This window comes from Lactuca sativa, chromosome 3, assembly GCF_002870075.4.
Source record: "Lactuca sativa cultivar Salinas chromosome 3, Lsat_Salinas_v11, whole genome shotgun sequence".
Classification (NCBI taxonomy): Eukaryota; Viridiplantae; Streptophyta; class Magnoliopsida; order Asterales; family Asteraceae; genus Lactuca; species Lactuca sativa.
In genome coordinates this window covers 99,573,460-99,717,638 of record NC_056625.2, presented here as the reverse complement: position 1 = coordinate 99,717,638, position 144,179 = coordinate 99,573,460, and the positions used below count along the sequence as shown (strand labels likewise).

The 144,179-nt window shown below is 37.7% G+C and overlaps 5 protein-coding genes, 1 long non-coding RNA gene and 1 other non-coding gene across 9 annotated transcripts; 5 read left to right on the top strand and 2 right to left on the bottom strand.

Annotated features, from left to right (window-relative positions):
• Nucleotides 1-39,660: 39,660 nt before the first annotated feature.
• Nucleotides 39,661-40,981, top strand: LOC111918854 (uncharacterized). Its single transcript, XR_002859351.2, has 2 exons — nucleotides 39,661-40,217; nucleotides 40,323-40,981. It is a non-coding gene; the product is annotated as an uncharacterized LOC111918854 (long non-coding RNA).
• Nucleotides 40,982-56,949: 15,968 nt separating this feature from the next.
• Nucleotides 56,950-57,056, bottom strand: LOC111918868 (small nucleolar RNA R71). The gene has a single exon (XR_002859355.1). It is a non-coding gene; the product is annotated as a small nucleolar RNA R71 (small nucleolar RNA).
• Nucleotides 57,057-68,441: 11,385 nt separating this feature from the next.
• LOC111918853 (ubiquitin domain-containing protein DSK2b) lies at nucleotides 68,442-72,495 on the top strand. 2 transcript variants are annotated; one of them, XM_023914465.2, is made up of 6 exons: nucleotides 68,443-68,779; nucleotides 68,978-69,520; nucleotides 69,604-69,681; nucleotides 69,840-69,880; nucleotides 69,985-70,016; nucleotides 72,094-72,495. In XM_023914465.2, the coding sequence occupies exons 1-6, from the start codon at nucleotides 68,777-68,779 to the stop codon at nucleotides 72,225-72,227; spliced, it is 831 nt and encodes a 276-aa protein (XP_023770233.1). In that variant the 5' UTR covers nucleotides 68,443-68,776; the 3' UTR covers nucleotides 72,228-72,495. The 2 variants fall into 2 exon arrangements, with proteins under 2 accessions (XP_042756449.1, XP_023770233.1); XM_042900515.1 differs by lacking the exon at nucleotides 69,604-69,681 and having other exon boundaries at nucleotides 68,442-68,779.
• Nucleotides 72,496-95,734: 23,239 nt separating this feature from the next.
• On the bottom strand, nucleotides 95,735-96,970 carry LOC111918865 (uncharacterized). The gene has a single exon (XM_023914483.1). It carries the CDS (start codon nucleotides 96,968-96,970, stop codon nucleotides 95,735-95,737), a length of 1,236 nt encoding a protein of 411 aa, XP_023770251.1.
• A 3,246-nt stretch (nucleotides 96,971-100,216) lies between these two features.
• LOC111918852 (phosphoinositide phosphatase SAC7) lies at nucleotides 100,217-105,174 on the top strand. The gene is made up of 20 exons (XM_023914464.3): nucleotides 100,217-100,549; nucleotides 100,826-100,909; nucleotides 101,092-101,219; nucleotides 101,305-101,396; nucleotides 101,476-101,533; nucleotides 101,705-101,761; nucleotides 101,861-101,894; nucleotides 101,978-102,058; nucleotides 102,137-102,243; nucleotides 102,517-102,603; nucleotides 102,704-102,781; nucleotides 102,868-102,938; nucleotides 103,033-103,131; nucleotides 103,490-103,589; nucleotides 103,696-103,804; nucleotides 103,986-104,058; nucleotides 104,131-104,224; nucleotides 104,314-104,403; nucleotides 104,476-104,542; nucleotides 104,869-105,174. The coding sequence occupies exons 1-20, from the start codon at nucleotides 100,405-100,407 to the stop codon at nucleotides 104,997-104,999; spliced, it is 1,785 nt and encodes a 594-aa protein (XP_023770232.1). The 5' UTR covers nucleotides 100,217-100,404; the 3' UTR covers nucleotides 105,000-105,174.
• Nucleotides 105,175-105,206: 32 nt separating this feature from the next.
• LOC111918861 (berberine bridge enzyme-like 21) lies at nucleotides 105,207-107,283 on the top strand. The gene has a single exon (XM_023914480.3). The coding sequence runs from the start codon at nucleotides 105,388-105,390 to the stop codon at nucleotides 107,029-107,031; it is 1,644 nt and encodes a 547-aa protein (XP_023770248.1). The 5' UTR covers nucleotides 105,207-105,387; the 3' UTR covers nucleotides 107,032-107,283.
• A 3,385-nt stretch (nucleotides 107,284-110,668) lies between these two features.
• LOC111918860 (protein GET1) lies at nucleotides 110,669-112,802 on the top strand. 2 transcript variants are annotated; one of them, XM_023914478.3, is made up of 7 exons: nucleotides 110,669-110,885; nucleotides 111,471-111,550; nucleotides 111,677-111,747; nucleotides 111,848-111,912; nucleotides 112,003-112,084; nucleotides 112,395-112,447; nucleotides 112,534-112,802. In XM_023914478.3, the coding sequence occupies exons 1-7, from the start codon at nucleotides 110,778-110,780 to the stop codon at nucleotides 112,603-112,605; spliced, it is 531 nt and encodes a 176-aa protein (XP_023770246.1). In that variant the 5' UTR covers nucleotides 110,669-110,777; the 3' UTR covers nucleotides 112,606-112,802. The 2 variants fall into 2 exon arrangements, with proteins under 2 accessions (XP_023770246.1, XP_023770245.1); XM_023914477.3 differs by having other exon boundaries at nucleotides 110,672-110,885; nucleotides 111,842-111,912.
• The last annotated feature ends 31,377 nt before the right edge of the window (nucleotides 112,803-144,179 follow it).

The following is a 144,179-nucleotide window of genomic DNA, read 5'->3' as shown; positions in this document are numbered from 1 at the left end:
ATAGATGAGACATGGGCCACCAGCAGCACACGAGTGTACAGCTGCACACATGTGTGCGGTCGTACACAGGGTGTGCGGCCGCACACACATGTCCAGCCATACACAGCCACAATATTACATATTATATTATAGAAAAAATATATTTTCCTAGAAAAGCAAAGTATAAACCATATTTTTTACCCAACAATGTTCCTTTCTGTTCTTATTATAGAATGTATATTCCTTTATGTTCTTGTTATAGTATGTATGATCCTTTCTATTCTTGTTATAGTATGTTTTGTAATGTATAGTAATGATATGAATGTACCAACTCATGTATGTTTCTCTATTCTAGAAATAGCATGTAATGAACCTCTAAACTATACCTATTATAGTTTACTAGTATGTTTGCTTGAACTGATACTAATTTGCAGAAAAGACCCAATTACTAACCATAAGGAACTAAGTTAAGTATGATCCTTAAAAATGGGTTTAATATTCATAGATGTATTTAATAAGTATAACTATGATTTAGCCGACAGTCGGACTAGTGATCCTACCCTAAGCCCACAACATAACAAGGAATAGTAATCAAGATATCTAGCAGTAGTCCTAAGTCTGTTAAAACGTAAATAGATAGTTGAATATGATTTGATATAAAAGATGTTTAAAATAGTTTAAAAGAGTTTTTACAAGTTTTTGAGTATAGGAAATCCTTTTGGTTGTTGTTTTCACATGTAAATGGTTAAAACAATTGCGTTGTGTTCTACTTGTATTCCCCCTTAAAAGCATTTAAAAGTGTAATTATAGGGGTATGAACTCACCTGCATTCCAGCGAACCTTCACTATCAGGATACGGCTTTGTTTCGTTTGCTTGACCTCCTTGTCCATGATTTCTACTGGTTCTTCCATGAAGTTGAGGCTCTCATTGATCTCGATTTCATCGAGTGGGATAACATCAGATAGGCACTTTTTCAGGTTCGACATGTGGAAGGTAGGGTGTACATTACAAAGTTCTCGAGGTACTTTGAGTCTGTAAGCTACAAGGCCGATCCTTGCGAGAATCTCAAAAGGCCTAATGTATCTTAGATTTAGCTTACCATGCTTTCCGAAGCGTATCCAGCCCTTCCAGGGTGAGACCTTTAATAGAACAAGGTTACCAACCAGAAATTCCAACGGTTTTCGTCTCTTGTCAGTGTAGCTTTTCTGTCAGTCTCTAAAGGCTTTCAATCTTTCACGAATCTGAACAATCTTCTTTGTAATTTCCCGAATGATTTCTGGACCCGTGAGAGTGTTGTCAGAAGCTCGTCCTTTAGCTAGTTGTGTGTCACCCACCTCAGCCCAGCATAGAGGGGATCTGCACTTCCGGCCATATAGGGCTTTGAATGGAGCAACTTTGATACTAGAATGTAGGGATGAGCAACGGGCAAGACCCGGACCAGACCGGCTCGAAGACCGAAAACCCGAAGACCGAAAATTGTGAATTACCTTACCCAAAAACCGGACCGTTTCTGTATGTATTGGGTCCGGGTTCGGTCCGGTCCGGTTCCGGGTATTAAACCAGGTTTCGGGTTTTAGACCGAATTGGACCGTTTTTTTTGTAACGGTGGAATGGATGGAGAGCTAGAGGGCCGAACCCAAAAAATAATTATCACTGCCGTGAACTATGGAAGAGCCACACAAAGGTTTTTTTTTAGTTGTCGCTCGTATGGACGAGCCTCACAATTTCTAAAAACACTAATAGTAAATAAATGTTCATGTTTTTTAGAAAAAAAGCCTAATAAATAATATTACGATAGATACATTACGGAATATTCAATTTGGTGAGACATGTGGTACTTAATTTTAATACGCAATCACATTAGATACATTCTTTTTTGTAGCAATAATTTATAATTCAATAAAAGCTTTATAGCATTAACTAATAAGTCAATATTATTATTTCTATATTCTAAAATATGTACAAAATGAATTAAGGTGAGAATGTTTTCCGGTCCGGTCCGGGTTAAATCTCGTATTCCGGGTATGGTCCGGTCCAAACCCGAAGCCCGAATAGTGGTAAAAATAAAACCCGAAAACCGACCCACTAATCTGATTATCCGGTCCGGTCCGGGTCCGGTCCCGGTTTTTTTCCGGTCCGGTCCGGTCCAACGGGTCATATGCTCATCCCTACTAGAATGGTAGTTGTCAGTGTATGAAAAATTGACTAAAGGAAAATGGGCATCCCATGATTTACTAAAGTCGATCACACAAGATCGCAACATGTCTTCCAACGTTTGTATCGTCCTCTCACTCTGTCCATCAGTTTGTGGGTGGTATGTTGTACTCATGTCCAGCCTAGTTCCCAAGGACTTTTGTAGCAACTTCTAGATTCTTGAAGTGATCTACCATCTCTATTAGAGATGATAGATATCGGAACACCATGCAGTCGTACAATCTCCCTAATGTAGGGTCTGGTTAGTTTCTCCATCTTGTCGGTCTCTTTCATCGGTAGGAAGTGTGGGGGCTTAGTTAACCTGTCTACGATCACCCAAATGGTATCGAGACCACCCGTTGTCTTGGGCAACTTGGTTATGAAGTCCATTGTAATCTACTCCCACTTCCACTTAGGTATCACTGGTTATTGTAGTAAACCTCACGGTTTTTGGTATTCAACCTTAACCTCGGCGCAAGTAAGACACTTGCTCACGAAGGTAGCAATCTCTGCTTTCATGTTAGGCCACCAATATAACTTTTTGAGATCCATATACATCTTATCTGATCCTGGGTAAATGGAGTATCGAGTATTGTGTGCTACCTTCATGACAACGTCTCTGAAACCACCTATTTTCGGTGTCCAGATCCGATCCATGAGGTATAGAGCTTTGTTACCCTTGACTTCTATGTTCTTATCCATCCCTAAGGGATTCACCTGCCACATTTTCAGGTTTCAAGGCTTGCAGCTGAGCCTCCTTAATTTGTGTAGACATATGTGAATGGATTGTCATAGTCAATGCCTTGACTCTATGACCTAAGTATTCTTTCCAACTTAGGGCGTCAGCTACTAGGTTGACTTTACCGGGATGATAACGAATTTCGCATTCGTAATCATTGAGTAGCTTGACCCACCGTTGTTGCCTCATGTTAAGCTCCTTCTTGTTGAATATATGATGAAGGCTTTTGTGTTTTGTAAAGATAGTGCTTTTCGTACCATACATGTAGTGTCTCCAGATCTTCAGAGAAAATACCACTGCTCCTAACTCAAGATCATGTGTAGTGTAGTTGACTTCATGTGTCTTAAGTTGTCTTGAGGCATAGGTGATGACCTTTCCTCATTGCATAAGAACACATCCAAGCCCTTGGTTGGATGCATCGCAGTAAACCACGAAATCTTCTATCCCTTCTGGGAGGGATAATATCGGTGCGCTGCATAAGGCTCACTTCAACGTTTGGAATGCCTTCTCTTGTTTCTCTTCTCAGTCAAAGGCTGCAAGTTTCTGGGTCAAGGGAGTAAGTGGTTTCACAATCCTTGAAAAGTTCTGAATAAACCTGCGATCATAGCCAGCGAGGCCTAGAAATTGATGAGTTTTCGTAGGCATCTTTAGAGCTGACCAGTCCTCAATGGCCTTAATTTTGGAAGGACCCACGTGAATTCCCTCTTCGCTAACCACGTGACCCAATAACTCGACTCTTCAAATCCAAAATTCGCATTTGGAGAACTTCGCATAGAGCTTCTCTGCTCGTAGTGTTTCTAAGATCTGTCGTGGATGCTGACTCTGCTCCTCCTTACTACAAGAGTAGATAAGTATGTCATCGATGAATACAATAACGAATTGATCCAAGTAAGGACGTCACACCCGGTTCATTAAGTCCATGAACACTACAGGTGCATTGGTTGTCACACCCCAAAACCGGAACGGCGGAAACGTTCTGGGGCGGAGGACATCATGTACAGTATCACAACAATGTAAAGTAGTAAACAAGCAACAACATCATCCATTGCATTAATAATAGAATTATTATACAAGTGTGTCCTGTAAAATTTTGATAAACACTAAAGCATAAATCAAAATGAAAGATGCGTCTTGATCGAGCACCATCTTCCCTGAACCTTGCATCGGTACCTGTCTATGGTTGACTTGAGGATACAAGTTATTTTGAAAGAGAGTATCAACTTTAAAGCAGGTGAGATCATAAGTATTTTAGTGTCTTAATTTGTATGTAAGAAATTGTTTGTAAATGAACTGTAAGTATGGAAAAATGTAGATGAACTGTAAGTATAAAAATGTTTGTAAAACAACTGTAAAAGTTTGAAAAACCCTAGAAATCCCTATGATTCCTACTTTATATAAAGGTGTCTTCTACCAAGACTTAACTGTTCTCAATGTAGTCTTCTACCAAGACTTAACTGTTCTAAATGTTCGTTTCTTGTAAAAGTGTGTAATTTTCCCAAGTGTAACTATCATTATCAAAATATAGTTTTTACATTAAATGTTTATGTGAAATGATCACTAAATATATGAAAAGGGGAAATTAATGTAGTACTGTAGTGTTGTATTATAGGAACTACTGCTGTACTAACTACCTTAAACCGGATGAATATTAAGGCATCATGTGATTAATTGTACCATACTATCGACTAGATAAACAACGACAAATGTAGGTCGTAAAAAGAAATGACGTTTGGCACCCGCAGACCTGCAGGTCCGGCTGTAGCTAGCAGCAAGGTGTAGGATAGTCAATCCAATATAGATCTATACGCAAACTCACGCTCTCCCTTCAAGAGACTCTTGCAACAACTCGAGCCATGACATTGAAGGCATGCTCTGATACAGTGGATCACAATTATGTGAACGTATTCATATATATGTAATGTAATGAACTGGTCTAGCTGTAATGTACGTGCTCTCTACCTAGCAAGTATACTAATGTACTCGTTCTAGTATCGTTGTATATGTTCTCTTTCTAGTATAGTTGTATAAGTTCTCTTTCTAGTATAGTTGTATATGTTCTTCTCTAGTATAGTTGTATATGTTCTTCTCTAGTATAGTTGTATATGTTCTCATAGTAGTAAGTATTGACTCATGAATGAACTGACTCATAGTATGATATTGTGTTCTAGTAATAGTTCTAGTATCTTCCTAAACTACCCATATGGTAGCTTACTACTAATCTGACTGGTACGTATGAACATGTATGTATACCCTTGCTATCCAAGGGCATGGGATGAACTGGAAAGACCTTTTATGACTATATATGTACACATGATATATAACTAATATTTAAACGACCTTCGGACGGGTACCCGATATCCTACCAGACCACATCCAAATCGAGGAAAAGGAAACAAGGTGGATAGCCTTCCTAAGTCTTTTAAACATTTCTTATATAACTATACATATAGAGGCATGCAATTTATAATATAAAAGCATAAAATAAGTTTTGTAAAAACCTTTAAACATAAATATTTTCTAAGAAAAGATTGACTTGATGTCGATCTATAAAAGGGTTTTGAAGGCATGGGTTTGATAAAACAGTTTAGTATAAAGAAGCATTTGTTTGAAACACAGTTGTAAATAAGTTTGAAATGTAATATACAGAGTAAAATGTACAGTGTAAAAGGAGTTTTAAACATATAAAGTGTTTATGAAAATCATTTGAAGGAAACTGTTTGGTAAAACGGCTAATGAGTAGTAAATCATTTAAATGCTGCTTATTAATCACATGTGATTTATATAATAAGTAGCATGATTCTACTTGTAGCCCCCCCATAAAACATTTAAAAATAGTTAAAACATTGATTAAGGGGTATGAACGCACCTGCAGTAAGTGATTGGAATTGAACGGACTGTTATCGTAAGGAATGATCGGACAAGTGCTTGGTGTTAAGTGAAGACTTTAGACACACACAATGATCCTAATTACATATTAAGACATATGTACATAAATAATTAGTGATTAAAACACTAATTATACAAGTTTAAGCATTTTAATGCGAGGAAAACACTTTTGGTCAAGTGCTAGGAGGCAAATGGGTTGCAACAAAGGAGTGCAAGACCTCTAATGGGGGTTTATGGTCAAATGACCATATGATTTGGAGTTTACGGCCCAGGGGAGTAAACTCCTGGCCGTAAACTCTCAATGACGTCTCTAAATGAAGCCTATCATTTATACAACTAGTTTGGTGAATTTTTTCAAGGCTTAATCAAGTATTTGGGTGACATTTACCCCCTTTATAGGGGTTTACGGCCCTGGGACCATATCCCATGGAGATTACGGCCGTAATCTCCCTTGGAGGAAGGTTTATGGTGCTTTCAAGTCCCTATATTATCAAGGAATGCATTAAGGCAATTGTCCAAGGCTTTAGGTGGATTTATGGCACCATTTGGCACCATATATTGGAGTTCACGGCCTCGGAACATCTTGGACCGTGAACACCCTTTTCTTGGTGTTTTAATGGTGTTTGCTAGCCCCAAATACACTAGGGTACTTGTCCTAATTTTTCTCTTGGCTTAAGGAGGGTTTTTAAGGTATTTTGGCACATAAAAATGGAGTTCACGGCCCAAGAACCTCCTTGGCCGTGAACTCTCTTTCACCCTTGAATCTTAATTGTTTTGGTGGTCTAAACATGTAATGGTAGTCCCTATGTTGAGTTCTAAGGCTTTGAGGGGCATTGGGACACTTTTGGCCCTTAAAATGGAGTTTACTCCCCAAGTGTTCTTGGGCGGTAAACTCCCAAATCTTGGGGTTTTGGTCCGATTTTGATGTTTCTAAACACAATCTTAGCTATAGAATATAACTAGATCGAAGTACTCACAATTTGGGATAAAAACCCGAAGATCCGTGAGAGAGAATTTTGACTTTTCTCTAAATGGAAATGTAACTAATGAACCAATATGGTTCAGTTTTCTATATATAGTCCTGGGATTTTTGGCAGAAAATATTTTATTCCCGGAAAGAACTCTAATATCATAGAGTACCGAAATAACCGTGTTGCACAAAACCCTAGTGCATCCATTCTCCTGATATCTCCTTAAGTGTAAACCTTGAAAAACTGCCAAACTTATACCCGAAGTCTGGAATTTCACTGAAACTGTTCTAACTCCTATTGGTTTGATATGGTTTGTTCAGAATGGAAATTTCGAGTTGTCACAGCATCCCCCTGTTGAAGGGAATTTCATCCCGAAATTAGAATTTAGGTAAGGAAGTAGGTACGAATGATCGAGTCGTGAGGAGGAAACTTCCTAATCGATTGGTTCTAGCGCACCTAAGTGAAATCGGGTTCTCGGTTGGCATTCCAACGAACCTTCACTAACTGGAGACGACGTTGCTTCGTCCGCTTGACCTCTCGGTCGAGGGTTACTACGGTTCTAATACGAAGGCGAGGATCTCGACGAGTGGACTTACAAGAGTCCTAACGGAAAGGTATGGTTTCACGATCGAGATACGAAGAGTAGAATGTACACTACTGAGTTCACGGAGTAGATCTTGTTTGCGAGATACAAGACCGATTCTGGTAAGAATCTCGGAGGTCCTATCTATCTTGGATTTAGCTTTCTACGTGATACAAAGCGTATTAAGCCATTCCCAGAGTGAGACTTCCTAACAAACTTGGTCACTCACTTGGAATCTCCAAGGTTTCTTTTTCTTGTTTAACTTCCCAGTCAAGGGCCACTCCTTGCTGGGTCAAGGTCGAAAGGGTTTTTGTAATTTACGAGGAGTTCTGGATGAACTATGACAGTAGGTCGGTAAGACCTAGAATTTGGCGAATGTCTGTCGATGTCTCTGGTGTCGACAAACTCTCAACGATTTTGACAAATTCTAAGAGTACTCAAAATTTCCCACATCACTAACAGTGTGTCATAGGAATTTAACTCTTTAATTTCAAAAGTCGTGCCTAGAGAACTTCGCGAAAAGTTCCTCTGAAGGAAATGTTTCCAGGGGTTTCTTCTTACTTCGAGGGTAGATAAGTAAGTCATTGCATGGAGGAATGACGAACTGATCCAAGTAAGAAAGACGTACCCTACTCATTTAGTTCATGAAAGCTATGGGCGCGCCGGTCCTATCCGAAGGGTATCACTACGGACTCGAAGTGTCCGCATCGAGTTTGGAAGATAGTCTTCCAGACATCCTTCCCTAACACTCGAACTGGTGATATTCGGATCTCAGATCCATTTCTGAAAGTAATACTTTCCTTGCATTTGCTCAACCATTTCATCTATGCGAGGCAGAGATAATGATTTCTAATGAAAAAAATCTTGACGGAGTCCTCGAGATCCGAGGCACATACGATGCAATCCGTCGATCTCTGGGAGAATAAGACTGGGGTTCTCCAGGGTGAGAAGCCTAGTCTTCTTATTCTATCATTGTGCAGTTCGTTAAGTTGTCTGTACTGTTCTGGTATCTCCGTAGGTGTTTAGACTATAGGGCGATCTGTTTACGAGAGTCATATTGGGTTCTAAGTTTGTTCACATGACGATGTGATTACTCGTACTCTTAGGTAGTCCTCCGTCCTAAAGTTCATATTGTAATTCATATACAGGTTTAACAATCACAGTCTCGTTTATACGAGTCGTATATAATTAAGATTGAAAAGGTAGTCGAATAACTGATTCTTCTTTAAGCTCACATCCCATTGGGGAAAAGGAAGTTAAAGCGGAATCATCAATTCTAAACCTGTAGAACCTTGATTATATATCACTCTTATGTATACATTCCTCAGTGATAGATCAATCGTATGAATCCTTGGATTGAACTTGACGTACTGCACGAGTGGTACTTCGGGGGTTTCTTCGGAAAAGAAAAGAACTATGAGGTACTCCATGCATGAGTACTTCGGTGTTCTGATATGACGGCTTCGCCGGAAAAGCGATCTAGAAGAAAGAGATGTACGTATGAAGCTGATTGTTTCTTGATGACGACATGATTCTGATATCACGAAAGATAAGGAATTTGTGAGCGATTCTGGTTGACCCTAGATGTACTCTGATTGCTCAAGAAAGGAGTAAGAGTATGTTCTCGAAAGTTTGACCTACATCCCTATGATGCAGTCCTAGCACGAAATGGAAGTATGTTCACGAAGGTTTGACCTACATCCCTATGATGCAGTCCTAGCAATGGGTAGAAGTAAGTTCGTAGAATGGTCTAAAGATGTTTGTCTTTCAAACTGAGGTATCGTGGGTTGGTGAATAACAAGATCCAACCACTGAAAGAGACTTGGAAATGTCTCCGGATCTAACTTGCTATAGTCCAATGACTTGACTAAAGCAGGTTTTAGATAGACTCCAATGAGAGTATGATAAGAGTACTTGAATAAAGAATGACACAGAAGTTAACCGGCTGTCAATATCTTTGATATTCATGACGTAAAGATTCGGGGAAATGACTTTGTAAAGGTCTTACATCATATCCAGAGAAGATAATTTTTGACAGCATAAGGACCTAACCTAAAGTACTTACAGTACAAGGTAATTTCATAGAAAACGTCACATCGGGCAAAGACAGAAAACGATTACTTTCAAACAAGGGAAGTAAGGTAAAGAATCTACTACTGACGACGGTCATTCCTCTGGTGAACTCTCAGTTCAGCCAGTTGACGTTCCATGTCGAGCAGGTGACTTTCGTACACCCTTTGGCATACTCGGAGCTCTATGACTTCGGCTCGTGATACAGCCAGTGCTTGCAGCAGGGTTTCATGGTTTCTCTATGATCTCCCGCGAGTATCTTCTAGATGAATGGTGCGGAGGGTATGCATTCTCGCATCGGCGACAACTTCGGTGATCTGATGTAGGGCTGTCCTGCCTTAAATCTCATTTTGGGTCACTCTGCGGACCAAGATTGGCAAGACTCTATCTGTTGAGCCCCCATTGCTCAGGTCGTAAGAGCTTCGGTCACCATTAAATGGCATGGGCTGATCTTGTCCTTGGCTCCATGTTTCCAAGCATTCCACCCACTCAGGCGTCGGGCCTGAAAAGTCAGACGAGGGTTAGGAATTGGACTTTATCATGGTGATCACTCATAGGGATAGGATGATCATTCTCTGGTTCTTCTCCAAACCATCCAGAAATGACCTCATTCAGGAGGTACTGGTTGCTGTGGGGATGGAGTCCAGCCATGTTATCTACGCGAGAATTGGGGTAAGAAAATAATTATTAGACGAACTATCTAGATAATTATTTAGAAAATCTTCATTAGTTACATCGCTATTTGTGAAGTGCATACCAGTTATATGTAATCTAAACAGGATAGGCCTTCGAATAAGTGACCTTAACTCCATATTCACACAGAATAGGGGTGAAGTAAAATTTTCATAGATTCTAAGTCTATAACATCCTAATTACATATAGCCTTAGTGTATCCACTTAGCAACTATCAACTTCGTAATGAAGATCCCGTTTTAGTTCTCAAGTATAAAGTACTTATAGTAACACCAAATACTCCTATAGTATTTTAAGTTTAATGTTATGTTCTACTGTTCTCATTTTGGTAGGGTTGGTAAGATTCTAGACTTGTTGCAACAACACAATTAAACTTAGGCACATGCTAGTCAACCCTCGGATAATATAGGTGATCAGGCTATATCTTCCCAGTTTTGACCATATGTCTCTAAGCCCACTTGTGTTGCCCAACAATCGTAATTCTTTTCTACTGTCCTAGTGACACTGATTTTAGTATGAATGCAGGCACGTATACTTACTTAAATATTATATTATTGAAAGTATAAACTCTTGGTCAGAGTATTTTTAATCCCTTATGTATTTATAGTTAGTATATCTTTTATGGGTTGATATACTTAATTCACTATAAACAATGCTCTGATACCAATCTGTCACACCCCAAAACCGGAACGACGGAAACGTTCTGGGGCAGAGGACGTCATGTACAGTATCACAACAATGTAAAGTAGTAAACAAGCAACAACATCATCCATTGCATTAATAATAGAATTATTATACAAGTGTGTTCTGTAAAATTTTGATAAACACTAAAGCATAAATCAAAATGAAAGATGCGTCTTGATCGAGCACCATCTTCCCTGAACCTTGCATCGGTACCAGTCTCTTGTTGACCTGAGGATACAAGTTATTTTGAAAGAGAGTATCAACTTTAAAGCTTGCGTATCTCGATAACTCGCGAATCCTGGAATCACTCGTGCTCGATCCTCCGAGCTATAATCCTCCTATAACATCATATGTCTCTTAATTAACACTTTTACCACTAAGGTTGACTACCCCTATCAAGTCAACACTGGTCAACTCTGGTCAACGGTCAACGGTCAACTTTGACCGGACTCGACAAGTGCACTAGGGCGACTCGGTGAGTCTAAGCGTTTTCACCAACTCTCTAGGATTCCCTTTTTGACACGTCGAGTATTCCCCTGACTCGACAAGTTCCACCTGGTATGAATCGCGGGGCCACCTCGACTCAACTCGCCGAGTCTCAAGAACAACTCGGCGAGTTCCAGTTCGACTCAGTCCACCTGTCAACCCTCTCTAACTCTCCCTGACTCATTGAGTCCACTCATAACTCGGCTGGACCACTCACTGAGTGGTCAAGGACAATCTTCATGATACTCGCCGAGTCTGTTCTTCAGACTCGGCGAGTCCATGCCATACATCAACTCAAACTTGCTTCTGAGGTCAGATCCGCTCCAACAACTCATAGATCTGGCCCTCCTAAGCTTATTCATCACGTAAAGTCCATAACTTGGTGCTCATAACACACCCCATGACTCATAAATGGTGTTTTGACCTTAAGCACAAAGACCCCAATCCAAAACCCTCATGGATTCATAAAAAGCTTGGGCAAAGGGACACTCTGGACCTCCAAAGGTCCAGATCTATAACCTAACTCACTTAAGGGACTAAGGAAGCACTAGATCTAACCACAAAAGGGCTCAATAAGCCCTAAATCAATATGAACATCAACATAACAGAGAATAGCTCGAAGGTAGTACCTCAAATGTGATGTTCTGGACCTCAAATCTTCAGGAAGTGGCTCCTCTTGATTCCCCTTAGCTATTGCTTCCTTTCCCTTGCAATATAACACCTCCAAGGTCAATAATGGCTCCTTGCTTTGCTCCAAATGCTCAAACTCGCTAGGGTTTCACTCAGGGGTCTGTTGAGCACAAATGACGGCCTTAAGGCCCTTTAAATAGGTCCCAAACCCAAGAAATTAGGGTTTCATTAAACAACGCGGACTCGCCGAGTCCAGGCGCGAACCCGCGTCCAGAACCGCAATCCTACTCGGCGAGTCTGAGCTCCAACTCGCCGAGTCCCCTCACAAAACACCAAAAACATAAGCATAAAAGATACCTGGAAATCCCGGCACTTCCATCCATTCCACTCACAGTAGGTGAGTTCATACCCCTACACTTTTCCGAGTTTTTCATGTTTTCAAGGGGGGGGGGGGATACAAGCTAATCATAAAGGATTTAGTAACTTAAACACTGATGTAATTACAACGATTTTCTATCAAACATTTAGATACCTTTATCCCTTTTGTAATATGTGGAGCATAAGGGACGCTTTCTAAATATAATTACATAGTTTTTTTTCAAAACAGATCAGGAACTTAACCAATCATTTAAACTATAATGGGTATAGCTTGGGGTTATATTACCTATCTTACAAATTCGAATTTCATGCAAAGTCAAAATATAAACTATGTCAGATTTAGTTTATCCATTACTAATCTAGAGTATCATGCTAAATAATTACCTTGTGTTTAATTATTTATACTCCACTTTGTTCCAGACGATTTCGAAACTCGATAACGACTAATTATCCTGTGAATTAGTTAATACTAGCTTGTGAGACTTATCTTCGTTATACCCTTCGGGGTACCAATAAATCCTCTCCAGTAGTATATAACCAGAGTCTCCTGTAGGGAGAGCGTGAAATTTGTGAATAGATCTATTCGGGACCGACAATCCCACACCTAAACAGCTAGCTACAGTTAGGCGGGCACGCCTGAGGTGACAAATTTTGTAAATCGAACGACGCCTGAAGAACGTCAAGGAGGTCGCGAGTCAAATCAGTATGGTTATATGACTCACAATGCGTATAAACTAACATTGTTCACGGATTTCTTTCTTTCTTCTATTGTTTTATTTATGTAATAAAACTACCTACCTACTTACTGGAGGGTATTCTAGGGACACAACTTATGGGTTTATCTTAAGTAGTAAAAACTACTATACTTACTGGTGGTAACCAGGGTTTTCTTATCATATAGAAATCATCAAACATGCTAGAAAATATGGGATTTTCTTGGAAAACATTCATATGTATTTCATAACTCAATAACAATGGATTTTCGATATTACTGCATTCTTTATCAATGGAAATGAAGTATTTTCGCAAGATTTAGTAACCAGTTTTTCCTTACAAAACATGCTTATGAACTCACCAGCTTTATGTTTATATTCTTTCAAACCGCTTGTATTCTCAGGTCAACTTAGACAGGTACTTTTCTCACTTTTGGAAAAGACGGAGCATATAGAAGTCTCGTCTTAACTTTTGTTTATACTGATGTATATAAACTATGTATTTCTTCGCTTTTCAAACAAATGTAAATATTCTTATGTAATGTAATGGCTGTGTTTACTATGCTTACTATGTACAATGGTTGTGATACTACGCATGACGTTCCCGCCCCCTGGACGTTTCTGCCGTTGTCTTCCTGACGGTTCGGGGGTGTGACAGTATTCCCCCATATAATTCATACCTCCAAAAATGGAGGTGAAAACGGGGTAGGGTTGGAAAAGAATGGGGGGAATGGAGTTTGGGGGTGGGTTGGAGATGCCCTAAAGGCATTGTTGGACTGTAAAAAAAGTAAAAATATTGTTACTTCATACCATGATTATACAAATTTTGTAGTATTACTAAGATAAGCAGATGATACACTAGAAATAGACATACTTCTTTGGGGCTATTCCTTGAGGATTGGCGCAAAAACTAACAGCCTGTATTTGGACATCAAATGTTATAAAAAAAGACTATATTGCCCTTTATAACACTGTCAGCGACATGTTGATACACTTTCTTCTCGTGTGTGGTTACCTGGGGGTAGGCATGAAAACCATTTAACATAAGTATCTCTTTCTTGAGAAAAAACCAACTACAAAATTTCAGATGCAGCACAATAAGGAAGCATTCATAAAACAAAACATGTTAAAGTATGTTAAGGAATACTTTAAGAACAAAAATATTTGATCCAAAAAAGCTTCAGTTAAACCCAGTCACTTGATCGACTTCAAAATTTCATAACAACACCAAATTCAACACAACGATTAAGTGGAGTATATGAATTGAAGATTCAATGAAATTGACAGAATATTTCTTTCAACCATTTTAGCGAATAGTTGGCGGGCAAAATTAAGCACACATATTTCGGATTGAAACCCTAAAAGAGTTGAAATTTTGGTTGGTTTGAATTCAACCAAAATCTAAAACGAAGGGGGAAGGATGGATGTTCACCAAGAAAAGCGAAAGAATTGAGGAGCATTTCTGTTTACCTAATTCAGAAGAGATGACCAACATCGGAGGAACCCACCTCCAATTCTTCATCTTCAAGCCCCAAATTCGACGAAAACGATGAGTTCCTAGTCCCACATTGTGACAACCATCAAAATTTGAGTCGGTTCTAGATTTGAATAAACTTAGTTGCACATATAGGCATGACACATACTAGACTTAGTAACTAGATCTTAAGATATAACCTGTTAGAAACTTGGAAACAATTACAAACAATGGATAATATGCTTGAATTTCACATTGGTATGTGAATTCTACTACTACTTAACTGTAGAGGCTATCCATATTCGGGTCACTCTTTGACTCGAACACTATTTCATGAATCATATACACACATCATGCACTTGACCTAGTGGTAGAAATTAGGTCAAAGTCACATAGAAACTTAAGTCAAATTTGAAGACTAGGACTAGTATACTTGATTCCTCAATTTCGCTTGAATCTCGAAACCACTACATAGAATGCCAATAAATCGATAAAAATAAATTACAAACATTATTTATAACTATAAAAGAGTTATAATACCATAAGATAATTTAAAGTCTCAAATATTCTATTTATTTTGATATCCAAAGATTTACAAAATCTCGAGACCCTAAAAACCCTAAAATCTCAAATTTATAAACTTTAACACCTAAAATCCATAAAATTTGGTATGGACTTTATAATATCAATTTAAAGTAACTCAAATTAGTAAAATATAACCAAGGAGAAATAAAATTTAAGTCATTAGTATTTAACCTTATTTTCTAAGCAAAAAAAATCAAGGTTTTGTGAATGAAAATTAAGATAAGGTGCATATTTTATAAAAACTTGATATTTTTATAAAATAAATTTATAATTTTATAAAATTTAAGAGAGGGAGACCCTCTCTCCATTCCAAAGTCAGACTCCACCTCCCATGAAATCTCTTCCCAACAAACATTAATCATTCTCCACCCACACACTCCATCTCCTCCACTTTCTCTCTCATTTTCTCTCATTTCTCTCTACCTTCACCACTCCATTTTCTCTCTTCATTTATCTATACTGTGACAACCCTATATTTTCCAAAAGCATTGTAATACTCGAAAGCTAAGTACAACGAAATTAACCTCGAAAATAAAGCATTCAAGTATCAAGGTTGGGCTGCATCAAATATTAGATATCATGTCAAGGTTTCCAAAAACATAAAGAACGCTCAAAACCGAGTTATATTGAAGAAATTATAACCACTCATATATTTACGACACGACGTTAAAACATTATTTGACATAAAAAGAAAAACCTCAATAAAATACATTTTAGCCTTAAGTATCTAAACAAAAGTCGTAGCTCTCGTTGAAAGGTGAGCATGCATAAAAAGATCGCCCAAATTGGACCTCGTATGAAGAAGTTACGAATTTTCAAAGTTTCGTAACAGTAGTATAGGGCTAAAAACTCGGATTGAAGATCGAGTGTTATTTAGCTATCGCCACCTAAACGGAAGTTGAAGATCTCCTCAGTGGTAATAAAACAATAAAAAGACAAACGAAAACCGACGTCGAATAAAGAACCTATGAATTTTTAACGAACTTTAGAAGGCCCAGCCTATTAAAAATATATCATTAAAAATAAAGTCAAAACTAGCCGACGGAGTCTAAATGAAAATTGTAGAGCATAATCTCACCTACGCGTGGATATAAAGAACGCGAAAAACGGAGATCGTACGCGAAAGTTACGGAATTTAGAAGTCGGAAGCAGGGATTACGCCCCGCGTACTCCGGGAGTACGCCCCGCGTACTAGACCCAGAGTCGAGTCCCATCGGCCCGCCCAAGCTACGCTTAGCTAGCCAGGAGTCGTAAGCCATGACGCCATATTACGCCCAGCGTAACGACGTACGCGCCGCGTACGTGAGTACGCCCAGCGTACTCCAAAATTACGCCCCGCGTACTCACTCTTCCAGCACTATAAATAGATGGCATGAGCTCGAGTCTTTGCACACCTTTCTCAAATCCCCAGTTACTCTCACACACTTCCAAGCATAAGAAGCTATCCCGACGACCTCGGTTTCCGCACTCGAGCCCCGATGAAAGATTTACGCTGCAGAGATCCCCGAAGAGCCCGACGACGCAACCATCCGCGGACGAAGTTCTGCTCAACCCTAGCCTCTCTCTTCGAAACGAGTGAGTTCATACCCCTACTTTTCAATTCTTTTCACGTTTTAGGGGGGGGAAATACAAGTACATTACAAATCAAAGTATTATTTTTATAATATCATTCTTATAGAGTGTTGATACAAAAATAACTTTATGTTTTAAAGGGATATTATATCACCAAGTTGTTATTACCAAATGGGAACATACTTTTGACAAACTATAATGAGCATAGTATTCAAGTGATTCATACATTTTACATATACATCTCGACAAATGAAATGCTTTCAAAAGAAGTACAGTCTTTTATCATCGTAAATCTGTTTATACCTAGTAATGTGAGACAGCTTCACGTACGTTCGAGTATGCATTATTAAGTCCTGTATTATATACCATAATCCCTTGTAGGGGGAGCGTGATACTTGTGTATAGATCTATACGGGATTGACAATCCCACACCTAAGCTGTTAGCTACAGCTAGGCCGGCAGGCCTGGGGTGACAAATGTCATAACAGTTCCAACGCCTGAAGAACGTTGTTACAGGCCATCATTGTCAATAGCATGGTTATAAAACTCACATAAAAGTATAAAAACAAGTTAGATTTACGAGATTCATACATGCATTTCAGTTTTCCATTTTATTGTTAATACAAATGTTATCACTATTATTCAAGCATGGAAAACACTAATGCACTCCAACACGGGAAACTTTTCAAATCATTTATAGAAAATATTGGATTTTCTGAAAACCTCGTTCATCGATTTACTATCAAAAAGGACATACTTTTCAATGCAAAACACTTATGAACTCACCAACTTAATTGTTGACACTTTTTCGAAACCACTTGTATTTCTCAGGGAATCAGTAATACAGATAGCCACCAGCTTTTGGAGAAAGAAACACTAAAGATGTTTTATTATTGAACATTTATCATCTCATTGTAATATTCTTTTGCTATTATGTATAACGCAACAACATACGTTTTCATTATATATGTGATGGTTGTGTTACTTTCTTTACAATATTCAATGGTTGTGATACTACGTGAAGTCATCCACCCCCGAATGTTTCCGCCATTCTGGTTTGGGGGTGTGACAGATTGGTATCAGAGCTTTGTTTATAGTGAACTAAGTATATCGAACCACATACGATATACAAACTATAAATGCAAAGGGGACCAAAAACCCTCTGATGAAACATTTTCATGAACAAAATACTTTCTTTTAAAGATATACATTTTTACAAGCATGCATAAATCTCGTATCATAACAAGTTTTACTAAAAAGTATTACGGCAAGTTACGACACTACGATTGAGCCTCGGGGTATGTAATCATGTCGAGAATAAATATAGCCTGATCAACTATATTTATCTTGGATTTGACCAACGTACGTCGAGGAATGGTCGTAGTGGACAACAAGCCGAAAACTTACCAAATACAAAATTGTTCTAGTTTCGCCAAGTTGAAATAATATAGAAGTATTATTAAAAATAGTTGTACAATAAAAATTATAGTTAAAAATAATAAGTCGCTAAATAGAAATTTCTTTTCTTATAACGTTCTCATACATCTATCCTAGTACAGACAAATGGCCGGGTTCCATTTACCAGGAGATCCCTACTACCCAAACCAAGGCAACGGCGGTTGGATAGAAGAAGACCCGGAGGAAGACCCAGAGGAAATCGAAGAAGAGGTCGAGGAAGAATTCGAAGTCGAAGTCGGAGAGGAGTTCGAAGTCGACGAAGAGATCGTGGAGATTTCTAGCGGGACAGACTCTGAGCCAGAAGTGTACGACCCTCCCATCCCTCATCCTCCCGTAATCAGACCAGATCAACCGGGACCCATCCCCATCTGGGGAAGCCACCTCTACTACTGGAGCCGCCAACAAGGTGTACGCCCTCCATTCGGCATGTGTCGGGATTTTTACAACGTCAGTGGGGGAGGCTCAGCAGATCGAGCACTTCCTGTCGTCGTGAATGCTATAGCTAACCAGAACTACCAGGCGGACCAACAAGCAGCCAGAGTTCGTGAAATCAATGCTGCTACCCAAGGTAACACCGCTGACATCCGCCGTTTGGAAGGACTACATGAAAATACCCAAATCTACACGGGAACACTTCAGAACCAAATGATAGTGGCTCTGGCAGAAATAAGAGGAATGAAGGAACAACAAGCAGATCTCGAGAGGCGACTGATGGGAGTCAAACGGTCGGATGCCGAGTCTAGCTCCAAACGCCGCAAGTAGAGATTGTTCGATGCCCAACAATTTTGTTATAGATTAGGATCTCGGATAAAAGTTTTTCCCTTATTTCCCTTTAGTATCTGCAATCGGAGACCTCTAGGAGGGTTAAATTTTCCCGAACAAGATATGTAATGTAACACACCTCAAGTGTGACCTATATGAATGAATATGAAGTATTTCTTATTATATACCTCTCAAAAATTACGAGTTCTAAATTTCTATGCCTACCTTGAAACCATAAACTAAAGTCAAAACAAATAACAACTAACACACGATTGTCAAAACATTAGAAACTTATAATATTCATTCTTATTTTTCTCTACCAGAACATGCCTCCTCGTAGATCAACACGCAGAAACTCAACTTCAACACCACCTCCACCACCTCCTCCAATTATGGACACCGTTATGTTCCAGACTGCTGTAACCGCTGCTGTAACTGCAGCAATGGCTCAAATGAGCAACAACGGATCGGGGGGAGGAACAAACAGTTTTACAAATGGCCAAGGTCAAAGCCGTTCAGGGGTATGCACTTACAAAGACTTCACCAACGGAAAACCTATTCCTTTTTGCGGGACTGGGGGAGTATTGGCTCTATCTCAATGGATAGAGAAAACCGAAGCTGTATTCGAAATCTGTGCATGTCCTGAAGAAAGCAAAGTAAAATTCGCCGCTTTTACTTTCTCTGAACGCGCCCTGACATGGTGGAACGGCCACGTCCAGACACTAACCCTGGTGGTGGCAAACTCCATGGGTTGGGAAAACCTGAAAAGAATGCTCCTTCGAGAATACTGCCCAAGAGGCGAGATTCAGAAGCTTGAACAGGAACTGTGGAACCTCTCGATGGTAGGATCGGACATAGCTGGTTACACCAACAGGTTCAGTGACTTAATAACACTTTGCCCAGGAATGTTAACCCTGGAGAGCCAAAAGGTTGAGAGATACATTTGGGGACTATCACCCCAACTTCGAGGAAGTGTGCTAGCTTCCAGACCCTTGACTTTCGCCAGCGCCAAGGAACTAGCGCAATCTCTTGTTGATCATGGTGTCTGTCAAGGAGTCGCGGCGATTATGGCTGAACCAACCAAAGGGAACAGCAACAATGAAATCAATGCCAACAACAACAACAAGAAGAAATTTTGGAACAAAAGGAAGGGGCAAACTTCACAAGAACCTTCAAAGAAACAAATGGTTGCGGTTTATGCTGCTACTACCCCCACCACAACTCCTGCTACCTCTGCACCAACAAAACCATATGCAGGGATTCTGCCCAAGTGCAGCAAGTGCAACTACCATCACCATGGTATTTGTCGCGAGATGCACTGCAAGAACTGTGACAGGAAAGGGCACACAGCCCGTTTCTGTAAAGCACCGGCACGACCAATTACTCAGGTTCCTGGAACTGGGGTAAGCCGGGCGTGTTATGGGTGCGGAGAGACTGGACACTTCAGGAGGGATTGTCCCAAGGAAAGGAATATTGACGGTGTGGGGAGAGTGCTGGCAGTAGGACAGAGAGAAGCAATAGCGGACCCCACGGTGGTTACGGGTACGTTTCTACTCAACAACACTTATGCATGCATACTTTTTGACTGCGGTGCGGAGAGAAGTTTTGTGAGTCATAAATTCAAACACCTACTTAATCAAGAACCCCAACCACTCAATAAAATATTCACTGTAGAAATGGCAAACGGTAAAACAGAACACGCAAACGATTTATACGTAGGGTGCACACTAAATTTAAACGAGCACTTGTTTCAAGTCGATCTTATGCCCATTTCCATAAGAAGTTTCGATGTCATCATCGGTGTGGACTGGTTGAGCCTTCACCATGCCGATATCCTTTGCCACGAAAGGGCTGTTCGCTTAAATCTGCCAAACGGCGAAACTCTTGTCATTTATGGCGACAAACCTAGTTCAAGTTTACAAATCATTTCCTGTATTAAAGCACAAAAGTATCTTCGTAAGGAATATCATGCCTTTCTAGCCCACGTAGTAGACAAGGAACGAGAATCGAAAAACATTAAAGATATTCCGGAAGTCTGCAACTTCCCGGATATTTTCCCAGAAGATCTTCCAGGAATCCCACCTGAACGTCAAGTCGAGTTCAGAATCGACTTAATCCCCGGGGCTACCCCTGTAGCAAAGTCGCCGTACCGTTTAGCCCCAGCCGAGATGCAGGAACTATCCAGTCAATTAAACGAGCTGCTGAGCAAGGGATTCATCAGACCAAGTTTCTCACCATGGGGAGCGCCAGTCCTATTTGTGAAGAAGAAGGACGGATCCTTTCGCATGTGCATCGATTATCGGGAGCTAAACAAACTCACAATCAAGAACCGATATCCCTTACCGCGCATAGACGATCTATTCGACCAACTGCAGGGGGCAAGCTACTTCTCAAAGATCGATCTAAGGTCTGGTTATCACCAACTACGAGTACTGGAAGGAGACATCCCCAAAACGGCTTTCCGAACACGTTATGGTCACTACGAATTTGTGGTAATGCCCTTCGGATTGACGAATGCTCCAGCAGTGTTCATGGACTTGATGAACCGAGTATGTCGTCCCTTCCTGGACAAGTTCGTGATCGTGTTCATAGATGATATACTCATCTATTCAAGAAGCCAGGAAGAACATAGGAAACACCTCCGCCAAGTATTGGAAACATTAAGGGCAGAGAAACTTTACGCAAAATTTTCCAAATGTGAATTTTGGATTCGGGAAGTGGATTTCCTAGGACATGTTGTAAGCAAAGAAGGAATACACGTGGACCCCTCCAAAATAAAGGCAATAGATAGTTGGACTACTCCAAGAACCCCTACAGAAATCCGGCAATTTTTGGGACTCGCCGGGTATTACCGAAGATTTATACCGAACTTTTCAAAGATTGCCAAGCCACTTACCACCCTAACCCAGAAGAATGTGACCTTCGACTGGGGAGAAAAACAAGACGGTGCATTTCAGACACTAAAGCGAGCCTTATGTAGTGCGCCCATCCTAACCTTGCCAGAAGGAACGGAGGACTTCGTGGTCTATTGTGATGCTTCAAACCAAGGACTTGGGTGTGTCTTAATGCAAAGAGGGAAGGTCATCGCCTACGCCTCAAGACAACTAAAGACGCACGAAGTGAACTACACAACGCATGATCTTGAGCTAGGAGCAGTCGTCTTCGCTCTGAAGATATGGAGACACTATCTCTACGGCACAAAATGTACCATCTTCACTGATCATAAAAGCCTCCAACATATCCTCAACCAGAAGGAACTCAACATGAGACAGAGGCGATGGGTAGAACTACTAAGTGATTACGAGTGCGAAATCCGGTATCACCCCGGAAAGGCTAATGTAGTGGCTGATGCACTCAGTCGGAAGGAGTACTCAGGTCGCCGAGTGAAATCCCTAACTATGACAATCCATTCACACCTGTTCACGTAAATCAAGGAAGCCCAAATAGAAGCCTTGAAATCCGAAAATGTGACAGGAGAAGCCCTAAGAGGAATGGATAAGAACCTTGAGACCAAGAACAACGGAATTCGTTATTTCATGGATCGAATTTGGATACCGAAGTTTGGTGGATTCAGAGAAATCGTTATGGACGAAGCCCATAAAACACGATACTCCATACATCCCGGCTCCGATAAGATGTATCTCGATCTCAAGAAATTGTACTGGTGGCAAAACATGAAAGCCGAAATTGCTACCTACGTAAGCAAATGCCTAACATGTGCCAAAGTCAAGGTGGAATATCAGAAGCCCTCGGGTTTATTACAACAACCAGAAATACCCGAATGGAAGTCGGAGCGGATAACCATGGATTTCATAACAAAGTTGCCCAAGACAACAAGCGGACTCGACACCATTTGGGTAATTGTCGACAGGTTAACTAAGTCAGCACATTTCCTACCGATCAAAGAGACGGATAAATTGGAGAAGTTAACAAGAACATACCTCAGAGAAATTGTACGACTGCATGGTGTGCCCATGTCCATTATCTCGGACCGAGATAGTAGATTCACCTCAAGGTTCTGGCAGTCGCTACAAAAAGCTTTGGGGACAAGACTAGACATGAGTACCGCTTATCACCCACAAACCGACGGCCAGAGTGAGAGAACTATACAAACCCTAGAAGACATGCTGAGAGCTTGCGTAATCGACTTTGGCAAAGCATGGGACACACATCTACCATTGGTCGAGTTCTCGTACAACAATAGCTACCACACCAGCATCAAGGCTGCCCCGTTCGAAGCCCTTTATGGCCGCAAATGCAGGTCACCTTTGTGTTGGGCCGAAGTGGGGGACACGCAACTAGCAAAAGGACAAGCAACTGACAACACGCTCACTGGACCAGAAATCATAAGGGAGACTACGGAGAAAATTGTTCAAATCCGAGAACGTCTAAAAGCATCAAGAGATAGACAAAAGAGTTACGCAGATAAGAGACGCAAACCCTTGGAATTCCAAGTTGGAGACCATGTCCTACTCAAAGTCTCACCTTGGAAAGGCTTAATACGCTTCGGAAGACGTGGAAAACTGAACCCTAGATACATCGAACCATTCGAGATCCTTGCCAGAATCGGTCCAGTGGCCTACAAACTTAGACTACCTCAGGAACTCCACAACGTACACCCCACCTTTCACGTATCAAATCTAAAGAAGTGCTTATCCGACGAGACCCTTGTCGTCCCTCTAGACGAAATTGCAATAAATGAAAACCTTCAATTTGTGGAGGAACCAGTAGAGATCATGGATCGGGAAATCAAAAGGACTAAACAAAGCCGCATACCCATTGTAAAGGTCCGCTGGAACGCCAAGCGAGGACCTGAATACACCTGGGAACGCGAAGATCAGATGAAACAAAAGTACCCGCATCTTTTTCCTAAAACTGTAAACACTATCTTAGATTAAATTTCGGGACGAAATTCCCTTAACAGGGGGATGATGTGACAACCCTATATTTTCCAAAAGCATTGTAATACTCGAAAGCTAAGTACAACGAAATTAACCTCGAAAATAAAGCATTCAAGTATCAAGGTTGGGCTGCATCAAATATTAGATATCATGTCAAGGTTTCCAAAAACATAAAGAACGCTCAAAACCGAGTTATATTGAAGAAATTATAACCACTCATATATTTACGACACGACGTTAAAACATTATTTGACATAAAAAGAAAAACCTCAATAAAATACATTTTAGCCTTAAGTATCTAAACAAAAGTCGTAGCTCTCGTTGAAAGGTGAGCATGCATAAAAAGATCGCCCAAATTGGACCTCGTATGAAGAAGTTACGAATTTTCAAAGTTTCGTAACAGTAGTATAGGGCTAAAAACTCGGATTGAAGATCGAGTGTTATTTAGCTATCGCCACCTAAACGGAAGTTGAAGATCTCCTCACTGGTAATAAAACAATAAAAAGACAAACGAAAACCGACGTCGAATAAAGAATCTATGAATTTTTAACGAACTTTAGAAGGCCCAGCCTATTAAAAATATATCATTAAAAATAAAGTCAAAACTAGCCGACGGAGTCTAAATGAAAATTGTAGAGCATAATCTCACCTACGCGTGGATATAAAGAACGCGAAAAACGGAGATCGTACGCGAAAGTTACGGAATTTAGAAGTCGGAAGCAGGGATTACGCCCCGCGTACTAGACCCAGAGTCGAGTCCCATCGGCCCGCCCAAGCTACGCTTAGCTAGCCAGGAGTCGTAAGCCATGACGCCATATTACGCCCAGCGTAACGACGTACGCGCCGCGTACGTGAGTACGCCCAGCGTACTCCAAAATTACGCCCCGCGTACTCACTCTTCCAGCACTATAAATAGATGGCATGAGCTCGAGTCTTTGCACACCTTTCTCAAATCCCCAGTTACTCTCACACACTTCCAAGCATAAGAAGCTATCCCGACGACCTCGGTTTCCGCACTCGAGCCCCGACGAAAGATTTACGCTGCAGAGATCCCCGAAGAGCCCGACGACGCAACCATCCGCGGACGAAGTTCTGCTCAACCCTAGCCTCTCTCTTCGAAACGAGTGAGTTCATACCCCTACTTTTCAATTCTTTTCACGTTTTAGGGGGGGGAAATACAAGTACATTACAAATCAAAGTATTATTTTTATAATATCATTCTTATAGAGTGTTGATACAAAAATAACTTTATGTTTTAAAGGGATATTATATCACCAAGTTGTTATTACCAAATGGGAACATACTTTTGACAAACTATAATGAGCATAGTATTCAAGTGATTCATACATTTTACATATACATCTCGACAAATGAAATGCTTTCAAAAGAAGTACAGTCTTTTATCATCGTAAATCTGTTTATACCTAGTAATGTGAGACAGCTTCACGTACGTTCGAGTATGCATTATTAAGTCCTGTATTATATACCATAATCCCTTGTAGGGGGAGCGTGATACTTGTGTATAGATCTATACGGGATTGACAATCCCACACCTAAGCTGTTAGCTACAGCTAGGCCGGCAGGCCTGGGGTGACAAATGTCATAACAGTTCCAACGCCTGAAGAACGTTGTTACAGGCCATCATTGTCAATAGCATGGTTATAAAACTCACATAAAAGTATAAAAACAAGTTAGATTTACGAGATTCATACATGCATTTCAGTTTTCCATTTTATTGTTAATACAAATGTTATCACTATTATTCAAGCATGGAAAACACTAATGCACTCCAACACGGGAAACTTTTCAAATCATTTATAGAAAATATTGGATTTTCTGAAAACCTCGTTCATCGATTTACTATCAAAAAGGACATACTTTTCAATGCAAAACACTTATGAACTCACCAACTTAATTGTTGACACTTTTTCGAAACCACTTGTATTTCTCAGGGAATCAGTAATACAGATAGCCACCAGCTTTTGGAGAAAGAAACACTAAAGATGTTTTATTATTGAACATTTATCATCTCATTGTAATATTCTTTTGCTATTATGTATAACGCAACAACATACGTTTTCATTATATATGTGATGGTTGTGTTACTTTCTTTACAATATTCAATGGTTGTGATACTACGTGAAGTCATCCACCCCCGAATGTTTCCGCCATTCTGGTTTGGGGGTGTGACATATACCCACGAATTTTTTATAGAGAATAAGTCCAAGAACACACCTCAAACTCAAAATCTTCATCATCTAGTGGTGTTCATTAAGGTAGAACACGATTTCCTTTCATTTTCCTCCATGTTTTCAAGGTTTTTCTTGCATTTCCTTCTTCTTCTACACCTTTCTCTTAGAAAATATGTGTATATGTTCATTCACTTCAGTTTTGATGATGATGGTGGTAGGATTTCACCCAAAAACAACATGCATGTTGTAAATGATGAAATCCAAGGACCTAAACCTAAGTCAAAATCAACAAAATGCACTTTTCTTCAAGTTTTGGTGGAAAATCACCACATGCACACTAAGTTTTTTTTCAAAAACGATTTTTGAACATTTCAAACTCATGAATGATCTTCAAACCAACATGCATGTGATGATCTTCAAGCCTATATGCTAGATCATCAAAGTATGTTGTTAAAAACTTTCAAATATGTTCATGAAGGATTTATTTCCAAATAAATATCTAAAACTCCTTTTCTGACCAAATCCAATTTTTCCCAGATTCCCATCAACAAAATAAGATGCTCTGTAAATTCCTAAAAAATAATTCATTTTTCTAGAATTATTATAATTATTGCAACAAAATAGGGCAATAAATCATATAAAATACTTTCTGAGGTTTGTAAATCCTAGGTAAATTCTTGGATGACTCCTATTCTAAATAATGACTTCAAATTAAATTTCATCGATTTTTATTACTGTTTAACATGTTTCTGAATTTTCTTTTTGTTTGGCTCCAATAAATCATAAAACCACTTTATAGAAGGTGAAATGGCTACCTAACCATTTTCGCAGCTTATAGTCTCTATAGAAGACTTAGAAAAATATTTTCAGAATTTTTCATAATGTATTCCTATTTTTCTCTGATTTTTGTATTTATAATGGACTAAAAACAGGAAAAATAGTTTTACTCATCCAAAAATTATGAAAATTTACCAGAACACCTTGTAGTACATTAGGAGCTACATAAAAATTTTGATGATTTTTCTCCTCTGTATACTATTTTTCTCCTGTTTTCTAAGATTAAATACACTTAAATACACAAAATCGGATTTCAGTATATGAAAACCACACTTGGTATTTTTTCCCAGATTATTTACTCTGTAAATGAACTGTACAAATTTTTTGGTAATTTCCTTTAACTGTTTAATAATTATTATTCAATTAATGATTATTTAAGTGGATTAAACAAGGAAATATAGCAACACTAATTGAAAAGTGTCTTTTATATTTTTCACATCTTCTACATGTAGAATAAAAGTGTTACAAAAATTTTGGGCAATTTTGGAAACTGTTTTCTATTTATTTCAATTTTTTATTGGAATAAATGCTCAAAAATCATAAAATTGGGTTAAACAGTTTAGAAATCGATTTTTATATTTTTCCCAGCTTAATAATGTTTAATAACAGTAATACAAAAAGTTTTTGCAATTTTGGAAACGGTTTTCTATTTATTTCAATTTTTATTAGAATAAATGCACAAAAATCATAAAAATAGGTTAAACAGTTTATAAACCCATTTTTATACTTTTCACAGATTCAGTATGTGTAATTACACCTTTAAAAAAATTTTGGTGAATTTTTGAAACTGTTACCTATTTATTTCTATTTTTATAGAATATATACACAAAAATTAGAAATATTGTCTTAAAATTTTTGAAAACACATATTAATATTTTTCCTAGATTATGTACACTGTAAAATATTTACACAAAAATTATAAGAATTTTTCATGAAAATTTACTATTTTTACATGATTTTATTATTATTCATGGAATTAAATGGTGCAAAATAGTTAGACAAGTCAAAATTTCAAGAAAATTTATCTTAAAGTCTTTGACTTCAATTAAAAATGAAATGCAAAGTTTGGCAAAGTTTAGAACTAAATTGATTTAGTTTTGAATATTTAATCATTGGAACACCTTTAAAATGATAAATATTAGCATTTCAATAATGAGAAATTTCCACTTAAATTGTTATATAACAATTAATTCATTGAAATTAAATTTTCACAGAAAAATATTTGTAACTTATCAATATTAAATTTTGACACACTATTGGCATAATTCTATTGTAGTAGTAAGTATACTAGTGTTAGATTTCGATTAGAGTCTCACTAGCGAATACCATTATTATAGGAATCGATTGTGGTACGAGTAGAGCGTAGTCAAGGCACCATTTGCATCATCTCAATGCATATTGTGAGTATTCACGCACTCCCTTATTTTCAGTTTTTATGTTTTGGGGTGGAAAAACATGTCCCGAAAAACTATTATTTGAATGTTGTATTTAAATTGATTTGTATCAAACATGATTGTTATTTTATTGCTATATCTCTCTATGTATGTCTATGCAACACGGAACATGAGAATTTATCGTATTAAGGCCCTTCCTTTATCTCTAACCATTAACTCTTTGAGCCAATAGTTATTATGGATAGCGCTATTAGGAATTGACAACTCCTCACTCGCCCTATTGTTGGAGTGCATGATACCATATTCATCTATGGAACGATAAACATAGATCTTGATAGGGCTTCAGTCATAGGTTTGGTGGAGAACACATTGTTTGCTCATACACATACAAACTCGTTACTCATTATAGCAATAAACTTGTTATTTATTATGGCAATAAACTCGTTTATCAAATATAGCAATCAACTTTGTTTCTCATTATAGCAATGAACTTTGTTTCTCACTATAGCAATGAACTCTATTTCTCATTACAACAACGAACTTTTACTACTGGAAACTTATATACATGTTTTAGCAATGAAATTGTTTGCTCCTTGTAGTAACGAAATTGACAGCTCATTTTAGCAAAGAAACTTGTTTACTCATTTGAGTAACGAACTTTATCTTCCATGAGAATATGAACGTTGCATCTCATTTGGGCAACATACTTTATCTCTCATGATGACAAAGAACTTTGTTTTTGTACAAACTTATTTTCTCAATTTAACAATATGCTTTTATTATTGGAAACTTTATCAAAACATTGATTTCAATTTATGGAACCAATATTATTTTGTTTATCTGTGAGTACTCACCAACTATTTTTATACTTGACGCTCGTTTTACATGCTTTTTCAGGAATCATCAAGTAGGTGGCACTTAGGGACACATCACTTTTAGGAACATTCGCATGTGTTGTATTTCAATTTTCATTGTAATTTCTTTTAAAAGTTGTTCAAACCCATTGTAAATTTGTAATGATTTTTAATACTATGGTTGGTGTTGTCTTTTAACTTTGCCTATGAAACCCTTTATACTGTCACGCCTTGTGTTTCCGCTTTAGCGGGGTATGACACACATAAGGGTTTTGGTTAATGGGATTGAGAATAAGAGTGTGATTCTGAAAGATGACATTTTCCAGCATCTCTCGTACTCGTCGATTGTTGCGAGAGTCCAAGACACAAGAGACAAAGCTTTCATCTTTCAAATTAGTATCAGGAGGCTGACAATATAAATGAAGGAAAAAATACGAGTCGAGGAGGAAGAAGAGTGAGTCACCTCATAATTTTGTGGTAGAGGTGGTAAACGGTTGTAGATAAATAAAGGGGAAAATTAGGTTAAAAAGTCAATGATAGCATCATTATAGGATTATTTATGGATGTTATTAATCAAATTACTAAATTATCATTATCTACTTATTTAATTATTTATTTATTTTTTTAATTTTGATTGACTCACAATAATTCTTACATCCATAATACTTGAACATCTCTCTCTCTCTCTCTCTCTCTCTATATATATATATATATATATATATATATATATATATATATATATATATATATATATATATATATATATATATATATATATATTGTTGAAGTCTTTACAAATATTTGTTTATTAAATATAACAATAACATTGTTGTTAAATCTGATATAATAATTCGTATACTAAATTAATATAATATATTGATTATTTTGAATTATATGATAATATATACATCTATTATAACTGCATAATCTCAATCGTTTGAATGTCTTCTACCCGCAAGTTAAACATGAATAAAATTAAATATAATATATGGTTTAATGTTATTTATAGTTGTTGTTATTGTTAATTAATTTTTTTAAATTTATTTGCTTAATGTTTTAATTTTATCATTATATTTATTTAAAACTTCAAACATTGTTTTTTGATTTTAAAGGTAACAATATAATCATTTATACAGAGTTATTTTTAACTATTGTTATTGTAAGTTATTTTAACATACTTATTTGAAAACTTTTAACGATTATAAAATATATTTAGGAAATATTTTAGTTAAATTGAGATTACAATTTAGTTTTTGCATTTATCACTATAATTTATCACTTTTAACTATTTACAAAATCTTTTTTGGTTTTTTAAGTGGAACTGAAATTTATATTTAATTTGACATTGTAATGTTATATTCAAAATGACAATTTAAGTATTTTGTCCAAACTGTTAAAAAGTTGTAGCTTTAAACTGATAATGGTTTACATATAACAACATATTAAATCTAATAAATTAAGTATAATATGTTAAAAGTTAAATACGACTTTATAAGTAGAAATAAAGATATTATTTTAAAATTGAAATTTAGTATATTTATGATTAAACTTTAGTTTTGATATTTATTTAACTTTATTAACCAACTTATAATCATTATTAGAAAAACACTACAATTAATCACTTTTAACTATTTACAAAATATTCTTCGGGTTGTTTAAGTTAAACTAAAATTTATATTTAAGTTGACACTATAATGTTATATTGAAATTAATAATTTAAGTATTTTATACAAATTGTTTCAAAATTGTATCTTTAAAATGATAATCGTTTACATCCAGCAATGTATTAAAACTAATAAATAAAGTATAATATGTAAAAAGTTAGAAAACATAACTTTATAAGTAAAAGTAAATATATTTTTTTAATATTGAAAATTAGTTTACATATGATTACACTTTAGATTTGATATTTATTTAATCTTATTAACCAACTTATAGTCATTATTAGAAAGAAATTGAAAAGTCATGGGAGTTTCAAATAAATGTGGTGAAACAAAAAAATACATGCGAGTTTCAAATAAATGTGGTGAAAGAAAAAATGGTTCCTTTATAATATAATATGATATATATATATATATATATATATATATATATATATATATATATATATATATATATATAGGTAGAGGTTAATTTGAGACCAATAGTTTTTTGTGAGACATGGGGACAACATATTAGCCTTTGATCAAAATTGATCCTATGGCTCATAAAAAAACGTGATCAAGACTTATTAATGTACCTGATTTGTTAATCAAGGGCAGATTAGTCATTGTTAGGTTAAACAGATCATCAACATACCTGTTACAAAAATTAGCTTCATATTTACGTAATCAGGATCTTTATCTCCTTCGATCTTCAAATCTCACACCAGATAATCCTTGCTATAGGATAGATATTCATTGATCGATCAATTATCTTTCATATCAAAATCATCACATTCAGGAAATCAAGATCTTCATCGCCTTGAATAGGTATGTATTTCTACCAGATCAACGTGATTTTGAGATTGACATTCATTGATTTATCAATTATCCTATCCTATCAAAATCTCAGCTATTAAATTCACGATTTTAGTGATTTGCTAGTTCATCTTCTTTATTCTTCATCTGATGATTGTTTGAGTTGGATTCGTTCAATTATAATTGCAAATATAAGTTAATATCTTCATGATTTTCTTAATCAATTTAGTTCAATTGCAAATTGCAAACCATAGAAGGATAAGTAAGGATCAATTTTCTTCAATTCATCATCAAGAAGGAACAATTTCTACAGAACAATTTCAACAACTCATCATTAATAGCAATTGATGTGCCATCTATTTGAGGACAGAAGAATTGGAGAAGTATTATTTGATACGCCAACTGTTTGATGAAATGCCTAAGAGAATAATCAGAACTTAAGTTTTAATGCATTTAAAATCTAGACATGCTCCTAATTAACTGCTATCTAGTAGCAATTTATGTCACTGAAGTGTGAACTTTACATATATAGGTTGAAGATAATCACAATAGAACAAAATCGTTACATCAAGTCAAGTGATCATGCACATTCATTAACCTTGAAATGGAAATGGATACTTATCAAAAGTTTTTTGTCCTTTGGTTTGCCTCTAAATGATTAAATCATATTCTTGTTGAAATAAATGTTATTCTTTTTCCACCATATTGTGACAAGTACACTAAACGGTGCATATATGAAAGATTAGTGTAATCAGTGTAGGGAAATCTCAGACCATGTTGATGCTTGAAGCTTGAAGCTTGAAACTTGAAACTTGAAACATTTTTCCTCATTGTTTTTATTATTTTTATTATCTGAGTGAAAGGTTTAGATTAGTAACTATCCTCCTTGTCAGTAGCATGTAAAGTAAATGATGAATTTGGACCAGTTTAGCATGAAGCAGAAGTGGTAGTTGGTCCCATTTCATCATATTTTTTATTACATTACATAGTACATAGTATATTATTCTAATTAGAATAATTGAAAAACATTACTCATACGTCCTTACATATTCAGAAAATTAAGTTTAGAATACAATTTTGTAAATATTTATACAATAATAAATATTAATGGAATATTTTTTTGTAGGTCAAATTAATGATGGCGCTGAAGAATCACACTCAAACAATGAACTCGTTTCAACTAATGATTATTTAGTTTGGATTATGGATATTCTACATGTATAGATATATAATTTTATAGTCTACTTTAATTTTTGTTTGTTGAACTACTCAGTTAGTTCCATATTTCGTTTAGAATATGATACATGATATAGTGCACATATTTAATGATATAGTCTATTATTATATGTTCTATATTGATGATACTGATATCTTATTGAAGTGTATAATTCTATTTTTTAATATACATTTATAAATGATGATGTAATTAAATGTGTTTTCTTAATATGACTAATATTCTAGATTTGATTATTGTTATCTGTTATATTCTACATTGATATTTGTTGTTGATATAATCAAGTAGTGTTATATTTTAAAAAGCTCATTACGTATAAACTTTCGAAAACTAACAACATATAACATTATTCTAATAGAATGTTCTACATACACTACACATTATTTACATGTAATAAATTAACTTATTTATTTAAAAACCTATAACATAATTCTATTAGAATACAGATAACATATAACATTATTTTATTTGAATATTCTACATATACATATTATTTTTATTTAATAAATGAAATTATTTAATAAGAAACCTATAAAATTATTCAATTAAATTATCAACATGATACATCATGCGTTAGATTCAAATGAGATGACCCTAATATTCTACGTATAACTTAAAATATCCGAGAGCATTATTCTATCGTAATATTCTACATATAACTTTTGAAAAGAGGTCATATACAATATTATTATATTAGAATATTTTATATAAACACATTATTTACATGTAGTAAATCAACTTATTCAATCGAAAACTTAGAACATTATTCTATTAGAATATTCGACAAATAACTTAGAATATCCTAGAACATTATTCTATAAGAGTATAAAAATAGCCAAATTTTAATTAAGAAATATTTTATTAGAATATTCTACATATAACTTAAAATATCCGATAACATTATTCTATCATAATATTCTACATAAAACTTTTGAAAAGATGTCGTTTACAATATTATTATATTAGAATATTCTATATATACACATTATTTATATGTAGTAAATCAATTTAATTGAAAACTTAGAACATTATTCTATTAGAATATTCTACATATAACTTAGAATATCCTAGAACATTATTCTATAAGAGTATAAAAAGCCGAATTTCAATAGAATGTTATACATATAAACTTTAAATATAAACTCATGTAATATGAGAAAGATGTTACTGACATTACATGACAAAAACTAAAACACTACAAGTACTATTCGTGTAAATACATAACTGAATATCGACATTATACATCATATATTCTCAAACTACAACTATATTGTCATATGTACTTGTTCATATTCTGTTGACGCGTCTTGATCATATGACGAGCTATTAGACGGGGTATCATGAAGTATGACTTTTTTTGCCTTTATCTAGTTCCGATGATAGAAATTATTCAACATTCTTTCTTTTAGGATCAAAAATGTTTTTCCCTTGATTTATTATTTTCTTCATCTCAACTGTATCAAAACATAAACCATACTTTTATTAAAACAATAAAACTAGGATATAAACAAACAATTCATTATACTAGAATATTCTAACATTCTGACAATAATTAACAACATGAAAATTGTTTAATAAATAATTTACATTTAGAGAACTTTATTTTATTTTCACATTTAATTTTACACAAATCTAATATGATCAAGGCATTATTAACAATACACAAAGTAGAATTTATGAGATAAAATAACAAAAACATAACTATCCACATGGTACTGACTCCAAATAAAGTTTATATTTCTTAATTTCGATTAGTAATATCTAGTATAATTCAAACAAGAGATTTAATATTATATAAAATACAAAATATCAGATAACCTAATCAGACATTTATGTTAATAGACACCACCAACCTAAACCAACAACGTCTTTAGCTTTCGATGTGTATTAAACAGTAATCCTAGCTACAGTAAACAATTTCAAAAATATTTAACCAAAACTACAATAAAGAAGTTCGTTTCTAGCCTCAACTATAGTGAATCTGGATCAAACACTAAGCATAACTACAATATAAATTTTAGAAAAATAATTCATAAATTTGAATAAATAGAATAATAACTTCCTGAAGCCTATTACAAGAGATGATTTAGAATCTACATTATCTAGAATCCAAATCTGGACAAGATATTATTAAATTAAAACATAAAGAGATGAATTTGATTATGTCAAGATAAAATAACAAGTTCTCAAAACATGTTATAGCTTTGACTTATCAGAGTAAGCGGTAACATTTGGTTAATCAATAAAATAACATCTAAAATCATATTTATAAAGTAACACCTAACTTAACAAATCAAAATACCTAGAATATTAAGTTATCAAATACTATTTTACTAATATTTTTACAAGATCATCTAATTAATCAAACAAAGTAACATCATAATCAAATTAAGAAGTACCATATGACTTATCAAACCAAAATACTCAGAATATTAAGTTATCAAACAATATTTCACTAAATTTTTACTAAATAATCCAATTACTCAAACAAAATAACATCTAAAATCAATTTAGGAAGTGAGTTATGACTTATCAAATAAGATAAGTAGAATATCAAGCTATCAAAAATTTATTTACTATATTTTTACTAGATAATAAGATAAATCAAACAAAATAAGATCTTGAATCAAATTATATTTCAAATGACAGGAATATCTCTACATATTTTGTGAATAACTTCATTTATGCATAATAAAATAGCAAGATTGTAGATTTATTAACATTGCAATTGTTAACGGCCAAAGATGAGTCAGTAGAATCTTTTATTACCTGATGAGAAGATTCCTTCCTCAACTGAGAATCATGAGAAGAAGTACCAATTGAAGGATTGACGGAAATTTGTATGTGCTAAGAAGTTTTTATTGTTTATTAAAACAAACTAACGAGCTAATGATATTGGAGATTCAAAATTGAAATCAGAAGCTCGAGATTTAAATCACAGATTAAGGTTTTAGGGGGTTTTAATGTAGAATCAAAATCATATTGTATCGAAGGATCCATTCTTGATTATCAATTAGAATAAAAAGGGTAGAAAACGATGTAACTGGGCTTAATTCGAGATAGATCCAATTGCAATTATTTTTCTAGGGTTTCGAATCCATAAATCTGGATCGCAATTGAAGTTGAGATCGTATGTGAAGAGGTGATTTTGGATGAAGAAAGACCTATAGAGATATTGAATGACGTTAGAATACAGATAGAACGTAAATTGTCATAATTACCCCTATGTGTCCTTTTCTAAACATCAATGTTTAACAATTCATGATCATTTTCTCTATTACATACATTGATAAGGAATTTCTAGATTTCAACATTTATTTTCAGCCATTTATCATCAATTTTATATTATTAAAGGATTATTGTAAATGATCGATTTTCAACAATTATTCATTAATTTTGCTATTCTAAAATAAGTATCAGCAAGAATCAATGAAAAACTCATCAACAATTTCGATTTTTAGCAATTCATGATCAAAATTAGAATGGATAGAATACTAAATCTAACATACAAAACTCAGAATTACTATAAAAGTATACTAGAAGCACATATACAAAACATAAGAGAATGATTAGATATTGTACTATACAAAATTAGAACTAGTAGAATATTGTTCCGAAAGCTAAAGATTGAGTTTTTGTTGGAAAATAGCTTTATGTCCTTTCTTTTTGAATCGGTTACTTCTCTTTGGCTCTTTAGGCTAGAATTCAGTACATGCTACTTTAATCACTCTATCTACTTCATCTGATGACATTGGCGACTCATCTTTTGTGTTGAGAAGGGGAATTGGAATCTGATTATCTCGAACAAAACATTGTTGAAAGATGAAATCAAAGCCTTTAATGGGTACGAGTTCTAAATTCGATTCTTAAAACTAGAATGAAACAATCTGAATAACATAATTAAGGTTTATGATTTTAAATGGTCGTTGATTCCTTCTATTTAGAAGAATAAGGTTTATGTGAATTTAAGGGATGATAGATTAAGGAAAGAAAGAACCTGTATATATGATTTTGATTCCTTGGCGATATTCTAGATTTGATCTTCGGTTTTTTTAAACAAGAAACCAAAATTAACTTTCTCTGAGAAACTTTGCTTCACTTTGCTTTAATTGGGAGAATGGTTAACAACGAGGATATGATATATGGTTTTGATTTGATATGCTAGGGTTATTCGACTCAGAATCTGTATAACCCAGATTATTTAGTGGTTCAATAACACAATCCAAAATTTGAAAAGCTTGAATTAATACCTGTTTTGTGAAGGAATGGCTGATAGTCGAGATTGAATAAGAAGGTTGAAATTACGAATCAAAAGGAATAAGAATTTGTTGATAATCGAGATTGATCGAGGGTTTTCTGTTCGTTTTTGGCTACGTGAATAAATTAGGATTTGTTTTCGAGTATGAATCAGAGGATGAACTCGAGCTAGCATCAAAATAAAGAACTCGACTTTTCAATTTCAATTTAGGGTTAATCTGAAACAAATTTGTGATGGAAGGGTTTTCGATCGATGAAAGGGTTTTGAAAAATGAAAAGGATATGAATGCGTTTGTAAATGTGCCGAGTTACGTTTCCACCCCTCCATGTATTCTAGTTAATTACAAAGTTTGTGTTATTTACACAAATTGCCACTGCCAGTTTTTTTTAATTAAATCTGAACCACATATCAATTTTGATCAAGGGCTAAGATTTGGTCCTCATGTCTCACAAAATATAGGCGGTCTCAAATGAACCTATATATATATATATATATATATATATATATATATATATATATATATATATATATATATATATATATATATATATATATAGAGAGAGAGAGAGAGAGAGAGGTAAGTTCAATTGAGAAAATAAAAAAGGTTGAGAATGGAGGAATCGTTCTTAGCCACTCATTTAGTTTTGCCGCAAAAGTCTTTGTTGTACCAGCAAAAATGGATAAGGAATACACATGTGCTTCGAGCAAAATATGTTTCCTTAAACTATGCTAATCATTACCTTAATATATACAAAAACATAGTTTTTTTTGTTTTTTTTTTAATTTTTAAGAAGCTATTTATATTGAAAAATGATTTTAAACATACCAAAATTCATGATTTTTTATTATCTACAAATAGACATCCATATTGATATACTTTTAAGATAAAATAAAAAATTGATTTTTATTTTTATTTTTTCAGCTATCGTTATTCATAAGTGAATAAAAATATATCAGATTTTTGCTACAGTACATTCGTTATTCACTTATGAATAAAAATATATAGTTATTTTTTTTTACAGTTTAAGTATCATTTATACTACTTATTCATATATGAATAACAAATTAACTGTAATAGATCTGATAAATGTTTTATTCATATATAAATATAAAATATGACGACAATTAATACACGTTTTATTCATATATATAAATATAATATATGATGAAAGATGATGTAAAAAATATATTTTAAGTAAAAAACTTTATTGTGTGTCATATTCATATATTAACGATATTTAAACTATAAAAAAAGTTACGCGTACGTTTTATTCATAAGTGAATAACGAATATACTGTAATAAAAATCTGATAGATTTTTTTTATTCACTTATGAATAACGAGAGCTAAAACTATAAAAAAAAAATTATTTTATCTTAAAAGTATATTAATATGGATGTCTATTTATAGAGAATAAAAAATTATGAATTTTGATATATTTAAAATAATTTTTCGATAATAATGGCTTTCTAAAAATAAAAAAAACAAAAAAAAGTATGTTTTTGTGTATATTAAGGTAATGATTAACATAGTTTAAGGAAACATGTTTGGTTGGAAAACACATGTTTATCCGTTATCCATTTCCGACGGTACGCCTAAGTGTTTTGCGGCAAAATAAATGTGTGACTTAAAATGATTCTCCCATTCTCAACCTTTTTTTTCTCAATTGATGTCATCATCAATTAAACGATATTTCTTTTTCACTTAATATCTACCCTAATAAATAAGAATGGTTTTGCCACATGTCATTCTCTCATTCAATTGGCCACATGTCATTTTGTCATAATTTTAAGATATATTTATTTTCCAATTGTCATTTACTTCATTTTTTTTTTTCAATATATCATTAATATAACTTCCATAAATTAAACCTACCATAATGACTATTAATTTCAATTTTCAAATTCTAAATTTTAATTTCAATTTCAAATAAATTTAGAATTTAAACCTTTGTGCTTAGCATTTTGTTATAATTTACCCGTTTAGTACACAAATTTGATAACTAAACACATAATTTTAATTTATTTATTTTTTGCATGTTTTTTTCTCATAATTTTCAGTTATCTCAAATTTCAAATTCAAATAAATTTTCCATTTAATCATTTATATTAACACTTTGTTTTAATCAACCCGTATAATATACGGGTCTCACACCTAATATTTAATATATAATAAACTTAAATGGGTTCAATCTTATAACAAATGTTTTAATTGGTTTAGGTAAGCATTAATATTTAGCGGTGATTTCTTATTTATTTGTTTAAATTTGTCTTACATTCCTTTAGGGCTCTCCGAAATAAAGGCCCACATGTCATGTAAATTTTAGAAAAAAAATATTTTATAATAAAATAAATTTTAATTAGGTAAAAGGTTGGATTTTATTTTTAATAAAAGATATAAACAAAAATAATACCAAAATTTGCAGGTATTTATGTACAAATGAAGAGCATGCATTTTTTTATATTCGTTAATCATTCATGATCGTAACTAAAAAAGAAAGATAATTATGAAATATTATTTTATTTTCTCTTTAAATTAAAAGTGCTTATAGTTTTAGAAACAATATGAACTCATTATAAATAATAAAATTTTATGGTTAATTTAAGTTAATAATCATATTATCAATCAAGTTATTTAAATTTCTTAAAAAAATTACGTAATTCATAATAAACCATTGTAATTTATAATCATGGTCGGCCCAATACATGGGCAAATTGGGCAAAGGCTAGGGCATAAAAAAATAAAGGGCATAATTTCAATCCATTAATATTGTTAGGTATTATTTGTGTTGTATGCTACCGTTGAATTTTAGGTTGTCGTCAGTAATTGGCAAAAAAAAAAAAAAAAAGACGCAGTTACTTCAATCTGATGCAGGCATGCAAAGGCGTGGGAAATCAAACGATTGGCTATGTAATAGACGCCTACTCACTTAGAATAAGGAAGCGTCGATGACTTTGTGAATCAGGATGTAGAAACGATAAACGAGGAGTCTCTATTGTCGATTTTTTTTTCAAAACACAAGATTTATAGATACTCTCCCACTTACGAATCTATTTCATATATGCTTAGCCATCCAATTTTGTATACCCCCGTCCCTCCTTTAATCGATTTCTGAATGCCCTTTCACCCTCTATCCCGATTTCTTATGTATAGCCAATTTATGGATATCTAATTCTTAAAAGTGAAGACAGGAGTTGAAGACTTCAGACTTGGACACTTCAGCCTACAGGAGGTATGCTTTTCGATTTGATTAAACCTTATCAGACTTCTAGGCCTATCCGATTTTTAACATTTTGTTTTTCTATTTGATTAATCCGAGTTCGTATATTTGATTCAGGATGTATATTTTTTTGTCTAAAGTTCTGATTCATGATGTTGTACTAGAGGCAGAAACGACATTAGCCGACGATGTTGAATGAGTGAGCACATAATTATAGTGTTCTCCTAAACTTTTAACTTCTCGGTTCACTCATTCTTTCATTGTTTCACACATCGCAGAGGGCATAATCTGGTTCTCTAATTTCTTTCCCTCATTCATAGATAAAGAGATCCAACAGCTCAATTTAGAATTGAAATAAAATCAAGGTTTAAAGTTTCAACAGTTTGAAACTCATTAAATCTTCAAAGACGAATTGTTTTGGGATAGGAATCAAAGTTTAATAGTGGAAAAGTAACAACCTAGAAGTTCAATGCTAATGTTGGTCTCAGTTCCAAAGTACATTGCTTTTGTGTGCATTGATGAAGATGTTTCTCACCCACTGATCTACTATATTTTAGGGTCTGAATTGAAGGTTTTATGATTCCATGAGTTCGATGTGGTTTTTGACACAATTTTATGGTATAATGAAATTCTATTTGGAATGATAGCTTGTGATGTAAACAAGAAAGCTTGAATGCGTATTTTTATTTTATTGTGATAAACCTCTGGTAGGAAAAAGAGTTGACATTTATGTTGCAAATACTAAAAGCTAATAACATATGGGTGTCTTTCTTGAATCTTTTTCTTATTGATGAAACTAGGAACAATTATTTAAAACTTAGTTATTTAACTGTAAGTTATGAAACGATTCATTTTAAACATTGTTTTTTTTTTTTTTTTTTTGTTTATATTAGTATATTAAATACAAAATGAATTGCACTTTGTATTATAAATTATGTTGTAACAGTTCGGACATAGGGGCATTATTAACTAATCTCGCATGGGGTAGTAAAAACCAATGGACCAGTCCTGTTTATAATTATCAAATAAATTGTATATTTTCTATTTGTAATTTTTAAAAATGATGGTAAATGGTCTTCTCTACAAATTTAGACATTTCACTCCCTAATTATGTGCCAATTGACATGAGATTCATAATTCATTTCAAATATTGCATATATATATATATATATATATATATATATATATATATATATATATATATATATATATATATATATATATATATATATATATATATATCGTAGTTAACCTAAACAAATAAAGAAAACAAATTTATATAAAATTATAATTTGGGGTAAGCATATTAAACGAAAAACTGAATCAAACAAAATTAACCGATATAATCGAATAATTACTAAAAGGGAAAATGACACATACGACCTATCAACTTTCTAGGTTTACCCTTTTAGTCATTTACTTTTTTTATGGCTTTATTAGGGAACGAAGTCATTTTTGTCAGGTCGATTATGTCATTTTGGCCAAAGTGAAAGGGTCATTTGGTTACCTCTTTGCTACATAGACATTAGTTGACCAATTTTTCTATATTGAATTTGAGTTTCCCTTACCCTTGAACATATATATATATATATATATATATATATATATATATATATATATATATATATATATATATATATATATATATATATATATATATATATATATATATCCTTAAAAGTCAACTAAACAAATGTAGTGTAACATCCCAAAATTCAAGCCAAAAAATTTCATTTTTGATTAATTAATTCATAACATTCATTAGAAAATATTGTATAAACACGTCATCTCAAAACCAAGTATCATATTTGAAACCCACAACCATGAACAAATGTCATATCAGAGTACAATCCCAGATAACACTGTACGGAAATCATATGTGAGTGTGTGTAATGCCATGCTACGCCGCCGGCTCCTTCCCCTTGGATGAAGAAGTACCTGAAACCAAGAACTGAAACCGTAAGCACAAAGCTTAGTGAGTTCCCCCATCATACCACATACCATACAATACCATTGATATCTTTCAACCGGTAATCGTCATCGGTATCTTTCAACCGGTAACTGGGGACTATTTCACCCCCAACCACTAGCATACAATAGCAAGATATAAGCACACATTCATACATATTCGGGTACTGACCTACCCCTTGGTCCTACGGACCACTATCAGGGAAAACTATCCCTATCATACAACATATCATACAAATATAACTCATAACCAAACGCATACCAGGCCAAGATAAATTATCACAAAGACAATTATCTTCTAAATACTCCTCAATGGTGGGCGGGCATTGTGGCCTTAGACCCACCCCTACTGGAAGGTAACTCACCTCGTAGCTGCTGAATTATGCGGGAATCCTCTGACTGCTGCCATTGCTGCTCCGGAAATCCTCCGGCTAAAATTCCCACAAAACACTTAGTCAGAAACTGACATCTACTCTTAGGGTAAAATGACCATTTTACCCCTTGATCAAGTCAAAGTCAAAGTCAACTTCCAGTTGACCTGACTCGGCGAGTTGACTCGTCAACTCGCCGAGTCCCTATCCTTCCATCAGACCTCATAACCGTCTCTACTTGTCGAGTTAGGCGATGACTCGACGAGTTTTCCTTCCAAATGAACACCGACTGAATCCTCATCCGACTCGCCGAGTTGTATGAACAACTCGTCGAGTTCATCATCAACTGATACTCATGTCCTACCCTGACTCGCCGAGTTGTATGAACAACTCGTCGAGCTACTCTTCATCCTATGAACACGTTCTGACCTCGACTCGCCGAGTTGATGAACAACTCGCCGAGTTCCATGAAGATTGTCTTGGACTTGCCGAGTCCATTCATGCACTCGCCGAGTACCATGAACTCCCAGAACACTTTGCTTAGTCCGGAACGTGGGGTCACTCCCCGGGACTCTCTAAAACCCTTCCACACTCAACTGGGACTCGCTGAGTCCAGGAATGGACTCGCTGATTTGGTCACATCCCTCACTAAGAACTCTGATTTCTGATGTACAACACTTAACCAAATGATAGATCCAGGCCCCTAAACTCGATCTAGCCCGTAAAGTTACAAACTTTACGTGCATGCATGGCACATTAGAGCTTAAAAGGCTCTAAAATGGTTCTTTTGTTGCAAGGGGCCTTCCTTGGTGCAAAAAGCAACCTGGATCTGACTTGTAGCTCATAAAATGACATAATACAGAAGCCCAAACCCCCAACCACATTTACAAACATGGTTGGTGTGACAATTCGAAATTTCCATTCTGTACAAACAATATCAAGTCAATAGAAGTAGAACAGTCGCAGTAAATTTTCAGACTTTTCCGTATAAGTTTGAGTAATTCAGGGTTTACTCTCAAAAGAGATATCAGGAGAGTGGATGCACTAGGGTTTTGTGCAATCTACTAGGGACAGGAGCGTTGATGGCTGACACAGCTGCTGCTACTGCTGTTGTGAAGGTTGCCTGGAACATAGTGGCATCGAAAGGAGAAGGTGGTTGAGGAGGTTGAGGTGGTGGGGTTATGGTGTTAAGGCAATGGATTGAAAAGATGGAATCAGTCTTTGAAATATGTGCTTGCCAGGAGGGCAACAAGGTCAAGTTTGCAGCTTGTACCTTCTCTGACAGAGCATTAACATGGTGGAACGGCCATGTTAAGTATCTGACTTTAGTAGTGGCTTATTCCATCAGCTGGGAACACTTGAAGGACATGCTGATGAGAGAGTACTGTTCTCGAGGTGAAATACAAAAACTCGAACAAGAACTTTGGAGTCTACAATGGTTGGATCCGACATATCAACCTACACAAATAGATTCTGTGATCTGGCAATCCTATGCCCTGATATGATTGCTCTCGAAAGCAAAAAGATAGAGAGATATATCTGGGGACTGTCTCCCCAGATCCAGTCAAGTGTGTTAGGTTCCAAGCCTGTCACCTTTGATAGTGCCAAGGAGCTGGCACAATCTCTCATAGATCACGCGAAACAACAGAACCTAACAATCCCTGCACCCGGACCACAAAAGGTCAACAACAACAAGAAGGGGTGGAACAAGAGGAAAAGAGGGGCGTCGCAAGAATCCTCCAAGAGACAACAACTTGTGGCAATCAATGCTGCCACGGTAACTCCCGTTGTCCCTGCGAACCCCTTACCAGCAAGGGCTTATGATGGAACTCTCCCAAAGTGCAACAAATGCAGCTTCCACCACCATGGACCTTGCAAGGAGATGCAGTGCTCTAACTGCAACAGGAAGGGGCATACAACCCGTTTCTGCAAGACTCCAATAGCTCAGGCTGCCCAGGTTCCTAACGCCGGTATGGGCCAAACTTGCTATGGTTGTGGCGAAGTGGGCCACTACAAGAGGAATAGCCCTAAAGCGGGGATGGATGGAGGAGTAGGAAGAGTTATGGCTTTGGGCCACGAGGAAGAGGTAGTTGATCCTACGATAGTTACTGGTACGTTTCTCCTCGATAACTCATATGCTTGCACACTTTTCGATAGTGGAGCATAGAAAAGTTTCGTAAGTCATAAATTTGCACACCTGCTTAAGCAAAAACCATGTGCATTAGATAATTCATTCACGGTAGAAATGGCTAACGGGAAAGCGAAGAGTACTAACTGCATATACGTAGGTTGTACTTTAACTTTAGATGGCCATACTTTCAAGATAGACCTCATGCCGATCCCAATTAAATGTTTCGACGTTATCATCGGCATGGATTGGTTGAGTCTTCTTCGCGCTGACATCATGTGCTTTGAAAAAGCAGTTCGTCTTAACCTTCCTAACAACAAAACCTTAGTTATCTATGGCGACAAACCTAGTACGAGCCTTCGCATCATTTCGTGCATCCAAGCCCAGAAGTGCTTGCGAAAGGAATATCATGCATTCCTCGCACACGTCGTCGATACGAGTCAAGAAATGAAAGACATTCAGAACATCCCAGAAGTACGCGAATTTCCCGACATCTTCCCAGAAGAACTTCCCGGATTACCACCACAACGCCAAGTCGAGTTCAGAATCGACTTAGTGCCAGGAGCTACTCCCGTATCCAAATCTCCTTATCGTCTGGCACCGGCCGAGATGCAGGAACTTTCCAGTCAGCTTAACGAACTTCTCAAGAAGGGATTCATTAGGCCAAGCTTCTCACCATGGGGAGCACCGTTCTTGTTCGTCAAGAAGAAAGATGGATCGTTTCGCATGTGCATCGACTAAAGAGAACTCAACAAGCTTACCATTAAAAATCGTTATCCTTTGCCCCACATTGACGATTTATTTGATCAACTTCAAGGAGCCAACTACTTCTCGAAGATAGATCTACAATCCGGATATCACCAACTACGAGTGTTAGAGGAGGATGTTCCCAAGACATCCTTCTGAACTCGTTATGGACACTACAAGTTTGTGGTGATGTCGTTCGGATTAACTAACGCGCCTGCAGTATTCATGGATCTGATGAATAGGGTGTGTCGTCCTTATTTGGATCAGTTCGTCATCGTCTTCATTGATGACATACTCATCTACTCTCGAAGTAAGGAGGAACATAGTCAACATCTCCGTAGGGTCTTAGAAACATTGCGAGCGGAGAAGCTTTATGCGAAGTTCTCCAAGTGCGAATTTTGGATCCGACGAGTCGAATTCTTGGGCCATGTTGTTAGCGAAGAAGGAATACACGTGGACCCTTCTAAAATCAAGGTCATTGAGAACTGGTCAGCACCGAAGACACCTACAGAAATTCGTCAATTTCTAGGTCTCGCTGGCTACTATCGCAGGTTCATTCAGAACTTCTCCCACATAGCGAAATCTCTTACAGCACCGACCCAGAAGGGCATGGCCTTTGACTGGGAAGAGAAGCAGGAGAGAGCGTTCCAAATGCTCAAGCGAGCCTTGTGCACCGCACCAATACTGTCCCTCCCCGAAGGGATAGAAGACTTCGTTGTCTATTGCGATGCATCAAATCAAGGACTCGGATGTGTTCTGATGCAGCGAGGTAAAGTCATAGCCTATGCCTCGAGACAGCTGAATACACATGAGGCTAACTACACCACCCATGATCTTGAGCTAGGAGCAGTTGTGTTTGCTCTGAAGATCTGGAGACACTACCTATATGGAACAAAAAGCACGATCTTTACAGACCACAAGAGTCTACAACAAATTTTCGACCAGAAGGAGCTCAACATGAGACAACGACGGTGGGTTGAACTACTCAGTGATTACGAGTACGAAATTTGTTATCATTCGGGTAAAGCCAATGTAGTAGCCGACGCCCTAAGTCAGAAAGAATATGCTGGTCGTAGAGTCAAATCTTTGACTCTAACTATCCATTCACACTTGTCCACGCAAATTAAGGAGGCTCAGCTCGACGCTTTGAAACCTGAAAACATGGCAGGTGAATCCCTTAGAGGGATGGATAAGAAATGGGAAGTCAAGGGTGGCGGAGCCTTATACCTCATGGATCGAATCTGGACAGCGAAACACGGTGGCTTCAGAGACTTGGTCATGACCGAGGCTCACAACACTCGTTATTACGTCCATCCAGGTTCAGATAAGATGTATCTGGATCTTAAAAAGTTATACTGGTGGCCCAACATGAAAGCAGATATTGCTACCTTCGTGAGTAAATGCCTTACTTGCGCAAAGGTCAAGGTCGAATACCAGAAACCCTCCGGTCTTCTACAGCAACCAGAGATACCAGAATGGAAGTGGGAGCGGATCACTATGGACTTCATAACCAAGTTTCCCAAGACAACAGGTGGACTTGATTCCATATGGGTCATCGTCGATAGACTGACCAAGTCTGCACACTTCTTGCCAATCAAAGAAACAGACAAGATGGAGAAACTTACAAGAACTTACATTAGGGAGATTTTAAGATTGCACGGTGTTCCCTTATCTATTATCTCGGACAGAGATAGTAGATTCACTTCGAGGTTCTGGCAGTCACTACAAAATTCTCTAGGAACTAGGCTGGACATGAGTACAGCCTACCATCCATAGACCGACGGGCAAAGTGAGAGAACTATCCAAACCTTAGAAGATATGTTGCGAGCCTGTGTGGTTTGCTGGGTTTTGGTCATAAGAACATCCTATGTGCTTATACAAACCCTAATGCTTGGATCTAGGTTTCTCTATTGTACATGCAATTTATCCAAGACTATAAACCCTAGATCTAGCATATGATAATCAATATAACATATAATTAGGGTTTAGATCATACATTGATTGTTATGTAGCAATAACAATCTCAAATCCTCCTTGTAATGACTTTAGAAAGCTTAGAGTCACAAATGTCACTCTTCTAATGGTTCACAAACACCAAGAGCAAGAGGATGAAGAAGAGAAGAGAAGGAGGCTGCCCAAAACATGTGGAAACCCTAGAAGGAAGCTTGTCCACGTTTTGGGGGCATAAGGGCACTATATATAGTGAGGCTATTAGGGCACTATGTTTCCTTGACTAAATTATTAACATTCCACAACCTAAGCCTTTAGATTTGAAATGAAGCATAATATTCTCTCCCTTAATTATAGCAACACAACTTTTTAACTCTTGCAACTTTGCAAAGTGTAACTATTGTTTTCTATAATTAATATTGCTAACTTGCAATACTTTCCATAATAATCATGCAATCATAACATTTATTCTCCCACTATCATGATGATTATTATAAAACATAACATTTATGCTCCCACTAGCTTTGACATGGATTCAGAAACAGCTTAACTTTCAGAAAAACAATACTTATCGAATTTCTTAAGTTCATGTTTCTAATACCTAATGCTTTGATAATCCTTTATCTAAGCTTATACACCTTTCCTTTATATAGCTCATATGTGTGTCTAAACAATTCAGACTAATTGCCAAATCTCACAATTCGAATAATGGAAAGGGATACCGTAACCATAATCGAATTCGAGAATTCAATTTCATAATCACTATTTTCTTAAAATCTTTCTTAGTGAAAGCATTTCCTCACAGTCACTTTCATGAAGGAGGGAATCTTATGACACTTAGATTTTAATGGTGTATGTGTTCCTATCCATGTGAATTTGTCAAAACTAAGGTTTGCGACAAATTCATACTCATATGGACCGAACTTTCTTAATCTTGATTTCTTGCCTTATGGTAGCACAGCTGCCCACCATGTCTTCCTAGTAGTTAAGCAGCTCACCTTTTCCTATCAATGTACTTTTCATTGATCAAGGTCCTTGCCTTTTATGCATTCAAAAGAGAACTCATAGGGCTCACATGCATAATTAACTTAATTGGAACGGCACGGAAATAATATAGTGTCAACACGATCGGTTGTAAACCTCAACTCGTGTGCTAGTGATGATCAATGAGGTCAAATTTGATTTGTTCTTGAAACCTTTCAAGACCATTAAAACTCCCACTAACTCCTCAACATATAAGATTCTCTTGTCAATAAACATTTCTTGACAAACAAATATTCAAGAGTCAGTATAGTTTTTATCAAAACACTTCATAAATAGGTCCTAGTTCGTCTTTGTCTTATCCAAGACATCACAACTTTCCTCATTAGATGAATGTTATAAACCTTTTTAATACTTTTCACTCAATGTCACAATCTTAACTCTAAGACTTGTTTTGGAGCGAAGTATGATTAACTTCTTGATTTAACCATTTCTTCAATTCTTGATTCCTCTTCTTAGACATACAATTGTACTAAGACTCACTTAGAGGATCAATTGAGATATGATTCTTAATCATTAAGACCTATCATAAAGCATAAAAGGTCTTCTCCCTTTTTCTTAGAATGGAGAAACTTTTATCTTTCTGCCTACTTGATTCTTCTTATTCGTTCTGCTATTGATTTAAACCTTTTCAATCAATTCAGAATTACACTTAATCTTATAAGTATAATCATATTTACTAAACCTTTAGTAAATCATGACGATTGTCTTTGTTACTCTTGTGGTGGACTTGATCAACACACAACTTTGTGTACTCGATCTCTTAGTCCTTCACTTGACTCTTTGTCAATGAATTAGTCTAATTTCCAAATATGAAATTTCTCATTCATTGTGCAACCAAGTTGCATGATTCCAAATTTCTGTCCAATTGAAACTTGGGCAATGAGAAACTCTCCCTATTTGGTAAATTCTCGATATTTCCACAAATAATATAATTAAGAATCAAATCCATTATTGCTAATAATTCAAACATCAATTTTTTCTTATACGCCATTGTAAGGATAAATAAATAATATAAAATCAAAATTTATTTTATTTTGGAAAAATTTGTCCTTACAATGTAATTCATTGAAAAACTATGCTAACACATATTTCTCAGCAATCTAATTCTAACTCTAAGTAGTAGCTTAAGAATCTAATCTTCAAGTAATGCGATCGAAATCCATTTCTTCACGGTTAGCTTCTGCTCACTTCTTCCCTTAAGCTTCCTCTCTTTTCTTCGATCCTACAAAACATCAATGGTAATCTTATTATATTATGTATTAAGAATCTAGAATAGGAGCTTAAAAGAGTTAGTCAATGGATTTTACCTAAAGCAGAGCCATACGTTTTGACTCTCCCATCTCTTAGATCTCTTAGGTAAATAGGACAGCTTCGTCTCCAATGCCCCTTCTCTTGGCAATAAAAGCAAATTGATTCTTTTGGAACAGGACATGGAACTACTTCAGACATTGCCTTTCTCTTATGATCAAACTTTTCGATCATAGCATGTCTTTCGTTGCCATTGTCTATATCCATAGAGGTCTTGAAGGCAGATTCACCAATCAGCTTTGTTTTTCTATTGCGCCAAACCATTGCTGATTCAGCAGCAATAAGCATATAGGTGAGATCTATAAGGGTCACGTCGCAATTCATCATATAGTACTCTCTTACGAACTCGCTATACGAGTTAGGAAGTGACTGAAGAACCCAATCAACAGCCATCTCCTCACAGACAACGAATCCCAACATTCTTAACCTATCAATGTGTGACTTCATCCCTAGGACGTGTGCACACACCGACTTTCCCTCTTCATGTTTATTTGCCAAAAGGGATTGAGTGAGCTTGAACTTTTCAAGCCGTCGAACTTGTGGGTTAGGGATAATAATTGGAGGAGGCGGAGGAAGTGAAGCATGATTTCTTGTTCCTCGATCGAATCTTGGAATATCATCTTCATGTGGAAAGCTTGTTCCACGGGATTTGGGAAGACCATAGTTGTCGTACTTTGACATCTACAAAACGGGAGAAAACAAATTCAAGTTAGTTGATTGATTGAGTCCTTAGTAAATTACCCAAATGAGATACTAAGGCTAGGACCCAACACAATACGCTACAACCTAGAAAAGGGATGCCGTAATCTAGTTGTAGAATATTTGAAGGTAAGTGAATGACGATTCACTAATTTCCACCATGAAAAACGAAAAAGATATTTAAGTTTTAAATTTATGAAAACTCCTAAATCCTTTGAGATTCATTAAACAATTCAATGACATGTTTAAATCTCGATATGCCCTTCTTGTTTGTGACTGGGATGCCGAGGATCACAAAGCGGGTGTGAATAACCATGCAAACTTACATGGTGCCCTCACATGTTACAGTCATCTATTCGATGTGCCGGTAAACCAGACACGCTCCACCGAACTATGACAAACATTGCGTCACCCTTTGCTACCTTTGCTTAGAACATTTAGTGTGCCGGTTAACCGCACACGCTCCACTAACTTCTTCGCAAGGGCACAAATTGTAATTTCATGGAATTGCATCAATTCACTTTTGCCTAAGTAACTAAGACTGGGAATTTGTAAAACATTTAGTTACTTTTGTACTTCATTATACTTATAATGGAAGGTTTTGTCCTATCCTACCCGTTCGGCTAACGACCATCCACTAGTCGAGAGTGCGGTGGGTAAGAGTGGATACCCATTCAATCACCATTTTATAGGCAATTTCCTTAAACACCCCTTATAAACCAGCTTCGTGAATGAGGCCTACTGACGGTAAGACTGACTTTTACTCATACATATAAATAATGTTAGACTTGTAATGTTATATATAGTATAGGGTGTATTTTACACTTTTAAAATACTAGGTGGTCAAATTTAACGATTATACTTTTAATTCAATTAAATGTAAACCAAAACTTTATGGATTTATTAACCCTCTTTTAATTATACACCTTAATTAATTAATAAAACCATAAGGGTGTGATTTGAATCTTTTCAAAACAATACTAGGGTTTTAGAATTTAACATTCCTAGATTAAAATTTTAATCAACTTTTAAATTCCAAAACTTGAGGGCAAGTTTTGAAACATTTTTCAAAACATTAGGGTTTCAACTATTTAAATTTCTAAACTAAACTTTTGAGTTCAAATTTAAACTATAAAACCTAAAGGGGAAAATTGAAACTTTTCATAACACAAGGATCAAATAACAAATAATATAAATTAAACAATTAATTCCATCATTATCTATATTTGACCTAATTTCAATTTCTTGCAAAATAAGTTACCCAATTAATACAAATAATCAACTTTAATCATATAAGGAAGTTATTATCTAATTAATTGTTAATTATCTTCTGTTTAATCAAGGAGATACTCAAAAATATGGATAAAATCGGATTTTAATGATCTAAAACAGATAAGGCAAGTATCCATGAGAAAAACAGCAAGAAATCCCGAAATTTGCTCTTTCTGACGCTTGAACTCGCCGAGTACCCATATGGACTCTACAAGTCCATCAGGCAAGCTCACAAAAATCGAATTTTTTAAGCATGAACAAATTAACAAGGCATCAATACAATAGAAACCAATCAAGGCTCTGATACCACTGTTGGGTTTTGGTCATAAGAACATCCTATGTGCTCATACAAACCCTAATGCTTGGATCTAGGTTTCTCTATTGTACATGAAATTTATCCAAGACTATAAACCCTAGATCTAGCATATGATAATCAATATAACATATAATTACGGTTTAGATCATACCTTGATTGTTATGTAGCAATAACAATCTCAAATCCTCCTTGTAATGACTTTAGAAAGCTTAGAGTCACAAATGTCACTCCTCTAATGGTTCACAAACACCAAGAGCAAGAGGATGGAGAAGAGAAGAGAAAGAGGCTGCCCAAAACATGTGGAAACCCTAGAAGGAAGCTTGTCCACATTTTTGGGGCATAAGGGCACTATATATATAGTGAGGCTATTAGGGTTATCTAACAAGGAAACCCCAATTTGGATGCTTAAGCCCTAAGCAACCCATGGACTCCTTTAATTAAAGGCCTTGGACGACTTCTAATGGGTTTCCCCATAGAATTCGTCCATCCTTATAATAATAAGGCAATCCATAGCCCAATTGCAATTATCTTATAATTACAATTCCAGTCTCTTAAGTTTAATTAATCTCTTTTAGTCACAAACTTAATTCTTATTAATTCTTGACTAATATTAATTAAACAATATGATTTCTCCTTTAATATATTATTCCCATAATATATTAATAAATCATATTTAATCCTTTCTCTCCATAATTCATCCTATCAAGTTGCTTTGGTGAAGGCAACCCAAAAGGATCATGCACCATCGGGTCAAGTACATACCAAAATAGTTATGGACTTAGACACTTATCCAACATGATTGACTTTGGGAAAGCATGGGATACCCATTCGAGGCCCTCTATGGCCGAAAGTGCAGATCCCCTCTATGCTGGGCTGAGGTGGGTGATACCCAGTTAACTAAGGGACGAGTTCCCGAAAGCACTCTCACGGGTCCGGAGATCATTCAGGAAACAACAGAGAAGATCGTTCAAATTCGTGAACGATTGAAATCCTCTAGAGACCGACAGAAAATATACGCTAACAAGCGAAGGAAACCGTTGGAATTCTAGGTGGGCGACCGAGTTCTAATGAAAGTCTCACCCTGGAAGGGCTTGATACATTTCGGAAAGCCTAGGAAGCTCAATCCAATATACGTAGGGCCTTTCGAGATCCTTGCCCGAATCGGCCCTGTAGCTTACAAACTCAATCTACCGCGCGCACTCAGTAATGTACATCCTACCTTCCACGTCTCGAACTTGAAAAAGTGTCTGTCCGATGAGACTTTTGTAATTCCACTCGACGAGATCGAGATCAACGAGAGCCTCAACTTCGTAGAGGAACCAGTAGAGATCATGGACCGAGAGGTCAAGCAAATAAAGCAGAGCCGTATCCCGATAGTGAAGGTTCGCTGGAACGCCAAACGAGGACCAGAATTCACTTGGGAACGAGAGGATCAGATGAAACTGAAATATCCTCATCTTTTTTCTTAGTTATTTGTAACTTCTTATTTTCTTAAATTCTAGTTTCGGGACAAAATTCCTTCTAACGGGGGGATGATGTGACAACCCGAAATTTCCATTCTGTACAAACAATATCAAGTCAATAGAAGTAGAACAGTCGCAGTAAATTTTCAGACTTTTCCATATAAGTTTGAGTAATTCAGGGTTTACTCTCAAAAGAGATATCAGGAGAGTGGATGCACTAGGGTTTTGTGCAACTCTGTTATTCCAAAACTCTATTATATTAGAGTTCATTTCGTGAGTAAAATATTTTCTGCCAAAAATCTCAGGTCTATATATTGAAATCTGAGCCATTTTCATTCATTAGTTACAATTCCAACTAGAGAAAAGCCATTTTCTCTCTCACAAATCTTCGGGTTTTCATCCCAAACCATGAGTACCTCTCTCTAGTTGTATTATATGGCTTATAATGTGCTTAATAACATAGATTTCATAACAAAACAGCAAGATTTGGGAGTTTACCGCCCAAGAACATCTTAGAGAGTAAACTCTTTTATAAGGTCCAAAGTGTGCCCAATGTCCCTCCAAACCTTGGAACTGAACCTAGAGACTACCCATAGCTTGTTTAGACATCAAAAACATTAAGAATCAAAGGCTAAAAGTGAGTTCACGGCCAAGGATGTTCTTGGGCCCTGAACTCCATTTTAGGTTGCCAAAATGCCCTAAATGCCTTCATTAAGCTAAGAGACTAGCATAGCACTTTAACTTGATGTGTCTAGGACCCAAAACAATTAAAATACCAACACACATAAGTGTTTACGGCCGCAAACACATGACCAAATGGTCCATGGGCCGTAAACTCAAGTTAGGGGTGCTTTGATGCCACAAACACTTCCTAAGGCTTAGGCTTGAATTTAGAATGCTTCCTTTTTAGGACCCTCATAAACATAAATGGCCATGAGTTTACGGCAGTAAACTCATTAGGGCCGTGAACTCCTTAAAGCTCCAAAGAAAGTGGGGTTTTCTTCATCCTAGGTTAGAGCTAATGTCCCTAAATCATTCCATAGCCTTCAAACTTGCATTCCCACATGAGTAGCCATGAGTTTACGCCCGTAAACTCCCTTGGGCCGTGAAACCATGGTATTAAACTCATGTGAGTGCCTTTATACCTTCCTATGTTGAATCACATATGATTCCAACACTTAGTCATGGTGTTTGATATTGCCATATTTATACCTATTTTTAGGCAATATTTAAGTACATTTTTATTAATAAGTTGGTAATTTGTTTAGAATAATGGTACTTATGAACTTAAATGTTATTTGCAGCCAAAAAGAAGACATTTTGAAGAAAAGGGACTAAAAGCGTTAAAGAAAGAAACTTTCAGAATTAAAAGAATAAAAGAGAAGAAAAATCTGGAAAAAGCGTTCTCACGTCGTAGGAACTTGAAGATTCACGACATGAGAGTTGGTTCTAGAAGATATGTACGCGGGTGAAGGAATCCTTGACGGGCAAGGTTATCTGAAACTCACGACGTGAATATCTTATTATTCACGACGTGAATTTGTGAAAATCAGCAACTATATAAATCCTTGACCATTACGAATAGAGGGGACTTTTGGCAAGAGAGAGGGTTCCAAAAGACGATTTTTAGCAGAGAAAAGTTCTGGGAAAAGGCTTTCAACACCAAAAAGAGTGAAGGTCCATAATTTAGTTTATTTTTGCTAATTAAGAACATGTTTTATATCACTTTGATTTGTGTTAGTATGTTAGTTGCTATGATGAGCAGCTGAATCTAGCTACTCTTGTTTAGCTAGATGAAGCTTTTAACTTATGAATAGCTTAATTTTTATGGATTTATTTAGTTGGTAAAATTGCTTGTGTTTGATTTGTTTACCTAGCATGCTTGTGTTTGTTTCTCTAATTGCTTGATTGCATGTTCTGTGTAGCTTAGTGACCATTAACTACATGAACTTGTTTACCTAATGATTTAGTGAACATTGAATTGTTAGAGCTAGGATTGACCAATCTTAGTTAGTAATTAGAGTAAATAAACTTAGCTGTGCTAGAGAACGTGTATTGTGACTACAATTGCATTTATATAATAAATCTTACATAGCATATTTACACTCATAATTAGTTCTGTGTTTAATTGTGTGTGAACATACATAGTTTGACATGAATTAGTTAATTATTGGTAAAGTTAGAACTAAATTACTAATATAATTAAAACCAACTAGATAATCCATAATCATTAGCTAGCCATAAGGAAGAAATGGAATCAAACTAAACAAGAGTGTGTTTTTACTTATTGAATTTGATTAAAGTTCATCTGATCTTGTAAAATCAGATAAAACCCCCTTTTAAACTTGTTAATAATTAGGTTAATTTAATAGTAAGTAAATTAATTAGTAACACCGTTCCCTGTGTTCGACACCCGACTTACCCAAGCTATACTATAATCCGACTAGGTACACTACCTATAAGTGCATAGTTAGTTTAAGTTTGTTAGGTTATAAACATTAAAATTAGTGGGTACTTTTGTGCACATCAAGTTTTTGGCACCGTTGCCGGGGAGCGGCTTAGTTTATTAGTTTATTTAGTTGCATTAGATTAATCGACCCCTTTTTGTGGAATCAAATCTGCAAAAAGTTAATTAGTTGTTTATTTGTTATTTTTGTTTTTAGCTTAGTTGGTTAGCATATAAAAAAAATTTTGTTTTCTGTTTCTGTCATAGAATTCATGACGTGAGTTTTATAAACTCACGACATGAAAGCTGCGATTTTCAGTTTTTAGTATTTTCTTATTTTAGTTCAGTTTTACGTTTTTAGTTTAGCGAGTTGCAGGAGTTCATGACCAGAGGCTCAAACACACCCTTGGTGCCACCACTTCAAGATCCCGAGTCTGCAATTCACAAGAAGATGACGCCCTTACAATAATTAAAGTCAGTTTTTTCAATGAAATCGGGAAAGAAGACGGGAGAGTCAAGTTCATCCGCGAGGCACAAGAGCAACTTTGAGCACTTGGATCAAACACCCGTCCAAACCGAATCGGAATACGACACTGAGCCAGAATTTGAAGAACATACGAGCGAACCCAAGAACGAGCCAAGGAACAAGATGGCAGCAATTGAAGAGATGTCCATGGGATCTTACAAGAAGCGGATCCGAGAAGATGTGGGTCCCAGTTTAGTCCAACCCGCAATACCTGCCACTGCTACATTCGAGTTGAAAGGGCACATCTTGACTGCACTGAAGGGTATCCCATTTTTGGGAAAGATCATGAGGATGCTTTTAAGCATCTAGATGAAGTCAACGACATTGAGGATTACTTCAATGTCCCAAATGTCAACAGAAACACCATCTTGCTTAGGATGCTTCCCATCACTTTCAAAGGAGCTGCTAAGGAGTGGCTAAAATCACTTCCACCGGGTACAATTACCACTTGGGCTCAAATGCGTGAGCAATTCCTGGACCAGTTTTGCCCGCCATCCAAGATAGCCAAACTCAAGAAGGCAATAGCCAACTTTGAGCAACAGCCAAGGGAGTCATTATACGAAGCATGGGAGCGGTACAAGGGCTTGCTCAGAAATTGCCCTCAGCATGATCTAAATGTGCAACAAGAGATGCCAATCTTCTATGATGGGGTCAACGTTATGACGAGACAACTCCTTGACTCTCATGGACCGTTGACAAAGAAAAATCCAAGGGAGGTCAAGGAGCTGATTGAAGAATTCGCGAAGCACTATCGCGAATACCACAACCCTAGGCAAGATGGATTCAAAGGCGGTGAAGGGGCCCAAACTGAAGAAATAGCAGCTGTGATGGCTATGCTGAATAATTTGGATCGAAGGATAACACAAATGGACCAGTCAATACATGCCATAAGAGTGGGTTGTGAGAGATGTAGTGGTCCACACTTGACAAAGGACTGCAATTTAGATGAGTTTGGGAACAGAAAAGCTCAAGTGTGCTACTCGAGTGGGGATAAGTTTGATGAGGACCAGAGGAAACCGAAGAAGGAGTGGCTGCCATATGAAGAGTATAAGAAGCAAAAAAGAAGAGACGTATAAGTAGACAGGTCGAGGCTTTTATCAAAAGGAGCAGCCACCAGTCGAGAAGAAACCCGATATAGAGACTATGTTGATGAAGTTTATGGAAGCTTCGGAAAGAGACACGATGTCACTGATTCTGCTATTATGGAACAACAAACTTTAATGAAGAATCAGCAAGCCTCCATCCATAACCTTGAAGTACAAGTTGGTCAACTAGCCACTCTAGTTCATGAGAAGTTATCCCTGAAAAATACCGAAACGAAGACCCAATCTCATTTAATGGCCATAGACACTGAAGAAGAAGCCATCTTTGAGTTCCTGAAGGCATTGGAAGAAGAACCAGAGCAGCCCGATCCAAAGCTGAAGAAGACCAAGTTCGAAAATCATGAAACTGCTGAATGCCAGAATTCACGACGTGAACCATATAAGTTCACGACGTGGGCCCGTCATAAACAAAAAAATTCTGAAATTGGTTCAGTTTATCAGCCGCCTTTGCCTTTTCCTTCCCAAGCTACCCTTAGTCCACTGGAAAGAGAGCATAGAGAGTTTGTCAAGCATATGAAGGGGATCCCGATTAATACTCCCTTTGTCGAGTCCTTATCCAAAATTCTCGAGCATCAGAAATTACTGCAAGATTTGATTGACACTCGCAAGCAATTAAAGAAGCATTCTAAGGTGGTTCTAAGTGAACAAAGCTCAAAAGCTGTATTGGGAGAGGCACTGAAAAAGATGAGAGATCTTGGACGCCTCACTCTTCCTTGTGAATTTGGCAACAAAATGAAGGTTAATGCTTTAGCCGATTCTGGGGCTAGCATTAATTTGATGCCTTATTCATTTTATCAGAAGTTAGAAATTCAGAAGATGAAGGCTACAAAAATGACTATTCACATGGCGAACCGTTCAGTGACACAACCCCGGGGCATCGTGGAGGATATTTTGGTGAAAATTGGAAAATTTTGTTTTTCCAATAGATTTTGTAGTTTTGGATATGAAGGAAGATCCCGATGTTCCAATTATCCTTGGACGCCCATTGCTTAACACTGCTGGAGCTTTGGTTGATATTAGCGAGTCTAAGCTCACCTTGAGGGTTGGTGATGAAAAAGAAGTTTTTGGGATAGAAGATGGCTTCCCGAAGGAAAATGTTCGAGAAGAGGTGTTCACAATCAATGAAGATAATGAACTAGAAGAACTGGAAAAGCTTAAGGAAGAAGAGATCAAGGCAGTTCATCAAGTCAAAAGAACAAAACCAAGAGCATCTGTTCCATTTTTGGTTGAAGTCATAGCTTACAAGAGTCCACCTTCTTGGGTAAGCAAAGAAGATGATGAGATGACAAGTGATGAAGAGGAGATCACTTCAAAAGTGACAAAGCCGGTGGTGAAAGAGGAGGAGGATGCTATGAAGTGCAAGGAAGAAACTAAAGGTACCAAATGCAAGCTTGAAGAAGAGGTCAAAACTAAAAAAGAGAATTCAAAGAACGCGTACAAAAGGCGAGTTCAAGCTTACAAGAGGCGATTCAAGGAACAAAGGATCCTAGTGGTGGATTCTTCCGAGGACTCAACGTAGGAGGCACGGAGTCCAGCTCAAGACTCCAAGAAAAAGAAGCGCTTCTCGGGAGGCAACCCGAGTTTGGTTTGCAAATTTTTTCTTTTTCTTTTTGCATTTTAGTTTTAAAAACTTAGATCATGTCATCCAACTCCATTAGAACATAATTAAGCACTGAATGTAGGGACCTTAAAATGGAAGTAGTAATAATTGAGAATTTAGTTTAAAGTTAAAATTAAATTTTCCTTCCGGACCATATTCACGGCGTGAAGTTTAGCAATTCACGACGTGAATCGTGAATGAACCGGAAAAATAATCCATGATATAGTTTAGACCATTAGACTAGCAAGCCCAAGTGAGTACATGGCCCAAGTTTAGCCCAGACGCAATTCACGACGTGAACCATTCAGAATTCACGACGTGAATATTTGAAAACACGGAACCACAGAATAAAGCCCTAGAAACCAGTAAACCCTCATTTCTTTATTCTTCACGAAGTGGAAGCGAAAAATTGCTCCCCCCTTGGTCCCCATTGCTGTGATTTTAGCCGACAAATCTACACGTTTTCTTTGTGCTTACATACTACTTCAATCAAAGGTAACAATTTCTAATTATTAACCTTCATTTATCTTTAATAGTTGAAATTAGGGCCAGGGTTTGTTTTTATGTTAAATTGTATGAAATAGCTCTAAGATTCGTAAATTACCCTTGGAATGTAGTTGATAAATGGTTAAAAATGCTATAGGAGTAAACCCCAAGCACTATCATGGCCGATTCATACAGAAACCAGAACGAATTTTCGAACCTGTCTACGAATTCACGACGTGAATTCCTATGAACTCACGACATGAATCCTGGGGCTGAACATAATGCTTTTCCTTTATGTCTAAATTGTGGATTGTTGTTTTGGTTGTGTTGGTTCTCTGTTTTGTAGGAATGGCTCCAAGAAGAGAGATTCCAGCTGGAGTTGCAGGTTTGCACCCGTTTTACAGTTTTCCCGCAACAATGTCCCGAGATGTCTTGACTCGTTGGAACAACAGATTGGGGTGGCTCTACAACAGGGAAATCGCAGTTGCTCCAACAATCAATTGGACACGGTTGAGGGAAGTAGGGTTCGTAGACCGGGTGGGCCCATTTTTGACAAAGTTATTTATTGGAGATGGGTATTCGTTTACCTGTTCTGGTTGGCATAATCTGTTCCGAGTACATGAGCGGGTCTACAAGGAATATTGTGTTGAGTTTTTCTCAACGGTGACATTTTAGGAAACTGTTCAAGATCCACATTGGCCACAGGCGTTGGTATTTCGTTTGGGGGGTGAGTACCGGGAGTGCAGCCTGGTTGAATTTGCTTGGAGAGTCGGACTATATGATCGACAGGAGGCTATGACTCCCGAGTTTGGCATGTTTTTTAGTACGGCTGTTAGAGGATATGCGGAGGGTGTCACGGGTTATTCCTTTTGGCATAGTATTGCATTCGGATTGTTTAATTCCGGAGTGTCTCCCGAGAGCAGTATTCGGTCCCCGATCCATCGCTTACTCCACCGGTTCATCACATTTTCCGTTAACCATAAGAGGCATGGAGATAAAGTGACTAAACATAATTTATTCTTCTTATGGTATATCTTACAGTCTGGTGTCTGTTGCAACATCCCATACTTTCTAGCCCGTTTTCTGGTTGGGTCTGCCGCGAGTTCGCGCCCTGGGAGGCCCATTTGTGGGGGGCACTTTGTTACCCGATTGGCCCGCTCATATCATTTGGTTGTTCCTGATATTACTAGATCCATGACGTGTGTGGATGAGCATGAGTTTGGCATGGGGTACTTGGAAACTATGCGGGTGGTCAGAAATTTTGGGTTGCATTGGGGCATAGTATCGTCAGATGGTGAGGGTGCTGATGATGATGATCAGCCTGCCGACCAACCTGCGCCAGAACCGAGACCGAGGCGCACGAACGTGAGAGGAAGGGGAGACCGCGGGCAACCAATACACCCACCTGCTTCCATGGTTGGTACGGCTTTTGGGAGTGATATGGCTGGTTACTTTGACCAGTTATCGTTGAGTGTCAATTGGATAGGTGGCACTGTGGAGAATGTTTTACGCCATCTTGGGGTGGAGCAGCCGCCTCATTTAGGGTATCATTACCCGATTTGCCCACGATGGTCGGAGTTTGGCGAACGCGGAGGTGATGGAGCTGGAACCAGTGGAGCACATGATGATGAGGAGGATGATTGATCGTTATTTATTTTTATTTTGTTTGGTTTTTTTTAGTTTGTTTTTATTTTTATGGGATTGTAAGAACTACTTTGAATATTATGTTACTTTTATTCTTCGTTGTTGGTTATTTCTCAGAAATTGCTAGGAATGCCTAGAGAGGATAGCGAGGTATAAATGCGTACGTCTTTATCCGGGAGTGTTTAAAGCCGAGAGTTGAGACCCATATTCAAAATAAGTGTGGGGTGAGTCAAGAGATTGGAGAGTCGGCAAAAGAGTCAAAAACTGATGAATTTAGAAGAGTCTTAATACATTAAGACATTGGATCAAATTGTGCACATTAGAAGAAGATTTGGCAATATTTTTCTGCTTGCCTAGTTTTCACGACGTGAACTTTTATTATTCACGTCGTGAGTCAGTTATCAGGAGGATCTCAGAATACGCGTAATTACAATTTCACGTCGTGAATTGCTTTACACTCACGTCATGAATCTGAGATTTTTACAAGTTCAAGGCCCTAGACATTTTAGTCTTCCATGGGTTGATTCTATTCTTCTTGTCATTATTCTCAAGATTATTTTGGCTCATTTTTACCACCATACAATGTGGCATATGCTTTCCCACATTGGTCGTTCTACTTTTGGAGATTTATACCACATCTGAAGACGATTGAAGGCTCGATTTCATGTTTTGCCAGTACATTCCTTATTTCGCGAGTTCTAGATCCAAGTTTCTATTTTCGGAGTCCATATTCAAGATGCACGTTTTCTACACTTTTTGGAGATGTTTCCGCCGCTATCCCAGGGGAGTCTGTTCCTTTTTCTCCCTTTTCTTTAATTTTGATTTATTTTATGCATACAATGAGGGCATTGTATGAAATAAGTGTGGGGTAGGGGTAGAAAAAGTCAATTGCTAGATAATGATAGAATTTGATATTAAAAAATTTAAAATTTTAAAATTTGAAAATTGAAATTTTTAATAATTGAATCTAGTAATAATAATTTGAACTATAGTTGCTAGTGTTATGTGGGATGATCCGATAAAAGTTCAAATGTTTAGTTGAGCCAATACACGTTATAGTGCATTTGTGGCCTCCCTTATTTTAGTGAAATCATGGAACAAAAACATAACCCCGCTTGGTTTGAGGGATGCAATATGTTTAGTAGCCTAAACCTGAAATGTATCCAGGAAAATTATTATCATAACCAATAAATGTTGAGGTTGAGCGCCTCTGCTTAAGCATGTAGGTTTTGAGTGGAAAAAGTGAGGTATATGAAAAAAAAAGAGAATTGCAAGAAAAGTTTGAAGAATTTTGGAGCAATTAAAGTGAAGATCAAAAGATCAAAATTCCAAGAAATTCAAAAAGTTGAAGATACCAGAAATCAAACAACAAGGTGGTGAATTCAAAGAAATCAAAGATCAAATTATCAAGGAAGTGAAGAATTCCAAAAGAGCTCCATAGTGGTATCAGTAATTCTAGATTATGTATGCTTAGGTTGCTCAACTAAAAATACCTTGAGGATAAGGAGGTTTTCTGCGGATGGATTCGGAGGGTTGCATAAAATGAGCATTGTTCGGAAAAAGTTGGCGAGTGTTTATGAAGATTGTGAGTATTTAAAGTATGGGGGGTACTTTAGGAAAATTTTAGACACAAATGCATGCGTTGAGGTCTTGGCATAATGACTGAGCTGGAGTCGGATTGTTCTATGTGATGTTAGTAATTAAGGGTTAAGTTTAAATTTGCTTGAGGGCAAGTAAAGTCTAAGTGTAGGATATTTTGATATTGCCATATTTATACCTAGTTTTAGGCAATATTTAAGTACATTTTTATTAATAAGTTGGTAATTTGTTTAGAATAATGGTACTTATGAACTTAAATGTTATTTGCAGCCAAAAAGAAGACATTTTGAAGAAAAGGGACTAAAAGCGTTAAAGAAAGAAACTTTCAGAATTAAAAGAATAAAAGAGAAGAAAAATCTGGAAAAAGCGTTCTCATGTCGTGGGAACTTGAAGATTCACGACGTGAGAGTTGGTTTTAGAAGATATGTATGCGGGTGAAGGAATCCTTGACGGGCAAGGTTATCTGAAACTCACGACGTGAATATCTTATTATTCATGACATGAATTTGTGAAAATCAGCAACTATATAAATCCTTGACCATTACGAATAGAGGGGACTTTTGGCAAGAGAGAGGGTTCCAGAAGACGATTTTTAGCAGAGAAAAGTTCTGGGAAAAGGCTTTCAACACCAAAAAGAGTGAAGGTCCATAATTTAGTTTATTTTTGCTAATTAAGAACATGTTTTATATCACTTTGATTTGTGTTAGTATGTTAGTTGCTATGATGTGCAGCTGAATCTAGCTACTCTTTTTTAGCTAGATGAAGCTTTTAACTTATGAATAGCTTAATTTTTATGGATTTATTTAGTTGGTAAAATTGCTTGTGTTTGATTTGTTTACCTAGCATGCTTGTGTTTGTTTCTCTAATTGCTTGATTGCATGTTCTGTGTAGCTTAGTGACCATTAACTGCATGAACTTGTTTACCTAATGATTTAGTGAACATTGAATTGTTAGAGCTAGGATTGACCAATCTTAGTTAGTAATTAGAGTAAATAAACTTAGATGTGCTAGAGAACGTGTATTGTGACTATAATTGCGTTTATATAATAAATCTTACATAGCATATTTACACTCATAATTAGTTCTGTGTTTAATTGTGTGTGAACATACATAGTTTGACATGAATTAGTTAATTATTGGTAAAGTTAGAACTAAATTACTAATATAATTAAAACCAACTAGATAATCCATAATCATTAGCTAGCCATAAGGAAGAAGTGGAATCAAACTAAACAAGAGTGTGTTTTTACTTATTGAATTTGATTAAAGTTCATCTGATCTTGTAAAATCAGATAAAACCCCCTTTTAAACTTGTTAATAATTAGGTTAATTTAATAGTAAGTAAATTAATTAGTAACACCGTTCCCTGTGTTCGACACCCAACTTACCCAAGCTACACTATAATCCGACTAGGTACACTGCCTATAAGTGCATAGTTAGTTTAAGTTTGTTAGGTTATAAATATTAAAATTAGTGGGTACTTTTGTGCACATCAGTGTTTCCTAGTCCCGGAAGGTGTTTCCTTTCATATAGATGTTATAAACACTATATTCATGTCAATATGTGTCCTTATATGTCATTTAGGACTTATTGTGTCTCGGGACTTCATTCGTGGAACTTCTCATCCCTACACGCATACCCGATAGAACCACTCACAATATGTGAGTTCATACCCGTTAATTAATGTTTTAAATGATTTTAAATGCTTTAATGGGGGAGGGGATACAAGTAGAAAATAGTATGTTATTAAATCACTCATATGTATTTTATAACTGTGTTTTCATCTAGCAGATTTCACATACTTCAAAACGTGATGCATGAAATGGTTTTCTATCTTAAAATACCTTGGTAATAAAAGTATTAGTATTGAAATGTTTATTAAAATGACATCAAGTTATTGTTAATTATTGTTCAAAACTCTTAGATGTATTACTAAACCATTTTTACCTTTTTGAACAAAACTATGTCTATACACTTATGTTCTTATATATGTATTGATGTTATAGTTTTCATCCTTCATTCAGTTTCCCACACTCTTGTGTAGCAAGGGTGTATAAACCTGCTTGGACAACCAATTACCTTCCAGTTAACTATTATAGGGATAGTTAGAAGATACACAACATTATTCCTATTACAAGGAATTACACCAGAGTCAGTTCATTCATGAGTCTATACTATACATTACATGATACATGAGTACGTCTACATATGCTTACATGATACATGAATACGTTTACATAGAGATGCTTACATGAGTACCTTTACATAGATACATTTACCTATATACTCTTACATGAATACTTGTATCTCGATTCACGAGGATGATTTATTAGTACCTTCTGTGTAAATTGTCCTGCATATCCTAGTTCAACGGGATATCTAGACGGGACTAACCATTCCGAAGCCCACCTGTTAGCAACAGTGGTAGATGAACATCTACAGATGCCTACAATTATTACTTATATTAGGGGTACCTTTACGGGACTAACCATTCCTTTGGCCTACTATTCGCTACAGAGGTAAATGACCATCTACGGATGTCTACGGTTAATACTTATACTAGGAGTACCTTTACGGGACTAACCCTTCCTTAAACCTGCTGTAGCTACAGAGGAAAATTGAACAATCTACGGATGTTCAAAGGTTATACATGTCGCTATTTGCGATGGTCGTGTTAATCCTAATACAAAAGGATAACACTTGCATGATTACATTTTTCCTATTACTTTATTTTGTGATACATTCACATAAACGATGAGTTAGACTAGGTACTATTTGTAATAGTCAAAAGGAAGGAAAAACTATCATTTTAGTAGCAAAACATTCGGGTCTTGGTAGAAGACTACATTTCATACTAGTAGGAAATAAGGGATTTTCTAGGGTTTTCATACTTATATCAACTGTTTCATTTAAAGATTTACATGACATTCATAACAGCTTTCTAAAACAAGACAATGACACTTAAATACTTATGAATTCACCAGCTTTAGGCTGATACTCGCTTTCAAAATAACTTGTATTCTCAGGTCACCAGTAGACAGGTACGATGGCCAGGTTTTGAGAAGACGGAGCACATACAAGACTCGTCTTTTATTTTTTATTTTTTTTATATTTTGGTGTCTTATTACATTGAAAGAACACATATGTATTAAAACTTTACTTTTAATGCAATGGATGATGTTGTTGCTTGTTTACTACTTTACACTGTTGTGATACTGTACAAGACGTCCTCCACCCCAGAACGTTCCCGTCGTTCTTGGTTTTGGGGTGTGACAGTTGGCCACCAAAAATGGATTATAAAAGCCCTAAATCACCCCAAAGAGGGATCTAACAAAAGAATGAGCAAGGTTCAGACTTTATACCTTCCAAAGACTGCAAATAATGAACCAAACTCGAATCCTTCAGTCCCCTCTTGATCCTTCTATGCTCTTCCTTCTTCCTTGAGACCAAAACTCACAAGAATCACTCAAAAAGCCTTAGATCTTCACAAAAACGTCTAGGGTTTGCTATAAGGAGTGTTTGGGAGCATAAATGGGAAAAGGGGGTTGCATAAGGTCGTTTAAATAGGGTGCAAACCCCTGGATTAGGGTTTTTGTCCAAATAGTGGCTACTCGCCGAGTCCGCAACTTAAACCCCGCTCCTCATCCCGCTTCTACTCGGCGAGTCAGCCCTTCGACTCGCCGAGTCCAAGGCCAAAAATGCAAAAATAAAGGAAGATTTAATAACAAAATACATACCAAGAACCAGGTGCTACATGTAGAAACTTGCTAACTTCTTTTTCCTTCCTACTCAAATGGTGTTAAACACGAAAATGTGAAAAACTTGTTTTTTTCCCTTTTGTACCCATCCCCTACAAATTTGTTAATCGGAGCAAAACCCATGAGCATCAACACCTCCTCTGTTGATCGGAGCAAATGTAGAAATCTACCTTCCTCCGGTCTTAGTGTCGAACCACCGCTGCGGAGCCATCGACCACCACAGGCCCATCGAAAACCACCATGTTCAGTCTTGGTTGAGCCCCACCATCATTCCTTCCTGATTCTATCGAGCTAGCTACGAGGCCATACCCTACACCACTCTCCTTCGTCTCCTTACTTCACCAACAAAGAGGACCACCACAGTCAACGGTGGCAGACTCTCCGCCTCCTCTTTTTGTAACCCACCACCACAAATGCTCCATCACAACCACTATTTTCCATTGGTCCCTCTTCGACCAGCCAACAGTAAACGAAGCAGTAAATCTGCCATTGTCATCGCAGCCCTCCGTCATCGCCAACCGATGTCTCCATCGTTGTTTCCAGCACCATTTGCCGCCGTTGTTGCCCTTCTACCGTCGCTGCAGTTTCAGCCCCACCACCGCCCGTTCTTGTTGCTGTTGGTAAGACCACCACTGTCGTTTCTTTGGAGCTATTTGGAAATTTCTCTACAAATCAATTTACTGGATGTTATTGTTTATGAGGTCTTGAAGGTATTTGCAAATCACGTGGTTAAGGTTTTTCCATATTTAAGACAAATCAACGATTGTGTTTTTCCGGATTTTGTACTCAAATTTCGATTGAATTACTCAATTGATTGTGTGAAATGCTGAAGGAGACAAGATGGGGAAGTTTGGCTTACTTGACTTTTAATTTTGACTTATTGACTGACTTGGTTTTAAAATTATTAAAATTAGTTTTTACATGTGCCATGTGGCATATCTACCTGCTAGGTTAGGTAACAAGATTAAAAAGGCAGGTTGCTCACAACTTTGTTCCTTTATAAAGCCACAAAAAAAGTTAAGTGACTAAAAGGGTAAACCCTAGAAAGTTCATAGATCGTGTGTCATTTTCCCTTACTAAAAAAGATGATGTGATATTTATTTTTTATTAAATACATATGGGTCGGTTATGGTTTCATTCAAAACCGAATCGAATTAATAATATTAATAAATGTTTTTAATATAATATAATATTAAATAAATGATATGTAATTATATTTGAAATTGAAAATTTAAAAGACAATTATTTGGAATTAAATAATTTTCATTTAATTATAATTATGATTAACCAATATTAATCATTAACCATAACCTTAAATTAAAAAAATAAAAAAATAAAAGGAAGAAATAAAGAAAAAAGAACCATAAATTTAAAAGGCAATACTAACCATTAACCAATATAAACACTGAATTGTTTACTTTTTTATAACAACCAACTTTATGTTTTTCAGTTTTATAGTAAAGTATTTTTTTAATTTAATCGTATTTTCGACCATTATGATTAACCAATATTACCATTAATCACACCATTAGCCGAAAACAAACTTTAATCAAAATCAATATTAACCAATACCCAATTGCTACCGTAATACATTAACAACTATTATGATTCGGTTTTAGCTCAAACCGAATGGTGTGGTTGTCACCATAGCTATAAGATATTTTAACGGTTTCAAAGTATTTGAGTTTGGGGAGTGTAAAGGTTTTACTAGTATAGTGAGAAAAGTGACAAACTCTACATACTTTAGGGATGCAAATTGTTTCTAGTTTTCTCCTTCTCCAGATTTAAACGTACGAATACGTTTCCTGAGCTACTGAGCACATAGAGAACTACACAGAGATTTCCTCTTCAGGCTCTTAAAGCATTCGATTTGTGGCTTTTTCTAGGGTTTCAACCTAATTTCGGGAGAATACGATGGGAGGCGGATGCGGAGGCGACGGTAGTGATGGTGGCGGGGCCGTCACCGCTGTTACCATTAACGTAAGTTGTACTGACGGCACGAAGTTCACCGTTCAGGTGAGCCTCGACTCGTCTGTTCAATCCTTCAAGTCTCTGCTTGCAAAAACATGTGACATCCCTGCGGAAGAGCAGCGTTTGATTTATAAAGGCGGCATTCTCAAAGACGATCAGACTCTAAAGAGCTATGGTATTCTACTTCAACCATATCTGATCATATGTTTACAAACACCATATAAAATGATTCGGTTGCTATGATAATAGGTCTTATTTATGAAATGTTTGGTTTATTGATGTTATAAATGTGATATAGTTTTGCTCGAATGCTTCGTTTTGTTGTAAATATTTTTTCAACTGTAGTTGTATGATTTCCGATTGTGATCCACAGGTTTGGAGGCAGAGCACACTGTTCATTTGGTTCGTCGTGTTCTACCTGATGCATCCGATAACACAGCTGAACACAGCTGAAGAGGGAACAAGGGGTGGATCTGGTGGTTTACCAGCTTATGCAATTGATTTGAGTGGATTTCCAGAGTTTGAACAAATGCAGCATGAGTTTATTCAGAACCCAGACATGATTGTGGAAACTATTCATCAGCCTTTTGCTCAGATCATGATGAGTTATCCAGATGTTATGCGCAACATTTTGTTGAGCGACCCTATATCGCGTCAAGTTATTGATAGGGATCCAGACCTTGCTAGCATACTCTATGATCCTTCCATCTTCAGTCAGATGACAGAGATTCTAAGACACACAAGCGTTGAATTCATACGTAATCTTATACGCATTGCAGAAGGAGCTGGTGGTGGCGACGGCGGTAGTAGTGATGGTGGAGACGGCGGTAGTAGTGGTGGTGCTACTCAAACGCATCCTGCTGTGATTGACCTGTCAAATCCGGCTGTTTCACATAATGTGCAGGATATGAATCAGGTTTTTGCTTCTTCTTTTTTCTTCATTATCCTTCGATTTAGTTGTTTGTTGGGGTTTGAATGCTTACATAGTTCACTGATTAGATGTCTGGCGTAAATGCAAATGCAAATCCAATCGCAGAGATGCGCAATCCCCAAATGAATTCAGAAGAGAACATTGATGTACATTAGCTTTTTACTATGCTATATGTATCTTTTTTCAATACGATTGCATTTTTTTTTATTATTAAATTTATATTATTTCGAATCAAGTTCAAGTGTTCAACATATAAGTAGACATATTATTTTTATGATAATGCTGCAAAACTCTTGTATTACAGCAATCTCTTTTCTCCCAACTTGGTCAGCAACAAAGCACAAGGTAAATTAGGTCAAACTTTTGTTCCATGATAATTCATAGGAAATAAAATAAATAAAAATCATATTAGTTGGTGTTGAATGTAAAGTTTGGATTTTTGTATGCAGGATGGGTGTGAGTCAAACAAGTGAAGGAACAGGTACTTCGTTTTCCAATAACTTCATATAATCATATTTGGTTGCTTTTCTTATAGTGCAATAAATATGAGATTATTTTTAATTTGGGTCGAAACTAGGAGTTTTTTTTTTTATTTATTTATCAAATTTGGTTTCTATTTCATGGTTTCATAATCCCCATTTGTTCTGAAGACCAACACTGTGTGCTTTACTATGCTATGTCATGGTAAAATGACTATATTGCCCCACAATCTGCTCCTCATACTACCCAATTTCCTTTTCTTTTTAATTTCATGAAGTATCTAAGATGAAAATTGCAAGAAAATAAAAAATAAAAAATAAAATAAAACTTACCCTGAAGATTTGTGTGGGCATAATTAATTAATTGAAGAATGTTAAAACAAGGGTAAAATGGTAAATTAATAATGTTTTTTTTATTGACTTGTGACAAACATTGATAGTCAACCAGCAAAAAGGAGTTTTTGTCCATAATAGGGTTACTGAAAAAAACTATTTAGTGTGTTTTCTAAAATATTTATATTACGGAATTGATTTTTTCCACTTTGACTTTTGTTTGGTCCATTTGTCAATATTGCCCATAATTTAAATTTTTAGATATAAAAAAGAAAAGATATCTTTCTAGCTAAAATCTTGTAAATTTTCGTTTTTTCCTCACAAATTAGTTCCTTTGAAATTATGTATGTAAATTTATTTTTTCAATCTTTTCAATATTTACACCATTATTATTTTATGTTTAATTGTTTTACGAACGAAACGATCCATATTTATTTAATACTTAATTTATTTATTTTGCTTTTTCGATATTTTTATACCATCAACTCTTTTTTTAAGAGGTGTTAGCAAATAAAACTATTACAAAATTAGTTGCTTAGTAAAAGATTACAACTTCAAATTAACATATATAAAATCATAAATATAATATTGTCCAACAAAAAATATTTTAAACTAATGTGTATCAAAAAGTATCAAAAAATTTCTTCAATCGGGTATCTTCAACACACTTTCCAACAATAAGGTGGTGTTTGTTTTTGAAGATGTAAATGTATTTGGTCTTTTTAAATGTTGGTGAAATAAAATATGGAACAAAAGTGTTTTTATTTCCATTTCTTTAGTCTTCATAAACAATTGTTTGTTTTTTAAAGTCTTCATAAAAAAACCCGGCGGTGTTGGTGGAAGCGGCGGAAGTGGTGGTGGATGCGACACAAGTAGTGGTGGTGGTGGTGGAGGTAGGGGAGGTGGGGGTGGTATAGGAGAAGGTGGAGGTAGAGGTGGCGACAGAGGTGGAAGGAGTGACGGCAACGACGGTGGAGGTGGTGGTGGCAACCGTGGGGGTGATGGCGGTGATGACAACATTAGTAGGGGAACAAGAAATATCACAAAGAGTTGTAATTTAAAAAAAAAACTTTAAAAATCAAGAGCTATTTTTTGTTTTATTTGAAAAGGATCTCAAAAAGTCTTTTTTTATGTCCAATGTCTTCTGAAAAAATGAACATTTTTTTTTTCTCAAATGTCTTTCCGCCAGTAGACATAAGAGGTTAAAAAAAAATTTACCAAAAATTAAGCAACACCTAAGTGATCTTTTATATGTCATTATGTTTAATTTATGATGGCTAAAATTTGATGATCAAAGGTTTGTATAAGAAAAATAGATATTTAAAATAAAAAACAGTAAAAAAAGATTAAATAAAAACTGTTGTTTAAAAAGATAATAATAATAAAACATTAAAAAGTTGAAACAAAGGAGAATGGAAGAAAAAATAGGATATTTAAACTAAAAAAACATTAAGAAAAATTGAAAAGTAAACGAATATAAAAAGAAATACTAAAATGGCAAATATTTTTAAAAGTATACTAGTTTTTTCAATCACCTTACGGACAAAAAGTCGAGTAAAAAGGTTATGAAACCTTGGAAAAGGGACCAACATTTATACAACGAATGTCTTTTTGGACCAAATATCACATATGAAAATTCTATGCAATATTGTATTTGAATTAGCAACTTTATTTTCAGATAACCTGTTTAATTATCTGACGTGGCACTTGTAGATTTTGTTAACTCACCCTGCCTTGTTGTTTCAGTGGGCCCAGGTGAAGTTGCAGAACTAGAAGAAATGGGTTTTCCTGATACACGTCGGAATATTGAAGCCCTGGCACTGGCAGCCACCGAAGGTAACATTCCTGATGCTGTTGACCGCCTACTTGGTGGTCAATAGAAGCTTCCAGACCACACGTGTTATGTGTGTATAATATTAATATATATGACTCTTCTTTTTGGGGATATGATGATTACCAGTAACAAACCCACGTGCTTTTGTTAACATGTAATGTGTCGTTGCTTACCTCATTACATGGTTTTTGAAGCCAATTTTTTGGGAATTGGATCATGTTGGATGGATCCAATTCTATTATGCGAGTTACGGGTGTTTTGGATGTGTCACAAACTTTGATTGTTGCAATTTAGTTTCACTATGTTGGTTGATATTGATTTTGGTTTCCATTTTTTTTTTTTTAAATTTTGTGTTGTCATCAAGTAAACGATGGGAAATAAGGTATGTGATATCTATTTATATTTTAACATTTATTTAGGACTATAAAAGTATAAAGTTAGAATGTCAGGGTAGTTTATGACCATCCATGACTTAACTTAGAGGACCAAAAATGACGAAATGAGAGAGTTGTAATGTCGTAAGCGTCTAGGGCTTGAGTCTCTCTTTGTGTCAAACGATTTTGAGATAGAATTAGAGATTTGGAAGGCTTATCTCAATTTTCAGCAATTAAAAGTGAAGTTAGTTGGATTGATTCTTTATCTACCTCAAAAGGACTCCTTAAGATATTTATTTTTTCCTTATAGATGCTTAATTTGAGTTCTATGACTCTTAGATGGTGAGCATTCATTATACGAAAACCAATTCAATCACTTGATATATATGAGGGTTGAACCTTTTGATAAGTTTTGGAACTAAGATGGAATAAATTACGGAGTTGATTGCTTAAAATGTTGTTAATGGAAGTTTGTAGAGTTTAATTAAAAGATAATATTGAAACTATATGTTATTAGTGGATGATCTATTTATTTGAATCTTGTTTTAAATCTGTTACTTTATTGTATTATTTCTTAGTCATTAGAGTTATATAAAAGAAATTTAGAAGACAAAATAGTTATTTGTTTGTATGAGATACTGTTACATTTGGAACCTTTGTTTTGTTGTCTTTATTAAAGTATTGCATGTTTTCCAAACTATGTTAGATTATCTAGACTTTTGGACCGATTTCAGCATTTGTACTCTAAATAATGATTTTAAATTTTACTAGGGATCATTTTCTGCAAATTAAAACTTTGATTTTCTCTTAATTATTTTTTGGAAAAATGATTTTATAAATTTTAAAAAAGATGGCGTGAAGGCTTCTTTAGGTGACTGTGTGGATTAAAGGCAAATATAATATTTAGAAAAAAAAAATAGATCTAATAACGTAGTAAGCAAATATATAAAAGTTCATGCTTTAATTGGCGCTACCTTCTCCTTTAACTTTTGCTTTCTTCACAAATTTTTACTCACGTAGAGTAAAAAAACCAAGAAGATGTGTTATCAAACGGACTAAATTATCAGTCGCTCTGCCACAGAACTAAATTACCACCACCATTTCCACCTGAAAAAACATCATATCCATGTTTAAATGTAGGAAAAGTACTACCCATAAATCAATTCAAACTCTAGAATTAAAAACAATAAATGAAGTTAACAAATCAAGAATCTGATGCAAGAAATGATACCCAAGGTTTGATGGCCTAGCAATAGCATACTCATTTGTACCTTTTTTTTTTTTTTTTTTTTTTTTGGATTTTCTAATCATTTAAGGATTAAATGAAAATGGGTAAGAGGTGATTACCTAGCATACTCATTACTCCTTTATTCATGTAAGCAAATTCAATTTACTTAAAGAACAAATGAAAGTGATTGAACAGTTGAACCTGAGTAAGCAGTTCCACACAAGTCCTCATGCCATGAGCATCATAATTGCACAGTAAAAGCAAAAATAATTTCAGAACAATGGAATAGCGATGCCATTGATCATTTCCATTACAATTACAAGATAACCTACTTTGGTTTCTAACATTATGTGTTCTCAGCTAACAGTTCGTGCTTGGATATAGTAAGAAACTTCCTCATTATTCAAGTATTTATCTACCTCCTACAATGTAAAACTCCTACCAAGAATACCCTTTATAGTTTTACACGACATCCATGGGAAGAGTGGAAATAAATCAACAACAGCACCTGTCATTAATAAGAAATATTATAATTAGAAAAACAGGCTTATTCATACAAGTTTAACACGGTTATTAAATGTCAATCCGCTATAATATTAGAGTTGTTATAGTCAACTTTTTTTTTTTTTTTGGAACCGGCAAATAATATATTAGAAAAGAGGCCAAATAGCAAGAAACTATAGGCCAAAAGTCCAAAAGTACAAACTGCAGACAAGAAATATTTACATACAATAGGAAGGACTAGAGCACCAATCAATCCAATTATAAGAACAATTAGCTCTCCTATGTTTAATCCATGAAAACACCATGGATTGAATGTTCCCCGCCAATTGGTTGGGTGATATCCGAATCTTATTAAAGACAAAATTGCATCTTGCTCTCCAGATTAGCTATGCAGTACCATAGCAAATGCTAATTAGGTTCCTCCTCTTCTTTAAGCATCTTCCCCATGTAGAGCAGAACCTCACCACGTCACTTATATTCCCAAATTGAGGATGAGGAATGCCAAACCACCTGAACATCTCCTCCCACACCTTTGCTGCCATCGGGCACTTGATCAAAGCATGATCAGTATCTTCTCTTTCCAGATCACAATAGTTGCACATAACTAAGTTGAGGTTGATTCCTCTCTTTTGGAGAGCACACGCAGTTGGGATACCATTTAACACCGCCCTCCAAATGAAACACCGTACCTTAGTCAGAACCTCCGGAATCCAATCGATCTTCCCTCCTTCAATACTCGAGCCCACCGTATCTATCAGTTCCCTTACCACATTGACGTGGTAAACCCCATCCCCAGAGATGCTACATACCCACCTGTCTGGTTGGGAGTTTGGTAGAAATGATTCCACTTTGAGAGCCAACTCAGCAAATTCACATGCTTGAGAGCTAGAGGATGGACTTGATTTCCATTCCCATGTTATTCCTCCGGTGTTTATCCTGTCCCTTATTTTGCACTTTTTAGTTTTCTCTAGCTTGTACAATTCTGGGAACATTGATTTTAAATTTTCGCTGTCCAGCCATTTATCTAACCAGAACAACGTGCAGTCACCTTTACCCACCTGCTTTTTGATTACTTCATCAAAATTGATTCCAGCTTTTGAGAACTCGCTTTTTACCCCTGCTATATTGTTCCAAACACCCGGAATGGACTTTTTTGAGATACAGTCAGCAACTTTATTCTTGAGATTATGGATACCCATAATAGACTCCCTCCATAGACTTGCACCCTCACTGCGCAACCGCCACCACCATTTGCCGATTAGTGCTAGATTCAAAGCTTTAAGTGAACCCATCCCCAGACCGCCGGTTACTCTAGGAGACACCACCTTTTGCCAAGAAACCCAATTGATTTTCCTCTTCCCATCATTATTCATACCCCATAAGAATTTCCTTCTAATCCCTTCCATAATATTTATGACTCCAGAGCATGCAACAAACAGAGAGAAATAATATGTAGGTAGATTACCAAGTACCGCCTTACATAGAGTGAGACGTCCCCCCATTGAAAGTGTTTTTGACTTCCATAAGGATAGTTTGGCCTGGAATCTATCAATCACCGGACCCCAGTTTTTCTTTAACCTCATGTTCCCTCCTACCGGAACACCAAGGTAGTTGAAGGGGAGTTTGGCCGATTCACATCCGAGGGGAGTGGCATACCGTGTAACCTCATGCATGTCTACCCCAACACCAATTACCCGTGATTTGTGGAAATTAACCTTAAGGCCAGAAGTTACGTGAAAGCACCTTAGAATTCTTGCGAGATTCCTTATATTTTCCTTATTCCATTTACCCACGAATAGGGCATCATCCGCATAGAATAAATGAGAAATAAATGTCTCAGAATGTGGGAGGGATATCCCAGTAAAAATGCCTTTCTCACAAGCTGTTTTTATTGCAATATTAAGCCCCTCCATGGCGATAATGAAAAGGAAAGGCGACAGTGGATCGCCCTGTCTAACTCCCCGTTCCATTCCGAACTCCTTTGTGGGTGACCCATTTACTAGCACAGATGCTCTTGCAGATCGTAAACAACCTTGAATCCAACCTCGCCATTTATCTCCAAATCCCAGTTGCATTTGAATCGAGTCAAGGTATTCCCAGTTGACTGAGTCAAATGCTTTTTCAAAGTCCACTTTGAAGAGCAACATTTTCTTTTTTGCTTTCTTACTCCATGAGCAAAGTTCATTTACAATCAGCGGACCATCCAGGATATTCCTTCCTTCAACAAAAGCAGTTTGCACCTCTCCAATACACTTGCCAATAACCTTTTTTAGTCTGTGAGCCAAGGTTTTTGCAATTATCTTGTATAAACAGCCAATAAGACTTATCGGTCTATAATCTCCAAGCGTGATCGGGTCCTTGATCTTTGGTATTAACGTAATGAAAGAAGAGTTGCATCCTCTTCCAAGTCTCCCATAGTTTTCGAAGTATTTAACAGCATTTGTTACGTCATCCTGCATCTCCGCCCAGTACTTTTTAATGAATTGGAAAGAAAAACCATCAGGGCCCGGCGCCTTTTCGTTCCCGCATGCCCATACATCCGTGAATGGAGCTTCCAGCTGGGCTTTGTCAATTGCATCCAGCGGGTTGAATTTATTGCTGAGAAGCTTTGGTCTCGACGGCCATTTCTCCAGGAACTTTCTTTGGTAAAATGTGAAAGCTTCTTGTTTAATAGTCTCTGCATCTGTGGTCCAAGATCCATTGATCTGCAGCCCCATTATTCTGCTCTTTCTAAGCTTGTTATTCACATATCCATGGAAGAAAGATGTATTCTCATCACCGTCTATCACCCACTTTATTCTGGATTTTTGTTTCAAATCCAAAGTCGATAATTTCTCCATTTCAATTATTTTCTGTATTCCAGATCGCCGGTCATTCATCTCCAATTCACTAAGTTGTCGCCTCTCCACCAAACAATCAATATCATGCACCTGCTGTTTGATTCTCTTCAACTCAACTGTCTCCTTGGGGTATTCATTTGCTCTCCATTTTTTAAGTTCATTCTTCAAGAATTTGAGCTTGGCCACCAGATAGTAATCCGAGGTACCATACCCCTTAAAATTGAGCCAGGCACTGACAAAAACATTATCAAAGCCTTCCTTCTTCATCCATGAGTTGAAAAATCGGAATGGGGGTTTTCCAAAGTCGGGTGCAGCAGTTTTTAATACAATAGGGCTGTGATCAGATACCTCCCTTGGGAGTGCAGTAACAGATACTGAGGGGAAGACGTTTAGAAAATTATTACAAACCAGGAAGCGGTCAAGTTTACTTAATTTGATATCAGTTCGGCAACAGAAGGTATAACGCAAACCACCCATTCGAATATCATTGAGGCCTGCTTCCCTGATGAAACTATTGAAATGAAAAGCAGACTGAGGGCAAAAATGCGAATTGTAGCGTTCGTCCGTACGCCTAACAGTATTGAAATCACCAAACACCACCCAAGTACCTCCTTTATTCCTTTTTATTTCTAATAATTCTTCCCAAAGCTTTCTTTTCTCTGTGATAGAATGTGGCCCATATACATTCACTAAGATAGTGTCCCCTTGAATTCCTTCCCATCTCCCAATTGTTGCCAGTAGATATCTTGATTTTATGATCTCAGAGACTTTGAAGATCCTGCTGTCCCAAATACTTACTAGACCACCAGACCTACCGTGGGATTGAATTGCCGAGTAGCTAAAGTCTATTGAGCCCCAACATCCTGCGACATCTATATCATTCACATTCACCGGTTGTGTCTCCTGTATCCCCACAAAGGAGGCACGATGCTGCGTCTTTAATCTCCTCACCCATTCGACCTTGTAGTCTGCGCCTATTCCACGCACATTAATGCTGATACAATTCATTGTGGTGCTACAGCCTCGCCAATTTCACTCATTATTCCCTTTAAAATTGGGTCATTGGGGCTAATTTCGAACCCTAATGTATTCCTAATTTCTACCGTCTTTCTAATTTCAGTTGAAGAAGAGGAGCAATCGTCAGACACGTTTTCATTCAGGTTTCCATGACTTTCAGATGGAACTCTGTTAATGTCGATTGGAGCGTGATCGACTTCTTTGATCGCCGCCGTTTGGGAAGCCATGTTTGACGGGGGTGCGTCAAGGTCAAAAAGAGCAATCATCGGATTTATTGAAGGGATAGGTCGTCTGGGTTCGTCGTGCTCTAATCTCCTCCTTTTCCCCAGTGAACTACATACTTCAGATGACTGGCGTATGCCTTTGTTTGATACAATAGGAGACTTAAACAGCCCAAAACAACCAATTGGGGGTAGCTCATAAGAAAGCCCATTTAAGTTTGGGTTTGATTCCATACCTGGGCCCGGGCACTTGTCCTTTGAGTTGTGGATTAGACCAGGGATGTTACCGTTATCCATTAATGCCTCCAAGATTCTAGGCGACGCTACGTGTTCAGTCAACATGGAATCCCGCACCGTCATTTGTTCATCAGGTGTCCGTTGCACTTCTTCCGCCGTTTCGATTACCTCACTTCTGACCGCCGGTTGCCTGGTCGGAAATTCATCTCCGATCTCTGTGTTTGTCGCTTTTCCACCTTTCGATTGAACCACATTCCTTTCCGTCTGTAATTCCGGAGATATCTCACCTTCTTCCTTCTCATCGTCTGGGTTCCCCATATACGTGTCCGATATCCCATCCTCTTCTTCATTCCCATATTCACTGTCTTCTTCGTCGTCCTCATCCTGTGTCTCATAGTAATCCTCCGACTTGTCAAATCAAAAAGGAAACCAGTCTTCGTCAAACTCGATGATACCAATTTTAAAGACCCTCCCGTCAATGACAACTTGTAATTCTTCATTTATTCTGTTTTTCCTTGAGGTGAGAATTCCAATCTTTGGGCACGACAGGTCCACCCTATTTGATAGATCTTCATATGGTGCTATTGTCTTCCCAAACCCTTCAGTGATGCTTGCAAAGTTACGTTCCCCCCATAAGTATAGTGGAAGCCCAATAATTCTGATCCAGGCTACTCGCTCAACTTGCATATCAGTTTCGTCACTCCAATTCACCCACTTCATAGTTTCTTTCCACCTGTTCTCGTTATTCAAGAAATCTTTAGCATCTACTGAGCTGTCAAAAAGAAAGAGAACCCTTAGCCCCCAACATATTTTATCTCCAAATCTATTTCACCGTTATCTCGTAAGAGTTTTGGCAAATGCCCCAGATATACACATATACACAAAAACAAACACAAACACAAACACTCACATAGAAATTCAAATAGAGTGACCGATAACAGAAAGAGAAATTATATTGTTTTCTATCTTTTATGTCTATAAATATTCCTACCCACTAATATTATTACAAGTGTCATCCTTCCATATTTTCTTAACTATCTCATTAATAATATATTAGGAATATATCAAATCAAATTAAATTGAATGTTAAAATGATCACATGTGTCATCATATTAGTGTGTAAGTATATTTGTAGGCATAAAAACTAAAAAGTAATTTAATTTCTCTAACAGAAAACATACCTTTATAAACGGTGATGTTTTTGGAGTCTTAGGCCTGATGTGGAAAAAAAATGTTAATTTCTTAACCTTCTCCTCTTAAATCCATTATCCATTATCCAATAAGTTAACAAAATATGAGATTTCTTACCAATTTCCTTCTCTAGATTTCAACTGTAAACACAAAATTGCATCAACCAATAAAACATTTGCAAGATATACAACCAATAGAAGTACAATGACTTACACAAATAGACAAACTCCGAAACACATAAAAAAAATAGTTGTTCTTTTATTACTTGCATCCTACTTTAAGCTCCATAGCAGTACAAATTAATTATTAATTAATAAAGAAATATATACATAAAATCTACCATGCATAATGGCTTACATAAATAGACAAACTCTGAAACACTCTAACTTTTCCTTCCATTTTCTCAAATGTGTTGTCATTACTTTTTCAAATATTTTTTGAGCATTATTTATCCAGATAACACTTTAACCTAATGGCAATCAATATGGAAAAAAAAGGAAAGATAGTCGTAGTCTCAGAAGTAGACTAACCTTGCCCATATCTGATATGCATTACAGCTTCCCATGCAGTTTCTTTGGTGAGATAAATCATGTCTAAGTTTGTCCATATAAATGGTAGAATGGAAGGTTGGATAATAATATACCTTCCCACCAGTGTATTTTTCCAAAATACCTGCATGTTGCATGTAAAACGATATAACATGTACCGGCATCGGGCCCCGCCTGACATCGAGCCCCGCTCGGTATACAGATCGGTCAGTCATCGGGCCCCACTCGGTAAGCATATAAACATATAAACATATAAACAAATAACACTGCAATAATCACAAAGATACATAGGATACTGAATTGTCATCGGGCCCCGCTAGGTAAGAATACGAGCACATAACACATGTAAGTGTAGCATCCATAATTTTACGCCAAATTTAAACTTTTTCAATCATAAATAAAACCAAATAACATTGTTTACAAAATGTTTTCAAATCATTTTCCATCAGAATGTCCCAAAAATCATAACATAAGGATGAGGAGCGGTATAGTCACGCCTTCGCGTTTCCATGATCTCCTGAAGTACCTGAAACCATAAACTGAAAACTGTAAGCCCGAGGGCTTACTGAGCTACCCCCAAAATACCAATACCATACTGACAGAAACCATATCAATAACAATCAATCAATCAACATGCATACTGGGCCATCGGCCTGACTAGTCCGCCCTACTGGGCCTACAGTCTATCTGGATCTATCCCGAGCCTTCGGCATGAATAGTACGCCACGTGGGCCTGCAGTCTCCCCGGACCGCTCTTAGGGTATGTCGGCCTTCAGCACGAAGCAGGACCGCCTCAACCCAACCGACAAGCATATAACCATGTGCGCATAATTATCATATACGTGCATATACAATTATCAAGCATATCTATCTCACTGATCATAACTCATGAAATTCTCTAGAACACTGACTTAGCAGGTCACTAACATACCGATCCCTACGGATCAGAAAAGCATAACATATTGTTTATCCTAATTCCAATCAAGCAGATCATAATCACATGTAGCATACCATAACTATAACAACTAAAGGGTCGGCCTTGGTGTCGTAGACCCTATCGATATAGTGAGGATAACTCACCTCGCAGATGTCGACTCAGAAGGTAAACTCAAACTCTTGGATCACTCGACACAGGCTCCACCACTTATAATCATAGTTCAACATTCTCATAAGTCCTTAACCTTATAAGGTACTCCACAACCCAAAAGTCAACCCCTGATCAAGGTCAAAGTCCTCAGTCAAGGTCAACAGTCCATGTTGACCTCAACTCGCCGAGTACACCCAAACTACTCGCCGGGTCCCCTGAAGCACAATCCAACTCGCTGAGTCATCGAGTTCCTTCGAATCTCGATCAAACCTTAAGGCCACCCGTCGAGTCCTTCCTTGCAACTCAACGGAGATACCCGCGAACATGTTCTTGGTTAAAACTCATCTGACTCGCCGAGTTGTTCTTCAACTCGTCGAGTCTTATGGCAATCTTCATCGAACTCGCCGAGTTGTTCATCCAACTCGTCGAGTTCATGGCCATCTTCATGCGACTTGCCGAGTTGACCATGCAACTCGCCGAGTCTATTCAGTCCTCTTTTCATACAGATCCATTTTGAGCCATGCAGCGGCTCCAAATCACAGATCAAAGCTTCTAGGGCATGCTTATCACGTAAACTTGCAAACTTTACGTGCATGCATGGCTTTAAAGGCTCAAAATGGTAAGTCTAAGCTATTGAAGGGCCTTTATGCACAAAGGGGACCTCAATCACGACTAAAGCTGCAACTTTATGCTTCTAGAATCCAAAGAGAGTCCATATCTGAAGTTACAACTTCAGATCTAGTCCATAGCTCATCATACCAACTTGATATTCCATGAAAACCCTAAAACTCACCCAATAAAGGAGATCTATAGAGAGAAAGAAGGATTGGGTACCTTTTGAAGTTGATATCTGAGATAAGTGTTGATTCCCACACTCCAATTGCTTCAATCTCCTTCCCTCAAAGTCTTCTCCCTCCAAGAACTCTCTTTCAAGCTTCAAACACACACACAAGGCACACACACACGAATAAGGCTCTCAAGGGTTCTTTGGAACTGTAAGGAGGTCCAAGGGAGGCTAAGGTCCCTTTAAATAGGGGTGCAAACCCTAGGAATTAGGGTTTCACTTGCCAGCTCCTACTCGTTGAGTCCCAATATGGACTCGTCGAGTAGGCCACTTAACCCGCGATCCTTCTCACTGCTACTCGATGAGTAGGTAAACCAACTCGTTGAGTAGGGCCTAATCCAAAAACTCATATTAACAATAACTGAGAATCGGGGCGTTACAACTCTCCCCCACTTGAACTAGACTTCGCCCTCGAAGTCTGCTGGAATAACAATGTCAGGTAATGCTCGCGCATCTCCGCCTCCAGCTCCCATGTCCACTCGGATCCCTTCCGATGTTCCCATGTACTTTTACCAAAGGGATTTCCTTGTTCTGCAGAATCTTCTTCTTCCTTTCCAAAATCAGCACAGGCCTTTCCACATAATTCAAGCGCTCATCGACCTGAATGTCATCCAACAATACCACTGCTTCCTGGTCCATAACACATTTTCGCAATTGCGAAATATGAAACGTCTTGTGGATTCGGCTGAGCTCCTCCGGAAGTTCTAGCCTATAAGACACCCTGCCGACCCTGGCAACAATTCGGAATGGTCCAATGTAACGGGGACACAGTTTTCCCATCTTCCTGAAACGGATCACGCCCTTCCAGGGTGAGACCTTTAGGAGAACCATGTCACCCTCCTGAAATTCAAGCTTAGATTGGCGCTGGTCCGCATAAATTCTCTGCCGACTCTGAGCAGTCTGCAGTCACTGTCTAATCTGTTGCATCATCTCGGTAGTTTGCAGAACTACCTCTGTCCGACCCATCACCTTGTGCCCAACCTCGCCCTAACAGACTGGGGTCCTACACTTCCTCCCATACAACAGCTCGAAAGGCGAGGCGCCAATACTGGAATGATAGTTGTTGTTGTAGGCGAACTCCACAAGCGGCAGGTGGGAATCCTAACTCCCACTGAAATCGATGATGCATGCCCTCAACATGTCCTCGAGGGTCTGGATGGTCCGCTCACTCTGCCCATCAGTCTGCGGGTGAAACGTCATACTGAAATGCAGCCTCGTTCCTAGTTCCTCGTGGAACTTCTGCCAAAATCGTGAAGTAAATCTGACATCCCGATCAGAAACAATGGAGACCGGGACCCCGTGGCGAGACACAATCTCGCAGACGTATAGGTCAGCCAACCTCTCTACCGATGAACTCTCCCGAATGGCTAGGAAATGGGCACTCTTGGTCAATCGATCCACGATGACCCATATAGCATCGAACCCCTTTGCCGTCTTCGGCAACTTTGTGATGAAATCCATTGTGATATGTTCCCATTTCCACATGGGAATCTCTAGAGGCTGCAACTTACCATGCGGCCTCTGGTACTCGGCCTTGACCATCCTACAGGTCAAACATCTCTCAACAAACCAAGCGATATCTCGCTTCATACCAGGCCACCAATAACTCAAACTCGGATCACAGTACATCTTGGTGAACCCTGGTGAACAAAAAAACGAGACTTATGAGCCTCTTCCATCACTATCTGTTGGACCCCTCCGGTCATCGGAACCCAAACCCGACCGTAACGGGTCAACAACCTGCAACTATCCTGAACAAACCGAGCGCTCTCGACCTTAATCCTTTCCATCTTCCAGTTCTCCAGTCTCATACCCTCGATCTAAGCATCCCTGACTAAGCCCACCAGCGGGGAATCCACTGCTATCCTCATACACCTGACTGGGGTAGAGGACCCAGCTGACTTGCAGCTCAGAGCATCTGTAACCACGTTCGCTTTACCCGAATGGTAAAGGATCTCACATTCATAGTCCTTGACCACATCCAGCCACCTGCGCTACCTCATGTTCAGGTTCGGATGATGCATGATGTGTCTCAAACTCTTGTGATCTGTGTATATAGTACAACGGACCCCGTATAAATAGTGCCTCCAAATCTTGAGAGCAAAGACCTTAGCGATAGGGGCCGCACCTGGCACTAGATCAATCTTGAACTCAACCTGCCTCTCCGGAGGCACTCCGGGTAACTCCTCTGGAAACACATCAGTAAATTCCCTCACCACCGGGACCTCAGAAACTGAGAGCTGCTCTCTAACCCGCATATCTACCACATACGCCAAATAACTGGCACACCCATGTTGAATATACTGTCGAGCCCTGGTTGCCGAACAAAACCCTGATCCCAACCTGGTACCCTCACCATATACTACCAGTTCTCCCCCACTTGGGGTCTAAACCACCACCCGTTGTCCCTCACAGTCGATCATGGCGCCAAAACGGCTAAGCCAATCCATCCCTACAATCACGCATACATCCCCCATGGGGATAGGAATCAAATATATCGGGAAGGACACCCCGAAAATCTCCAACTTGCATCCCCGGTAGACCGAAGAAGCGGAAACCCCATGCTCGTTGGCGATTAAAAACACTCAAGATCATCTATCGGCACACTGAACCCTCTAGAGAAGGTCTGAGATACAAACGACCGACTCGACCCCGAGTCAAATAATGTCAAAGTGGGCAAAGAGTTTACTAAAAACGTACCTAATCACAGGTACGATCAATAAGCATAACACAAATGCAATAACTGAGACAGAGAATAGAAATGTACCAGCAACCACATTTGGTGTTGACTTGGCCTCCTTGGCTGTGAGCTGGAAGTTGCGACCCTGAGCCATCGGAGGCTCCACCTTAACTGGCCTCCCATCTCCAATCCTCGCGGTAACTGGCGTGGAACCCTGCGTCGGCTTGGCAACAAGTTGTGGACAGTTGGTCTTTACATGACCAACTTGATGACAATGGTAACAAATCCTCATATCTGCGGGAGGGGTGGACTGACGACAGTACCTGGCATAGTGCCCCTCCTTGCCATATTTGTGGCACCCACCTCCTGCTCTACAAACTCCCGAATGAACCCTGCCACACTTTCCACAAGTGCGGCTTTGCTGACCCCCAGACCGTGTATCAGCAGTCTTAGACCGCTTGGGCGCCGGCTAAGACTGTACCGGTGCCTGACGCTGCTCCTTCAGTTGCAGCTCTATCTCCAACTCACGCCACCTTGCGGATTCCTGAAGGTCCAGGAGGGTATCACATCGCTGTGTAGACACGAATTGTCGAATATCAGTCTTGAGCATACTCAGATAATGCATCATCTGAGACTGCTCTGAAGCAAACTCTGGGCAAAACATAGCCCTCTTCGTGAACATGCGGGCAATCTCCATCACAAACTCCCCATCCTGTCTCAAGGTCAGAAACTCCTACGCAAGCCGCTCCTGCTCGACGCATGGAACATAGCGGGTGCAAAACATATCTCTGAACTGCTCCCAAGTAACAGCAGCCCACTAATCATCAGTATACAACCCAGTCGTCAGCCTCCACCAGTCCTTCACCCCAAGCCTCAGCAAGTTCAGGGCACACCTGACCTTCTAGTCAGCAGGACATGAACACGTGAAGAAACAGCCCTCCACGTCAGATAACCACCTCATAGCTCTAATCGCATCCTGTGTACCATCAAACGTTGGGGGCTACGTATTATCGAAGTCCCGGTACTGTAAAGCCCTACCGACTCCTCCTCCAATCCCTTCCACAGTTACAGCCGAAGTGGCTGCAGCGGAAGATGTCTCTGTTAGAGCGGCATATCGCTCGTCAAAATACTCAACCATCGCGATCTTAATCGACCCAAACATCTCTGGTAGCTGCGCTCGGAATGCAACAGCAATCTCGTCATGCATGATCTCCTGGATTCTGGCATCCAACTCCTCGGTCCCTATTTGAACCACGGGCTCAGGTGCTACCGGCACCTCCAACCCTCCGTCTCCTGACCCTGATCCTGATCTGGATCCCGAAGCAACACGTCTCGTCACCACCATACTGCAAACACACTCAATATATCAGATAAATCATATAATGACAGAAGACCAATACCCTCAATCCCTAGGGGTTGTGACTTCCTTGCTACACGTATTGGTTCTGTGCTTTCAGTAGTATGTGCCCCTACTACCTTCCACACCTACCCATATTTGTCTCAAGTATCGCCACAACGCCCTAATACTATACTCAACATATTATGCGCTCAACCCTCACCAACAAGGGACATCGCCTAACTAACAACTGGTCTTGCAGTTCCATACCACTCCCACATCCATGAAACTTCCATCATCCCTTGCAGCACTTGTGTACACTAGCTGCACATAGCGTTGGACCCGATAGACTTTCGAATATCTGATCCTACACTAAGGTCGAATTAGACATTCTCAGGCTATAATATCTTGACTACACATAGTCGTGGTGCATACACTAAACATCTACAGTTATGATGTCAATTCCATAAACAAGAACCCTAGGCTAATAGGCATCATATAATCAGGCAATTCTATCATGCGATTCCTGAAGATCCCTAGCCTAGCACTAGCATGCTGTTCTAACATATCAGAATATCAAATAACTGTATGGTATTTTGGGGCTTGCTTACAGACTTCGGCTGATCGTACCCCAAGCATCCTCTATCCTTATTTTGAAAACCATTTTAAAATTTTACTTTCCGAAAATCTCCTTGATTTGAGACTGGATTCACACAAGTTTTCCTCCAATTCACTCAAACCAAGGCTCTGATACCAACTTGTAACATCCATAATTTTACGCCAAATTTAAACTTTTTCAATCATAAATAAAACCAAATAACATTATGTAACACCGAAATTTTCAAAACAAAATTTTCAATTAAAATAGTTTATCTCTTTAACACTTTTCATAAAAATCTCCTTTTTATTTTAATTACAATACATAACTCTTTTGTTCAATCAATTAATAAACCATGATCCTCAAAACAAACGCTTCCTCTGGTGTGAACAATCGAGCCGGTGTCGTCCCGTGATCCTGAGAAAACCTGAAACATATAACACAAAACACTGTAAGCATGAAGCTTAGTGAGTTCCCAAAATACCACTCTAACACATATTAGCCACTCAAGGCTATAACTATGTTGACCTTATGGTCAGTGTGTCTCAGTGGGACCCTCCAGTCCCAATTCCCTGTAGACCTTCCGGTCCTAACTCTATGGACCCAAAGGTCCTAGCTCTGATAACTCTGAATCATGCATATCACATATCACAATAAATCTCATAAAATAAATAGCATACAAATACACTGGCACATAACTCTAAACCTAACTCTATAGACCCTCTGGTCCTAGCTCTATGGACCTTCTGGTCCTAACTCTGATATATACACACAGCATAAGTTACATACACATAATGCAGTGCCACACATCGCATAGATAGCATACAATAACTCTGTCACATAACTCTGTTACCACTCTAGGTAAAGTATAGTGAGAAGACTCACCTCGGGTATCTCGGATGATCTCGCACACGAATCTACTGATCTAGCCCCCGCCTAATCACATACAAAATATCCTCAATAAGTAATGGCTCCTAAAGGCTAGATTAAACCCCCTTCTATGATCCCTCAGAAGGGTAAAAGACCATTTTACCCCTCCTTGACTCAAAAGTCCAACTGTTGACCGAAACCCTAAAAGTCAACAAAATTCAATGGTCACAGTTTACCCTACTCGCCGAGTGCACTAAGGTGACTCGGCGAGTACACGCCTGTCCTCTTCGCCCCTGGTCCTCTCTTGATTCACTGAGTCAACCCTATACTCCACGGGTCGTCACAGATCGCGAGTCGAGGGGCAACCCGACTCAACTCGTCGAGTCCTCTCATGGACTCGGCGAGTACATGCCATGCTCACACTCAAACGACCTTCTGAGGTCAGATTTGTTCCTCTAATCCATAGATTTAGCCTTTCCAACCACTATAATCACGTAAAGTCTCAATCTTGATGCATATGCAACATCCATATGACCATATATGATGATTTAGCCCCAAATACCTTAACCCAAGGTCATGACCTCCATTGTTCTTCATAAAGCTTGATGAGTAAGGCTCTATGGACCTCTATGGATCCAGATCCAAAGCCTCATCACCAGAAGGGACTAATTGGACATCAAATCAACTTAGACAAGGGCACAAGAAACCCTAAATCCATATATTCTTCATAAAACGGAAGAAGAGCCGAAGTAATACCTCAAATGCAATGATCTTAGCTTCAAATCCTCAGAATAGCAACCTCCTTTGCTATCCCTTGGCTAGGACCTCCTTCTTCTTGCTAAACAACACCACAAAGGTCAAGAATGTCTTCCTGTCTCTCTCAAAACGCTCCAGCACTCTAGGGTTTCTCTCTATGGACTGGTAGCCTCAAATGACGGCCATAAGGGTCTTTGAATTGGGCGCACACTCGAGAACTTAGGGTTTCATTAAACAACATGGACTCACTGAGTCCACATATGGACTCGCCGAGTCCTTCATTAATCGGCCACTCACATCGCGATCCAACTCGGCGAGTCGGGGCTCCTACTCGCTGAGTCTATCACTAAATTTCAATATAAATGAAATATATAATATACCTGGGAATCCAGATGTTACAATTCTCCCCCACTAGAATCAGACTTCGCCCTCGAAGTCTCACTCCGCAAACAACTCTGGATGCTGCGCGCTCACGCATCTCTCGCTCCGGTTCCCAAGTCAACTCGGACCCTCTCCGATGTTGCCACTAGACCTGCACCATGGGCACTTCCTTGTTCCTCAGAACTTTGATCTTTCGATCCATGATCGCAACCGGTCTCTCAACATAGTTCAGGCTCGCATCCACCTGAATATCTTCCAAGGCACCACCGCCAACTCGTCGGCTATACACTCTCTCACTGAGACACATGGAAGGAATCGTGAATTTGGCTCAACTCTGCAGGTAGCTCCAATCGATATGCTACCCCACCCATCCTCGCGATTACCCTAAAAGGACCAATATACCGGGGCCCTAGCTTGCCTCTTTTCCTGAAGCGGATCACTCCACTCCGAGGAGATACCTTCAGGAGCACAAAATCTCCGACCTGAAACTCGAGCTCGGATCGTCGCCTATCCGTATAACTCTTCTGGCGACTCTGAGCGATCAACAACTGTATGACCTGTCGTATCTGCTCTGTCGACTGAAGCACTATCTCTGTGCTACCCATCACACGTTGCCCTACTTCTCCCCAGCAAATGGGAGTCCGACACCTCCTCCCATACAACAGCTCAAAGGGTGGCATACCAATGTTCGAATGATGGCTATTGATATAGGAAACTCGACCAAGGGTAAATACGTGTCCCAACTCCCTCCGAAATCTAATACACATGCCCGAAGCATGTCCTCGAGTGTCTGAATCGTCCGCTCGTGCTGCCCGTTTGTCTGTAGGTGGTATGCGGTACTAAAATGCAGCCTCGTACCCAAATCCTCATGAAATTTCTTCCAGAATCTGAAAGAAACACACATCTCGATCTGATACGATCGAGATCGGCACTCCATGCCGATACCACCTCCCTCACTTACAACTCTGCCAACCTCTCAGCGGAAGAGCTCTCACTGACTTCCTCTTAGCATCAACTATCTCGGCCCCATGACACACGAGTCACAAAATTCTCAAATGAAACCTACAATCCAACCGAAAATCGACTTAGCCCTGACAGGGACGGAGACGCCAGTCTCACCCCTGGTTCAACCACCAAGCTCCAAAAACTTGATACTAAGGCTACTCAAGCCTAAAACTCTTATGCAACATACACTGTTCGGAGAACACTCCATAATCACACTCACTAGCCGTCTAGTGAGTACTATGGCCCCCTGCAACATCTCGACAGCCTCTGACTAGTGAGTACTACGGCTCCCCGTAGCACCATAACCCAAAAGTCAACCCCTGATCAAGGTCAAAGTCCTCAGTTAAGGTCAACAGTCCATGTTGACCTCAACTCGCCGAGTACACCCAAACTACTCGCCGAGTCCCCTGAAGCACAATCCAACTCACACGAATCATCGAGGTGACTCACCGAGTTCCTTCGAATCCCGATCAAACCTTAAGGCCACCCATCGAGTTCCTTCCTTGCAACTTGACGGAGATACCCGCAAACATGTTCTTGGTTAAAACTCATCCGACTCGCCGAGTTGTTCTTCAACTCGCCGAGTCTTATGGCAATCTTCATCGGACTCGTCGAGTTGTTCATCCAACTCGTTGAGTTCATGGCCATCTTCATGCGACTCTCCGAGTCGACCTTACGACTCTCCGAGTCCATTCAGTCCTTTTTTCATACAGATCCATTTTGAGCCATGCAGCAGCTCCAAATCACAGATCCAAGCTTCTAGGGCATGCTTATTATGTAAACTTGCAAACTTTACGTGCATGCATGGCTTTAAAGGCTCAAAATGGTAAATCTAAGCTATTGAAGGGCCTTTATGCACAAAGGGGACCTCAATCACAACTAAAGCTGCAACTTTATGCTTCTAGAATCCAAAGAGAGTCCATATCTGAAGTTACAACTTCAGATCTAGTCCATAGCTCATCATACCAACTTGATATTCCATGAAAACCCTAAAACTCACCCAATAAAGGAGATCTATAGAGAGAAAGACGGATTGGGTACCTTTTGAAGTTGATATCTGAGATTAGTGTTGATTCCCACACTCAAATTGCTTCAATCTCCTTCCCTCCATGTCTTCTCCCTCCAAGAACTCTCTTTCAAGCTTCAAACACACACACAAGGCACACACACACAAATAAGGCTCTCAAGGGTTCTTTGGAATTATAAGGAGGTCCAAGGGAGGCTAAGGTCCCTTTAAATAGGGGTGCAAACCCCGGGAATTAGGATTTCAATTGCCAGCTCCTACTCGTCGAGTAGGTCACTTAACCCATGATCCTTCTCACTGCTACTCGACGAGTAGGTAAACCAACTCGTCGAGTAGGGCCTAATCCAAAAACTCATATTAACAATACCTGAGAATCGGGGCGTTACAGCAAGAGTCACACGTACATCTAACATCCTATCATAACAAAACCATGGGCCGACATTGATTCCTTCGACCCGCTAGTCACAGTAAGGAAACTCGCCTCTCATTCTGAACAATAGTTGAATAGGTCCCGACTCCGAATATCAACTCTACCCATCACCTATTCATCAAATAGCGACCAATCCTCAGATACAACTCAAAATACCTAAAATATCCCTTAGGTCAAACTTGGTCAAAGTCAAAAGTAAAATTCAACATTCCATGTTGACTCCAACACGTTGTGGTTCCCCTTGGCCATACCGTGTTCTTCTAGCATCCAATCAGTCGGGAAAATCTCAGCCAACACGTCGTTTTGACTTAGAACCACATCGTGGTTACCTAAGTTCCAACAACTTATTACATTAAGCAGTTCTCTTCGATTCCAAGAGCCCTAAAGCTCATATCTAGTCCAAAATATGCACTAGAAGGATAAAGTTTCCAACTTTATCCTTTGGGACTACCCAAAAGGGTCTAAAACCCAACCCATAAAGCTTAATAATGAAAGGGCTTAACCAATAAGCACTTAATCCTTAAAGTTCGAAGTCTATCCTTTCTAGAAGTGATTCAAACACAAAAAGCGTTCTAAAGGTTGGTGCTTTATAAGCATACATACCCAAAGCATGTATTGAACCCATATTATTGACCTAATCCCTATGCATGACATCAAAACCTGATTATAATCCAGATCCAAGACATTACTAGATCACCATGACCTGGAGATTCATAAAGTTGCAAACTTTATGAAGTCTAACCATCCCAACGATCAAAAACAAGAAGCTAATGGGAAAAAAATTCAATATCTAACAATTTGGAATGATAAAAATCGAGCCTTGGACACTTATGAAGGTCCAAAAGAGTGCCAAGGTGAAGAATGGGGACTTGCTTGCTTGATCTTTGCTTTCCTCCTCCTTCTTCCTTTTTTAGCTTCAAAAAGACCCAAACTAGCTCAAAATGGTGGAAGGTGATTAGGGTTTGCAAGGAACGAATTGGGAGAATGGAGGTTGATGTGAGGGAGGCTATGAGGGGTTAAGGATCTTTAAATAGGGCTTAGCCCCTTAAACTTTAGGGTTTTCTCCATCATCCGCCACCATGTCGTGGTACAACACCACCACGTTGTGGTGGTCTATAAAAATTCACGGCCCAAAAGCTTATCGCCATGCCGTGGTGGGGCTTCAGTATGTCGTGGCCAACAAGAATTCATACATAAATGGAAATAAATTCATACCTGGAATCGAATGTTAAAATTCTCTCTCACTTGAATCAGACTTCATCCTCGAAGTCCGCCACTCCAAGTAACTCCAGATAGTGCTCCCTCATCTCATCTTCCGGCTCCCAAGTCCATTTTGAACCCTTCTGATGCTGCCACTGAACTTTTACCAACTCAACAACCTTGTTCCTCAAGGTTTTCGTCTTCCGATCAAGAATCTCCACCGGTCTCTCAATATAATTTAGGCGGTCATCCACCTAAATATCCTCTAATAGTATCACTACGGAATCATCCACTAAGCACTTCCGCAGCTGAGAGACATGGAACGTGCTACGAATCTGACTGAGCTCATCTGGAAGATCCAAGCGAAATGCAACTTGGCCCAACCGAGCTAAAACCCTGTAAGGAACAATATAACGGGGGCCCAGCTTGCCCCTATTCCTGAATCGGATGACACCTTTCCAAGGTGACACCTTCAGGAGAACCATATTCCCCACCTGGAACTCTAAATCTGACTGGTTCCTGTATGCATAACTCTTCTGTCGACTCTAAGTTGTCTAGAGCCTACTCCAAACTTGCTGAATCAGCTCAGTGGTCTTGAGTAGCACCTCGGTACTCCCCATAACCCACTGACCGACCTCGCCCCAACAAATCGGGGTCCTGCATTTCCTCCTGTAGAGCATCTCAAAAGGAGGTTGATCAATGCTGGCGTGGGTAACATCTCGGGAATTATGAGATTCATATTGCATGCATACGCTTGAACCAATTAAGTATGGAGGATTTTATAGCCTAAAATCCTTAATTACTAGCTTGTGTTGGAGGCAAGGCTTGAACGTGGGGCGTTCATATCGTGAACGCTCAGCGTTCAGAGCATGGAGTTGGACGCGAATGCCAAAACGAACACGGGGCGTTCCAAGGAGGAATGCAGCACGTTCGTTGTCTGCACTCAAAACCCCTATTGTGCACTATTTTAACAACTTAAGACCCAAGGCTCTTCATTCTTTCAGCCTCCTTTGTACCTTATGCCTTATTTCGAAACCCTTACTTTAATTATGAGTGTGTAAGCTTGGAAGACCATCCTTGATTGTATTTTTGGTGTTCTTGAAGAAGAGTGATCACCTTGGATTCTCATTGATCTAGGAAGTGGTGAGTTTTTATACAAACAATCCTATGTGTGCATGCAACCCTAATTTGGATCTATGTTTTCACTATTAGACGTACAACAAATGAACACAAAAGAAAACCCTAGCATGCATCTAACATTTCGAAATACACAAAAAAAAAGATTAGAATACATACCTTTGTTGCTATGTAGTAATAACAACTAAATCTTGAAGTTCCTTTTCTCTTGAGAACAAGTACCACAAATGTAGTACCTCTAATGGCTCACAAACACACAAGAGTCGTCGGAGCAACATATAGAGATTTCTCACCCAGAGTTGCAGTTGTCAGTCGCACGAGGTGAGTTTCCTTCCAGTAGGAACGGGTCTATGGCCACAATGCCGGACCGTTTAAGTTGTAGAGTATGCCGGGGTGAGCCCGATGTCGGGGTTAGCCCGATGCATTTTATATGTTCCAGACCTCGATCTGATGTCGTGGCGGTCCCGAGAAATAGTTTTGTATGCTTGATGTCTTTGTGATTCATGCATGTTTGTGTGTTATGTGTCACGTGTTCCGGGGTAAGCCTAATGTCGGGAGAAGCCTGATGTATGCTAGTTTATATGTTATGATTATGTGTTCCGGGCTTTGGTCCAATGTCGGGGAAATCCCGATGCAGATTATATGTTTATGATATATGTTATGTTATGTATGGGTCGGGGTAAGCCCGATGTCGGGGTGAGCCCGATACCCGATGCGGTCGGATGCCGAGGGTGAGCCTGATGTCGAGCAGGAGTTCGATGCCGGGTAAGCCGATGTCGGGATTCGTCCCGATGCAGTTGGGAGTAGTCCCAGAGTTATGTTATTTCTTATATGTGATTTGTATGGTATGTGGTAGTTTGGGGGAGCTCACTAAGTTTCGTGCTTACAGTTTCAGTTTTGGTTTCAGATACTTCAGCTAGCAAGGGAAAGGGCTTGGGATGATGACATGGCACACACCACAATTTTCTTAGTCTGGGAGTTTACTCTGATATGTTATGAGATTGTGATATGATGACAGATTTTATGAGATTTTCAGATACATGTTTTATGATTTTATACTATGGCGATGATATTTATTTTGTTAAATGATTTTGAAAACGAAATTTTTGGCTAGTATTTTTGGGATGTTTCAATAACACAAAAATCAAGAAAAAAGATTATGGCCGATTGAAGGTCTTTACTTAATCAACTAAGTGATAGAAGATTTCAAGTGAACTTGGGTATATAGAGAACATCTTTTATTTTTGCATCTCCTGTTAAGGTGCATTCACCTTTTCCTTTGACATGTATGAATTATCCATTAGGAATGACAACAAGCGTTTCACTATCAGTTTAGACTATGTTATCAAGGATCTTGACGTTATGTTTAATATGTTTGATGGACCCCGAATCAATTACGTTTTACTTGTCATAAAAGAAGTAGGATTCATTTGTATTACCCTATGTGGTCTTCCAATGTTACATGTACAACCATTACATGCAAATCGTGGGATTTTTTTTTTTGGAAACGGCAAATATTATATATAAAAGTCACATGCTCAGCAAGTAGCTAAGAAACATGGACAAAGTACAAGTACAATAACATACAAATTTTAACAAAAAGTAAAAGGTGAGATACTCCAATCAACCCATCTACCATATGATTTCGAACTCTTATGTTTAAACCACGAAAAGGATTAGGAAATAATGTCATCTGCAATCATCGTGGGAGAGCTAATCACCCTATTGAACACCTTGTTATTCCTCACATTCCAGATATGCCACAACAAACAATAGAAGATTATTGTGATCATCAGCCTTTTCTTAGGGCAATTACCCCATGAAGCCCCAAAGTTGAGAAATTCATCCATGTTAAGAAATTGTCTCAATGGTAAATTACACCATTTGAAAATCCACTCACAAGTCTCATCAACCACTTTGCATTTTACTAACAAATGATCCATAGTTTCTTGCTCATCACCACATAGTACACATAAGTCAGAATGTATGGTAACACCTCTTCTCATAAGTTCCACAGTAACAGGTATCTTTCCTTGCAAAGCACGTCATACAAAGCATTTGACCTTGAGTGGGATGATCCTTGACCATTCAACGATCAGACCATTGTGAGGTATTCCAGTGGCATCGATACACCTCCTCATCATGTTGACCGTATACATACCATCCAAATTAAGGTTGAACTTCAATCCGAGGGAAACTGGAGTAAGTCTAATATTATTGAGTATCGAACAAATCTCCACAAATTCTGATAGCACAGCTTCACCACGGAGTGAGGATTTCCAACTCCATGTGAAACTCTCATTGGCAACTCTTTCAGTGACATAACATTTTTTAACAGATTCCAACTCGTACAGAAGTGGAAATTTGTTTTTAAAAATGTTCGATCCACACCAATGATCAAGCCAAAATAGGAATTGTGTATTTGTGCCTGGGACTGGAGAGAATAAGGAATGACAGTTGGTATTCACGTCATGAAGACTCTTGATTGCCTTGGAAATATTGCACCACACACCTCTAATCGATTGTTTTACCATATAGTTGAATGGTTTTCTGGACAAGTTATGAATGCTCATGATACATTCTTTCCATAGGCTCCTTGGCTCTATTTTGAGTCTCCAAAACCACTTTGTGAGAAGTGCCAGGTTTTGTGCCATTAAGGACCCAACGCCCAAACCTCCTTCTTTTTTATCCATTATTATCTTAGGCCATGACACCCAATGAATTTTTCTCGAGTCATCACCGCCCCACAAGAACTTTCGCCTTAATTTCTCAAGATCTTCAATCACACCGTGAGGTGCTCTAAATAGTGAGAAATAATATGTGGGGAGACTATTTAGTACCGACTTCACAAGTGTGAGACGCCCTGCAAATGACAGTGTTTTGGCCTTCCATAAAGATAATCTTGATTGGAATTTTTCTATTATTGGTCTCCAATTCTTTTTTTGGGACAAATTTGCCCCAACCGGAACACCTAAGTATGAGAAAGGGAACACTCCTTTCAAGCAACCAAGAATCTTTGCTTGCTCTTCAAGTTCATCTTCAGTCACTCTAATTCCAAATAATCTTGACTTATGGAAATTAACTTTCAATCCCGAGCTAATATGAAAGCATTTCAGAATGCGAGCCAGATTTTTTATACAACCTTTGTCCCATTTGCCAATGAAAATGGCATCATCCACATATAACAAGTGTGTGAGACATGGTCCGTTGTTAGGCAGTTGTATACCTTTAAACAGAGATTGTTGATAGGCACTCTTGACAGCTATACTTAAACCCTCCATGGCTATAATAAATAGAAAAGAGGACAGTGGATCACCTTGCCTCACACCTTTCGTAATAGAGAATTATTCGGTGGGTGTTCCATTAACCAAAATTGATACTTTAGAGGACGATAGACATCCATGAATCCATTTCCTCCAATTGTCGCTGAAGGCCATCTGTTGCATTAATGAGTCAAGAAAGCACCAATTGACAGAGTCAAAGGCTTTCTCAAAGTCCACTTTGAACAAGAAGATTTTCTCTTTTGATTACTTGGCCCAAGAACATACTTCATTGTTTACAAGTGGCCCATCCAGAATATACCTGCCTTTGATATAAGCAGATTGTACCTCATCAATTACAGTTCCAACCACCAATTTGAGACGCGAAGCCAACAACTTAGCGATAATTTTATATAAACAACCAATTAGATTAATTGGTCTGTAATCACCAAGGTGTAGGGGATCTTTTACTTTCGGAATGAGTGTTATAAATAAAGAGTTACATCCGTGTGCTAGGCTTCCATGGGATTCAAAATGTTTTACAAAACGAAAAACATCATATTTGATAAGGTCCCATTTACTCCTGAGTATCTTGAAGGTATAACCATCAGGTCCCGGAGCTTTTTCACCACCACAACTCCAGACAGCATGTTTTACCTCTTCAAGAGTGAAAGATGCATCAAGTAATCTAACATGCTCAGAAGATAGAGATTTGAATAGGTTGCTAATGAGCTTTGGACGATCAGGCCATTCTTCATGGAATTTGGAAGCAAATAAGTCGTGTACTTCTTTCTTAATTTCTATTGGATCTGAACACCACACACCATTAATATATATGCCATGTATTCTATTTTTCCGATTTTTGCTTTTAACTGAGCCATGGAAGAATGCGGTGTTTTCGTCTCCATCAGTTAGCCACTTAACCTTTGCCTTTTGCTGCATATCCAATTTTGCAAATTGTTCCAGTTCACTAATTTTTGTTTTACACTTCCTTCATTCTAGCAGTTCATCTTCTGTCAATACACGAAATTCAGCTATACTCTCTAATTCAGCAACCTTTGTCTTTGAGTTCAAGAGCAGTTTCAATTCATCATTTGAGTCAACTTGCCTCCATTTACGTATACAGTTTTTAACATGCTTGAGTCTAGCCTTAATGAACATATCTGGAGAGCCAAACCCCATGAAAGAATTCCAGGCATTTTCAAACTCCTCATTAAAACCATCACGAAGCATCCATGAATTGAAGAATCGAAAAGAAGGTGGTCCAAAGTCTTGATAGGAAGGTTTGAGAACAACCGGTGCATGATCAGGAAACGTTCCAGATTTTACTGGTTGTGGTTGTATATTTCACACTATTTTGTAGGCTCTTCTCCATGGCTGTTGTAAGTTATCCTTTCACCATGGCGTCACAACGCATCCATGCCATATAATCTGCATCCGCCTTCTCTAGTTTCTTTATGGACACATCGATAAAACCAACTTTGTTTTTGGCAAACAGGAAGTTCATCACCTCCTATGACCAGTCGATGTAATTGTTGTCAGTGAGAACATCATTAACCTGCATTTGTTTTGAGTAATCTGAGGGATGTATGTAGAGTGGGGAATTAGCATCTCCTTCTTTGACCCCTAGTTAGATCCTAATTCATCAACGACCATGATGAAGAAAAACGATAATGAGGGTTTAATGTTTTTAGGTTAAAACACGCTTTGATACCATGGAACGTGTTTTTTTCAATTTCAACAGGAGAAAAAGGAAAAGTCTTTAAATACAAAGCAAGAGAAATAAACTTTGCTATAAAAAAGGAATCTAGATCAATCTATATCGAAAAAAAGATAATAAGCATCTTTTAAATCCAATATAAAATGGATGGTGTAATTACATTCATTCCTATCCCTCTTTGATTGGTCTTGATATTTGTGTTGTAAATAAATAAGAAAAAAAAAGGAGTTGGAGAGCCTCTATGCAACGTATGGCAATATCTGTTGAAATCCAATGCTCCTTCTTCATACATGTACCACACAAATCTTCTGATAATCACCTCACTTTTTCACTTGGCTTTTATTCCTTCTTACGTGATTGTGTTTTTTTGGAGAGTAACCCACTTTAATTTTTGAATAAATCTATTTAGTTTATGATGTTTCAGCCATGGTTTTTGATGTTTGATTTCCTTCTCCAATTAAGCTCTTGGATTTCAACCACAATCAGGTTCATTGTCGGTCATATCAGTCCAGATGGCCAAACATTGCTACTTATGGTCTTGATATCAAGCCAACAAACTCGGTCGTTAACTTATGTTTTTGGTTTACTTAAAAGTAAAACTTATCAGGTGTCTCGGGAAACATCCAATATGATAAATCCAGATGTATTTTTTTGGTTAGATAAATCATATATAATATTATCAGAAGGGTTTTACTTTGATCTTAATCTTCTATGTGAATATTTATGTTTGCTTTGCTATTTAATTGCAGTGAGGCTCAAATGACTTCTAAAGTGATTCCTCAACAAGCTGGTAAAAAGACAAGGATAGACGATGAGACATGAACACGAACAAGCAGGCTCAAATGGCTTCTATGTGAATACATCTGAAATGTAGTTTTTCAAAAAATAATGTTGAATTTCTTTTTTCTGTTTTAAATTTTTTGGTTCCTAAACCTTTATATCTTGTCACCTTTTTTTTTTTTTTTTGAACATTCTAACTTTGACAATCGGGATGTCAAGTCTTTTAAACTACATCTTCACAATCTACATAATTAAAAAATCTTCCAGCTGAAAACTTATCACTTTGCGGTCATATTTGGCATGGATTGATAAAACATCATTAAAGTTAATGTTAAATACAGTTGATTTAAATACTCAGACCACAATAATTATAATCTAATTGAGGGGGATATAGGACTGCTAAACTCGATTATTATTTCCATTGAAAGTAAAATGTGTACATACCTAATAGATGTATCCGTTGGAAATTATTCTAACGGAAACAATGTTAACATCTTAATGATTAATAATCCCTAATGTTTTTAACATGTTTTATCTTTTTAATTAATTCAAAATAATGTTCTATATAAAAATAACCATTTGAAATCTATGATTAATAACTACAGTTTATAGTTTTTATGTTAATTTATTTTGTTGTTCCTCAACTTCTTTGGACGAAATAACTTATTTAAAAGGGATTGTAGTGTAAATGTATTATATTAAAGGGGGCTTAGTATAACTATAACGACTTCTAAATCGGTATAAAAGTTTCCCGAATTCTAAGCGCTTTTCTGTTAACAACAAGCGGGAGGTTTTCCATATTCGTGTTTTTTCGAGTTTATTCCGCTCGTCGTCACTCCCTCTCCCGATTTTCAAAATAATTTCTCGAGAATTACTTGTAGAAGAATGGAAATTCCAATCGATTCAGTAGGAGTGGTTTGTTAGGGATCGAAAGGGAAAAAATAATCGAAGATTTATGATGGAGAAGACAGATCACGCCCGGAAATTGTATAAACGTATGCGATTATGGGAGTTACCTGATCAATATGTTGCAGAGCCAATCGATGGATCATCTGGTTCTTGTTTGGTTGTGAAACGTGATGGCTCCATGACGCTTGTTGGTTTGTGTTTTTAATCTCGATTTTTCTAAGCATTCTTAACTTTTTGCTTCGATTGTTAATATGTCCGGTTGAAGTTTCTCGTCTGTGTGCCAACTCACCACTTGAAACCTGTATCTTACTTTCTTTATTGATTACAATCTTCTATTATCTGAGATTTGATCACTGTGCTTCGATTTTAGTGCAATTGGATGGTTTTGTTAGGGCCAAATTAATGGTTGCCTTACTGATTATCTGCCGAATCTCACTTAATAAGTCTTCAAAACTTTGTTTATGTAGATGAAATCCCAGATTGTACAACTGTTCGTGTTCCTAAAATTCAGACAATTTATGGTGTTGTTGGAATACTAAAGCTTTTGGCAGGTCAGAATTTAAAGCTACCACATTCTATAAGCTGTGAAATTGTTTATAATCTTTGTAATGTAATTGATATGTGCATCTGCATTACTATAAATTTGGGGGAAATGGTTATTTATACTGTTGCTATGCTCCTTTTCAGCAGTAAAGTTTTACGCAAATCTAAAACTCTTTCCATATGTTTGCAGGATCATATTTATTAGCTATAACAGAACGTGAAAATGTTGGATTATACTTAGGCCATCCAATCTACAAAGTCTTGTCACTCAAAGTCTTTCCCTGTGATCGTTCACCAAAAAGCTCCCGTGATGAAAAGGTGAAATTGCTTTTTTTGTTTTGGGTAATTTAATACTGGTGATAACAAATGAAATGTGTAACCTTTTTCTTTCATTTTCTTGTAGAAAAAGATGGAGTCAGAGTTTTCAAGTCTGTTAAAAGTTGCTGAGAGGACACCTGGCCTTTATTTTTCATACCATGTCAATATAACACTAAGGTCTTTTTCTTCTCCATGTTTTTTTATAATTCTCAATAACTCTTGTCATTGAAGATCCTTTTCCCTTTCCTTCTTGCAGTGCCCAAAGGTTAAATGACTTGGGTGTGGAAGCAACTAAGATTCCTCTCTGGAGGCAGGTAGGTATTGCCTCAAATTGAAATCCTTTGGTATTCTTGTAGCTAAATAAATTATCTATTATCATAATATACAAAATAGTTTGTTGCTAAATTACAACATAAACCCTTGAAATATGTTGTTTTTACCTCTTATATACATATTCAAAAACACTCGATATTTACTTGTGACAGGCAGAACCTCGATTCGTATGGAATAATTATATGTTGGAACTACTCATAGACAACAAGGTTTGTTTTCCAATCTTACTAAAAAATCCCTAAAAAAACTCAATTGCTTCACAACTTTTTGATCTTCTGATTTTCTGACATTGTCAATATGTGCACAAGCTCGAAGCATACATTCTTCCTATTATTCAAGGGAGTATCCTTTTTTTTATGTCATTATTTAATTACTTTTCAAAAAAGTACAAAAATGTAGGTGTTATTTCCTTAACTTAGTAACAGCTTTCCAAAATTTTCAAGCAGCAATTGGGAAAGATATTATAGATGTCACCCTGATAGCAAGAAGGTGTACTAGGAGAAATGGTGTGGTTTTTAATATCTTTACACAAAGTTTTAGTTTCCTTTTTTCATTTAATTTTAAAAACAAATTATGATAAATAGGCACTAGGATGTGGAGAAGAGGAGCTGATGATGATGGGTATGTAGCAAATTTTGTGGAAAGTGAACAGATCATACAAGTAAAAGGGTATACAGCATCATTTGTACAGGTATACTTCATGTCTCTTTAGACTTAGATGTCCATTTTTCATAGAGTAATTACAGAAATAGTCCCTGTGGTTTGGTGAAAATCACAGGTTCAGTCCAATTTCAATTTTCTTTGCATGGTTGGGTCCTTATGTTGTAAATTCTAAGAACTCATGTGTTACTTTTTAAATATGACAATTTTTCCCTTGGATCAAGCTATTAAAAGTTAAAACAAATATAAAACAAAAGGACAAAATGGGGGTAAATCAGTCATTTAACAGATTTTGTGTTTGTAGGTCCGAGGGTCAATCCCTTATGTTTGGGAACAGATTGTTGATTTGTCATATAAGCCAAAGTTTGAGATTATGAAACCTGAGAAAGCAGTAAGTGGTTGATCATTAATTACTTTTTTTCTAATATTATTTCACATCCATATATCTATAAATAACTATCTGATAACCTTCCATATGATTATTTCTGTAGGCTCACATTTCTGAGCGCCATTTTTTGGATTTAAGGAAAAAATATGGAAATGTTATAGCCATTGATCTTGTCAATACGGTATAAAATACAAATACTTGTTTCTTTCTTGTTCATAAAATATAAAATCTTCTGCATTCATTGTATTTATTTATTTATTTTTATAGCGTGGTGATGAAGGGCGTTTGTCTGAAAAGTTTGCCACATCCATGGAGAAGATTCTTAACGATGATGTGAGGTAGAAATAGAATCTTGTGTAATTTTTTTTTCTCATTTATTTCTTGCTATATTTTCTCTTATATAATATATATGGTTAATTCTGAGTTATGCAGATACTTGCACTTTGACTTTCATAAGATTTGTGGACATGTTCATTTTGAGCGTTTGTCTATCCTCTATGAACAAATTGAAGATTTCCTGATTAAAAATAGGTGAGTATCTATTATTTTTTTATTACTTGTACTTAAAACGTCAAATTGTCAAATTGGTAATGGTGTTGAACATTGCATGAAAGATAGGAAAAATAAAAAATATGACTCACATCCAACTTAGTAATAATCATCATTTTTCAATAGGTTTCAATTACAATCACATGATTATAAAGGGTTGTTAAATTTCAAGCTTAAAACTATAAAGGATGACAACAAAATAAGACTTGGTAAGTTGAATTATAAAGGTTATACTTTATATAAGTGATACATTAGGTGCACACAATCTCGCATGTATCTTCATTATGCTTTTGTAATAGAAAACTAATTTAATTAATGTTACCTTTCTTTGTATTTATAGGTACCATTTATTAAACGAAAAACGCGAAAAAGTTGAAACACAAATAGGAGTTGTACGAACTAATTGTATAGATTGCTTAGATCGTACAAATGTCACACAGGTATATTATATATATTTTACTTTTAAAGTTATTATATTCTTCATCTTTGGTTATACTTAACTTATATGTAACTTTAATCCACATTGTATTTTGTTGTTTGTTTTAGAGCATGATTGGGAGAAAAATGTTGGAATTCCAACTTCAAAGACTTGGTCTTTTTGATGCCGATGAAAACATTAGTACACATTCGAATTTGAATGACTCTTTTAAAATATGTATGTACTTCATTTTCATTCTTGGTTTCCTTTAGGCCCCCATTTAACAACTTGTACTGTGTTTGGTGTGTATTGGACTGACTGATCTTTAATGGGTCAAAAATTGCAACTTTTTGTCCCACTTAAAATACTCTTTATTTTTTAAAACAATTTGTCATGTCATGTCATGTCATGATTTCAGTATGGGCTAATCATGGGGACGATATAAGCATCCAGTATTCTGGCACGCCTGCTCTTAAAGGAGATTTTGTCAGGTAACTCGAAATTAATTAATTTAATTATTATGATTAATGTTTAGATGAGTTAAATTCATTTTCTTGTTTTAGAGTGGGTCGGAGGACTACTAGAGGAATGCTTAAAGATGGCTATAATGCACTAATGCGTTATTACCTCAATAACTTTGTTGATGGTACAAAACAGGTCAGCATTTTTATTTATTTATAAATTATAATATAAGTATAGGAAAACAAATATGCAATATATTTATTTATTTATTTTCATTTGTGTAGGATTCGATTGATTTGGTGCAAGGGCATTACATTGTTTCTCTTACTCGAGACATGTCTCCAAAGAGAAAAGGAGGGATAGCCAACATTGCAGTGAGTAATAATTTTATGTTAATATCATGTTTAATTAATCATATCTTGATTTTATTTTCATTTGTTTTGCAGCCATTTCCTGTTGTTGTAGGAGTTATATTAATGGGTATCTTTTTCGCATTGTTGTCACTCGTGCGAGGTGAGTTGGTTGTATGCTAATTTTGTTACACCAAATTTCGTACTATACAATAAATAATAATTCATTTATAAAATGGTAATTTTGCAGTAAAAAAAAGTTTATTACATTTTTTATTTTCAAATATCAAAGCCACATCACTTAAATGGTCTTTGCAATGCCAATTGCCAAAGCCATTTCTAGGTGGGAAATTTTTTTAAACTTTTGGCTCATTTTTGGAAAAAGTGTAAGAAAGATGGCTATTTTTTGTCTTTTAAGAAATTTTAAGCGACGCAATTGGTAAAATGGTTTTGTATTATATCCCTCATTAATTTTAATATGTTATGCAGTTCGAAATGATTTTTGGCAGTTGCCATTGTCTATTTTTTGGGCAACACTGAGTCTATTAATAACACGATATGTGAAAGAAAATGGTCGCGCTTTTTGCAACAGACCCCGGCTACACAAACCTCTAGATTGATTTTTGGCTACAAATTTATATCATTTTTTTTTTAATTATTTCTTGTAGTCGATATAGCCCACATTGTTCATTGCTCGTATTATTATAAGTTATGTAATTATATATTTTTCATGTTATTGAAGACCATTGAATTTTATTGTATTTACCGGAAGATCTTTGACTTTTTTTTTTTTTTTTTTTTTATCTTTATGTAACCGGTTAATCAGATTCTTTTTCGGTCATCCAGTTTCGAATTAGACTGCATTGATAATACCTATGCTATGAACCAACAATGTTTCATATAAGCCAAAGTTAACAGAGATTAAGACATATATATCTTATCTTTTGACCTAATTATATACCATTGTATCTTTATAAACTTCCATTTGGTATCGGATTAATACATGAAATGAAAGAAATGATGAAAGAAATGAAGAGTTGTCACCATACACTTCTGCTATTACTACCCTTGACGACGTCGTTTGTTTTCCAGTCTTTTACATCAGTGGCGGGTGATCATTCAGGTTCATTCTACGAGACCTTTCTCAAATGTATGTCCCACAGAAACTCATCTGATCGCGTCTCATCAATACTCTACAACCCAAACAATTCTTCATATACATCAACCTTACAAGCCTACATCAGAAACAAAAGGTTCAATACATCAACTACACCCAAACCCATAATCATCGTCACCCCATTACACCAAACCCATGTCCAATCCACAATCTTTTGCTCCAAAAACCTATCGATAAACCTCAGAATCCGAAGTGGTGGCCATGATTTCGAAGGACTCTCTTACGTCTCCTACACTCGCCACTTTCTTTTACTCGACATGTCTAATCTCAGAACAATCGATGTCAATATCACAGAAGAAACCGCCATAGTTGAAGTCGGCGCCACCATTGGAGAGCTTTATTACAGAATATGGGAGAAAAGTAAAGTCCACGCCTTCCCCGCCGGAGTTTGCTCGACTGTAGGAATCGGCGGGCATATAAGCGGAGGTGGATATGGAGTTTTGATGCGAAAATACGGACTTACAGTGGATAATATTGTCGATGCGATGATAGTTGATGTTAATGGTAGAGTTTTGGATAGAAAATCAATGGGGGAAGATCTTTTTTGGGCTATACGAGGAGGAGGTGGCGCAAGCTTTGGAGTCATACTGTCGTATAAACTACGACTCGTCGGAGTTCCGGAAACTGTCACCGTTTTCCGAGTATCAAAGTCGTCGGAAGAAAAGGGTATTGATATCGTTAACAGGTGGCAGTATGTAGCTGACAAGATTGATCGAGATCTTTTCATTAGGTTATATATAAAACCAGATAACGCCAAGAAGACGATTGAGGCGGAGTTTACTGGGTTTTTTCTAGGAGATTCCGATCGACTTGTTTCCGTTATGAACAAAGGATTTCCCGAATTGGGTATACAAAAAGACGATTGCAAGGAAATGAGTTGGATTGAATCGGAGCTTTTCTGGTCAAGCACCGATAAAGCACCGGTGGAGGTTTTGCTAGACCGGAGTCTTTTCAAGTCACAATATGCAAAGCGGAAGTCGGATTTCCTACAGATACCGATTCCTAAAGATGGAATGGAATCTTTACTCCGGAAAATGATGGAATTACGCGTCGTTGGACTTGCGTTCAACCCATATGGTGGAAGAATGAGTGAGATCCCGGATTGGGAGACTCCATTCCCGCATCGAGCTGGGAATATTTTTAAAATACATTATAGTGTGAATTGGCATGAAGAAGGGAGTGAATTAGCGGCTTACTATGTTAATCAGACGAGAGTTCTTTATGATTTCATGACTCCATTTGTGTCTAAGGATCCGAGAGGAGCGTATCTTAACTACCGGGATCTTGACATTGGTGTTAGCAGTGTTGGGAACAATAGCTACTCGGAAGGGAAAGTTTATGGAGAAAAGTATTTCAAGGGCAATTTTGATCGATTGGTGAAAGTAAAGACGATGGTTGATCCAGGAATCTTCTTCACAGATGAACAGAGCATTCCACCTCGATTCGATAGTAGATATAGAAGGATGTTTAGGTGACCTTGGTTGGTGCATATTGAGATTTAAGGGCAATATGAATGATTCTTTTTCGTACTATTAAGATGAGAAATGTGGGATTATTTTATCTACAAAAGATACGTATTTAGGCTTTTTAAGGATAATAACAATAAAATTTTGTTGTTTGTATAATGAGAAGGACCAGTATTTTTACCCATGATAGATAGCAATTACATTTCATTACTATTTCATTACTAATATGAGAAATATGTTTTCTTTGTTATGATCACTAAAAAATTTGTATGTAAATTGTTATTATGTATAAAGAAATATAAATACGTTGTTATTATGTGTAACTTATTGTTTTATTGGTAAAAAATTAAGCAAAATGACATTATGTGTAAAGAAATATAAGTGTGTTGATATTATTATTTTTTTGAAACAACAAATTTAATCTACTCCTAAAATACACTTTAAATCTATCTATGTCCACGACGGGACTTGAACCCTCAACCTCAAGGAGAAAGGGCAACACCGGATACCGCTAAACTATAAGCCCTTTGGTAGCGTGTTGATATTATAGGTAAGAAACTAAGATACATTGTTTATATTGAAAAAAGTGAAGTGCTTGTTGATTAAAAACGAAATATGTGATGCAACACCCTCGTTTCTCAATACAGATTAGGTCTATCATATCTTTTGTTACAAACTAGACCTATATTTGTATTTGATAAGTTAGCTGTACAAAAGTTCTTTTTTGGTGAAGGATAAGCATAATATACAAGTAAATGTTGAGAAATATCTACTATAATAAATGAAGGTTTTTTTGACACATGTTTTCTTCTCTTTCATCTGGACACATGACATTTTCTAACATTTTTAAATTTTCTATTTTCCATTTGTCATTTTATTGTATTTTTCATTTTATTAAATTAAAATTCCATATTTAATATGTAAGGTAATCTACTATAATAAATGAAGGTTTTTTTTGCCACATGTCTTCTTCTTTTTCATTTGGACACATGACATTTTCTAACATTTTTAAATTTTCTATTTTCCACTTGTCATTTTATTGTATTTTTCATTTTATTAAATTAAAATTTCATATTTAATATGTAAGGTAATATATATGTAGGGTATTTATTAGAAATTGTTTATATATGTAATGTATCTAATACATTAAAGCCTCTTTAATTTTAATAATTCAAAAGATTCCTCATTTTTCTTATAAATTCAAAATTTTCAAATTCTTAAAATTTTATATTTTTTTAAAAATAAACTCATATAATACATGGGTCTCACACCTAGTTGTATATAAAACGACAACTCATATAAAAGAACCAAACATGTGCCATAGCGATATTAGATTTAGGAGTAAAATATAAATATGAAATTTAGTTGTTCTAAAAAAATTATTTATAAATGAAATTAACGTCTTTCATGATTTAGTTGTACTTCAATCCTTGAACCTTGCTATTAAGGGTTGGTTCGACAAATTACATATTAAAATGGTAGATTGAGCATACGCTAGCAAAATTATTGTACAATCATCAAGTAAATTATGGGATAATGACTTGAAAGGGTAATGAACTTTCGACTTTGTTCAGATTTAGTCACTAAACTTTTTTTCATTATATATTTGCCACTAAACTATTGAAATTGTTCATATTTTACCTTTATGAACGATAACAACCGATCATAAGGATAAAATGTGAACAGTTTCAATAGTTTAGTGATAAATAGATAATGAAAAAAAGTTTAATGACTAAATGTAAACAAAATCAAAAGTTTGTTTCCCTCTCAAAATAGTTCAATGACTAAATATAAACAAACTTTCTTCTTGTATTTTGGTTTAGCAAATTATGTATTTTTGTTAAATTTTAACAATATTTGTTGATGAAGAAATTTATGAAATAATAATTAAAAAAAACGAAAAAGGTATAAAAAAAATGAAAAACGAAACCAATATTATATGTATAAGTTTTATGTTATAAAACTATACAATATTATATGTATAAAAATTATCCTAATATTATATGTATGAATTTTGTGTTATAAAATTATGAACATATAAATTGACATACATTAAACCATATACATTGTTTATACAAGAATACATACATACATTGATATATTATATATGTTTTTATACTCCATGTATTGACATACATTATATTAATATATTTACTATTAAGAAGATATCGAAAATGAAAGTCAAGTTGTTTAAAATTTAGACATTTTTAATTTATCCGGACAATTGATTTATATTTGAGATAGTATTATCTTAAAATATTTGAATAATTATTAAAATTTATGATTATTTAACTAGACATATAGAGTTAAGTAAAACTTTGAACATGTTTTATGAAGTATTGAACCTAAACCGCCCATCTATATTATCTTTACAAAAATATTTTTTTAGAAAAAAATAGCTATATATTCAATAATTAACATGGCGCTATTTTTTTTTCTTTCAAAAAAGTCATTCATAATTAAAAGGTTTTAGATAAAGCAATTCATATTTAAATAACTATTTTAAAAACAATAAGGTTTTCAATTTTTTTTTCTTCAGAATACAACGTAATTTCTTACCATGAAACACAATTTCTTAATAGCTATAGGCAAGGTTCTAAAAGGCGTGAGGCGTGGCGTGGCGGCAAGGCCAAGCCTCAAGCTTAACGAGTTATGACGAGCCATGGCATTTTTCAAGGCGTGATATAAGGCGGCGATTTTGTATTAATTTATAAGTATATTACCGCATAAATATAAATTTATATCAAATATAACTAGTTTTTAGAAGTGTTATATCAACAACTAATAAAAGAAAGTTAATAAAAAAACACAATACTTGTATGTCCGACTAGAAAAGGTATAAAAAAGAGCAAAAAATGTGTCTCAAACGAAAAAACACGCGCCATAACACGTCATAACGCGTCATGACACGCCATATCATGCATTGCCACGCGTCACGCCTAACAGCAACGTTATGAAACTTTTCGTAACGGCGACGTCGCGTCTCCCGCCATGGCGCGCCTTTTAGAACACTGGCTATAAGTGAGAATGGTTCATTTTTTTGTAAAACCAAAATCAGATTGGAAATTTTGATTTTTTATTTTGGAAAATACAAAAACATTGGTTTTTTATTTCAGTTTGGTTTTTCGTTTTTTTAATATATTTTTCGGGGTTTTGTTTTCTTATTTCATAGATTTCTTCATTAATAAATGTTACTAAAATTTAACAAAATTTTTTTTTTGTTAAAACATAATACAAAATGAAGTTTGTTCATATTTAGTCATTGAACTTTTCTAGAGGGAAAAGAACTTTCGGATATGTTTACATTTAGTCATAATTTTTTTTTTCATTATCTATTTGTCATTGAACTATTAAAATTGTTCACATTTTACTCTTATGACAGGTTGTTACCAGTCATAAGAGTAAAATATGAACAATTTCAATAGTTTAGTGACAATAAATAATGAAAAAAAAATTCAATGACTAAATGTGAACAAATTCGAAAATTCATTACCTTTTCAAGTCATTATCCCAGTAATAAATTATTTATTATGCAATTTTGTAGTAATTTGGGTTTTTTACAAACCCTATCAAGATTCAAGATACACAAGTCCAGGGACTGAATGAAATAAAACATCAAGTGAGGGTACCGAAAATGTAAAAACAATCAAAAGGAAAAAAGAACAGGCAGATTACTCTTTCGAAGTTCAAAGAGAACTGAATTGCAGAAAATTCTCCGATCGATTCTGGAATTGGATTCAGGAGAAGCGTGAGGGATGGAAGAAACCCTGGAAGAGCATACCAAATCATTAGCGGCTCCAATCATCTTCATCATTGTCTTTGTTTTCCAGTTATCTGACAAGTTCTTATCACATATGAAGACGGTAACTTTCCAATTCCCTTTCATTCAAACGTCGTTTGCAATTTCACTGTTTACTACCTAATTTGCATCCATATCTAGTTATCCCCACCGATAATTTCCGATTGGGAGTCGAGTTAACTTTGTGAATCTTGATTTATCGATTCAGTAATGTAGGTCAATTGTTAGGTTTAAGAGGAATGGTCGCCATTTCCGGAGTCTAAATTGATTGCTTTCCTGTTGCAATCACCTGCATATTGAAGTGTTCGTGGGATTGTATCGCTGCTATCATGTAACCTGTTGTGCCAGCATTATAAAATTTAAGTAGGGTTTTGAAATGCTATGAATTAGGGGATTTTGTAAAGGGGAAAAAGCATCTTGATTGTTGATCATGTAGATAAGTTTCTAATCACCTGCTAGTCAATGGTAATCGAAACATCTTTCTGAGCTAAAATTAGGTTAAAAAGGACAAGCTGTTAAATTTAAACAAACTCATGATTGGATTATGCCATTTTGGGCTTTTCTTTTACTGAAGCTATTGCACTATACGTAAACTGTTGCATATTAACAAGGTGTATGTTAAAAAATTAATAATCTTGTGGTATTTCAGAAAGCTTCCATGAGTAAAAAGGATGCCCAATTGCGTGATGAAATCAAACAACTATTGAAGGAGGCAGCTGCTTTGTCAGAGTGAGCATACAAGTTCTTGATAGTTACTTCTACACAAGTTTGATTTGGAATTTACACATCACAACTTTTGTCATGTATTATTCATAACAAACAAACATCAAATAAGATTTTTATCATGTAATGTAGGCCTTCAACGTTTGCTCAATCTGCAAAGCTTAGGAGAATGGCAACAGCTAAGGAAAAAGAGCTTGCAAAAAGTATGATATTTAATACTTGTATTAGGTGTCTATTTCTTCTAAGAAACTAATTTTTTTCCTATTAAAAAACATAAAAACTTTACATGATATACAGGTCAAGAGTCATCCAGCAAGGAGATAAAAGTTTCATTCAGCTTGTACGAGAAAATTCTGATGATTTCAAAGGTGATTGATCATGTTTTAATATTTATATATTATAGATACAAAGTTTAGCATATTTAATATTCCAAAAATACCCTTATCTTGCTTGGCCAGGTTGTCATATATCTTACAATGATCATGTGGTTTTGGAGGATTCCTGTGGCTTCCATATCCAAAGAACTTGTGCAGCCCTTTGGTAATTCTTTTTTTTTTATTTAGTTCCTGTTAAGCTAAAAATTACAAGTATCAGGTAATGATTGGTAATGGGTAAAAAGGTAAATTTGGATTTGGGTAATATACCAAAAAAAGGAAATTTTATAACGACCTAAAACAGATAAGTGTTACATTTTTGGGTTGAAGTGAGAGTACTTAAAAAAGAGGCTTGTTTAGGAATACAACTTTTCTTGAATTTAAAATCTTTAGACATAACATGGGGACAAAATAATTACAAAGTGCACTCTCTTTTTTACTTTTACCTTTAAATTTAATCACTGTTTAATGCACAGGGAGGTTTTTATCCTGGAAAACTGGAGGCTCTTTTAGCAACAATGTAATAATGGTAAATCAGGATATTAATTCCCTTTTAATTAAAATTTACCTCTTTTTTTTATGCCACTATTAATATATTATTGATTGCATTTGCAGGTTGGTGTTATACCTTGGTTGATATTATCCACGAGGGTTGGCAAATACCTTTGCAATAAAGTATTGAAGTAGATCGCATAGGATTTTGCTCTTTGTGTTTGTGCATTAATTAATATTTAATATTTTTAGTGTTCGAGTTCGACTTTCATCTCACTAGTCTTTTCTTTGTCTATGTAAACATCCAACTGTACTATAACTATATGATGAAAATCCAATCAATTGACGGATCAAATCATAATAAATTTCTGTACTCACGTTTTGTACTATCATTATCAGAATTTTCATAAAATATGGTTCGATAACTTTTTAAGAGTAAATTACATTTCTTAGTACGTGAATGTATCTAGTTTTTCAGGGTTCATAAACTAATTCTGCTTCTTAATTGAGATTTTCTGTTTTTGTCGATGGTTTTATTTGGAATATGGACAACAAAGGTTACAAAAACTAGACCAGAAATCCAAAAAAATTTCAAAAAGAGTAAATTATATGAATGTTTTATACGGTTTAAGGTAATTTGTATTAATTTGTATGTTTAGTTTTTGACTTTGTTTTAATTCATATTGTAACAGCCTAAAAATCAAAGGTCGAAACACTAGTGTAACTTCATCCAAACATTGAAAAGCATTTCAAATAAAACAATTATCAGAGTTCATTCCCAAAATCACATTGCGTAAAACACGGGTGCATGCGTTGCGATCAACCCGGACCCTTCCCTTTCGAACCGGAATTACTTGAAACCATAAACCACAAACTGTAAGGACAAAGCTTAGTGAGTTACCCAAGTACCACATACCAAACATTGATGAGTTTTGAGGATAACAACATATCTTATGTGTGCATGCAACCCTAAATTGATTGGATCTAAGTTTTTTCTAATTGAACATGCAAACTATGAACTCAACGTATAAACCCTAGAACTCTAGTGTATAATCAAAATTCACATAGTAAAGGGTTATGAAACATACCTTTAAGATTGTTGGTGTAAACAATCTTGATTCCTTGCTTGAAAGACCTTTGGTAGCAAGTGTCACAAGTGTCGCGCCTCTAATGGTTTACAAACAAACTCAAGCAACCAAGGAATACTTTAGAGAGAGAGAAGGGAAGAAGAATTTCGGTTCTAAGCCTTTTGGAGGAGTGCATAGACGAAACCTAACCCTAAGGAGGGTTTATATAGGTGTTAGGAAGGTATTAGATAAGGCATGTGTATCCAAGATAACCATAATCCATTAACTTCCTCCCTAAGGCATCCAAGGCACCCTTAGATCCCAAGGAAACCCTATGAGCACTCTAGATTTTGTTTCCCATACTATAAGGAGGTTCTAGAATTGCCCAATGTTCAATTATTGAACATTGTCACCTTTAGTCCCTGCAGTTTCAATCAATTCATTTAATCCCAAAATTAATTCCAAATTAATTTCTAATTAAATATTAATTAAACAATATGATTTCTAATTAATATATTATTTTCATAATACATTAATAAATCATTTATTTTGATTTCTAATTAATTTATTAACTAAGTAATAAATTAATAAATCATTCTTCTCTCTCTAAAAGCTATCATATTCAATTATCAGGTTTGAAGGCAACCCAAAAGGACTGTGCTACTATCAATTCAAGTATACCAATTATAGTTATGGGCTTAGACATCCAATCCAACAGTCACCCACTTGGATAAGTCTAATAACTATAGTTGCAAGTATAACTTCAAAAACTGATTAGCAAATTATAGCTACCAAAAGTCGTTGTCGAACTCTAACCTAGCCAGTAACGTGTCCTTATATAAGTGATCAAAATATTCCTCCGTTCTACAAGATATCGTATGAACATGAGACATGGATTATAATTGTAATGACCAAAAATTTCAACCAAATTAAAACATTTTATTTCCTTCAAAAACCGTTACGATCATACATCTTGATTTCAAAATAGTTTAAACATCAGAGTATTTCCCCAGAACCATATCACATAAAGCATAAACATGAGGAGCGGTATGATCACGCCTTCGCCTTGCCACGATCTCCCGAAGCACCTGAAACAATAAACCACAACTGTAAGCGCGAAAGCTTAGTGAGTTTCCCCAAAGTACCCATACACAATAAACATACGCATACAACAAAAGAACAACACACTTCGGGTCCAATCAACCTTCCGGTTGGAATACCCCCCGACCCTCAACCATCGGGTTGGAATGCCTACATAACATGAGTCCAATCATCCTACCGGGATGGAATACTCTCGACCCACAACCATCGGGTTGGAATGCCCAAACACCTATACGTACAACAATAGCTACTATGGGTCCAATCATCCCTTAAGATGGAATACCCCAGGCCCCTCAACCATCGGGTTGGAATGCCAACATACTATGAGTCCAATCATCCTACCGGGATGGAATACTCTTGGCCCACAACCATCGGGTTGGAATGCCCCACTTCCTATATATACAGTAACTACTACTACTACTATGGGTCTAATCATCCCTCGGGATGGAATACCCTAGGCCCCTCAACCACCGGGTTGGAATGCCAAACTACTATGAGTCCAATCATCCTACCTGGATGGAATACTCCTGGCCCACAACCATCGGGTTGGAATGCCAATCTACACTAGCAGACATGCACACATAACATGCATCCATAAAACACTCTACAGAACCAACATATTAGGGCCCTATCATCCTACCGGGATGGAATACCCTCTGCTACTGCTCAACATACATAACCTGCAGGTAACCTCCTACCAGCGTACATAGTGCAAGACCAACTACCGGTCTATAAATAATCCCTACCCAACTACCAGGGTGCTGATCCAATAGAACTAGCCATCATACAATTATCCATTTCTCTAGGATACTAAGCTAACAAGGCATATTCTCATATCACCATCTCATCTACCAGGATACTAGTAAGCATATCATCACATAACATAACAGGCTCTAATAACAATTCAAAGGGCCAACCTTGGTGCCTTAGACCCTTGAGTACAATGAGGAAAACTCACCTTGCAACTGCCGGAATCCTACAAATCTCTGACTGCTGACTCGCCGGAAATCCCAACTATCATATGAAAAACATCACATTAGAAACCATCATGACTTTCTAGGCCAAGGGCCCATAACACTCATTAAGTCCATCATCCTCTTATTAGGCCAAGACCCAAAGCCAAATCCTCATGCAAAGCCCAATATTGGCCAAATTTACTAAATTGGGCCCACCTCACCAAATGGGCAAAGATCCAAGGTCCATAATAATTATTGGGTCTAAATTACTCCATCCATAAGTTTCAGTCACGGACCAAGCCCAACTAGCCCATAAAGAGCCCAATCATTTAAGGCCCAAGATTGAAAACCCAACAGAGGGACTACGTTGGGCGTACCCCTCTTGGTACGCTGGGCGTACTTCGATTCTCGCGGACTGGAATCTGGACACAGACCCACTACGCTGGGCGTACATCAGCTTACGCGGGGCGTACGCGCGCTGATCTAAAACTCCTCTTAAGTTCTTAATGGCTTAAGCTCTTAAGCCCAAACTTCAGATCCATGGACCAAACATGCCTAGGATTGATAAAGTCTCAAACTTTATTACTTGGGACGTCCATAAAGCTCTTAACTCAAGGTCTTAATCCATTAAGACCTACCTACATCACACATGAGACAACCAAAACCATTGGGGCCTCATTTTTCTCACTCAAGACCTCTCCTAAGGTCTGAAAGGACAGCTAATCTCAACCAACTCGCATCATGCATCACTTTGGGGTTTTTGGGACAAGAAATGGTGTCAAAACTTCATAACACCAAGATCTAAACAAAATAGAGGTCAAGCAAGAGACTTTATACCTCAAAAGGGCTCCAAAAGATGATGCCTTTCCAGATCTACGAGCTCCAACCACCCAACTCCTTCTTTGACAACTTCTTATTTCTTCTTCTAGGCTCTCCTTTGCCAAACCAAGCTCCCCAAGGTCAAATATCCACAACAAGGGAAGAAAACGGCTACTTAGGGTTTCTGAGAGTAAGAGGGCAGATATGGAGGCTAGGGTTGGAACCATAATGTTCCTTATATAGTGGCTGGCCCCAAAATTAGGGTTTCTGGACATTGGACGTATGATGGGCGTACATCCTGTAACACCCAAAGTCAGGAAGGCCAAGAAAGGAAAGGAAACCCTAAGTTTAAGGGACGACTCATCGAGTCCAAGGAGGAACTCGGCGAGTCCGAGCGGGATCCGGGTCAAGGAGTAAGTGACCGACTCGGTGAATCGGCCAAGGAGACTCGGTGAGTCTGGTCTGAACGAGGAAAACCCTAAATCCGGGACTTGGAGCCTATTTAAACGTCTCATTCTCTCCCCTAGGGTTCCTTTACTGCCTCTTTCACCCAGAACACCGAACCCTAAGCCCCATTGTTGCTCATTCAAGCTTCCAAGCCATTTTTGGACGATTTGAAGGAAGAAGAAAGAGGGGAATCATTGAAGTTTCAAGGATTGGCCTTAGATCTGGAGTTTGTGGAACCTTTCTGATTTATTGAAGGTACTAAGTCGTTTCCTTCATTTAGATCTATTCTAGTTTTGAGTTTTGGGGCTTTTTAGCCATGATTAGTTATCCATTTGAGTTAGAAGCCCGATCTGAAGTTGCTACTTCGGATCTAAGCACATTTTGGCCTTGTGAAGCATAAAGTAACTGCCCTTGAGCTGATTATGGAGCCTCCTTGCCTTAAACCCTAGTTTATGGTGTATTTAGCCTAGATCTCCTTCTCTACATGTAAAGTTTGCAACTTTACGTGAGGAATAGGCTTGAGAAGGGTAGATTTACAATTTGGAGTCCATGCATGACTCAAAGGTCCTCTGCATGTTTGAAGATCTGAATGGACTCGGCAATTCCTTTGAATGGACTCGGCGAGTAGCATGAAGATTAGGAGGAACTCGACGAGTGGGATGAACAACTCGTCGAGTAGGATGAATATTGCCTTGGACTCGGCGAGTCTGTTCTTGGACTTGGTGAGTCTGGACGCGAAACCCCAAACCCTTCAAGTTGAGACTCGAATCAGTGAGTCGAGTGGAGACTCGGTGAGTTGGTCAGGTCAGGACTCGGAAATCGGTAGACTCGGCGAGTCATGGACTGACTCGGCGAGTCGAGTAGCGATTGGAAGGACTATGAGCATATGAACTCAGCGAGTCAGTAGGTTGAATCGCCGAGTAGGGTTGACCTTGACCAGGACTTTGACTTTGATCAGATTTGATTTAGTCAACTTCCGGGGGACAGTTAGACTAAGTGTTGCATTGTTATTGAAGCTCGGGGAGCTAGTGGAGCGGGAGTTCAGAGAATTGCTGAACAGCAACTAGAGAGGGTTTTCAGCAAGATCAGCGAGTGCACGTGAGTTTCCCTTTTGTGTGAATGGGTCTACGGCCACAATGTCGGCCCATGTAGTTATGAGTAGAAGACCCGGGGGTTAGCCCTAGGCACAGTATGCTAGTATGATATTCAGGACGAGGTCCAATGATAGCGGGCGGTTGCCCAATGAATGGTTTATATGATAGTTTTATACTTGTTGCATGTGTGATACTTGTATGTGCCTGGTAAGGAGGTGAGTGTGGGCGAGGTCCCGTAACTCACCAATAGCAGAGTGTGGATGGTGTTCCACATCTCATTAGCAGCAGATCAGGGGCGAGGCCCAAGTTAGGGAGGGAGTGAGGGTGGGCTAGGCCCGTACCTCATTATCAGCAGGAGTATGGACGGGGTTCCATGACTCACCAGTAGCAGGACAAGGGCGAGGCCCAGAGATAGGCGAGGCCTTAGGACAAGATCTGTTAGTATGTGTTTAGCTTATGTGATGTGATATGTTTATGTGCTATTATATGTTAGCGGGCGAGGCCATGTGACAGGCGAAGCCTAAGTGAAATAGATCTGTATTCGAGCGGGGCTCGAAGCCAGGCGGGGCCTGGAGCGACGGGGCCGTTGTAGCGGGCGAGGCCCGAGGCAGGGGGCGAGGCCCAGGATAGCGGGCGTGGCCCAATATGTACAGTATGTGGTTATGCATGGTATGTGGTAGGGTGGGGAACTCACTAAGCTCCGTGCTTACGGTTTTCAGTTTTGGTTTCAGGTACTTCCGATAGCGGAGGGAAGAGCTCGGGGTGATCGCATGGCACACACCATAAATTAGACAGCCTGGGAATGTTTACTCTGATAACGAATATGTGTTTTGGAAATTAATACTCTGATTATGTTTTGGATTGATAACTTTGCTTTAATTAATGTTTTATTAAAAGAAATTTTTAGTCTTGAATTTTGGGATGTTACAAGTTGGTATCAGAGCCTTGGTTTGAGGGATTCGGACATACCCCCGGGTGTGTCTGAACTCAAACTAAGGGATTGGGTTAAAAGTTTTTAAAATGAAAGGACAAGTTTTGTAAAAAGAGTTTTAGAAATGAAACAGTTTTAGAAAAGCGACAAGAATTCAGAAAGAAAAGAATTTTGATAAGAGAAAAGGGTGTGGTGCATGCAATCAGCCGAGCTCAGGTAAGTACCCTAAAATACCCATACAAGTTTATGTTATGATTATCAGTTAGTAGAGCAATATGCTAAATTAGGACTAAGGATCTAGGGAGGATGCCTTATGTGCCTATTATATGTGCCTTGAGCTGCATGATAGTGCTGATTAGACAGTAGTAGGATAGCCTGTTTAGGTTATGCCTGAGTTTATGAGTTTGTGTTACATGCTAGTTCAGATTCTTGCTATGTGGATATGATTGCTTGAGTATGTTGTGGTTAGATTTTCCCCTTGTCTGAATGCTACTTGCTTTGTGCAATATGGGATTCCGAGTGATGGGAGTTAGCTATTAGGTGGATACATCACGTCACATGTGATCAGGGTTGAATAATCTCAGAGTGCTGGATTTGGCCCTATTTTGCAGCTCTTGTTTGAGTCCAACCATTGTAGGGATGAGTCTTTTACTAGATAATTATTTGAGCCTCGTCACATGTGATGGTATCCAGGTAATGGCTAATTGGCATCACAAGGAGGCCTTTAGCAGCTGAGGACTGGTTTGAGTTGAGTCAGAGGTTTCCCTAGGGTAAGCCTAGGATGAGATAGTGCTGGGAGCAGTATTAGTGGATAAGGGACCCGGTGGAGTCAAAGCAATTCCTGAGGAAGGTACGGACAGATGTGGAAGGTAGTATGGGCCCGTACTACTGAAAGCAGAGGATCCGTACTCGATTCGGGAAAGGCCGAGACAAGACCGGGAACCTGGTAGTGCGTGTGTTTGGTCTTGCAACAGCTATAAGTATTCTGATAGTGGTTGTGGTATATTTCTAGCATGGTGACGTTGCGAGAGAGACTAGCGGGCGGATCAGGCACCGGAGAGGGATCAGGCTCGGGTTCAGGAGCCGAGCAGCTCGAGGAGCGAATGAGGGAGGTTATATCAGTGGAGGTTACACGCAGTATTTTAGATCAGACTCCTGTGATCTTTGGCACGGTCAAGGAGGGTATATTGGAGATTTTGGATGAGAGGCTGGGAGCCTTCCATACGGAGATGATGGCTTTGATGGGAGCGCGTACCTTGACATTTCGAGAGTTCAGGGCTTGCGGGGCACCAGATTATCATGGGGCTAGGGACCCCATCGCTAGCAGCAGATGGTTGGCTGATGTTGCCAACGCATTCCGTATGAGCCGGTGTCCTGAGGGGGACAAGGTCAGACTCGCTTCCTATCTTCTGAAGGACAGAGCGAGGGATTGGTCGGAGGAGATCGGTCATGATTTGGGGGATGATTCCGCATTGGACGTGATGACATGGAGCGATTTCTTGGCCAGGTTCAGGGCGGAGTTTTCGCCAATTATTGAGGTGCAGCAGTTGGCACGGGAGTTTCAGGATTTGACGCAGACCACTGAGACTGTGGTGGAGATCACCGCTAAGTTCAGGGAGAGGGCTCTTCTTGTACCGCAGTATGTCGCAGATGAGGAGATGAAGAAGGCCCGATACCATGAGATTTTGAGGGATGACATCAGGCAGTTTGTGAGCAGGTCCATCTGCAAAACGTTGGAGGATATGATCGCACGAGCTAGAGAGAGATTGATTTGGAGCAGATCCGAAAGAAGAAGTCGGATGAGGTTCAGGCAACCGCAGGCTCGGGTAAAAGGCCCAGGGGATCAGATTCGAGATCGAGGGATTATCAGGACCGCAGTCGGTGCGGGAAGTGTGGCAGGGCGCACGGGGGCGCGTGCAGGAGTGGAAGCGGTGGTGAGTCTGGCTGCTTCAAGTGCGGTCAGACTGGTCATTTTAGCAAGGATTGTACTGTTATCACCACTCAGGGATCCGAATTGATATGTTTTCACTGCAATCAACGGGACCACAAGAAGGCACAATGCCCCAGTTTGTTTTCAGCAGGACGGGTGATGGCACCTGCCCCTGCCAGTTTGAGGATCACAGACGGCCGTCAGGGCCGAGAAGAGGCGCCTGCGGTAGGAGGCAGGACTTTTCAGATGACTACCTTGGAGACACGAGCAGCATCGGACGTTGCAGGTATGCGACTTCCGTTTTCAGTTCTTTTATTTGTGCATGATTATATTGTTATGGTTCTGCATCATTATCGGTATGAGTATTTTATTTTTGTGCGGCTTGATTGTGATCGAGTTATATGCCATCTGCATACCTTGGATATTTGAATGGTAGTTAAGGGATGGGCTTTATTGGAGATGGTTACTTAGGATGCAGTAACTGTAGCATGCCTGGGAGGGACTTGGTATGTCTCGCTAGTTCGGAAACATATAGTTATAGAAATGGACTGGTTAGATCCCTAGTTATGGTAAGCTTGGGGTTCCTCAGCAGATTGATTATGGAATGGTAGCAAGGATTGGGATTTTCTTTTGAGCATTGAGTAGCGAGGTGTATGCAAGATTGAAGTGGGGGAGAATCCTCCGAGTGTATAAGGGTAAGAGCACGCAGATCCAGAATGAGTATGTTATCTATGAGAAGGAAAAGAAGTAGTACAACGTTGATGGATTGAGGAGTTTAGGGTTGGGAGTTTGAGAAACTCCCCATCAGTTAGTGCGTGTAATGGGATGGTTAGTACATGGTTGGGAATTCAGGTTGGAGGATCGCCAGTAGGACTCGAGTGATTCGGAAGGAGGATCTTGAGAACTAATAGCACAGGGTGCTTTCATATTAGCGGTCAGTGGTAGAAAGTGTCGTAAGACTACGGGGCAGCCGTAGCATTCACTAGCGGTCAGTGGTAGAAAGTGTTGTAAGACTACGGGGCAACTGTAGCATCCACTAGCAGTTAGTGATGGAAGGTGATGTAAGACTGCGGATAAGCCATAGCATTCCTTAGTAGCTTCGTTGGCGGAGTTGGGGCGAGGCCCTTATCTCCTAGTGATCAGATAGGGATCAGGAATAGGTAGTGGACGAGAATGGTAGGGAGTTTGCCTGTATAGCCCTAGAAAGGTGAGACCTTGGGAGAGGCTGCTCCAGGATATAGTTGGGTGAGACCCGTGGGCGAGGCCCGTATGAGAGTAACAATATAGGTGAGACCTGAGAGCAGGGTTGCTCAGTAGTATGGTTAGGTGAGACCCGTGGGCGAGGCCCGAGCGAGAGTGGTTAGACAAGTGGGACTAGAAGGATAGAGGCGGGTGAGACCCGTGGGCGAGGCCCGTGAGTTTTAGCAGCACAGGTGGGACCTGGTAGGGACCTTAGTGTCAAGATAGGGGATCGAGGATCCCAGGATTGTAGTGCCTGAATGGCAGAATAGATTGAGCAGTTATAGGTGGTCGAAGTTTCTTCGAAAGTCGTTGGGAGCGACTAGGAGTTGTGTTGGGACTAGCGACCGGTGGGATCCGGTAATCCAGATATTGATAGATTGGTAGGGACCAGTGTGGTCTCAGTTCATCCGGAAGGCAGATAAAGAATAGAAGAAATTTTCAGTCAGTACCAAGGCTGGTAAGCAGTCTATGGTGAAATTCAGTTAGTTGATCGTGGGGTGCTCGATACCAAATTAGGAATGCCCAGTGGATACTGGTGATAATGAACCGTATTGGAGGTAGCGGGAGCAATGGAATTGGTGAAGATAGGACCTTTACAGTGCCAGAGGAAATAGTTGGTTATGGAGTATCGCCTTGGGAAGGCAAGGTAATCGCGCAAGGAAGGGAGGGGTGAACCCCTATGGGTTCAGTGCAGTACTCGGTGAGTACCAGAAGGATTGTCGGTTGAGTAAGTTGTCTTTCCAGAATGTTCAGGGTCAGGGTTGACCCGAGATTATTATCCGCAAGGATTAATGTTAGTCGGAATGACCGGGCGAAATACCAGCGAAGGTAGGCAGCTGGTGTTGGATCAATTAGTAGAGTATTTGGAAGCAGATCGCACGCAGCTGGCCATAGCAAACTTCGAGGACGAAGTTTAGTTTAAGTGGGGGAGAGTTGTAACACCCAAAGTCAGGAAGGCCAAGAAAGGAAAGGAAACCCTAAGTTTAAGGGACGACTCGTCAAGTCCAAGGAGGAACTCGGCGAGTCCGAGCGGGATCCAGGTCAAGCAGTAAGTGAACGACTCGGTGAGTCGGCCAAGGAGACACGGCGAGTCTGGTCTGAACGAGGAAAACCCTAAATCCGGGACTTGGAGAATATTTAAACGTATCATTCTCTCGCCTAGGGTTCCTTTACTGCCTCTTTCACCTAGAACACCGAACCCTAAGCCCCATTGTTGCTCATTCAAGCTTCCAAGCCATTTTTGGACGATTTGAAGGAAGAAGAAAGAGGGGAATCATTGAAGCTTCAAGGATTGGCCTTAGATCTGGAGTTTGTCGAACCTTTCTGAGTTATTGAAGGTACTAAGTCGTTTCCTTCATTTAGATCTATTCTAGTTGTGAGTTTTGGGGCTTTTTAGCCATGATTAGTTATCCATTTGAGTTAGAAGCCAGATCTGAAGTTGCTACTTCGGATCTAAGCACATTTTGGCCTTGTGAAGCATAAAGTAACTGCCCTTGAGCTGATTATGGAGCCTCCTTGCCTTAAACCCTAGTTTATGGTGTATTTAGCCTAGATCTCCTTCTCTACACGTAAAGTTTGCAACTTTACGTGAGGAATAGGCTTGAGAAGGGTAGGTCTACAGTTTGGATTCAATGCATGACTCAAAGGTCCTCTGCATGTGTGAAGATCTGAATGGATTCGGCGAGTCCTTTGAGTGGAATCGGCGAGTAGCATGAAGATTAGGAGGAACTCGACGAGTGGGATGAACAACTCGTCGAGTAGGATGAAGATTGCCTTGGACTCGGAGAGTCTGTTCTTGGACTCGGCGAGTCAGGATGCGAAACCCCAAACCCTTCGAGTTGAGACTCGAATCAGTGAGTCGAGTGGAGACTCGGTGAGTTGGTCAGGTCAGGACTCAGAAATCGGTAGACTCGACGAGTCATGGACTGACTCGGCGAGTCGAGTCGCGAATGGAAGGACTCTGAGCATATGAACTCGGCGAGTCAGTAGGTTGACTCGGCGAGTAGGGTTGACCTGGAAGGTTAACCTTGACCAGGACTTTGACTTTGATCAGATTTGATTTAGTCGACTTACGGGGGACAGTTAGACTAAGTGTTGCATTGTTATTGAAGCTCGGGGAGCTAGTGGAGAGGGAGTTCAGAGAATTGTCGGGCAGCAACTAGAGAGGGTTTTCAGCAAGATCAGCAAGTGCACGTGAGTTTCCCTTTTGTGTGAATGGGTCTACGGCCACAATGCCGGCCCATATAGTTATGAGTAGAAGATCCGGGGGTTAGCCCTAGGCACAATATGCTAGTATGATATTCAGGACGAAGTCCAATGATAGCGGGCGGATGCCCAAGGAATGGTTTATGTGATAGTTTTATACTTGTTGCATGTGTGATACTTGTATGTGCCTGGTAGGGAGGTGAGTGTGAGCGAGGTCCCGTAACTCACCAATAGAGAGTGTGGATGGTGTTCCACATCTCATTAGCAGCAGATCAGGGGCGAGGCCCAAGTTAGGGAGGGAGTGAGGGTGGGCTAGGCCCATACCTCACTATCAGCAGGAGTATGGACGGGGTTCCATGACTCACCAGTAGCAGGACAAGGGTGAGGCCAGAGACAGGCGAGGCCTTAGGACAAGATCCGTTAGTATGTGTTTAGCTTATGTGATGTGATATGTTTATGTGCTATTATATGTTAGCGGGCGAGGCCCTATGATAGGTGAGGCCTAAGTGAGACAGATCTGTATCCGAGCGGGGCTCGAAGCCAGGCGGGGCCTGGAGCGGCGGGGCCATTGTAGCGGGCGAGGCCCGAGGCAGGGGGCGAGGCCCAGGATAGCGGGCGTGGCCCAATATGTACAGTATGTGGTTATGCATGGTATGTGGTAGGGTGGGGAACTCACTAAGCTTCGTGCTTACGGTTTTCAGTTTTGGTTTCAGGTACTTCCGGTAGCGGAGGGAAGAGCTCGGGGTGATCGCATGGCACACACCGTAGATTAGACAGCCTGGGAATGTTTACTCTGATAACGAATATGTGTTTTGGAAATTAATACTCTGATTATGTTTTGGATTGATAACTTTGCTTTAAGTAATGTTTTATTACAAGAAATTTTTAGTCTTGAATTTTGGGATGTTACACATCCTGTACATTGGGCGTACGCCCCCAACACCCGCGTTCATTTAACCACTCTACGGTTGGCGTAACCTAGCTTACATTGGGCGTACCCATCCAATTACACGCATGCACTCCATGCATTCCTAGGACCGCTTTGCCAAATATTTCCTTTTGGGACCATTATTGACACTAACTTCAAAGTGTCATAACTCCTTTATTCTAAGTCCGTTCCCGATGGAATTTATATCCACGAAAAGGTGGCAAGAAGCCCTATGCTCCTGGCAACACACCCCGACCCGAACCTTCTCGAATGAACCCAATGCCCAAAAAGACCAAAACGCCCTTACCCTTGATCTCGGTAATCCATAAATAATTACTTTTAGAACGGGGCGTTACAATAATCATTCTCTCTATCCAATATTTGTTTCCCGATTTCTGATTTATGACGACTGATATCAGACTACTAATTCAACGCATCAATTCAGTTCATGCTTGGCCAATTGTTTTAGATGTCATCATCAAATCATCGAGGGGCTCACAGATATCACTTTTCCCGTTTGGGCAAAAGGAACGGATAAACTTCAACTTATATGCTTGCACTATTCACTCATCAAATCACGCACAACGATACAGTTTATAACATCAAGTGACTAATGCATTTACGTATTATCAATGCACAATTGACTCGCAAACAACAACTCATATATCTCGGTTTCAAGAATATAAGATATTATCGTCTCAAAATTACTCGTGATAAAATTCATGAAGTAATTCTTTGAGCGCGGGTTAATCCAATACTTAAATCCTCATTTCAAAAGTACTCATGAATACTACAGCAAACCATTGTTATGTCTAACCCCTTAGACAATCTACATTCTAATTCATGACAACCTTAATTCACTACTTACTTCCAAAAGTACGATCGATTTTGAATGTTTGAATATTCCAATTATTCGGGAAGTAAAACATGCGAAGTGAAACACAATAATAACCTAATTAACTATGGTCTCAAAACTATTGAATATAAATAAAACACTTATTATTTAATCACCATATTAATTAGACTTTATTAATTGTATAATGTTTTGATTAATCAACTAAACACTTGAATTAAACATCAGTCATGTCATGTTCTAAACATGCATACTATGTCTCTCTATGGTCCTTCCTTTGTGAATAGATCGATTGGACATTATTCCAATGATGCTCATTTCACAATTTCAAATTCTTATTAGAACTAGTAAGAATTCTAAATTCTTTTCATCACTAAATGTGTTAGAGTCTAACCTTGCATGCAATATCCTTTTGTGATGACATGGCCTAAAAGTCACAAAGACTTTGCCAACGATATTACAAAATACTCCATTGAAAATTTGTTACTTAAAACAGTTTCATGGTTACGAAGTTTCAAATTCAAGATATAATTCTTGAACACCTTCCTTGCATTAAGGTTTCTAAATCATATTTAAATACTCAACTCCCATTATGAAAACATTTCCATATTCTCATATGACCATTGATTCTGGACAAGAATCACCTCTACTCAGAATTATGTCAATATGGTCCATCCAAATATTACTATACTTCCAACTGTCTAAAAGCAACCAATCTTTTGGTAAAGCTTAGACTATTCTTGACAGTTGTTTAACAACTCTAGTCACATCTTGTTCTAGTCCTTTTTCCCTCTTAATGCCCTAGGCATTTGGAAATATCAGAACAAGTGAATATTACAACATATGCAATCAATCCTATATCTGAAGCATATGGGACTTGATTCATAATGAGTGCCTTCTCCCAAAGGCCTGTCATAGTGAAACAATTCTCAAACTTTGCAATTGAAAACCTTGTTTCCTACGAATAGTATTGCTAACTGGCAACACTTAGCATAACAACTATACTTTTGTTATCACAACATTTATGCTCTCACTATCATAACAATTGTGCTTCTATATGCATAACAATTATGCTCCCACTAGCTTTGACATGTATCTTAAAAATCACCTGGACTTCTAGAAATCAATACTTTTCGACTTTCTTACTAAAGTGCATATTTCTGATATGTGAGCTTTCTTAAGTCTCCATCTAGACTTCTCAAGCTCATACACCATCATTAGATTGCATATATGTGTGTGTGTTTGAACCATTTCAAAACTTATAGTTATAAGTGTTAAACGTTCAAACTATTTTTTGCCATTTTTCACAATCTGAACTATGAAAAGGGATGTGGTAATCATATTGCGATTTTGAGAATGCAATAATCACAACCACTATTCATAATGATATTTATCAAATCTTTAAAATCTACTAGTGTAACGCCCTATTCTAAAATATTCATTTATGGAATTTCAGAGGCCAAGGCCAGGGGCGTTTTAGTCCTTTATTAAATTTAGAGGTATTATTTGTGAAGTTTTTGGGCCGGAGTGTGTTGTTAGAAGCGTAGGATTTCTCGCCACCTTTCCGTGGATATAAAGTTCATCAGAGACGAATCTAGAATGAAGGAGTTATGACACTTTGAAGATTTGGCAAGAATGGCCCTTATAGAGAAAAGTTTGCATGGAAGACCATGCATGCATGATTGGGGCACGCGTGGGTACGCCCAGCGTAAGCTGGGTTACGCCTAGCATAATGGGGCAAGTTGGTCGCGAGTGTTCAAGGCGTACGCCCAGCGTACGTGGAGGTACGCCTAGCATACGCTAAAGATCATAAAACCCTATTTTTAGGTTAAGCACTATATAAAGGACATTATGGTTCCAATCCTATCCCCCATATCAGCCTCCCCAACCTCAGAAGAAACCCTAGAACGTCCCTACCTTCATTTTATGAGATCTTGACCTTGGAGAACCCATTTTGGTGGATTAAAGCTTGGAAGCAAAGAGAAAAAGGTTGGCAAGGAGGAACCTTTGAAGCTAGAGCTTGTAGATCTGGGATAAGTGCTTCATTTCAGACCTCTGCAAGGTAAAAAGTCTTGAGCTTGAAGATTAACCTCTTAGATCTCCTTAGTACAAGTTTATGGACCTTTTTGGTCCCAAGATTGGGACTTTATGACTTAAGCTCGTTTCTAAGACCAGGGTTGCCTCCCTTAGAGTCATATGAGTCCCATAAGCAGTAAAGTTCTGATCTTTATGGTCCCAAAGAGCTCATGCATGAGATCTAGCCTTGGTTTTAGAAATGTATGGTCACCTTTTTGAGTTTGAGTGTATTTGGTGGATTGCAAGTCACCAAGTTAGTGACTTTATGGACTAAGACATAAGTAAGGACCTTGATCTAAGTTAGTAGCCTCTAGAGTGGGGTATTAAGCACTTAATGGAAAAGTGGCTTAACAGGATGGTTACATTGAGTGTAAGTGAAGGTACGCCCCGCGTACTCGCTAGCAGGCCAGTACGCTTAGCGTATAATGGAGTACGCCTAGCATACTTAACAGAGTTGGGTTTTGAGCATTTGGGCCTCGGTGTGGGCTATGGTTTGGACTATAGGTCCTTGAGCCTTAGTGGGCCAGCAAAAGTCAGATTATGGGCCATTGATGGACTTAGAAGAATTAAATGTTTTGGGCCTTGGTTATGACCCGCACCATAGTAGGGGTAAAATAGTCATTTTACCCATAGAAAGATTCCCCTTTGATTTAGTGTTTGACTTGTCATGATAGCCGGAGAGCAGCCGGGACAGCAGTCGAGGATCTTTCACTCGAGTTTTCAACAGTCAGCATTCCGAGGTGACTTTCCTTCCAGTAGGAACGGGTCTAAGGCCACAATGTCGACCCATTTAGCTAGCAGTAGTTTCCGGACTTCGGTCTGATGGAGTAGTTAGTATGTTTGATGCCTTCGTGGCTCGGACAAGATTTATGTGTTATGTGTTTCGGGCTACGGCCTGATGCAGTATGCGGTATATGTGTGTTCATGCTAGTTGATATGTTTATGCTTTGTTCAGTTAGTTCCGGACTTCAGTCTGATGCAGTTAGTCCGGACTTCGGTCCGATGCAGGGGACAAGGTCCCAGTCAGTTTTCGGACTTCGGTCTGATGCAGGGGGCAAGGCCCCAGTTAGTCCGGACTTCGGTCCGATGTATGGGACAAGGTACCAGTCAGTTTCCAGACTTCGGTCCGATGCAAGGGGCAAGGCCCCAGTTAGTCCGAACTTCGGTCCGATGCAGGCGACAAGGTCCCAGTCAGTTTCCGGACTTCGGTCTGATGCAGGGGGCAAGGCCCCAGTTAGTCCGGACCTCGGTCCGATGCAGTGGGCAAGGCCCAGTATGTGATTTATAATGTATTGTATGGTATGTGGTAGTTTGGGGGAGCTCACTAAGCTTCGTGCTTATGGTTTTCGGTTTTTGGTTTCAGGTACTCAGTTTTCAAAAGAGGAGCTTGGAGAGTTTGCAGTGCACATACCATAGTCAGTTAGCCTGGGAATGTTTCACTCTGATAATGAGATTATGTTTTGAATTAATACTCAAAAATTATGTTATGACTTATGATACGGTTTTTATAAATATGGTTTTAGTAATGTTTTAAAAGAAATTTTTAGTCGTGATTTTTGGGTCGTTACAACTAGCTAAAGTGATTCCTCATAATCATTTTCATGAATTAGAGCGAAAAATTTTCACCACCTAGATTTCATGATGTATGTGTCCTTATCCATGAATTTATCATTTCCAACCTACAATCATAAGATAAGGTTGAGGACAAAACCAAAATCATTTTTAGGTTTTCCTTTAATGGATTGAACTTGTTTGTTCTTAACTTATTGCCTTCTGGTAGCACAAGGGCCTACCAGTGCTTTCGTGTTGTTTAATCAGCTCACTTCCATTGACCAATGTACTATCACTGACAAATGTACTCTGGCTTTTGCAGTCAAATGAGAACCATAGAACTCATGAGCATTGCCAACACAACAGGAAGGTGCACAGAAACAAGAATGTGTCAATTGAACACGATAGGTTATCAATCTTAGGTCGTGTGCTAGTGATAACTAAAAGGTTTATTCTCAATTGACTCCTGAAATTTTTCAAGATCAATAAGAATCCCAATGACTTCTTGACATATAAGTTTTTCTGTTAAGGAACATTCCTCGACAAGCAAAAACAAATATTCAAAAGTTATTGTGGATTTCGACAAGAAAAACACTTCACTGAATTGGTCTTAATTTATCCTTTATTTTAACAAAACATCACAACTACCAATTCCAAAGTAACTAGAGTGTGACTCTAAAACTTGATTTGATACGAAGTATGACTCGTCTCTCGATTAAACCATTTCAACAATATCTGAATCCTCTTCTTAGCCATACAAATGCACTAAGATGTCCTTAGAGGATCAATTGTGACATGGTTCCATAATCATTAATATGATCATAAAACATGATACTAAAGTACTCTCCTTTCCTTTTAGATTGGAGAAATCTTTATCTTTCTGCCTAATAGATTCTTCACATTCATTCTGCCACACTTTGAAACTTTTCAAAGAATCAAAATTACACTTAATCTTATAAGCATAACCATATTTACTGAGTCATTAGTAAATCATGACGAATAGACTTATCGTCCTTTGTGGTGGATCTAAATAGTCCACATCAATGTGTACTAGATCCTTTAGTCATTCACTTGACTCACATAAACATGTGATCAATGCATTAGTCTTAATCTTCCAAAGATCAAGATTCTTATACATCACACAATTCGAATTGTATGACTCCAAGTTTCTATCCAACTAAAACTTGGGTGATAAGAATTCCTTTTCACTTGGTTAATTATGACATTTCCACAAATGATATAACTAAGAATCAAATCTATAATTAACAATTGCTAATAATAGAAATATTACCACCAATTTTCATAAATGTCATTGCAAGGATATATAAAGTAAATAAATCAAAATTTCACTTTTATTGATAACAAGCGGAAAAATTTTGTCCTTACAATGCATATATACGAAAACTCTGTTTCTGCATATTTCCTAAGTAATCTATTAATCTAGCATAACTCCTAAGCAACAACTTCCAAAATCTGATCTTCGAACCATGCGACCGAAATCCATCTATCATGATCAGATTCAACTTAATCTTCTTAAGCTTCCTTCTTTCTCTTAGATTCTGCAAAACATCAAAATGTGACTATCACATCATTTATTAAGAATCTATGAATATGAACTTAATAATGGATTTATATAGTGGATGCACCTGAAGAGAGTTACACAACTTGACTTTACTATCTCTAAGATCTTCTAGGTAGTCTGGACCACTTCACATCCAATGCCCTTTCAATTGGCAATAGAAACACATGGACCTTTTGGGATTAGCACATGGAACTATCTCAGAATTAGCCTTTCTCTTTACCATATGGTAAGATGGTTTGACCTTGGCCGATCCCTTTCCATTGGGAAGAGAAACCTTTTCTGGACTACCAATGTTGCCATTGTCAATGTCCATGGAAATTTTGGAGATAGATCCTTCAAACAATTTTGCATGACTTCTGCTTCAGCAGCAATCAACATATATGTTAGATCAATTAGGGTCACGTCGTGGTCCCTCATATAGTAGTCTTTAATGAACTGACTATATGATTCACGAAGTGAAACTAGAACCAATTCAATGGCCAGCTCCCTTAGGAAAACGACACCCAACATACCCAGTCTGTCAGTGTGTGATTTCATTTTCAGAACATGTGCACATACATACTTTTCTTCTTCATGTTTTCATGCCAATAGGGCTTGAGTAGTTTTCGTACTTTTCAACATGAAGAAGACATGACTTAGGGATAGTCACTTGAGGAGGTGGAGGAAGTGTTGGAGAAGCACGATTTCCAGTTCCACCATTGCTTGAAGAAGGGAACATTCTTTCACCTTGATCAACATGTGGAAGATCATCTTCAGATAGAGAAGGAAAAACATTTCCATAAGAACGAGGAAGACCATTGTTGTCTAAACTCGAAATCTATAATAAGGAGAAAAGAGAATTCAAGTTAGTTGATTTTAATCCTTAATTGTTAACCCAAAAATTTGAATTAAGGGTAGGATCCATATTTTCGATTCGAATTCTGAAGAGGGATTCGGTAATCAAATTCATATCTATTTTAGGTAGGTAAAGCATTTACCAATTTCAATCTTATGAAACTCCTAGATCCTTTGAGATTCATTGAATCATTCAATGGCAGGTTTGATCTTGATTATTCTCTCACTTTGTGACTGGGATGCCGAGGATCACAAATGAGATGTGAATAACCATGCAAATTAGTTTAGTACTCTCGATGCCATTTAAAATCTAACATTAACATGTCGGTTAACTACACACTCTCCATTAATTCAATGATAACTTACGAGACACCCATTTCCAACAATATTACTCCCATATTAGTGTGTTAGTTAACTACACATGCTCCACTAACGACCAATAAGGTGTAATGTGCAATTTCATGGGTAAGTATCAAATTCACATTTTTTTTAAAGTAACTAAGAGTGAGATTTTTTAGAAAAATGTTTTAGTTACTTTATAATTCATTATACTTGTTAATGAGAATTATTTTGTCCTACAAAACCCGTTCGGCTAACGACCCTCCACCATATAAGAGAGCGGTGGGTAAGAATGGATACCCAATGGTGGTCATTTTACAAGTCGCTTCCTTAAACTCCCCTTATTGTATGGCTTCGTGAATGAGGCCTACTAATGGTAAGACTGATTTTTCTTATACATATAGTACATATTAAACTTTTAATCTTACATATAGTATAGGGTGTATTTTAAACATTTTAAAATACTAAAGGTTTAATCTTTTAAACAACGATATGGTACTCCTGAAGGTCTCACCTTGGAAGGGTGTGATACGCTTCAAGAAGAGGGGGAAATTGGGTCCCCGGTTCATTGTATCTTTTCGGGTGATTTTCAGGGTTGGCAAGGTGGCTTACAAGTTGGATTTGCCGATCGAGCTTAGTCGGATTCACAACACTTTCCATGTCTCTCAGTTACTGAAGTGTGTTTTAGACAGCGAGGTAATGGCTCCATTCGAGGATATCCAGGTCGATGAGTATCTGAACTATGTTGAGAGGTCAGTAGCTATTCTAGAAAGGAAGATGAAAATACTACACAACAAGGAGATACCTTTGGTAAAGGTACAATTTCATCATCGGAGAGGCTCCGAGTGGACTTGGGAGCCGAAGGCTGAGATGGTGGAGCATTACTCAGAGTTGTTCATAGCAGTTGACTTCGAGGATGAAGTCTGATTCAAGTGGGGCAGAATTGTAACACCCGGACCAGGAACATATTATCTTCCATATTTTAAAGTTAAAGGCTTCCCTTTTTCCCTTATCACAACGTGAGGAATGCCTTCTCACGTCGTGAAGAGTGATCCGGACTTGTGCATCATTTTAAGGTTCACGACGTGACAGCGGCTGGTGACCAAAAACCCTATGTTTTTAGTATTTAAAGGAATGAGAGGGATAGGGTTTCTCACCCTCGGCCTCTATCACTCTCTATGTGACATCCCTAATTTCACGACCAGAAAAGAACGATTTTTTTATGCTTTATTTGAACATCAGAGTATCCTTTTGAAGAAATATGTTGCGGAATTGATTCCTGAAAATATGATAAGTAAATTATCAAAGCATTTCCGAAGAAATGTGTTTTCATTATATTAAAAAAGTTGGGATGTCATTGTTAATACAATACTTAAGCATAAACAGAAATAATACAGTCCTTACAACATCTATTATTCTAATGGCCTATAATCCATTGATCTTTCATCAGATCATCACTCTTATATTCTATAGCCGCTACTTGTAATACAAGACATTTAGTGGGCCGGGCTTGGGGGCCTGGTGAGCACATAGGGTTCATCTCACAATAATTAAGTTCATTAATTTCATCAAATCATTCAACCTGATTACTCGTTCCCGTTATCCTCACTTTTTGTCCCTAAAGCTTCTAATTTAAGGGACCTAGCCTAAGGATTATCATCGGGATGGACAACACTGCTTAGGAGATTCCTTAGCAGTATATGTCAAAAAGGAAATAATGAGGGGGATGGAGTACACCTGGTGAGCACGTAGTTTAAAAACACCTACAGGTTGCAAGCCTGCCAGCGTTCTACCGCACTGTCTAGAATAGTTCGTGGTCGTCATCTATACTCCGCTAAATGACTGAATCAGCTTAAACATCGAGGCTTCTCATCATTTATTTCATCATCTATCATCTAATCATCTTTATCCATCATAATTATAGGTATAAAATATATATATATATATATATATATATATATATACAGTTTAAATCGAATAAAACATGTATATTTTGTACATCCAGCACAGATATCAAGAACACAAATAATATGCACACATAGCACGTAATTTATATTAAATACTTCATATTTATGTATAAGATGAAAGTAACTATGCACTCACACGTTAAAGTGATGACTCCAAACTCGAGCAACATTTCGCTTCTAACAATTTTATTTTCCTTTGACGAAACCTAGTATCATTATCACTAGCTTTTAGTCTAATATTATTTGCCACTAATTATTAGTCTAGATTTATCATTAACTCAAGGTCTACGAGTAATATTCTTTTTCTTGTATTATATAAGTATTAAACAATACTTTTCAACTACTATGTACAGACAGGGGCCAGACATGATGTCACAACTGGAAAAATTCTAGATCAATCAAGGTCCAAACTTCAACCATGTACCCACAAATTCACAATGTAATAGTCGAGGTCAACCATTGTAACTCGTTTTGAGGTAATAAAGAGATAGAATAATTAAGATGAAAATAAGCGTCAAAAATAACATGTTAGATAAACTTGATTTTTATGATTGAACTAGTAGTGGTTGTGACAAGGATTCCGGAAATATAAAGAACACCGAAATCCGAGTTATATCGAAGAAGTTATGACTTATCGAAGTTTCGCGATAAATCTGGCACAACACTATGTGACGTAAAAAGTGAGTTTACAATCGTATTCTTTTTAGCCTTAGCAACCTAAAAAAAGTTGTAACATAAGTTAAACCGAGAGCGTGTATAAAAAAACGTCCAAATCTGACTTCATATGAGGAAGTTATGATTTTTCTAAGATTCGGCATAACAGTGTACAACCCGAAATTCGAATTATAGATCGAGCAATTTTTAGCCGAAACAACCTAAAAGAGAATTGGAGATCTCGTCAATATTAGTTCAATGGTAAAAAGACAGATGAAAATAGACGTCAGATGAAGAAGTTATGAATTTTTAACGAACTTTTCTTGTCCCGATCTATTAAAAATATAACATTAAAAATAAAGTCAAAATTAGTCAATGGAGTCTAAAGGAAAGTCGTAAAGTACAGTCTCACCTACGCGTGGATATAAAGAACACCGAAAACGGAGCTCGTATGCGAAAGTTATGAATTTTTGAAGTTCAAGGCCCAAATTTCGAGGCTGGTCCGAAGTGTTACGCCCCACATAGAGGGTTACGCCCAGCGTTCGAGTTGCATGGCCTCGGATTGACCACATAGACTCAACCAGATCCGGACACCTATCCGCCCTATACCTTCGCATGGTGGACGTCTGTCCTAGCTGTGACACGTCCGAAGCTCAGATACCCATCAGTGGTCGCGTGTCTTTTACGCAACGCGTAATGCGAGACTACGCCCCGCGTACTGCGAGACTTCGGTCACCTATAAAAGGGTGCGAGATCTCCCGGTTTATTTTACCATTTTACTTCTTCTTTCCTATTTTACACCCTCTCAAGCCACTTTAAACACCCCCCCCCCCCAAAGCTTAGGGAACCTCCCTAACACTCGAAGAAAGCCCGGAGCACCTGAAGTCCCCGAGAAAATAGTCTTTTCGGTTTGAAACTCTGCCCGCACAAAGCCCGGTTTTCAACAAAAACTCACGGTTTCGTCAAGGAAAATCATTTTTAGAAGCGAAGTGTTGCCTGAATCACCACCTTATCAAGTGAGTTCATACCCCTACACTTTTTATAACTTTTTCCATATTTTAAGGGGGGGGGGGGGGGGGGTACAAGTAAAACACAAGGAAACTTGTGTTAATATACAAACCATTGTTTATGTTTTCTTACATTTTATGTATCTATTATGTGAAAACATCAAATATGCGAACAACGTTATTACCAAATTTACAAACGCCTACATACAAAACATGCTCAAATGAAACGGTTATCATTTTCGATGAAACATGTATTTTATACTATAATAGGTAAGTTTGGAAAACATTCTCATTATTTTACCCTTTCAGGGCAAAGAAAAGATTATAAATTGTGATTATTTTTATATCTTATAACTATTTCGAAAGAGGTAACAATTTTATATACAATTAATTTCATTGCAAAAATACATAAAATCGTTGAAAATTTGTGAGACATCATCTTCGTTATACATACCTAGATATACATGGAAGTCCTGTTTTATAGCCCGAGTCTCCTCTTGGAAAGCGTGATACTTGTGTATAGATCTATACGGGATTGATGACCCCGCACCCTGAATGTTAGCTACAGCATGACCGGCAGGTTATGGGTGACAAATATCAAACATAACGACGCTTGAAGAACGTCGCAATAGGAAAATCATTTGTTAGCACGGTTATAAAAACTCACATGATAAACGACAATACACTTATTTTACGTGAAATTGACAATACACTTATTCTTACGCGAAAACGCATATCTTCAAACGGTTTTATAAACGAATAAAACTACATGTCATTAACTTAAGTATGGTAATATACTTACACTTCTCAGTCTTAGAGTAATTAAGACTACAATTCAGCTTTAAGTATGGTAATATACTTACACATCTCGGTCTTAAAGTAATTAAGACTACAATCCAGCTTTAAGTATGGTAATATACTTACACTTCTCGGTCTTAGAATAATTAAGACTATAATTCAGCTTTAAGTATGGTAATATACTTACACTTCTTGATTTTGGAGTAATTAAGTTTACAACTTAGTTTTATGGAAAATATAGGATTCTCCGGGATAGATACGATTACTTTACGAATGAACGGTTTACAACTCAGTTTTATGGAAAAGACAGGATTTTCCAGGATAGATACAATTACTTTATAAATAAACAGTTTACAACTCAGTTTTATGGAAAATATAGGATTTTCCGGGATAGATACGATTACTTTACAAATGAACAGTTTACAACTCAGTTTTATGGAAAATATGTGATTTTCCGGGATAGATATGATTACTTTACAAACAAACAATTTACAACTCAATTTTATGGAAAAATATAGGATTTTCTGGGATAAATGTCAATACTTTTCAGGCAAACAAGTTTACAAACCAACTTTAAGGAAAATATAGGATTTTTCGGGATAAACATCAATAATTTTCAAGTTTACAAGGCAAACACGTCTTCAACTAGTTTTACTTAATAATAAAACTACACGTTATGAAACTAAGTATGACATTTATACTTACATCTTTCAGTCTTGGAACATTAAAGACCACAATTCATCTCTATAGAAAATATAGGATTTTCTGGAAACAAATACGATTATTTCAAAGCATCATTCTTTAAGTGTAAGAAACTTATACAATTTTTTGTCTTAAGGTACTAAGACTACATTCCATCCAACGAATAAGAAAATATAGGATTTTCTAGAGGAACACAATAACACTTTCAAAGAACAAGGAATCATACTTTCTAAAACAAAAATACTTATGAACTCACCAACTTAAATGTTAATACACTTTTAAAATCACTTGTATTCTCAAGAAAACATAAATCAGGTACACGCACAGGTTTTGTGAAGACGGAGCATAGTAGCTTCAAGTCTTTGTTTTGCTATTTACTTTTGGAGTCAATCAAGTTGTGATGGGAATACAATGTAAACACTTTATTTTTAATACAATGGTTGTTGTTGCTTTGATTATTATTATTATATAATTGTTGTGATACTGTACATGACATCATCCTCCCCTGAACGTTTCCACCATTCCGGTTTGGGGGTGTGACACATGAAACACCGGAGGGTAGGCCCATTTTGGCATTTAAGTTGTTATGAAATCCAATAACTCTATGCAGCCCTTTAAACCAGATTCTTCGTACCGTGAGTAGTTAAAAGGTATTATAATAACACTTTGTATAATTTATAATACTTAGCTCATGTATTGTTTATAGGTTCATAACAATGATAATGAACTTAAACATAAGTTATACTTAAAGTAGGGTAAGCATAACTCACTTACAAGGGGGTTTAGCTATGAGTTGGGCTTTGCAGGGACAAAACTTCTGAGCCGAAAGCTCTTCTTCTCGGAGCCTTCTGGCGCTCTGGGACTTTCCTATAGCAGTTGGGAAGTGCTAGGGAATAGGAGGGGATAAGGAGGGTATTTGAGAGAGAAATGATGGGAAAGGTGTGAGAAAATGGAAGTTTTGCGCCTCTATTTATAGGCTTAAGCTCAGAGTACGCGGGGCGTAACTTCAGAGTACGCTAGGCGTACGATGCCCTACGTTGGGCGTACTCGGTACGCTGGCATATGAAGCCCTACGTTGGGCGTACATGGGACAAGTGTCGCAATATGGTGCGAAGCCATGGAGAGAAAGGAAGGGTTGGGATTGTATGTGTCAACCTCGTATCTAACCCACAATTTAATTAACTTCTAAATTCCATAAATTTCGCATATGAGCTCCGTTTTTATGCTCTTTATATTCACGCGTAAGTAGTGACATGATCTACAACTTTCGTTTAGACTCCATTAGCTAATTTTGACTTTATTTTTAAAGTTATATTTTAACAAACTTAGACATATAAAATCCGTCAAAAATTCCTAACTTTGTCATCTAATGTCCGTTTTCGTCTGTCTTTATATCGTTGAGATGCTATTAACAAGATCTTCGACTCTCGTTTAGATTGTGTTGGCTAAAAATCTATAGATCTAAAATTCAATTTCCGGATTGCATACTATTATGTCAAATCTTATAAAAATCATAACTCCCTCTAACGAAGTCAAATTTGGGCGTTCTCTATATGCACGCTCTCGGTTTAACGTATATTACGACTTTCGTTTAGATTGCTAAGGCTAAAAAGTATTTTATCGCAAACTCACTTTTTACGATACACAACGTTGTGCCAGTTTTATAGCAAAACTTCGATGGGTCATAACTTCTTCGTTATAAGTCGGATTGCAACATTCCTTATATCCCTGAAATCATTGTTACGACATATTCAACTTTATTTAAAGATATTGGGTCAAATATTTGTTCTATTTTTACTCATATTTTTATTATTATTTTACTATATCGTTATAAGCACGTATATTGCACATAAATCACATAATATTCAAATAATTCTTCTTCATTACTTCAAAATATGTTACAATTATTGACTCTAGCTATTACATCATAATGCTTAGCCTAAAAACATAGGCATTACAAAGGTGGGTTGCACCTGATCCCACATCGGCTTGGAAGGCGAACAAAACATTTCCTTATAAGGGATGTGGATACCTTCCTTGTCACAACGTGTTTTAAAGCCGTGAGGTCAGCAGATCCCATAAGAAATCTGCAGTTAAGTGTGCCGGGGCGAGAGCAATCCATGGGTGGGTGACCCCCTGGGAAGTTTTCACGCCGGGAGCCCAAAGTGGACAATATTGTGATAGGTGCCATAGGGGGATGTTACAAATGGTATCAGAGCCGGGGCACGATTTGATGTGTTTGACAGGGACATCAAAGCCTATAATGGGGGGTGAAGGTGGGTTGCACCTGATCCCACATCGACTTAGAAGGAGAATGAAACATTTCCTTGTAAGGGATGTGGATACCTTCCTTGTCATAATGCGTTTTAAAGATGTGATGGCAGCAGACCCCATAATTACTCTACAGTTAAGCGTTCTTGGGCGAGAGCAATCCAGGTATGGGTGACACCCTGGGAACTTTTCATGTCGTGAGCCCAAAGCGGACAATATTGTGATAGGTGCCAGAGGGGGATGTCACACTTTAGACCTCCATAAACCCTAATCTTCCTCATCCATAAGATTCTTTGTCATTTGGGTGCATTTCTAGCTTGTGTGAAGAAGGAAAAGAAGAAGAAGGAAGTGCTCTAGTGTTGGTGTGGGCAAAGAATCAGCATCATCATCATCTTTTCCTGCTTTTGGACCCTTGTAAGTATCAAGTCTCCAACTTTACTGCTTATCATGGATTGATCTTGAGTTTTTGTCCATTTTATTGATGTTATTGCATGATTGAGTGAAATATATCCATAAAGTTGGAAACTTTATGGAGTCTAAGAGTCCCAAGAGCATTATAGTGTTCAGATCTGGAAGTTGGTATAGATTTGAGTCTTGCATGCAAGTTTGAAGCTCATTTCTTCCCTTTTTGACCTAGAAAATATCCATAATCTTGTTTGGTGCATGCATGGCCATAAAGGAAACATTTTTATGGACCTTAGGAATCCGCTTTAGCTTCTAGATGAAGTGGACTCGAAGACTTAATGGAATAAGGACTTGAAATAGTGACCCTTAGCCATAAACAACGCTCACGACGTGGGGTGTAAGATCCCACGACATGAGAATTGGAGCAGACCGGCTTTTGTTAGAACCCTTGGGGCTCACGATGTGAGAATGGGTGTTCACTTCGTGATGCCAGCTTGGGTGATTTCTTTAACTGAGTTGACCAGTTTGGGTCGAGTCGAGTGGGAATCGGACCGGGTTCACTGTCACGACGTGACCAATGCCTGGCCACAACGTGAGGAGAGTTTACTTGACCAAGTTTGACTTAAGGATATTTTTGGGTATTTTAGACTATGTTTGATACTTGGGCCAGTCTGATGATTAGGTATCGGTTTGAGCTGAGATTCGGAGTCGATACCTCATCAGCTTTTGTCCAGTTTGTGAGGTGAGTTTTGCTCACTTCACTCACGTGTCGAAGGCACCAAGGCTGGACCATTGGATTAGATATCATGTTATGTGATAGCATGTTATTGTGTTGTAGTGATATGTTAGATTAGTATCATGGTATGTAGAATGATGTTATGCTTAGTGATCTTTAAGATTTGTCTGCTTGTTGACTAGTTATATCTATGTTTATTTGCTATGTATATGGCAACATGTTGTGTGTGGTTGGGTTGAGGCGGATCAGTGTAGACTGAAGGCCAAGAGACCCAGGGCATCCCAGATAAGGTGCAGCCCCGAGAGGCATACCAGTCAGGGCCGAAGGCCCGGAGAACGGTCCAGATAGGCTGCAGGCCTGACGAGGAGTTCCAGTCATGCTGAAGGTTCTGTGAGTGTTCCAGATAGAGGCGTTCTAGTCATGTTGAAGGCTCTGTATTCATGTTGTTTGTTATTACATTGTGTGGTGGTACTTTGGCGGAACTCACTAAGCGTTGGCTTATAGTTTTTGATATGGTTTCAGGTACTTCGGATGATCACGGGAAGACGAAGGCGTAACTGTACAAATCCTCTTGTTTATGACTTATTATTTTAGGAGACTCTGATGTTTTGAAAAAATGTCTGAAACTGTAATTTGTAAACAATTCGTGAAATTAGGTTGAATTTAAAAAAGTTTAAATTTATTATGATTTTATGATGTTACATTGCATTAAACTGTTCTTCACCTATGTTAGACGATCGATGTACCTGTTCTTCTGTAACGTAAGTTTTCTGGGTCTTCCTTGGATATTTTGATCGATTCACTCGAAGCTTAACGCCATTATATTGTGTCACACCCCCAAACCGAAACGGCGGAAACTTTCGGGGGTGGAGGACGTCATGTGTAGTATCACAACAATTGCATCATAGTAATCAAAGTAAACACAGCCATTACATTGAATATATTAAAGGTATTTACATCTGACTGATTCATATACATATACATCAAAAGTAGCAAAAATAAAGACGTGACTCTATAAGCTCCGTCTTCTCAAAAGCTGTGGGAGTACCTGACTACTTATTTCCTGATAATACATGTTATTTTGAAAGAGTAGATCAACATTAAGCTGGTGAGTTCATAAACATATTTTTTTTTGTAATGAAAACATGTTTAATGAATCAGTGAAAATGTTTGTATGTTCCCAAGAAAATCCAATATTTTCTAACATATGAGTTATTACAGTGTTCTATAAAGTATTAATTCAAATACCTGTTTACCACCAGTTGAATTTGTATAATATACTGCTTCAAATGTGAAATCCCTTTTGTAGGAAAACCCTGGCTTTCACCAGTATGTATAGTAGTTTCATTACTTAAAATAAAACCATGTATTTTCCATACTTATGTCATATAAGCATTATTCATGTAAAGTATATTACTATGTAAATATATCGTTGTTATCTACTTGCGAGTTTTATGACCATACTAACTGATACGACGTGAATCGGACGCCAATATCATTTATGACTTTGTCACACGTAGACCTGTCGGTCCGACTGTAGCTAACAACAAGGTGCGGGATTGTCAGTCTCGTGTAGATCTATACACAAACTCACGCTCTCCCTCGAGGAGACTCTGGTTTATAAGGGTAGTCTTCCACTAGTACATGTAATTGTACCTAAAGACCTGTCTCTCAAACTAGATAAACGACTTTACAAGTAATAATTCGAAAAAACCTTTTTATAACTAACGGATAAGTTTATAAAAAGATATGTTCGTTCCCTAAACTATATTCTTATAATAATTTGTATGTATGTATATGGAAAACCATGTATTGAATTCCCAAACTATACCTATTATAGTTTGTATGTATGTTATGAGTTGATTTGAAAAACTGTGTAATTACGCTTGTAAGTTGAAAACGTCCCTTATGCTCAGCATGTTACAAAAGGAATAAAATATGAAAAACGTAAGGTTGTATCAATTGCATCAATTTTAAGTGTGTTGAAGTCCTTTTTGTATAAATTCATAAAATCATTTGTGTTTGGCTTGTATTCTCCCCCTGAAAACATTAAAATCATAAAAGCATAAGGGTATGAACTCACAGTTAGTTGCGTGAAAGAGTCGGACAACGAGACTGGAAATAAAGACCCACGGGCTGATGTACGCGACACTTATCGGGATCCTAATATCAATTAAATACATATATGCATTTTATTAGCGAAACCATTATTTATAGTGTTGGAAAAACACTTGCTTTTGGTTTAGGAATGTTACCGGGACTCGATTGAATCGGTGAAAGCGGGTTTGCAACCAAGATTCACGGTGTAGGTCTGTTTACGGCCGTGAAAGGATTACGGCCGCGAACTGTTCTCATTCGTGAACTGATCTCGGCCGTGAACGGTTCACTGCTCTTGAAGGGTTCACGGTCCTTGAAGGTTTGAAGGGTTCATGGCCCGATTTATGAATATTCGAAGGGTTTGCAGTCGTGAACTCAAGAACAACAACACTTGATTCGACGAAAAACGGATGTTTCGATGCTCTAAAACGTGTTCCAAGGCGGATTGAATGATAGATGAAGAGAAGTCTTGAGTTTTCTTGGGTTTTCGGGTGAGGGTTTTTAGAGAGAGAAATGGTGTTTTCAGCCAGAAAAGTGGGAATGAGGGTAGGAACCACGTATTTATAGGGGGGGTTTCATGGACGGTGGTGGGGTCCAGCCGTGAATGGTTCACGACCGTGATTGGGTTTACGGTCGTGAACACCATTCAGACCGGATTCGTTGATTTTCTAAGTGACTCGGGTTTTCACGCGATTTTGGTTCCGACTCATATATAAAATTCAATTATACGACTTAAATGATTTTCCAAACCATAAGAATTTTGACGGAACTAAATAAATTCAAAATTTATTTAACGGAATCGGGTAATGTTAACGGAAAAGATTCAGGTTGTCACATATTGTATTCCGTTCAACACTCTCCATCTCACCTACATCTCTAACACCAATATATCGCACAAATCCATAGTTCTTGCCATCTCTTCCTGCCTTCTGATGTAGATACACGTCAACCACCTTCCGTGTCGTTCAAAGATCTTCCAAACCCATATTTCCTTGTCGTGGACGGTATGTTGGTCAAACAGAATGTTGTTATCTGAACGTTTCATGAGTTTCTATCGCCTACAGTTCAGCTTCGGCGACATTTCGTCCATTTTTGCTTGCCTTGTCTTTTCATTTTCCTAAAAAGATTTTAGGTGCTTGACTATTGGATTTTAGAAGAGGCTTCGTTTACAACACGA

Bases quoted from the DNA above. Each gene is read 5' to 3' on its own strand.
- LOC111918853 (XM_023914465.2), top strand. The intron at 69,521-69,603 runs GTTTTTGCTTCT...TTCACTGATTAG, and splicing joins ATGTGCAGGATATGAATCAG to ATGTCTGGCGTAAATGCAAA. The intron at 69,682-69,839 runs GTACATTAGCTT...CTTGTATTACAG, and splicing joins ATTCAGAAGAGAACATTGAT to CAATCTCTTTTCTCCCAACT.
- LOC111918865 (XM_023914483.1), bottom strand. From the start codon at position 96,970: ATGGAGGGTTTAAGTATAGCTGTCAAGAGTGCCTATCAACAATCTCTG.
- LOC111918852 (XM_023914464.3), top strand. From the start codon at position 100,405: ATGATGGAGAAGACAGATCACGCCCGGAAATTGTATAAACGTATGCGA. The intron at 101,397-101,475 runs GTCTTTTTCTTC...TCCTTCTTGCAG, and splicing joins CATGTCAATATAACACTAAG to TGCCCAAAGGTTAAATGACT. The intron at 101,895-101,977 runs GTATCCTTTTTT...ACTTAGTAACAG, and splicing joins TCTTCCTATTATTCAAGGGA to CTTTCCAAAATTTTCAAGCA.
- LOC111918861 (XM_023914480.3), top strand. From the start codon at position 105,388: ATGAAAGAAATGATGAAAGAAATGAAGAGTTGTCACCATACACTTCTG.
- LOC111918860 (XM_023914477.3), top strand. From the start codon at position 110,778: ATGGAAGAAACCCTGGAAGAGCATACCAAATCATTAGCGGCTCCAATC. The intron at 110,886-111,470 runs GTAACTTTCCAA...GTGGTATTTCAG, and splicing joins TCTTATCACATATGAAGACG to AAAGCTTCCATGAGTAAAAA. The intron at 112,085-112,394 runs GTAATTCTTTTT...TTTAATGCACAG, and splicing joins AGAACTTGTGCAGCCCTTTG to GGAGGTTTTTATCCTGGAAA.